The following is a 134,222-nucleotide window of genomic DNA, read 5'->3' on the forward strand; positions in this document are numbered from 1 at the left end:
CGTTGGTTCTCCTGTACAGTTCTTTATTGGTGATCTTCTTGGGCCATTTTATATTAAGGATTGAACGCAAGAGTCTTCTGTGAAATGCATCAATGTTCTCTTCTAGTGACTTAGTCAATGTCCATAGTTCGCTGTTGTATAGAAATACAGATGCTATGAAGGCGCGGAATGTTTTGAGTTTCGTGTTGTTTGAGATTGCATCACTGTTGAAGACATTCCTGAATTTGTTGAAAGATACCATCAAAAGTATTTTCCTCCTGGTAATATCTTGCTCAGTGTCGAGAAAAGATCCCAAGTATTTGCATTTCTTCCAACTGGTGTTGCTTCCGTTTCTACTGATGAGGTGTTTCTCTGTCTTAGACGTGTTTACTGTGAGTTTCGCTCTTTTAGTACCTCAGGTGCCTGCCTCTCCACAGTTGCTATCGGGTGGATATCGTTACTTGCCCAAGTGATGTCATCAGCGATGATACTGTAATCCCATCTCAAAGTATGCTGCCGGGCAAATAGCGTAGCTGTGGTTCTCGAGTTCCACAGGAAGGGATTGGGACTGTGTCTGCGTGCAGTAACTGTGATCCTGAAGAGTGAATGGTGTCTCGGGTGTTTCCGGGTCAAGTTGTCTCAGTGCTTTTGCCAGGTATAGAGTGAAGAGAATGGGACTGAGGCAGTCTCCTTGAGGCACGCCGATGTTGGTTTTGAAGGGCTTACCCCAGATAGTTCCCACTCTTACTTGCAATCGAACGTCTCTAAGCAAGATTGCCAGGAAGTGGAGTTCGTCTTGCTCTAGTATCTCTTTAAGATCCTCAAAGAGAACCACTCTTCTCACCGAATCAAAAGCCTTTGACATGTCGAGCAGCAGTAGGTGAAGTTCATAGCTATCGGCTGTGATGGCCTTCTCTGCTAAGATCTTTAAGGCAAAGACCTGCTCAGTGGTGCCTCTGCCGTGTCGATAGGCTGCTTGGGAAGCTGGTATGTGGTCGTCTAATCTGTCGGCGATTCTCTTCGTCAAACAAATGGCCATTATTTTCCGGATAATTGTCAGAAGAACGATTGGCCTTATGTTCACTGGGGGTCCCTTTGGTTTGCCTGGCTTAGGAAGAGGAACGAGAATACCTTCTTTGATGTCGTCAGGGTAGATGCCAGTGCTAGCGGTTTCATTCAGAGTTCTGGCAATTTCTTGAGCAATCATCTCGGGTCCATACTTTAGCAGCTCGGCACTGAGATTATCTTTTCCAGCACTTTTGCAATTTTTAAGTGATTGGTCGCCTTTTTGACTTCTATATTGGTGAAGGGCTTGCTCATCATCCGTGGTGGAAATTATTCAATTATAGCTTCATCATCCAAATCAAACTTACTTTGAAACCAGTTTCTGATGATCCATGTTCAAGAGATACTGATTGAAAGAGATATACTGATTGAAATAAACAAGAGTAGACTGGGGTTTCAACATTATGGGAACGATGTTATCTTATTTATTCTCTTGTGTATAATTATTGGCATTGAAGGTCTCAAGTAACAGAAAATAAACTCGCAATGTGCGCGTAAACGGCGTTGCGTTCGCCACGTCTAGCGCGCAATTTGTATCTTTCCTCCAGCACGTGACCCTCCAGGCAAGGCCGTGCGTATGCACGCGCTGCCGATCTAGTCTTTTTATTCTATTTCTATGGCCATTTCGAAGATTGCACGCCGGGCGCGCCCATCGTGCTTTGCACGTCACGTCACGTACGAATATTCAAAACTGCGCGATGCCCGTACGATATGGATTATGGCTGCCTCGTTTTTCGCTTAAAAACCTGTATAGGCTATGCGGTTGTAAAGGGACGAAAGGGGTACGTACCTTTAATACAAATCTTTGCTATAAATAACGCAACGTCCAAGCCTTATGTTTGAAAACATTGATTCTTCAAAAACACAACTTTCAACATTTTAAAAATAGCATCGGCGCGTAAAACGGATAAACTGCAGCCTAATGGGAGACTTTTGACGGACAGTGTCGTAGAGGGCAGCAAACATAGCGGTCCCAGGCAATTTTTGGGGCGAGGAAGAAAATGTTGCAGTTTCATTGCAATAATCAGCCGCTGGCGCAGCTGCGCTAATCTTGCTCGAGTATTTTATTTAGCCTCTTATTAACGAGGTTCGTACCAATATATAAATATGCAGGGTGCAGCCCGTGCCTATGGATCTATGACAATAGCTCTCTTGAAGGAGGAACTAAGGAGGCGAAACGCCAAAACATCTGGCAGAAAAAAGGAACTCGTCGAGAGGTAAGTCGAGGACTAACGTTAGGCCAGGCTTAGCCTTTGTTAACCTTGGCTTTATACTACTTACTAGTGCAGATAGCGCTTCCTATTTTGTCAACAGTTATTGTCAGCTAGGCCTACCATTTCTTTTGACATTTAAAGTCTTTCGAGCGCACGTACAAAGAAAATTAGGCCCTAGTTATTTTGAAGAAATAATGGCCCATCAGAAGGTCCTGAGTAGACCGTCAAAGTCGAAGGTCAATTTTGTGAGCGTGATTGTCCGAAATGGCCACCGCCGGCGCGGCAGGCTCAGGCTTGCGTGGTGGCCGGTAAACATGGCGGTCGGTCGCTCCATGCACTGCAACTTTGTGTGAAGTACAGCGGTACGATTTTCTCCGCCCATGGCATAAACGGCCGGTCTACATGTTCCCCTGTCAATTGCAATTTATAATGCATGTATTTACTTTGCCAATATTTTTATGTTAGCCTATTTTCCTCAAATTAAAGCGCTCTTGGATTTTTTTAAAAAATCAATTCCATTATTTTTTTTTATACGTAGGCCTAGTGGCTATAGTTACGGTAAACGGTAAACATAACGCAGCCTTCAAAAATGCTATCGGTACAGCATTGTAAAAAAACAAGGCGAACGTATAAATTAGGCCTAGCCTACAACTCCCCATTTTGCTCGAGTGTGTCGATAGCTCGGTTGGTAGAAGACCAAGGTGTGCCTTTGACAATTTTTTCCCTCTTTTTTTTTCAAAAAGATTTCATAAGTGTAAGTTGTTGATCAAATGATGATTTTTATTTAAGTAGATTCAATTTTCTTCCCTAACTTCTGTGGTTTCGGTTTTGTTTTTTAAGGGGAATAAAGTCCGAGAACCATTTGGTTGATAGTCTGGTTCCCAAAAGCAAACATTGTGATGTTGAATACCAGTACGTTGGGGAACTAGACAGCTTCCGTAATGATAGCCGTTGAGGGTTGCGTTATGGGTACCGTAACTATAGCCACTGCGTTTTTTTATAACACAGACCTAGATAGGCTAGAGCCTAGTAATATTTAGAGTCTCTAAAATGTTCTTAAATTTGTTCTTATTTTCAGACTTGAGTGCTACGACAGAAATTTTAATTTCGGCCAAGGATGTGATTTGGAGGAGTCCGAGGAGGTGTATACTTTTCTATGCCCAACTTGTCAACATACAAGGACGTAAATAGAGACAGCCAGGTTAGTAGACTTATTTAATCAACAGATAAAAATGAAAATCACAGCAGGAAATGTGCTGGGTAGCCATGTGTCAGAGTTTTTGCCTGCTGTGCATGTACATGTATGTGTGCTCTTGTGTGTAGGTCACTTGAATTTCGGAAATTATCATAGTGATCTATCCACTATGAAATCAAATTACTTTCTCAGGTCTGCTGATGTCTCCACAGAGTCTTGCATACAATTGAGTCTAGGTAATTCAAACTCAGCCAAGATACTATTTTAGCAAGAGACATTTCTGGGAGTCTTTCAGACATTGTTGGTCCCATTCATCATTATGTACATAAATGAATAGCTCAAAAGAGTTTGCAAGGGTTTGTTTTTCTTTCTTTCTTGCATACATGTACCTGTTCAACAGGCTACAGGACTCTCGCTATTATTATACCCACCCCCAAAAGCACTGTGTCAGTGAATTTGGATATGTTTGGATGACATTTTCACAAGTTACTAAGGATTTTCTTCTTTTATTTAGATTCCACATGTAACAAATGACACCCTGAAGGCCTTCATACAACAGTTTGGGAAGTCTGAAGATGGCAAGCCAGAGGCGATGTATCGGGACAGGTTTCTTTTCTCATTGCGTCACAGCAGCGAGGGTGACCATATATACATAGCAGCTAGAGTTGCAGCAGAAATGAAGAAGACGTTGGTATACAAAGTAGATGTAAAGTTAGACAAGTATGGGGTAGTGCAGGAAACTCAGTGTGAGTGTTCTGTTGGTATTGGCCCTAATGCTCACTGTAAGCATGTCGGTCTGGCTCTGTTTGCCCTTACTAAACAAAAAGAAGGGGTTTTGACAATGCAAACTTGTACAGAAGTCCTGCAAACCCATCATCAGAGCAAGAAATATGATGGCTCCCCTTTGCAGATGTCTCAAATTAAACTTCGTAAATCTGAGGGGCTTCAACGACTTAATAATTTTGACCCAAGACCTGCTCAATATAGAAATACACGAGAGTATAATGATCACTTCAGAAATGTGTGGATAAATTCACAAGCAAAAGATCTGCCAATTCGGCAGTTATATGCACCTGCAAATATCTTTGCAGTGACTCATGATCATGATTACCTGGAACTAACTCATGAAGAATACTTTCTTAAGAGTCTTAATGTTACCAACATCACAGAGAACGATCTAGAACAGGTTGAAGAAGCTACAAGGGGACAAAGCACAAACAAGTTTTGGAAGGAAGAAAGAAGAAAACGACTTCATGCCTCCAACTTTGGCCGAATATGTAAGTCAGGGGTTAGAACAGACTTTGAAAAAATGGCTAGGTCATTGACAACTATCTCAGAGTTTTCCAGTAAACCCACAGATCATGGGCTGAAGTATGAATCTGTAGCTGTGGAGGCTTACAGCAGTAAGACAGGTAATTTGGTGAAAAGTTGTGGAATCCATGTGTGCATGGAAATCCCATATTTGGCATGTTCACCAGATGGCATTGTTGATGATGATAGGATTATTGAAGTGAAGTGTCCTTACACATGTAAAGACAGTGCAGTAACTCCAACAAGTGTGCCCTATTTATTTATGGACAGCTCTGGAAAAATGGCATTAAAACACAGTCACAACTATTATTACCAGGTACAGGGGAATTTGTTGTGTACAAAAAGGAAATGGTGTGATTTTGTTGTGTGGACAACGAAAGATATGAAGATCATGCACATCCCCCGAGATGATGAGTTTATAAACGAACTCAAAATCAGACTCCGGGATTTCTTCGAACAGTTTTTCAAGGCAGCATTGCTTGAAACTTTTCTGTACAGAGTTACTGACAAGTATGACTTTTCCTAAGACAAAGGCAAAAGAAAACATCACAGAAAAGAAGTCCTGGTTTCTTGAGCTTCAAATGTTTTAGTCATGGAGTGGACATACATGTACATGTACTGTAGTTGTCACACTTTCATTTATTCTCTGCTAATGACAAACAAAATTCGTTAACCAGACCAAACGCAAGAACTGTTTTTCTTTTACTTGGATTCAATGGAAAACTTTTGAGACCATCCCTTTTTTAGTGTTTGATATATAACTGTCATGTACATGTAACAGTATTATATTTTATCTAAAGTGCATGGCATCAAACATTCTATATATGTAAATGCCTTTGATGGCCTGTTATAAGTCAGGGTTCCTAGCATTTCATGAAAACAAAATTCCCTGATTTTCCTCTGTGTTTTATCTGATGAATTTTCACAATTCTAGAATACTTATTTTGACCTATTTCCACACCAAAAAGCCACCATAGCCAATCATTCAGTGGATTGGCTGTTTGGACATGAGACATAATATAACAAACTGACCACTTTCTATTTTGGGCCAATCAAATTCCCTGACCTTTCCCTGATTTGAGGCATTTTTTCTCAAATTCCCTATCTGGAAAAAGGGAAACTCATTTTCCAGGTTTTCCCTGATTTCCAGCATGGCCAGGAACCCTGTAGATACATGTACATGAATCGTCTGCAAAGGGCCCTATTAACTAGAAATTAATAGAAGATAAATATATTGAAAATTATTTACGAAATGTATGTCAACTTGACTAGTGACATGTTTTAGCTCACAAAACTGTTGCAATACATGTACATGTACATTAGATGCTCTGGGTACAAACTTACAGTGTTTCTATTTGGTGAAAAACTATATCTTATGTTGATAACTTTTTCTCCTGCCATGTGTGCACAATAAATTATAATTCAATACATACATATGTACATTAGATGCTCTGGGGTACAAACTTAGTGTTTTTATTTAAAATAATATTATGTATGTCAATACCTTTTTTTCTTCGAACCTGTGCACAATAAATTATAATGCAATACATACATATGTATGCTCTGGAATACAAACCTACAGTGTTTATATTTAATTTAAAAATATGTATGTCAATAACTTTTTTCTCCTGCCACGTGTGCTCAATAAACTATAATTCAATACATGTATACATATGTACATTAGATGCTCTGAGATACAAACTTAGTGTTTTTATTTAATAAAAAATTGTGTATGTCAATAACTTATTTTCTTCGAACCTGTGCAAAATAAATTATAATGCAATACATACATATGTATGCTCTGGAATACAGACTTACAGTGTTTCTATTTGGTGAAAAAATATCTCTATGTCACTAACTTTTTTCTTCTGCCATGTGTGCACAATAAATTATAGTTCAATACATACATACATGTATGTACATTAGATGCTCTGGGATACAAAGTTAGTATTTTTATTTAATGAAAAAATATGTATGTCAATAACTTATGTTCTTCTAACGTGTGCATAGTAAATTATAATAAATTTTAATGTATTTCAAAGTCAGAAACTCCTTGTTTTTTTGTCAGCATTTCAGATTTGTATAAAGTCTAGTCATAAATACCTCAGACAGTTTACCAATTCTATTGGTCAAAAGATGATAAAGGTACCAACTTGTTTTAAACACCTTCATAATTTTATAAGAAATTTTGACTCCTGTTTTATCAACTCTAACAATCATACAAGGCAGTATTCATCGTCACATGACATAGACATGCGCAATACAATCAATGAGTCCGTATTCCATAGAATCAACATTTCATTTCACACATGCCAATTTCCATACATTTGAGGATTTAAGTACTGTACACATGAGACTCATACCATTAATAATAAGGCTAGAGGGGTGTTTCACATATCACATATCACAAGGTGAATATGATGAACACAATTGTTGGGAAAAATGTAAAATTTTGACTTTTTTCTACTTGAAGGCATCAAAACAAAGACTTGGGCAAAGTCTAGCTTAAATCTGCACAAGACAAAATTAATGAGTTCCCAGCCAGCATTTAAAAACCACTTCAAAATTTACATTCATTTTCAAATTGTGACGAATGTTACATTCGCACTGAAAATAGCCAACAGTTTGTCTTGCATATTTTTAACCATAGTTAATAGTTACAGTATGATAGCACAACAAGTCACTAACTACATGGAACGCAAGATATTGAGTTTCTGTCAACCTTCATTAAACTCCAAAACATTTTTGTGACGGATGTTACATTTAAAAGACAAGCACCTTTGACTCTTGACACTCAGTTCAAATCCCTGTGAATTTTACACACTTGCGAAAAATCCTAGTATTTCCATCAGTGTGTGCTGGTCTGAGGTAGCCTGCACAAAATATTAAATTTTTAAAATCACATGGTTTTAGAAGAAATCCGCCATTTAAGCCTGTGACGGACGTTACAATTTCCGTGACAAACGTTACACTCTGTGAAACATCAATGTTTGCTACACTGCCAATGGAAAATTAGGTTGGAATAATTGCGATTTGTCTTGGTAAAACTCACCTACTAGCTTTCTCTCTGACTTAAAATAAAAAAATCACAATATTAAACATGCGTGTTTCATATGTTAAAACAAGGTGCAAAAATGACCACAAAAATCCACCATTTTAGCCCCAAAACAATTTTTTGGACAAAAATCACACTGAACTACATTCCATCCCACTGGCGCAAAAATGGTGCAAAAATGACCACAAAAATCCACCATTTTAGCCCCAAAACAATTTTTTGGACAAAAATCACACTGAACTACATTCCATCCCACTGGCATGCCACTCAAATGAAAGATCTTGTTGTCCCCATTAATTTAATACCACACTTGTTGTTGTGATGTTTGTAGTTCTGAAGATATAAGTAAATTTCCATTTTACAACCATGTCCCCTTTTTCATGGAATCGCCCAATTAGAGAAATGCGGATGCCATGGTGGTACGACTACCAAAATCTACTGAGGAAAACCTCCTTAGGCACTGCTTGGAATGATGCATTTTCTGAAGTTAAGCAGCATGAAACAAACGAATGCGATGTTAGATGCTAGAGTCATCTCTGTCTGATTGAGTGGCTGTGTGAGAATTTTGTACATTTTGCCAAGACCAATAATTCTCTCAACATGGACTCGCTTACTGGAAATTTTCCTATCCCTTAAAACACTCTTTCCTGACATTCTATTCTTCTTCCTGAAGAATGTTGGGATGTTTATGGTGACATCTACTGGTGCAAAAATGTCCTGGATATCAAATCCCTTGTCTACCATGATGGCGTCTCCTGGATCTGTTCTCCTAGTCAGTCCACTGCGTTCTGCTATTTGTCGGTCGCTAGTTGAACCTCCATAAGCACAAGACATATAACTGACAAGACCCCCTGGGGTCACTCCAACAACTGACTTTGCTGTATTGCGATTTTTGTATGTAGAAAAGGTGACTTGCTGAGCAGTGGGAGCTTTGGGTTTCTTTACAGGAAATTCAAACCCATCAAGGATAGTCCGTGTAGTGGGGAAGTTCCTCTTAAAATCTGATGGAGCATAAAAACTAACACAGTCTCTGCTGGGCCATATATCCACCTCTCTCCACTGAAGACTCATAAATCTCATCCAGGTTACAAAGATACAGTAAACTTCTGACTCACTTATTTTGAACATACGACTTAGTTCAAAGTTTGGCGTGTATCTTCTGCATTTTATAACAGTTAGAAAAAACTGATCTGGTACACAGATGCTGGGTCGTACACCGTGTAAGTATGTCAACTTAAATGCACTCGGCCCCAATGAAGCTAAAACATCAGAAAATGTGAGGTAATCTTGAAGACCTGTGTAATAATGCACTCCTGCTGAATCAGTCTTGAAATCCTCTATCGTAAACCCACGATTAGACTCTGTCTGTGTTTCGGAAGTGCACGTAGAATAGTTGGGCAGGGGATCAGTTTGAATGTGTACCTCCTGAATGACTGGAACACTCTCGATGTCAACCTGCATGGCAACATTAAGATCTTGCACGACGGCATCATTCTCAGCTGATTCCCCTTTTCTGCATTCATCCTGTTTCACTTCTTCTTTCTCAAGCCTTCTCTTTTCATTCCGTTCCTTCAGTCGTTTTTCTCTTGACAGTGCTGGTGAAGAGGGTTCTACTTTACTCCATGCAAACTGGCTTGGGACAGCTGTTTTCTTTAGTTTTTTCTTGTTCACTTTGAAACCTGCAATTAACAATTGAAACATCATGATAAAAGTACTTAGATAAGTTGCATTAATGCAAAAGTGGTTGGTTGGCAAGAGCTTCCTCTCAAACTAATCATGAACATTCATAGAAGAGATTTTACAGACTTTTGTCTGAAATACAATTTATCTTTCAGACCTTTCATCTAAGTTTCAGCCCTCTTGTTCTAATTGGCTTGGTAATCTCATCCCTGTACATTTATGTTTTCAGCGTTTCAAGTGGGTGTAAAGGTATCTCTGTTTAATTAGGCCCTATTGTATTCTGTGTTGATTAATTAAGGACTCTTAACATGTGTAATAACATTGCAAAGTTTTTAAAAAAATCTGTGCAAATTCAATGGTAGACTTTTGAGATGCTTGGTGGCAGCAAACATACATGTAATGGTTCCACGTACATGTCAATTGTCCACTATTGTTTTTATCATGTTTGAGTTAATGTGCGCTTCTTCTTCCAGAAAGTACAATCCCTCTTAGAAGTTCAATTCCGAGTATTGTCGTACTACATGTGCAGTGTAAAGGTACGGGTACTCAAAACAATGCTAACAATAGCGGACCAGTCGTGTTGGACCATGTTGTATGTTTGCTACCACCAAGCGTCTCAAAGTCTCCCATTGAATGAGATGTTGTTGATGTTGCAAAAGAGAGATCTGAGCAAGCAATGAGACTCTGTGTTTCTTTGTTATTGTTTTTAATATGAACATTCCCTAACACTTATCGCAAATTCTGCCTGGTTGGTTGATTTTGCACAATGGACAAAAGGCACCATGGGAAGGAAACAGGAACAAACAGACAGTGTTCCTTTTTCCTTCCCACAATTCATTTCGACCATTAGTGGAAAATCAACCAGGCAGTATTTGCAACATTTATGCCACTTTGTCTTTGCCAGTACAAATTTATGCATGGATATCTAGCTGGAGTTACCCAGCCCTGAGTTTTATCATTGGGTTGTCTAGTATTAGGGCTGGAGCGCATTTTTCTCGTAACTTGTAGTATTTGCAAAAAAAATTTGGAAAATGTTCAATTTTGTCCCCGTTACACACTAATTGCAACTGCAACTCACCCCAAACTTGCCTGGAATAACCATTACACAGGTCCTTGAAGTAAAAAACGATCCACGATGAAGATTCAGCCTACAATTGCAGTGAAAACAGGAGGAATAACCGCTAACCTGACAACCTTTCAGGCATGGCCAGGACTGCTATTGGTTTGTGCACACAAAAAATTGTGTACAATGAATGGCGGTCGATTAACAGGCACAGAGAGCGATCGCTGTCAACTACTCGGTTTTGCCGGCTGCGCTGGCGTTGGCGCGTGACGTCACGCGGAAGCGTAACACCCGATGACTGTTTCATGCACTAGTATAAGGTTTACCACTCGCATCACAGCTTTGGTACTGGAACCGCAACCAATAGTGCATGAAACAGTCATCGGGTGTTACGCTTCCGCGTGACGTCACGCGCCAACGCCAGCGCAGCCGGCAAAACCGAGTAGTTGACAGCGATCGGTTTCTGTGCCTGTTAATCGACCGCCATTCATTGTACACAATTTTTTGTGTGCACAAACCAATAGCAGTCCTGGCCATGCCTGAAAGGTTGTCAGGTTAGCGGTTATTCCTCCTGTTTTCACTGCAATTGTAGGCTGAATCTTCATCGTGGATCGTTTTTTACTTCAAGGACCTGTGTAATGGTTATTCCAGGCAAGTTTGGGGTGAGTTGCAGTTGCAATTAGTGTGTAACGGGGACAAAATTGAACATTTTCCAATTTTTTTTTGCAAATACTACAAGTTACGAGAAAAATGCGCTCCAGCCCTAATAGACAACCCAATGATAAAACTCAGGGCTGGGTAACTCCAGCTAATGGATATCCATCATGTCCAGCAAAGAAACACAGTGCAACTTTACAATTGCAGACGCGGACATTAGAGAAATATCGTCTTTGCTACTAGTAGTACTACACTGTCGTCCTGTTCATACCATGCCATGATCATCATTGAATATTGCTGAAAAATCGGGGGAAATTATGAATAGTTTTTGTTTTAAACTTACCCAGCACTGACTTCTCTTCGTAATCGGAGTCCAAAAAGTGCGCCTTGCACACAAGACTGCTAGCCGCTGGCCACCACGGTCGTATGGGTTTGAAACTATCCCTTTTGATGGCCCGTCTCCACTGGTTTCGTATTTTTTTGTCCTTGGGAAATGTGTGCCCTCCGCGGTGGCAACATCCGAACACGGCACAGCAAGATCCAGGCATTTGGTGCAAGGTTTCATTGAATGAGGTGCACTGCTTGTGCACGAATCCAGGACAACAAAATACGAACTCTTTACTTCCGGGACCGTTGAAGCACGCCCTCTTGCGATAAATTAGAACTAGTCAAAAGTCTCCCAATAATGTGCCATATTTTGACACATTTAGGGTGCGTTCGAGCGTGCTACTCGTGTTAACACCATAGATATAGAACTTAAAAAACTAGATCGGACGCGCGTATAATACGCGCGTTTTGACAGGATGCTGCCATTGCTCACGTGAATAGGGTCAACAATTTAAACGCGCATTTCTTCGGCGTGACGATCACTTGCACTTCTCCATCGATGCTTGCCGTGGTAGGCTAGGAGGAAAGGACTTGAAAATGGTGGCAAACTGTGCAGCAGCAAAGTGCAACTGGGACGGAGAAAGGGTCCCGGAGGACAGTCTCTCAAGAAGTTAACATCATGTGTGAGTAACTTAATACATAGAATTTATCTCTTGTGACTCTATTTCGAACAAGACAGCTTTTATAAAAATTAACTCATTATAGGCTACGTTACGCAAGGCGAATTGACATAAATCACAAGAGTGGGTGTGGTCCAAAGGATCCTCCGAATTTTGTAATAACTGCGCAGGGCCTACTTGAAATCTTGACAGTACATTGTTTTAAAATTTAAGATGGTACTCCTTGCCTGAACATCGACTAACAATTATTTCTGGCCTAACGTCACCCCTCCCCTCTCGTGATTTTCAATAATAGTTCGCTGGGAACAAGGATTGGGAGTCTTTTTTTGTTGTGGGATGTGGGTGATTGAAGAAAATGCACCATTCTCCCAGTTTGAACACATCAATGACGTTTGCACTGGAAACAATTTCAAGGCGTAGGCCTATGTGATGATCCGTCACTTTTTCTTTTAATTTGTCCATTGTTAAGAAAGACTTGCCACAAATCTGTTCACTAACTACGTGTTCTAAACAACACGAACAAAATATCAAAAAAATCCACAACATTTGCAATTTCGGGTAGACTTCAGGAGTGTTGATTTACGGTAAAGATGTGATGCTGTTTGATCTGTAGTGTATAGTGTATCAAGGCAACTCCCATCTCCTTTTCATTTTTTTTTTTTGAAGAACACGGATTGTATATCTTGAAGGATAAAGTCCTACAAAAATGTTTGCATTTTGCTAAAACTACAAAAAAAATTCAATCGAGGCTTATTAATTTTACTTCCCAGGTTCCCCCATGGCAATCGAAAGAGATTAAAAGTTAGGCTTCAGCGGATTAGGAGAAATATTCCAAATGGCAGCAAATGGAATCCAACAAAGCACGATCGTCTTTGCAGCGACCATTTCCCTGCAGAGTGCTTCAAGGTGGAATGGGGGAAAACCCGTCTGCGTGACGATGCCGTACCGTCCAACTTTGAAGACTATACCCGACTCATTTGAAGCCTGTAAGTATTACAATGAGACTTGGGGCCAGGATAGGCTATCAATAATTATTGTCATGTATTTAAAGGCCTATCATGTGCTTTATTTGTTTCATTTCGTAGAAAGACTACAGTCTCGTGTATGGACTTCAGCACGAGAGAGAAAAGCTGCCAACGACAAGGAAAGAACCGACCCAAGCCCCCGTCGAAGATATTGCTTCAGTGCATGGCTGTATCGGCAAATCAAACCAGCGATAGAGCATGCATACAGTCTACCACCAGAAATGACAGGAAGGCTATATGTCCAAGCTTGAACAGGAAAATAGACAGCTCCGGCAGGAAAATCGACGATCATGTCGAAAAAGATCTTATCCGTCAGAGAGGTGGTAAAAGGCCTGAAAGAGGAGCAACTTGTTACTCCAGAGACGGCCGACCAGATGGAAACACAGTTTCCTATTCTGCAATTGGAAGTCACTTTGCTGGAGCTGGGAAAACTGCGCCTTGCTCAACGAATCACAATCATAGTGAACAGATGAAGAAGTTTGCACTACTCGACAAAAGCGTACGTTTTCGTCAGAAAGAAGATTGCACTGCCGACTGTGCGTACAGTGAGGATATAGCTGGCCACGCATAACTGCCTCATGCGTGGACCATAGCTAAAATTTAACAAGTTTCGCTCAGTATTTCGTTATCATCTTATTGTTGCTCCTCAGAAATTGAAAGATTGAATAGCCGTCTGTTTGCGTTCATGCATATGAGGAAGATATATTGAAATTACTTATTCTGGTTCATAAATAATGGGAAGCAATACTCAACTGCTGGTAGTTGCATAGGCTAAACCTTCACATAATTATGCGGATGGTGACAACCAAATGTATTTTTTTCATGAGCAATGATATTCTTGACACCTTGATTAATGGCTATGGATATGGAACTGCCATTTCATCAGTGTATTTATTAGCTAGCGAGTGAGTTTTCATTGTATATAAATTGTTTATTATCTAAAAGTTATTCAAGTATCAGTGTGTTCAGTAGCCTTGTTCAATGCGGTCTCTCGGCTTTTTGTCGAAGGGAGATAATCGGGCCCTAGCACCCACAATCAACGCGGTTACGTGCGTGTACCACCGACCCTTGTCCGTGCGTGTACCACCGACCCTTGTCCGTACGAACGGTTCGGTACTAACACAACCAGCAAGCACACACACGTGAGTACGGACTGTACGCATGGTGTAATAAGGCAGTAAACGTAGGCCTACTATGTTCTGCGTGTGGGTGTACGTACGTACGTGTGGGGGATATACGCGCCGCGTGGCCTGTCGTTGGGTTACGCGGACTAGCTCATGCATGTACATGTACTGTGTGTGCATGGCTGTTGTACGAGTATGTGTGTGATGTACGTGCGTACGTACATGTACATGTACATGTACATGTACAAGCATAGCCTTGCTGTATGGTACAAGTTACTTTCTCACTAGCAGCGTACGGGCATCGATATGTGCACGCATTTATGCCTTGCCAAGTTGATTAGGGATTTGCTTATCGGCGATTTTTTTTTTATCGGCGAATCGATAAGCCCAACGCCTTGGTCAAGGCTATGTGTTCAGTGAACACAACAGATGACCAGAGATTGTTTTTGTAGTCATCCATTCATTTCAAATTTAATGTTCCTATAGACCGCTTGCAGATGCGTTCGATAATCGACGCGCGAAGGCGCGCGACGCCATGTTGTGGGACAAGCGTATATCTATCTATGCACATTTTGTCTCATAACATGGCGTCGCGCACCTTCGCGCGTCAATTATCGATCGCGTCTGCAAGCGGTCTATTGAGGCTAGCAGTATTAAAGCAACGTATTATTTCAAGTGCGTGTTTTTGTTGTTGCTCATTTACAAAATGATTTTCTGTTATTTCATTTTGATGTTGGTAAAATTAAAAGTTTTTGTTTTGTCTGATGGGCAAGTAACGGTTGATATTTATTGCACATTTTGAAAAAGGAGGGGGAAATCTCATTAAACAGGTTGACATTTTAACTACGCTTTTGACATTTGCCTTTGTAAAGATATAAGAACACAATGTGGTTACTTCTCGGTACAAAGTAGTATTCTTGGCTGAAAATCAATTACCTTCAACACAGTCGCCAATTTGGCCCCAAATACGACACAGATGCCAACCCATGTGTAACTTTTCGAAGGAATGTGAAATGTCAAAAATCGTAGTTAAAAATGTCAACCTGTTGTTAAGAACTTCAACGCATAGCTGAATTCAGGTGGGGGTGTTGGCAATATTTTTCCGTCCAGCATTCACCAGCTGCCCTTTGCGCGTGGCCCTATTCACGTGACTTTGCAGCGCGTCCATGAAGAACCCAAAAGTTTTGTGCACAGTGAATGGCGCGTTCGAACGCGCGTCCGATCTAGTTATTTAAGTTCTATATCTATGGTTAACACGAGTATACTCCTGAGCGCCCGAACGGCAGGAGTACGACCCGCGAGTTAGCAAGAGTATGCTCCCCATCATACTCTTGCACCGAGAGTGGTGCGCACGCAACATTTTCCTGCACTCGGGAGTAGCAAGAGTAACACGCTCGAACGCACCCTTAACATGCTTAAAGCCCGAGTCCATCATTTTGCAGCTATCCAAAAAGTAACTGGCGTAATTATTGTTGAAAAACATACTTGGTTGAAAGATAGTAAGGGGACTAAACTCCCTGTGAAATTATTCTTTCTAGCAAGCTGTCTTTTTGAAGAAATCAACGAAAGAAGGCCTTTCCAACGGGTGCGTCTTAAATTATTATATGTCTATGATCGGAACCAGTGATTGGAACCGGAAATAACGCAACTTGAGTGTTTATCCAATGGGCGCTAGTACAGTAATCAGTGGTGCGCGCGCGTGTATGATGTATTTACTAACGAACCGGATTGTAGTCACTAGAATGACGACCTTTTAATATACTTAACAAACTTCAGAGTGACACGGTTTCTTTTATCAATTTAATAAATTAAATGTCGAAATTGAACGAAAGCATTCAGGGACAGGTTTTCAAATCTTAAAGGCACAGAATATCGAAGAAAATCCTACAACTATTGAATCACATGATGCATGCAATACACACACATACTAGAGAAAGTATAATTATTTCCGGAATTAACAAAGTAACTATCTATCATAATCACGTTTACAAGCTCACCAAGATACTCTGATCAGTTGGTGTTGGGTGTATATCGAGGACACAAAAGGTAATGTGTTCTTGATTAGCAAGTTACCCTTAGATATTTATCAAACAAAATCATTTGCAGAAACTTGAACGTACTAACAAAAAGTACAAGTAATTACCAGTGACAATGAAAAGTCTTCAACGTACACCAAACCTGTAGGGGGGGGGGATGCGAGTATGGGATTGGAGTAGCGGTCTGTAACTGACTGGTGGATTTCGTGTAATTAAAAAAGTGTAGAAATGGTTCACCGTACTGTTGATTGAGAATATGATGGGCTTATAAACCTCTATCCAGAAATTTAAAATGCATGGTTAAAAAGTATACCGTGTCAATGACCATCAGCAAAACACAATTTTTTTACAATGGTGCACACATACTGAAGTCTACAGACTTTGATTTTGACTGCAATAATTTATTTCTAAATCAAGTCAAATACTAATAAGCGGGTGCATATCTATGTTCCCCAATACCTATGTTCCCCAATACCGATGTTCCCCGAAATCATTACCCTAACCCTAGCCCGGGGGATATCGGTATTGGGGAACATACGTATTGGGGAACATCGGGTAGACCCCCTAAAAAGCAAATAATTCCTTCATTGATATGAACAATTGAATTACTACTTAAAATATGTAATGAGGGACATACAGAGTGTTTCATGACCCCACTCATTGTATTGGGAAAAATTATCGCCTTTGCTTATTGAGAACCATGTCAAAAAAATCTGTCCTGCATGATTGTGTTCAATTAACAAGGTCAACTTGAATACTAAAAGGACTCACTGAAAGCAAACTTGTGCATGATTATATTTTGAGGTCCATTTCAAATTTGACATTTTCTCTTTTATATGTAACAAATGATTTGTTCTTTTTCCAGAATGCAAAATTCAATGTCGCTCTGAGCCACGATTGCCTTGACGAAAGGCTAGGTAAAACAGGGCAATAGCACAGCTGGTACATCTTTACTGAAAATGCTGACGATCTATGGTAAAACACAGAAGATAACATGTAAAACCTTTTTATTTTTAATAATAAAGCATTAAGATATGTACATGTATTTACAAATGTTTGGCTATCACAAAAACACTGGATTATGGGTGCAATATTTTATCAAACTGATGGTTCATAACTCTCAGGTTAGATGCAGCTTATGCGTGCATGGACTGAATCAATAGAAATTGCTGAAGATAAGTAGCGTATTTGTTGATTGGAACCCGAAGAAAGCATTCAGAATGTTCCGAAATGACAGGCTTGAAGTTGTAGAAAATTTTTATCTAATTGCAAGTTTATGATTTTCGAGAGCATAGATTGGTCCAAAGCACCAAACATGGCAGATAGATTCTCATAGCCCAGAGAAGATATTTAGAAGGGGCGACACTTAAAATTCTTTTGGGAAGGGTGCCTCCTAATTTGCATAAATTGTAACTACCTGCCGTGTAATATTTTTGTCCCCTATAATGTGGGTATTATTTTTTGAAAAGTATATTTTGGGGACCCTTCTGAAATATCTTTACTTGAATAACATTTTCTAAAGCATATAAGTGACTGGATAATGAGAGGACAATAGTAAAGATCCAAAATGGCTATTATTACACCCTACAGTTGCACGCATTTACCTTTTCTCCAGATATCAAGTAGTCTTGCCAAACCTCGGTATTTTTTCTCATTTTTGGGGAGGGGGCTCAATATCAAGACGTTATCAGTTTTCACATGAATTTCTCATTTATATTTGTTAGGTGCCAGTAAGTTAGTTTGTGAATTTGAAGCTCCTCAACTGGTTTGGCAAGACTAGCAGTTGATATCTGAGGAAAAGGTAAATACGCGCAACTTTAGGGTATAGTAGTAGCCCTTTTGAATCATAATGTCCTTATAATCATCGAGTCTCTGATGTGCTTTAGAAAATGTTATTTAAGTAAGAATATGTAAGTAGAATCCCCAAAATATACTTTTCAAAATATAAAAAATAATAAAATATACCCCAAAATGGGAATAAATATATTATACAGCAGGTATTTATCGCAAATTAGGCACCCTTCTCAAAAGAATTCGGGTATCACCTCTTCTACTTATCATCTTTAGGGCTATAAGAATCTATCTGCAAAATTTGGTAGTGCTTTGGACCAGTCTTTCACGATTCCTACCATGCGCCACCTGACTACTAATTGGTGTAGCTATGTAAATATGCACAACAACTAATCCGGCCAACAGTAGAAGCCATTTTTGAGGTGGTACCATATTCACGTGAAAGGGTATGTGTTCTTTAAGACAAGGTGTGCACACATTTTGGTAACCCTATTGGTCGAAGGTATCCCAGAGTGTGTGCGTACTACCCGAGCGCAACTCGCATGAGCCTGATGCCACTTAACAAAATGGCTGTCACGAGATTAGTCTATCCACTCCGTGCGCAAGTACCCCCTCCCCAGTAAGAAAGGGACAGTTGGGGGAGATTACTTGGAGTGACATTGGAACGCATCGCCAAAGATGGCTATAATTTGTTGCGCGTACTTCGCGTTATATGCGCAGGAACCTGTATGCACACACGGTGAGTCCCGTCCAAGGGGCTCTCAAAAGTGGTAAAAAAGCACCCTCTCGTATTAGTGCACAGAAAAAACCCAAGACCTAATGACGTCACGCTTTGTTTACATGTGCACTTTCCTATGAGAACCAGGTGGGATGTGTACCACCTGGCTCTCATAGCAAAGCGCATTATGTAAACAAAACGTGACGTCATTAGGTCTCAGGTATATTAACCCATACCAGAATACAGGTACATGCATTTTCATGAGTTCTTACCTGATCACTTTTTTATACTTTGATCAAAAAAGAAGCAATTGAGATCTACAAGCATGGTTTTGGGTGTTTCTCTTTCTTTCTTTTTTTCCCCCAGAAAGTTAAAATTTAGCTGAACTTTTGGTAATTTCAATAGGATTTCACTTCTGTACAAAAGATGGCGTTTTATGGCGAAAAGCACAACCTTGTAATAGGCTTACAGAACATATCCACTGGACTTATACATGTACCAAATGTCAGTGTGGATCGGTATGAAAACTAACAGTTAAATGCATGTATGGAACTTATTCAAGAGGAAGCCATTTTGGTCGTGTTCCCTGAATGTATTTTATAAATTGTGAATGTTGAATGGGATGGCGCCAGACTAAATGCATTGATCCTCACTTTCACTTTCTTTTTAAATGTGGCTAATCACAAATGTGTTAACTCACAAATTTCAAATTATTCATCAGACCAGACTGGTATTAAAATAATTATGTCATTGCTTTCATTTCCCTTCGCGAGTTCCAACAATGAAGATGTCACCTCGCTTTCAATTTGATATGGCCGACTCGTGAATAAAGCCCGTGTACAGAAATACATGTATGTACTAGGTTTCTGGTGATACAGCTTAGTGATAGACGACACAATGTGGCACGAAAGGACATTCTGTATCATCAATGTACATCACTATGGTATGACATGTACAATGAATCAATATGTTATTAAACAAAGTAAAGATAACTGATAACTGTTCATCACCGTGTTGTGTTTCTATGTGGGGAGTGATCCCTGGCCGCAAAGCACAGGTTAAGCAATTGAGCTGAGTAACAGGCTGAAAAATATTCTGACCATTTGCCCTGCACAGATATGTTGGAAAAAAAGGGGAGGAACAGGCACATCAACGCTATACCAAAAAGCACAATGGGTGGGAGTGTATGTTTGTGTTCATGAGTTCATCAAAGCGGAGACTCCCCCCCCCCCCCTCCCATGGGCTACATATGTAAAGGCGCCTTCCCGCATAGTGGTCAACACACCCACGTAGCAGGTAGCAGGCGGGCAAGCTGTCTTCCCCGCAAAGCAGGCGAGGCCAAGCCTCATGTTTAATACTCTTGAGGTCCTAGATTCTAATCATGCTTGTACTTTTTAATTCAAAACCATACTGCAGTAAATCAGATTACATGTTTCACTGTATGATGCAGGAAATGTTGAGTTCCTAATATAACCTGTCCAGGCAATGACACCAATACTAGTAAAGTGTACAATTAAAACTAAAATATGTGACATTATGGTCAGGAAGACTATCTACCAAATTGTTTGGTCCTTTTCTTTTTAGGTGCCTCAGAAGGTGTTATTTGTATTTTGTAAATTAAATTTAGTGGCAAAAAATGCACAAAAGGTTTACTCATGCCTATCCCAGTGACACAAAACCATTGCCCTCTGACTCGGTTTTAACACATACTTCTATGGTCTGGTATCTCTTCATGTTTTTGTTGGTTGTGACTGTTTTCAAGAGAAAAAATTATGATTTATATTAAGAGTGAAAAGATAGAGATTTTACATGCGTTTTATCTTTGACTTGCCCTTACACATAAGAACATAAGAACAATTGATGAGTTTGACTTAAATGGATAAACATGTAACCATAGTGGTTCCCACTCCTTTAAGAGGTTAATAACTTACTTCCGTAGCTTTGGCCAAGTTAACTTTGTTACAGAATTGCTGTATTGTACAGCCCTGTGCTTGATACAGATTGCAACAATAGTTATCGTAAATTTTTACATCTACATGCATTTATGATACCGTAGCATTAAAAAATAATTTATAAATCTGTACTCAAGGTCGACTTTGTAAGGTTTATCAAACATAAAATTACATCTACCGGTACAAGCCTCCCTTCCATAAGGTCAAAGAAGGACACAATTAAATAATTTCATACTTTTTTTTTTACAATATTACACAATTTCCTCAGCTTTTTTTTTGAAGGATATAGTCGCAAAGACAAGTCTACCTGTTTACTTCATAATGAAGACCAGTTAAACAATAGTTCCTGTATTTTTATCTCAGAAACACAATGCTGCCTTTATGTTGTCAGAATACTCATCAGAATGCTTTCTGTTGAGGTGGTGACCACTTGACCAGGTAAGCCAAGTACTTTCCTAGATTTGTGTGGCAGTCTTAGGTATTTGAGTGACAAGTAGGATTCTTTATAATACATCAAATTAAAATCCTTATTCAGCAGCAGCATGCTAACACTGAGCTGCTGATAAAATGGGCACTTTGGGTCTTGGCACCATTCAATACATAAAATATTGCTAAGGGCATTTTAACCAGAATGACCAGGTTCATAGCTCACTTTTTTAGTAAGTGCTGGTTTCAACTCTGCTTAATACCCATGACTGTCAACGTACATGTACAGCCTTGACTGGCTGCAAACTCAGTCACAGTCCCATCCATTGTCCTTGATCATGTGTGCCAATTCGATGATGTACTTGCCCTCCTTGTATTTCTGACTGTTTTCAAAGGCATGCTCCTGCACACACATAAAAGGAAAATAAATTATAAAAGAGGATGCAACAAAGAAAGGACACACTATTGTACAGATTTTATACTTGACTCATATGATTTTTAAAATCCATCAACGGAAGTGCAATTCTGCATGTAAGGGAACAAAAAATAGTTATCGTAGCCCAAAAATCACAGTGTTACATGTCACAGATAAGCACTGAGAATTCACACTACCGGTATTAGTATAGTTTTAGGAATGAATGCTCTTCAAATCAATCTGGATTAATTAATTAATTGGCTGTTTCGGCAACCAGCCGAAACAGCCTTTGTTTTCGTTAAGATTTTTATTTTTTAAATTTTTAAATTTTTTTTCAGCCCAAGCCCGATTGCCTTTATACCTGGCACACACTTAGACCACCACCCATAGATGGTCGCCGAACATTGACGTCATCATGACGTCATCATGAGTCACGTGACGTCACATTATATGCGATTTTTCTGTTGTGACCATTTTCTAACAGAATTCGGCTAGATCTGACAGATTGGGCTATATCTCCAGAACTACAGGTCCGATTGGGTTGAAATTTGGTATGTAACTAGACTGGGATGTCTTACATGTATAGATGAAAATTAACTTGACGTCATGATGACGTCATCATGTGACATATGACGTCATATAAAATAAACATATTTTGAAGGCCTTTATCTCCTGAACTACAGGTCTGGTGGGTTGGAAGTTGGTATGTACCTAGACTGGGATGTGTTATAGATGAAAAATGAAATGAAGTCATGATGACGTCATCATGGGTCAGGTGATGTCATGTTAAAGATTAATAAATTTAATCTTTGAAAATCAATATAAAATCAACCGTGAGAGACATGAACATGACTTTTGCGGGAATTGATAGAATAATCCAGGGCCTTCATTTCTAACATTATGTGCAAAATCACGTGACCCTTCCTTCTGGTTGAAACCGGAAGTGCCTTGTAATTTAAAATTGGTGAAAGATGTGAACTTGCTTTGAACGATGCATGCTCTGGCTAAGTAGTTATTTACAAAAAAAATAGTTGAAATTTGAAAATTGATGAAACGTCATCATGAAGTCATCACGTGACATGTGAGGTCATAATTCAAAGCCCTATGAGAATGTAATCACATATTATATACTATCATTTATTATAAACAGAACTACACATCCTCTGGATGGAACTTATACTTGAAACTTTACATGTCACATGTCAAAAAAAGTTACCGAAACAGCCCTATGTTTGTCCACAAACATAAGTCTAGTTTTTTTTGGCTTTTCCGCAAAGTGCGGAAAAGCCTTTCTTTTTGTTAAGATTTTTCTTTCTTCTTCTTTTTGTCGCCTAAATCTAAATGTCGACTTTGTACATGATTTTTCTGCCCACCACTTTTGGCATAAATCTTTTTCATACATCATTCAAAGTTACCACAGGCATAGTCCCTATCGCAAAGTTGTGTCCCGAAGAGTGATTCATGGTGACGTCATCATGGGTCACGTGACGTCATTTTAAATGTGCATATTGTAAAGTGCTATATCTACAGAACTGTAGTCCGATTGGGTTGAAACTTGGTATGTAGGTAGACCGGGATGTGTTAAAGATGAAAATTGAGGTGACGTCATGATGACATCATCATGGGTCACATGACGTCATCCTAAAAGTGCATATTGTAAAGTCCTATATCTAGAGAACTGTACGAAAGTCTGATTGGGTTGAAACTTGGTATGTACCGGTAGACCGGGATGTGTTTACAGGTAAAAATTGAGGTGACGTCATCATGACCCAAAATTGGGTACGAAGGTAGTCCGACACGTCTGATTTAATATGGATTTATTTCTTTTGGAAGATAATATATCTCACAGACGCTACATGCTAAATTTAAAAACTATTGTACCGTATACTTTGAAATGTTGTACATGCATAGTCTGGGACGTGTTATTGATAAAAGCATAAAGTGGAAAAGCCTTATGTTCTGTTGCAAACAGACATAGATCTCTCGTTGGCTTTTTCGCAAATTTGCGAAAAAGCTTTTGTTTTTGTTCTGATTTTTTTTTCTTCTTCTTTTTGATCTTTTTGGGTCCACCCCAAATCCCATTGACTTTGTACACGTTTTTGGTGTGACACACTTTTGACCTAAAACACATTCCTATTGCAATGAAACTTATCTCAGGTAAAGACCCTATAGTGAAGTTGTGTCTCGAAGAGTGACGTCATGATTACGTCATCATGGGTCACGTGACATCATCACAAATGTGCATATTTTGAAGGCCTATATCTACAGAACTGTAAGTCCGATTGGGTTGAAACTCGGTACGTTTGTAGACCGGGATGTGTTATAGGTAAAAATTGAGGTGACGTCACGTGCGATTTAATATATTTTTTTGAATTTTTTGGAGCTTTAACCCTAAAGGGGCCGGGTTATTTTGACCATCTCTCAGGCGGGGGGGGGGGGGGGGGGGGGGGGGGGGGGGGGGGGGGGATTCTGCCCCCCCCTTAAGATCGCGGCCATCGAGTGACGAAAAATTTTGAAACTCGGCACATGCATAGAGCAACTCTTCATAAACATACCCAAGAAATTTCATGACTATAGGTCAAAGGGTTTTGGAATTATGGCTAATTAATGATTCATATGTACGAATGGCAATTCTGCTCTGTGTACAGGACGTATATACGAAAATTCAGTTTTCACGGCGCATAGCGCCAGAAAATTTTTCGCTACGCGGCAACCCGTGGTCCGATTTTTTTATGTTTTTGGTATCAAAAGATGCGCAAAGCTCGAGGCTAAAAAATCATAACACTGACAGCAGATTGGGTCACAACATGATGTCAGAAAGTGTTGGTGACGTCCACTATGACTTCACAGTCAATGAACCTGTGTATCCCCACCATACACCCCCTCTGTTCACTAAAAAATGGTATATCAATATCTCTGATGAGTTTTACCCCAACCAAATCCAGTAAAAACTCAGTAGCCCTGACAACATTTTGTACTTTAAACAGGTTGCGACACTGCATATGCCTTTGGGTCTGTCAGAAAAAAAAGGAATGGGAAACACATAATGTATTTGAAGAAGTAACAATAGTCTTTCCAAGACTAACTGAGGTACCACAGTTTATCCCAATTCAGAAATTGCTGCAGTTCAGAGGTTAACAATAATTCTACAGACGACAGAACCAGTAACTGGGTTAATATAGATGAGGCAAGAATGCATAGTGTAAGAAAAAAAGGGCTTGCCAACAGTCACTTCCAACTATAAAGGCGGCCTTACTCCAACACATTAGAAGAGCTATCTGAGGTGCATTCTATTATAAATATGAACAGCAGTCAAAATTTTCCACGGTGGACATATTGAGTACCCCCCCCTCCCGCCATTTAAAAAATGCATGCCGCGCCTCTAAAAGGGTAAGTTTGTGATGGCTTCACATTCGAAAAAAAGAAAGATTTTCATGAATATTGTCTGTGTGGAGTTTAATCCGTTTATAGAAGGGAGGCACAACTTTTTTATAGGGGCATCATGACTACCCCCCCCCCATGTTACTATGTCTGCCACGCCCCTAAAAGGGTGTTTGCGATGGCTCCACATCTGATTTTTTTTCTCGTGAATATTAACGTCTGTGGGAATTAGATTTTATCGTTGTGGGCACATTTTTCCCATGGCGGGCATAATGAATAATGAGAACCCCGCCCCTTTTTTCCAATATGGCTGCCACGCCCCTAAAAGGGAGTGTTCGTGATGGCTCCACATCTGGAATTTTTTTATCTCATGAATGTCAATGTCTGTGGAAAGTTCCATTTCTCTATGAATGTGGGAACAATGTTTCCATGGTGGGCATAATGAAAATCCTGCCCCTTTTTTTCTAATATGGTTGCCATGCCCCTTAAAAGGTGTGTTCGAGATGGCTCCACATCTGGATTTTTTTCCCTTTATGAATATAAACGTCTGTGTGACGTTTTATTCGTTCATGAAATATGAGCACAATTTTTCCCAAGGTGGGCATAATAATTAACCCCCCTCTTTTAAATGGCTGCCACGCCCCCAAAAAGGTACTTTTGTGGTGGCTCTGAATCTGGAAAACACTTATAATCTATACAATTATGTCTTTGTGAAGTTTCACGCTTTTATGCAAAAGTGCACAATTTTTTTCACATATCCGCTGGACTATAAGTAGAATCACCAAAATAAACTTCTCAAAAAATAAAAACTAGAAATGTGTTTGTGGACAAACACTGAGCTGTTTTGACCATTTTAGCAACAACTGCCATGAAAGAATTTCATCCAAGTGGAATGTACATGAACATGAGTATTCTATAGATGGTGGACTAAGTGTCGATCCGATGTAGTCCCAATGTGGGGTGTTGAACGAAAATGTGTTATCCTTTGGAAAATGGAGTGCATGTAGTGAAATTAAGTGCAACATACACGTAGCCTGGTTAGGAGAATAGCAGAATCCGGGGAATTTCCTTGGTGAGGAATGGTCACGTGACACGTGATCACGTCATGATGACTTCATGATTCGGGATGAACCTTCAAATAGTGGTCTATTAAAGTGTGTAGTTTGAAGTCGATCGGATCGTGGTTTTTTATATCATTCTTGGTGATTAGAAGAAAATATTAAAATGTTAAAAAATAATAACAAAATGAAATGATGACGTCATGATGAGGTCACTTCAGATTTTAAATGCTTTTTTCAATACCTACATGTACCTACCCACCAAGTTTCGTAATTATATGTGCATCAAAAATCATGTTTTTCATGATGTCATGATGACGTCACACATTTTATCTATTACCTGGTTCTATCTATTACCTAATAAACCTTAAAAAAAAAAACAATTTCGAATTTACCACGTTCCATTGATGAGATATGAGTAAAAGGTCCAAAAATTTAATAATTCATAAAAATCACATGATGACATCAACGAGTTCTTCACTGTAATTTTTGTCTGTAACACATGCTGGAATACCTGCATACCAAGTTTAAAGCTGATCGGACTTCCGGTTCTGTAGATATAGGGCCTTAAAATATGCACTTTCAGGATGACGTCACATGATACGTGATGACGTCATGATTACGTCATGATTCGGCATACATCTTCAGATGGTGGTCTAAGGGTGTGCCAGGTTTGAAGTCTATTGGATTTTGAAAAAGTCCCAAAGTCTTGTGTACAACGAAACACATGTTATCCTATGGGAAAAATATGGAAGAACAAAAAACCCCAAAAAACTAGAGGTCTATGTCTGTTTGAAAACAGAACATAGGGCTTTTTCGCATTTTACACATGTTAAGGTTTTGTTGGTCTTTTTGCAGTCACTTTTTAGAGTGCTTCATGCAGTTAAAGGTTGTTCAAAATGCTTAGAATAATTCCTAAAATATAATTCATAAATACCTCAGACAGTCCTCACGTAGGCATGCGCAACACTACCAGTGAGTCAGAATTTTATAGTTCTAAATTCAAAACGCAACGCCCCAGGTGCGTTCTGCGCGACATCGCACAGAACGTGCCACGCGCGCGTCAATCTCCATAAAAGGGTTGTTTACATCTTAATCGCCAGCTGAACACTCCATTATTTAGCTAGAGGGATGTTTCAAAAAGCATGAAGTGAACTTGTTGAACAAAATCGGGATTTTTTGACCGAAATATTATATTTTTTTGAACGAAAAGGTATTTATGAATGGGAATAAATGTGTGCTCGGTCGGTATTAATCACTCTGTTTAAGACCGCTTAGAGTCTGGGTGCTGATAATTACCCTCGCCTCCGGCATTATCAGCACCCAGACTCTAAGCGGTCTTAAACAGAGTGATTAAAACCTCTCGAGCACACATTTATTCCCTTATTTTATCACATGCCGCCACATGCCCTGTGATGACGTTATCTTGACAACACTTGTCAATGCACATTTTGTCATTGTGGTCTTGGTTTGTACCAAGTTTGAAGTCAATCCGATGAAAGAAATTGTAAAATTTCGGAAGCGGAATGAAATTGTAAATATTAAAAATTTTTTTTTAAAAATCAACTGGTGACGTCATGGTGACATCATTTCGGATTTTGCATACTAGTACCATTCTCTAGCTATCAACCAAGTTTCGTGACGATCGGACGTTCCGTTATATCTGTTTTACAAATTGTATTTTTGATGCTGTCATGATGACGTCACACACTTTTGAAAATTTTATGCAAATACCTTTACCTAACAAACCAAATACAAAAAGAATATTGAACTTTGCATGCTGCGTTCGTGAGACGGCTTCAAGGTGAAAAAAAAATCAAAAAATCGTACGATGACGACATTTATTTTATACGTCACTGTGAAACGCGTCTTTTAATAAGTCTAATTTGTCGTGCTTCTTGAAAGATGTAAATAATGAAGTCGCGTCTGTTGTGACGATTGACGTGACGTCCCACGCGCCGAGGAAGAAAATGAGCCCAAAGTAGCTAGCCAAAGGATCGAAAAAGTTGTGGTAAATATATCTAGAATGGTAAGAAAGGTATGATTCCAAATACCAAATGTGTAAATATTGCTTTGAAGTTTGCACCTTTAATGCCATGTCACGTGACACCTGATGACGTCATTATTACAATTTTGTTGTTGGACCCTCTCTTGCTGGTGGACCAAGAGTGTTGACCTAATATATAGTCAGTCACCTCGATAATAATTAATGCCAAGGACAGGCTGTTGAAAAACATACTGGTGTGTACAAAATTTACGAGGAAAAATAAAATATTAAAAAGTAATAAGAAATAACAGGGTGACGTCATTATAACGTCATAAATTTGGCATCAATTTTCTATCAGGGTCAGCTAAAGGCATAGGGTTCGGGGCCCGCAAATTCTTTTCTCCCAAACAACATCCGCATATGGGTGTACGCTATGGCGTTTTGAACTTATATAAAAACATGAGAAGAAAATATGAAATTAGAAAAAAAGTTAATTTCAACGTTATGAAATTCGGACTTTATTTCCCTTTAAATCCTCCAAAGCCTCAGGTTGGAAAAGGAAAAATCCGGATGATAAACCAAGTTTCAAATCCGCAACCTCGCGGTGTAATACCCTACTCTCTATCAACTGAACTGTCGCACTGCTCTGCTAATCGTGGGGAAACAAATAATTATATACCTGCGTGCGTATCATAATAGTATCGTAGAGGGTGCTAAATAACCATGTATGCAGAGTTGTTTGGGAGAAAAAATTTGCGGCCTGCTTAAGGGCCCTGAAAATTTTTGGATTTTAAATGCTCTGCGGTGTGATCTGAGGCAATTTCTGACCACTTTAAACAATATTTTCTTATACGTTGTAGTACATATTAGGGCCCTGTAAATGAGACACGAGTTCAAAAATCTGAGGGGGACATTTGATATTGTGTCCCCCACCCTGCAAAAAGTGGGGAGACATGTCCCCCTGTCCCCCCAGGATTGATGCCCATGCATGCCCCGCGATGATGTCATTTTGAAAACCCTCCTCAGATTGCACATTTTGTCATTGTAGTCTTCGTTTGAATCAAGTTTAAAGTCAATCCGATGAATGAAAGTGTGCAATTTTGGAAGCAGAATAAAATTATAAAAATTTAAAAAATCATAAAAAATCAAACGATGACGTCATCGTGACGTCACTTCGGAATTTGCATACTAGTATCATTATCTACCTACCCACCAAGTTTCATGACGATCGGACCTTTTCTCATATGTGTTTTGAAAAATCACATTTTTGAAGACGTCATGATGACGTCACACATTTTTCAACATTGTATGCAAATACCTATTACCTAACAAACCAAATACAATTTTTTTTTTGAATTTTGCATGTTGCATTCTTGAGATATGGCTAAAAGGTCTAAAAATTAAAATATTCATAGAAAATCGCATGATGACGTCATCATGACGTCACCTCATTTTTTATCTATAACACATCCCGGTCTACCCACATACCCAGTCCTTCATTTAAAGAAAATCCAGGAGAGCTATAAATCGCTCTCCTCAAATATTTGAGGAGAGCAAATCGGTCTCCTTAAAATCTACGGATAAACAGCGGTAAAACGACGGGTTACCATTGTTTTTGTTTTATTTTGAATATAAGGATTTATTCAAGGGGCTGCATTATTATTAGTTTTTGCATAATAACATATCCTCAAGTTGCGTTACTTTTTCGTTTTTTGTAACTGTAAGACAAGGTAAAATTTATTTTTAAAACTAACTAAATGGAGATTAATAAAAGGTTTGACCACTGCTTAGGCTTTCATTTTTTAATACAGTTGTCAGTTGGTTCATCACTTGATTATACTTGGAAAATGGAGAGTTAATAAACGGCACATAAAGCAACTGAATATTTGCTTTCAGATTCGTTAAAATTATATGAAATTTTCAGCCTGAACTATTTCAATTGCTCTACGAAAGCTATACAAAAAGGGCCTCAAAATGACACAAACTTGCCTTAAGTTTTATCGAAAATATCTGCCGTCGATAATCTTAAAAATAATGGAAAATGCAGGTCAAGTATGCCATATACACAATGCTAGTCACGACGAGAAACTGGCTAACAACGTCTGAACTTCGCACTAGTACGAGCGTTTGTGATGCACTGTGTGTGGTGGGCCGGCAATGAGACTCGTTTTACGGAATAGGATTTCGGTGAAACACGCTGCATCGTTTCACTTCACATACCAGTAAAACTTCCTCAAAATAAATTCATTTCTCCAGACACTTAGGCCTCCGAAAATCAATAGGTGGGGGGATCATGCCATATTTTCAATGGGGAGCGCCAATAAAATCCTAAAATCATTCACACTATATTAAATACAAATGCACCATTGTCACGACTATTTCTTTAGGGGGAGACCGTTCGCATGTACATTCCAATCCTTCTTTTTGCTAATGCAATTTCTTTTTACGGAATTTATTTTGGGGGGGCTAAAGCCCCCCCTAGCCCCCCCGTAGAACCGCACCTGACGGGCCCACGTGTTTTCATGCAGCTCTATGCGATACGCAGATTGTGCACGCACAGTATACAACCGCTGTACACACACGATCTTATACAGTACGTACGAGCTCGGTGTTCGTTCATTTTTAGCGATGTCCAGCGGCATATTATAACGTGAGTTTGGGCATTATACCAACGAAAAATACGCGTAGCTTAAAACTTAAAATCCTTTGCGTTTTTATCACTTCTTATTTTTAAACTTCCCGTGTTTGACGAGCCCTCTTTTGGATTTCTGAGGAGCGCTGTTTTTGGCGCTCCTTCGAGACAGTCGAGGAGCGCAGTAGGAGCGCTTGCGCGATCGCGCTCCTTAAAAATGAAGGACTGCATACCAAGTTTCAGCCCAATCGGACTTACAGTTCTGCAGATACATATAGGACTTCAAAATATGCATGTTTGTGATGACGTCAAGTGACCCCTGATGACGTAATCATGACGTCACTCTTCGGGACACAACTTTGCCATAAGGACAATGCATGCTTAATTTGAACGATGTGTGACGAAGTTCAATGCCAAAAGTGGCGTGTACAAAAATCGTGTACAAAGTCTGCCAATGTCTGCCATTACTCCAGTCATCACTAAGATCATCAATGTGAGCTTGGATACTGGAGTCGTTCCTGAAGTCCTAAAGAGAGCGATTGTTTGACCAACATTAAAGAAACCTGGTATGGACACAAATTCCTTGCAGAGTTACCGTCCAATATCCAACCTACCATATCTCTCCAAAGTCTTGGAACGTGTGGCATTCTCTCGTCTCTCAGATCATTTGCAGGAACATTCGCTACTTGACAGCAATCAATCAGCATACCGTTCGAATCATAGCGTAGAAACCCTTTTCACAAATTTAACGGACAACGTACTTCAACAAATGGATAATGGAAACATCACAGCCCTTGTTCTGCTTGACATGTCCTCAGCATTTGACACGGTAGACCATCGTATTCTCATCGATCAGTTATGCTCGTTGGGAGTCAGCAGAACAGCTTTGCAGTGGTTCATGTCCTATCTGACAAATCGCTCTCAGCGTGTATGCATCGGAAATGCAAAGTCTGAAGCTAGCCATCTTGCTTATGGTGTCCCCCAGGGATCAGTCGGTGGTCCTCTCTTGTTTTCAATATATCTTCAACCTGTAGGTAATATCATTAACGCGCACAACATCAAATACCATTGTTATGCCCACGACATACAGCTGTATGTTTCTTTCCCACCATCTGGCATTGCAATGTCATCCGCAGCAAAACAACTGGAGGCATGCATCAAAGACATCAACACGTGGATGGACTCTAGCGGTCTAAAACTCAACCACTTGAAGTCTGAACTCATTCTTCTGGGCTCAAACAAATGCTTGGCAAATTGGATACGAAGGGTTTTCATGTCCAAGTGGGCACTAGCAGTATCTACTCATCTGCCAAAACTCGCAATCTTGGTGTCATCTTCGACACCAATATGTCCTTCCATGACCACGTTTCCCATGTGTCTAGGTCAATCAGATACCAACTTCGCAACCTTGGTTTGGTTCGCAAGTACCTGAGTCGGAATGCAACTGAACAACTAGTCCACCCTCTCATTTCTTCACGCCTTGATTTCTGCAACTCCATATTTGTAAGTCTCCCTCAACAACAGCTAAATAAACTGCAACGCCTCCAAAATTCCGCAGCCAGACTAGTCACTCTCACCAAGAAAGCATGTCACATAACACCTGTCCTTCAGTCTCTTCACTGGCTGCCCGTTGACAAACGCATCACCTTCAAAGTTCTGTTGTTGGTCTACCACGCAGTCCATGGCTCCTCACCAGTCTACTTACAAAACGCAATACAGGCATACCACCCCCCACGCAGGCTTCGATCATCAGACTCCTCCCTTCTTCAAGTTCCTCGATCCCGACACTCTTGGGGTGACCACAGCTTCTCTCACGCATGCCCCACTCTCTGGAACAGTCTACCCCTCTCTATCCGTCAAGCTCCCTCTTCGATCTCCTTCAAACAAGAACTCAAAACCTACCTGTTCACACTCTAATCTTCTCTTCGGCTTGCACCTTGCAATTCATATGTGTTGGACCTAGCATTTATAATTGGTAGTTTTGTCATTTATAATTTTGTCATTTATAGTTTTTGTAGTTTGTACTTACTCTTTGTATAGCGCCATGAGCGTCACCGAGTGAAGGACCTGTTTGCGCTTAATAAGATGCCACTATTATTATTATTATTATTATTAAAGTCTATGGGGTTTTTGGCACAAAAAGACGAACCCCCCAAAAAACTAGAGCTATGTCTGTTCGATGAACAGAACATAGGGCTTTTCCGTATTTGAGTCTGGATTTGTTCTCATAAATCTTATTTCTTTCCTTTTTTTCCGGACAATACTTCTCTGCAGGTTTTCTCCTAAACGGTATATGGTATGAACTTTTAATATATATCGACCCTTAGGCCAAAAAAAAGAATAGTTCTGCTTCCGGTTACCCGACCGACCCTATTTTTAGGCTGCGACCCTAAACATTTTATCGGCAATTCCAAAAAAAAAAAAAAAAAAAATTGAATAAATACAAATAAAATCTGTCTTTTCTGTCTTCACAAAATACCTCTCAACAACCCTTTTGCATCCAAATATGCTTGTATTTATTTGTTTTCTTACTTACATTCGCTTTTTTTTTCAAAGAAACCTCCGTTATTACAAATTCGCTTCGCGATATAACTACTTCACAATTCGATGTCACGCACGGTGACTATAATCACGTGGCGACGACTGGTTCCCGCCGCGCCGCGCAGGGGCCAATTTAGAAGACATAATGAAAATGCGGTAACCAGTCCATAGCTAGCTAGCTATGTGACCGATAGCGCGCTATCAGTACAGTGCAGGCCACTGTCAACTGGTCGGATTCGACATCGTAAAAATGCCAAGAAAACACCGATGGAGAAAGAAAATTTTTGCAAGTTTATTTACAGAATTGATCTAGCTTGTCTGTGTATGTATTTTCTGTGTTCAGGAGTTCATTTTGAGATCGCACTACTCGTATTTGGAGTGATACATGTACATGCCGCGTGTTTCCCGAAATTGTTGACGGTAAAAACAGCTCTGACGGCCCATGGTGGGCCGCTCGCCACACACGCACGCATTACACACCTCGGAGTTTTGGCCAGCTCCCCGCGTCTTGACTAGCGTTGTGCATATGGTGCGAACGGCCTGAATTTTCCATTATTTTTTGAAATTATTGAACGTAAATATATTGACAATAATTAAAGGTAGGTTTTACTCACTTTTTGTTGCCATTTCGTGTATAGCTTTCGTAGTGCAATAGAAATAGTTCAGGCTAAAATTTCGCATATAATTGAATACCCCATTCAATCTGCATAAAAAAAATTGGCAAAATTTTTTTTTTTTCGACCGACCGACCCTATTTTTGAAAGGCATGTAATCGGAAGCAGAACTAATTTTTTTTTTGGCCTTATCCGAAGTGGTGCATATTACTCTGACGTCATGATTACGTCATCAGGTGTCAAATTACAAGGGATTGTATCTGAAAAAGTGACCAATTACTTTCACCTATAACTCTTGAACTCAATAATCAATGACGGTGGTGTTCTGTAATCAGATCCATTATTACCATTTACCATTAACTGCTAAACATTTTTTGTCGTGTACGTGAACTCGCTTGACCTTTACTTCCGGGTCTACCAGAAGGTCAAAGTTAGGTGAATTCAAAATGAAGACGTTAGCATGAAATCAAAACAAAGCACAATTTCTTCCGAATGGTTTACGGTATGATCACAAAACCTTGTGTGAACTTGTACCATGTTTCGAAGATGTTGTAAATTTTGTTACGTCATCATGACGTCATCAGATATAACATTACAAGCGATTTAAGGGCAAATTTTGACAAAATAGTTTGCATTATATCTTTTGAACTAAATACAGTAACTTGTTCGTTTTTTCGTGAGGTACTAGACTATGCCGTGAGAAACATTTCTTATCCCTGGACACAAAACCGCTTGACCTTTACTTCCGGTGTAATCGGAAGTGCAGCAAAAACCTGATACAATTTAAAAGCGGAAGCAGACATATTATGAAAGTGTTTAGTGAGGAATGCCTGACAAAAAAAACAGTGTGATGACGTCATCATCTGAAGGGCGCCCCCTAGCGGCACATAAAATATTGTTTTTTTCCTTTACTTTTAAGACAATAGGTTCAAATTTTACCAAAACGACCCTTGATATTCTTTGATTAACCACAGATAACTTGGCAAGGTTTCAAATTCATGACGTCTTCAGACCGGAAGTCACTTCTATGAGAATTTGCCGATCATATTAGAAACAAGCTGATTTACCCGATCATAGATCAGGTAGGGCGTAGTGTTGGGGATGAAAATTTGGTGATTTAAATGTTAATGGGGATATAGTTAAGGAGACATGCAGTTATAGAAAAGCAATTTCTGTGGTGTGATCTGAGGCAATTTCTGACCACTAAAACCAATTTTAGCAAAAGATCATCTTTTAAAGTTTTGAGTTTGGAGTAATTGAATCAGCTACATGTATTCTGAGCAATAGAATCATTGTTGTAGGCTACAATTTTTATTCAGGGAAGAAAAAGTGGGGGGGGGGGGACCCAAACAATGTCCCCCGCTTTGAAATGGGGAGGGGGGGGGGGGAGTTCCCCTGTCCCCCGTCGATTTACGCACATGATAATTATGTTGCATGGCAACTGTCTGTAAATGTTCCCATTGGTCTGTTAAATTGGCATTTTGTGAGGCAGTCGCATTTGGAAAACGCAGTGAAAAGGTTACCGTAGTACACAGGCGAAGGCTGATTGTACAGTTTCGACAATAAATCATAATGCAATAAAACGTAAAGGTGTCATTTGAAATGAAAATGTTGAGTGTTACCATAAAATTACAAACGGTCTGAATCATGGACGAAGGTCATAATTAAGTTTCAGTATTGGACTCTTCAACAAACGTAAACTTGAACTTCTTACAATTTGTGAGACTGTCTGCGAGGAAAAAGTCGATTTAACTTTTATTGAAGTTGGTTCAACCATCTATATAAGAGCAAGTTTTACTCGGCCTCCGAGAAATGTTTGCTCCTGAAAGGATCCGAGACCGCGGTCTCCCTCGACACCAAAATGGCTCCACGTCCGTGGAAAAATGTGGGTGTCTTCCGCCGGGTCGGACACTTTTTCGTCGATTTTTTTGTGAATGCATCGATCCTTCGTTGACCCCAAACAGGCCCCCGAAATTATAACACGACACTGAATTATACGTGGCGGGCAGCGAACTCACAATGCTCAGCCTTGGTGGTGGAAGCATGGAGCTGTAAACACATTATGGAAGCAACAGCACTCTATCACGCGACATCACATGCTTGTGCTTCAAATAGCGAGCACCGTAGACTCAACCTCGTTTCCAGGGTGTGGAGCAGGCTGCAGTACGCGTTGCCAGTGACGGTTTTACGCATAGCCGGGAAGTACCACGCAGTGTAGACTTTCGATTGGTCAGACTGCGCTAGGCATACTAATGTGTAGTCCTTCTGAGTATTCGTTGCACTCGGCACAGGGGCGGCAAGCGAAGCATATGAAAGAATAGGGACACTTGGTGGCCACGCACCATGGACAACAAATATTTTACCAAGGTCACCCCATACTAACGTTTGGTGAACTCTTTTGCAAAACGGCCGAGTAGAACACGTAAACGCAACCCCTACGTTGACCTCGCTGACCTCGCACAGTCTAGACATGCAGAAAAAGCCAGCACAGGGGGCGGCCAGGCAGTCAACGTGAAAGCGCACACGACGGCAAATTCCTGCGCAAAACGCAGTCACGAAAAATCACGAAAAATCGCCGGTCCGTACGGGAAAATTAGGACGACCCGAAGTGTCCGACCCGGCGGAAGACACCCTCCGCATTTTTCCACGGACGTGGAGCGATTTTGGCGCCGCTGGAGCCCGCGGTCTGGGATCCTTTCATGAGCAAACATCGTCTCGGAGGCCGAGTTAAACTCTCTCTTATATATATAGATTAAAAAAAAAAATTCTATCATTTGATCCATGTCGTATATCTTGGCCCTAATAACGATACCATTACAATGTTCACCTTTTGCCTCCAAATACTGTGACGTCATCAAACCGGAAGTTCGGTGTTATGAATACATACAGTTATATTTTCCAAATTTTCATACGTTATTTAACTTCACAATGAACATCCACTCCGAACTAAATCAGTATTACTTCCCGTTTTTGACTTATGACGTTATCAAGCCAGCTTGTATGTGTACATAGATTGTTTACTAAAATTTATCACACCGTTAAAGACGCATTTTTTAAACAAAATGATTAATTGTCCTGGAAAGGATTTAATTTCGTGATCCTTTGTTCTTATATAAAACTTTAACTGGACAGTGTTTCATAAAATAGTTGTCTACCCGACCACTCTGCGTTTGTAACAACAAACGCGAACCTCTAATCCTTTTTTGTGTGTGTCCATATGCAAGAACATACTGTAGTTACAGGACTAACTTCTCAACATACATAGGACTTTAAAATATACACCTTTTAACATGATCCACGTCACGTCCCGCGATGACGTCATCGTAACAACACTTGTCAATGCACATGTTTTCATTGTGGTCTTGATGTGCACCAAATTTGACGTCAATCCCATGAAAGAATGTGTAAATTTTTGTAAGCGAAATAAAATCTTAAATATTAAGAAAATCATAAAATATCAAATGATCACATCAGGGTGACATCATTTCAACTTTTGCATACTTGTGACATTATCTACCTATCCACAAAGTTTCATGACGAAGGGAACCTCTGTTATATGCGTTTGGGAAAATCGCGTTTTTGATGACGTCATCGTGACGTCACACATTTTAAAAACTTTTGTGCATATACCTATTACCTGAAAAACCAACAACAAAAGGATTTTTGAAATTTGCATGTTGCGTTCCTGAGATACGGCTTAAAGGTCCAAAACGTCCAAAATTCATATAAAATCGCACAATTACGTCATCATGACGTCATCTCAATTTTTACCTCAATAGCACATCCCGGTCTACCTACATACCGAGGTTCAACCCAATCGGACGTACTGTTCTGTAGATATAGGAATTCAAAATATGCACGTTTTTGATGACGTCACGTGTCCCATGAAGACGTCATCGTTACAACACCTGTCAATGCAAATATTTTTATTGCGGTCTTGATGTGCACCAAGTTTGACGTTGATCCAATGAAACAAAGTGTAAATTTTTTTAAGTGTAATAAAATTTTAAATATTTAAAAAAATCATAAAAAAACAACCAATGACGTCATGGTGACGTCATTTGAGATTTTGCATACTTGTGACACCATTTACCTATCCACCAAGTTTCATGACAATTGGACCTTCCCTTATGATGACGTCATCGTGTTTGCAAACAGTCACACTGTTTGCTAAATTTTGGGCATACACATATTACCTAACAAACATAATACAAAAAGAATTTTCAATTTTGCATCTTGCGTTCACGAGATATGGCTTAAAGCTCCAAAATTCAAAAAAATTATATTAAATCGCACGATGACGTCATTGTGACGTCACCCCAATTTTCACCTATAACACATCCCGGTCCACAAACATACCGAGTTTCAACCCAATCAGACTTACTGTTCTGTAGATATTGACCTTCAAAATATGCACATTTGTAATGACGTAATCATGACGGCACTCTTCGAACACAACTTCACTATAAGGTCTTTACCTGCGATAAGTTTCATTGCAATAGGACTTTGTTTTAGGTCAAAAGTGTGTCACACCAAAAACGTGTACAAAGTCAATGGGATTTGGGTTGGACCCAAAAAGATCACAAAGAAGAAAGAAAAAAAATCAGAACAAAAACAAAGGCTTTTCCGCTGTTCAGCGGAAAAGCCAAAAATCAGAACAAAAAGAAAGGCTTTTTCGCAAATTGCGAAAAAGCCAACAAAAAAATCAGAACAAAAACAAAGGCTTTTTCACAAATTTGCGAAAAAGCCAACTATAAATGTTTGTGGACAAACACTGAGCAGTTTCGACCATTTTAGCAATAACTTGTTTTTAAAAAGGAGTTTCATCCAAGTCGAATGACCAAGTACATGAGTATTACATACATGGTGGTCAAGTATGGATCAGATGTTGAAAAAAAAAAAAAAATTCATGACGTCATGGTGACGTGACACATGTTTTGGAATTTTTTTGTATCTATCTACGACCTAAATAACCTTTTGCAAAAAGAATTTCGAATTTACCACATTGCGTTGTTGAGATATGAGTAAAAGGTCCAAAAATTGAATAATTCATGCAAAAATCACATGATGACCTCATTGTGACGTCACTGCATTTTTGTCTATAACACTTCCCGGAATACTTGCATACAGAGTTTGAACCCGATCGGACCTCCGGCTCTGTAGATATAGGGACTTAAACTATACAATTGTAAGATGACGTCACGTGATGACGTCATGATGATGTCAAGATTCGGCCTGAATCTTCAGATGGTGGTCTAAGTGTGTGCAAGGTTTGAAGTCGATCGGAGCGTAGTTTATGTAAGTTTTGTTAATTAGAAGAAAACATTAAATTTTTAAAAATTAATAAAAAATCAGATGATGACGTCATGATGATGTCACTTCAGATTTTCAATGCTTTTATCACTATCTACCTTCACACCAAGTTTCATAACGATCGGACATACCCTTATGTGTGAATAAAAAAATCACGTTTTTGATGACGTCACAACATTTCACGAAATTGTGTGCAACTATCTATGACCTAACAAACCTTTTACAAAAACAATTTCGAATTTACCATGTTCTGTTGATGAGATATGAGTAAAAGGTCCGAAAAATTTAATAATTCATATAAAATCACACGTCATGACGACGTCGTCATCGTGACGTCACTTCAATTTTTGTCTATAACACGTCCCGGAATACTTTCATACCGAGTTTGAACCTGATCGGAATTCCGGTTCTGTAGACATAGGGCCTTAAAATATGCACTATTCGGATGATGTCATGTGACGACGTCATGATGACGTCATGATTCGGCCTGAATATTCAGATGGTGGCCTCAGTGTGTGCCAGGTTTGAAGTCGATCGCATGTGAAAAAAGTCCCAAAGTGCTGTGTAGAACGAAAACACGTGTTATCCTATGGGAAAAAAGTGGCACACCGAAACAGTTAAATATATCCAAATATGGGAATAATATTACATGGCAATGATTACCAATTCATGCAAATTAGGTATACTTGGGTCAAATTAAGGGTGGCATCCACCTACATTTTCTTCCCCACACTACGACTGAATGATCTGACATGGTTGCCTGCTATTACCAAAAAATGCCGTCCAAAGTGTAATATTCAATTTCATCAGTGGTCATGCGACGTAATTTTGAAGGTGCACACTTGTCCTACTGGTACCGGTATATCTTGAAAACTACAAGTCCAATTGACCTGTTGTCCACGGAGACCTTGTCTCCGGTCCAATGTCTGATATCCAAGCATGCAAATTTATTTGACCCTGCTGGCCAGCCAATCGGGGTCAAGTTTACTAAATTGTTAAATTTAAAATTTAAAAATTGTAAAGCAGAAAAACCCTATGTTCCTTTTTCTATTTGTCCCACCCCAAATCGCATACAATCAACATCTATTGCCACAAAGCAAGATTTGTAGGGTATGGTGTGTTGTATACTCTCTTATTGATGGGGGGAAATGTTGTCATTCGCCGTGCTGGCACAGGCTGCCGGGCCATGCGCTAACTTTAAGGCTAGGTACTGGCTAGGCCAGCCGGCAGCAATTCCTGTTATTTCTCATCGTCAATTTACATATTTATTTTAAGAGTAAATGTTTTGATATAACTTTTTTGGCCTCGTGTAGTGTAAAAAGAACTGGTCCAGAGCTTTGACTTTTGAAATTGGAGGCTTTACAAAATTGAAACTGCAGCCAGTGCGGCTTATACGCCGGAGCGGCTAATACGCCAACTTCATATCATAATTTGCAGATTTTGCGTGCTGCGGCTTATACTCTGCACGGCTTATACTCTGCACAGCCTATATTCTGAAAATTACAGTACATGTTTTATTGAGCCTGTCACTTTTGTCATAAGACTTAACTTAGGTACAGACTCCATAGTGAACTTGTGTGCAGAGGGGTGATGTCGTGGTAACGGCATCAAACTATTCATATCTTCGAACAAAGGTTCGTGTTCATACCAGGTTTCATCTTCATCCTTTTACTTGTTTAAAAGACAATGAGCTTCTTTTGATTTTGAGGCTTTTGAACTGTTTACATTAAGAATTCATTCAACTTTGAACCTCAACTAACCCCTTGTCTATCAGATTACAAAGTAAAGTGTTCACAAGTTATAAATAAATGAATGAAGATCAAATTGCTAGAAATGTGATACCTACATGCACCCCTCCAATTCAGGGTTCTTGGTTCAATGTTCCACGTTTATACAATTCACTGATTAGAAATACTCAGGAATGCAGCTGGGAATTTAGAAAAAGCAAGGGAATTCCAAAGCACACAAGACTTTGTACAGTGTTTTTCAATTTGTAATGGCATTAAAAAGGAGGAAATCAGCGTATCTAAGGAAAAGTTGCATGCCTGAATACTGTCCAGAAAAAAAAGTAGATAGAAAAATGTAAACAATTTTAAAATAGTGACTGGTGGTACCCAATCATCCCCACACCCACAACCCTCCCCCTCCCAGCCCCCCCCCCCCCAAAAAAACCCATTTTTCCACAATTGTGAGAAATGCAATGCCAATATCAATTTCAAAACATCTCTCGAAAAGGCCTTTTTACACTAGACAAATCTCCGGGTTGAGGTAACATTGCAAACATGCAGCTTTTCACATTTGAAAATTTTCAATCCTGCTCCTACCTAGCCTTGGTCAGAGTTGTAACGAGTCACTGATTTTTATGACTCAAGTCGAGTCGAGTCACTTTAAAGAAGTGACTCGACTTGAGTCGAGTCGAGTCATTAGGTCTAAAAGGTCCAGTCGAGTCGAGTCACAGTGTTTAGTCAAGTCGAGTTGAGTTGAGTCAATTCAAGTCACAAATAGTTGAACACTATACAATACATAAACACAAAAGAGAAAGTCATTTTTTGGCTTTTAAAATTTTTCATTCGGGCTACTACATGTGGTGACACCACATTTGAAATAAAAGGGGGTGCCAGCTGATCGCCATTCAACTAAAGGGGACACTGATCAAACAACATACATGTATACATTATTCGCGAACATTCTAACGTGAAGTCAACAAACACCGGCACTGGTGTAAGTCATTGGAAATATTTTTGCGAAGTTTTGCTTTTATTTTTGGGACTTAAGTCTTATGAGCCTTCCTCGAGTCGAGTTGAGTCATTCTGATGAGAGACTCCAGTCAAATCGAGTCATTTGCTCGTAGTGACTCGAGTTGAGTCATTTGCCCTCAGGGACTCGAGTCGAGTCGAGTCACCAAAAATTGTGACTCGTGTCGGACTCGAGTCGAGACATTGACTCGAGTTATTATAACTCTGGCCTTGGTCAAGGCGTTCGTCATTATTCGTCCGTACGCGGTAAAAGATCGGCAGCATATCCTCGCTATGCATGCAGTGCATTAAAAATGCAGAGGGAACAGTTACCTCATGCCACCACTATTTTATGCAAATCAGTTTAATGACAAACGTCTTGACCAAGGCTAGCTCGAACCCTGCGTCAACCCTGAGATGATTTTACCCCGGGTTGATTTAAACCCAACTCCAGACCAGGGTTGAGATTTTCAACCTGGGTTGAAACTCTTGCCACGGTTGAAGCAAGCGAAATAAGACCACTTTGCATGAAACAAGTCTGAAAGGATGCGTAGTTGAAAGCACTGTTGAAAAATCAAAAACTCCACCCGGGACGGCACTGGTTTTGCACAGGGTTCAACCAGAGTTGAGAGGCTCTAGTGTGGAAAGGCCTTTTGAGATTGACTTCGGTTTCTTTTGATCCTTTGTCTTTATCTCTATCTCCCAGTAATCCCCGAGACCTGACAGTTTTAGGTATTGGTTTCATTTGACATACAAGGAAACAGTAAGTTAGTAACAGCTACATGTAGTTTTTACAGTTAGAAAATCTGGAAAAATATACACTAGAACTTGCCAAGTTACTCACATATTTCCATCCTAAGGTGGTCTTACAACATTCACAGAAGATGTCTGAGACAGCATGCAAACCCGTCAGTAAAACCCTCTCCTCTGCAGGGCCACAGGCAATGTTCACACTGAATTGGGACGAAGGATAGCGTGATATTCTTCAAGTGTTGCAGTGAAGATACTTGGATCACAAGTCAATCAAAAGTCATCTGAAGATATTCAAATGAACCCTGACAAGGAAATTCCTTTCATAGTGCTCATCCCCAGTTTTACTTGTGAGAACTTGTGAATTGACTTGTTTACAACTTTATGTAACTCAAACACTTGATTCCTTCAAGTTAATATCAAATACATCACTACAACACATCCCACAGTGAATACACAATAAAACACAGAATTTCTTAATCTTTTCATAGTTGATGAAAAACAATTAACTATTTCTTATAGGAAAAGGAACAGAGAGCCCATGGGGACATCTTTTCAATGTTTTTTGATGAGAGATGATATCATCAAGAGGTGAAAACAACAAAGACACAGCAATGTGGCGAGTTTTAATAGCACAATAGAAATGTCTACAGTGACTGATGATCCAGGCAGATCTTCTATTTCCATACTGGTACATTCCTATCTTTGTGACCTCACACACCCAATATACTGCTCTGCAAATTTATCATTTCTAAATATTTGAGTGCACCCCATTTCAGTAAAAGTTTATTCTTTTTTTCTTGGTACAAATTCCTAGGAAATGAAAAAATAACAGCATTGCTGTTGAAACCCCTCAGCCGGAGTCCAGAACTTTATCATCCGGAAACCATTAACTTTTGGCTCACCGTGCTGTGACCTTGACCTTTGACCTCGAGACCCCAAAACCAATCCCAACTTGCCTTTACCCAAAGGCAACCCCCTTCTTAATTTAGAAAGCCAAATCACATTTCTAACGCAGATTATCATCTGAAAACCATTTAGCTTAAACTCACCATGATGACCTTGAATTTGACCTTTTGACCCCAAAACCTATTTGCCTGTTCCCAAGGGCAACCCCCTACCGAAGTTATAATCCCAAACAACATTTCTAACTCAAGTCGTCATCAGGAACGCTGAATGAAGATGTCGCGATGACATCAAAAGCTACGTCGCTGCAATATTTCTGATTCCAAAAAGGTATCTAAATATTTATTTTAGGAAATGTTAAAACATATTTTGAGTTGGACAAACTAAGTACTGTATGCTGTTCAATTCCGAGATGTTTTTAGGGATGGCGCAAGTATATAGCGTGTTGCCTCAAGCAAAAAAAAGTTGTGTGTTGATCTCACTAGTTTAAAAGGTCTTTTATCTAAAATCAATCGGGATAACAAAGAGTTCAACATATACATGTTTCCGAATATATTATCATGTTTCCGAATATATCATCTTCCTGAAGTTGCTTTATCTTTTAATTTAACAAGTTTTTCCCACTGACACGACGATATGGAAAGCTGAATGGACTGTTGTTCTTTCTTTCACAATGTCCAGGTCTCAACAGCCACAAAGAAGAGCAGACGCACAGTGCACACAAACACAATGTAAAGTGGCCGTCCATAAAGCATGATACACACAAAAAGTTGCTGGTAACACTGCGTTCACTGTGGGCATATTCGAAACCCCGTTCTCATGTTGAGTAAACACGAGAAAGGGTTTTCGAATGACGAGAACCAACACGAGAACGGCATTCCCAAACAAGATTTTCACTCCCCACTTATTGGGGAATAGATGAAAACGTCAAGAACAAACATGGCAGGCTAATCCATTATCTGCGCGGGTAACCCTTGCAGTGCATGTGCGTCACACACAAAATCGAAGGGGAGTGCGTAGAAATACGACCACGTGGCTTTAGGGGGTCTGACGATACATGTCATTGATTCTCCATTTGATAATAAGAATGTTTTGCTGACAATATACTGCAGCAATAAAAATTACTACTCACACAGAATTGAAGAGGTATGCACGTCCTTGGCTCCCCTGGAAAGACTGCAAAGAAAAATAATTAGAAAAGAAAAGAAGCAAACTTGAGAACGCTTAAGAAAACCAAATCTAAATCTTTTGGCTGCAGAGTTAATTTCCAAACAGACTGAAAAGCTAACAATGTGCAACGACTCTCACATCAGCTGACCATAGCCAAAAAGGTAACCCTAAATGAGCCAGGGGAGGGGGCTGAGGGGGCTTTTTCCGTGATACTCTTGAATTTTTTCCCCCCGCGACCCGAGCTGTCCTGACTTTTTAGCAGAGTCTTGCGCATCTTTTGACACCAAAAACATAAAATTCGGACCACGGCTTGTGGTGCAGCGAAATTTTACGGCCCTACACGCTGTGAAAACTGAATTTCCCATATACAGAGTGGACACAAAGCAGAGTTATCATAAGTGCACATGAATAATTAATTAGCTATAATTCCAAAACCCTTTGACCTATGGTCATAAAATTTCTTGGGTATGTTCATGTTGTTCTATGCATGTACTGAGTTTCATAATTTTTTGTCACTTGATGGCTGAAAACTTAGGGGGGCAATCCCCCCCCCCCCCCCTGTGAGATGGTCAACATAACCAGGCCCTTTTAGGGTTAATGAATGAATGATACAAAGAATCTCGGTATGTGGAAAATCTTTTGGGTCAAATAATAAAATTCTTTAAAAACCCTTAAACATTACAAGCAACGTCCTCTAAAACTAAAAGGGTGAATTTCTGTCTTTGTGAAAGCTCCACATCTGAACAAATTTATCTAATGAATACCAACGTCTTATGAATATAAACGTCTATTTTTTTATAAGTGTTTGTAAAGAGAGGCAGATTGGGCCATTCTGCCGACAGGATTTTTACACCACAGTGGTTCGTAACATCCACGCAAGTATCCATGTAAAAGTACATGCAGCAATTCCAATGTGGTGTGATGTGACCAAACAAAGTTACACACTGAATTGTCATTATATCGTGTGCTTGGATACCGTAATTTCATTAGTCTATAATGGCCACATGTCCAGTCGGTAAAAACAACCACTGCTTTGCATATAAACTGTTTTCCATAATAAACCTCATATGGGTGTGCTACATATAAACCGAGGGGATCGCATGCATAGTGCCTGCGAATGCACTCGTGACTGAGACATGCAAGCGCACAGTCTCATGTCCTACAGGAAAGCCTGCAGCTATGGTATCATAGGTTATACCGCAGTGATTTCGTTTATTTCTTGCAAGGTTAGAAATATTCGTCTTTTCACTTATTGACAAGAAATAACAAAACAATTGTTGACTGCTATGTGGGATATGGCATTTGAGGCCATTTGCTCAGCACGTACATGCGGCTCACAAAATGTCCCCGTGCGCGGTCAACCTGAGCTACTTGCCGAGCTCAACAGATTATTAAACTGACCAATGAAAGCACATTATGATTTAAAATAATGGGGACAAACACCAGCAGGCTTTGGAACATTTCCCTCCAAATTTCTTCAAATCAGGTGTACAGAGTATGTGATTTCATTGGCTAGTTAGTCTTTTTAGCTCAGCACGTAGCTCAGGTTGACCGCACTTGCCGAGTTTTTCGCCTTGTGAGGCAAAAAAAAAATCAAACACGATAGATATTTGCCTCCCAACCTCGAGAGGCAAAAAAATCAGCAAAAGTTTATCGCACACAGGGATATTTTGTGAGCTACGTACTGAGCAAACGGCCTGGAATGTGCGGCAGGCTTTTGTGTGGTCCTGATCCTTGGCTTTGTGATAACATTCATCAGCCATGAAGGCCACCTAAGTCTCACCTTAGATATAAGGTCGTCATGGTTAGCCAGGTGTGCTCTACAGTGTATGCAGCTGTAACGTCTGTGACAACTTGGTAGATATGCTTGGAATGTCTTCACCATTTTGTCAGCTTCTGGACAGGGGAGCTTGATCACTAAATGCTGTTATTCAACTTCGCCATTAAGACATCACCTGGTTACTCCATTAACAGGTTACGTAGTGTTTAAATTGTATGTCCCGAAGAGGTAATATCAACTACTCCATCATTACATTCATCACAGTGATGCAAAGAAGTGTTGTTGAATGTCAACCATGTGTATAAGAACACATGTGAACTTCCTCGATGCTCAGATGATGTATGTTTCAGTATGAGTCGTATTGCACAGCACTAGTTATGAAATCCACAGCCAATTCTATTTACCAATGCATACTTGAATAATGCAGACATGAAGAGGCTCACATAAACAGTTGACACGAAAGACTCAGAGTATTAGGCAATATTTGCACAGCCACAATACCACTCTCTCATTGTCAAAATCAGCTACATGCACTACATGTAGTGCTGGAAAATATCACTCTTGAGACTGAGCATATGCAGATGTCATCATTCACAGCATCCCGTCAAAGGGAGCTTGTCTTGTGGTTGTAACATGGAACACAAACTAATATTTATATGGAAAAAGTAGATTGCCTAGAGTCAGCCAGTGTGCCTCTCCAAATGGTTGTGCAAGGAGCATCACACACAAGAGGTATATTCTTGATCTCCAGAACCTGTAAGGAAATCAGACAATTTGCATTAATGTACGGTACTATAGATGCACACATATCTGAGCTTTTGCTGTTTTTACTCTCTCAATGCCTAATGTGATCAAAGTTAGAGGGTCCATGTAATGTAATTTTTAAAAAAATCTTTAATGCAATCCTTGTACATGCACCTTTGTGTTCCACTTAACCTTATTTTCAACTTGCTATTTTAAGGGCATTTTGGTGCCCTTTTGGTGTTTATGCTAATGCAAATGTACATACCGGTATTCATTAGCAAAAGTGTGATGTAATTTCATGCAGAAACCTCAATGTAACAGCTATTTCACCACCAAAATTTGCCAGAATTTCAGATATTTTGTTGTCTCAAATTTTCTTTTCTTTGGTGATTCGTCATTGTTTCAGTAGACCTACACGGCAGTTAGTCCGAGTATCACCCGTTATCCACGGATTTAAGTCTACTGTGCATGTTTAACATCTGATGTGTCCAATTAGCCCTGACGTCATTCTCGGGGCTCACCCGGGTCAGCCACCACAAACCTTGCTCGTGAGCAGAGTTAGTGGTGGAAAAATGTCACATGCATGCGTTGATCATTCCAAGAAACGGACAAATATGGCTGCTGGACAGCGGAAATCTCAAGTGGACTTAGAAATGAACTTTATTTGAAGTAAAGGTAATCATTTGAGTTCATTGCGACTTTTGAGGCTTTAATTCCAGCCCAACTTTTTTTTAGTTTTGCAATTGACTCAAAAGCAGTAAATCTCAAACCAAGACCCATTTCCGAAACGGGCGCTTTGTCAGTGGCTACGGCAACGGCTACGGGCGTCACGCGAGGATCATGGTGGCCTGCGGTTTAGCGTTCGATTAGCCCGGCTGTCGTGGCTAACCTGTCTGCCTTTACCCGAGTCGATCCGGGTGAGCTACTCGAATGCACCCAGTGTCTTCCTGAAATGACGTCCCAGCAACAGCGCCCTCATTTATCAGGAAAAGCATACAAATCAGTAAACATTGGCCATGTCTCATACAAAAGTGAATAACTTTAGTACGCCTACTGCCAGAAAAATAACACTTTAATTAAAGGAAGACATTTTTATGGGGATGAAATTCGAAAATAGCAAGGGGAATGCATCTCTAATAGTTAAAAGCTAATGACAAGTAATAGTGTTATGATACTAAGTAACAAAATGAATGAATAAGATGACAACAAAATGATCTTACATGTCAAGATGTGCATTATAATTGCAAAGCATGCATGTGTTTTATTTGCCCTTCCAGCATGGATCCTGCAATATTTGTGAAACTTGTCATCAGACCCCCAAATAATAAATAACACATGTATAAACACAAGAGATTTCTTCATTCTGTTCATGCACGGGTACATGTAGCTTGAAATTCTGAAGTTGAGTCCTATATTGAGATGGAATATTTTGCTTTATAAGGCAAAAAAAAATTAAAAATATTCGGTCTCTGGTCAGACCAAAGTTTTGGAATTGACGCGGCCACGCGGCTTTTTTTTTTTTTGTTGCTTTTTTTTTTTTTTTCTTCAAGCTTGGATTGTATAGACAAGGTGGGTACTATTTTGCTTTTTTGGTGTCCTCATGTACATTGGTGTCCTCCATAATTTGCCTTGGTGCTTTCGATCATTTGCCTTGGTGCAATTTCCCATTTCTTGGTGCTCTTTGGTAAAAAAAAATTGAGGTGCGGAAATAGAGGGCGCTATTGGAGCTACCGCGGAACATTTTGGAGAAAAAAAAGATCGACGCGTATGATTTAAATCGACGCGTGCGCTGACCAGAGACCGACTTATTATTTTTTTTGGCCTAAATTTTTTTTTTTTTTAGACATGATTGCAAATAATGATGACAATCAGTACCTTCCCAAATTGAAAGAGCGATCGTGCGGCAACTTAGAAACAATGTTGTGCAGTACTGTTCACGACTGATGCGCAGATCGATGCGTGGTGGTTCGTGTACGGTCCCTAATATGTAACATGTACATGTAATATTGCATACATAAGTGCGCATGCGCAGAGGAATGCCGGCTCGAAAAAGTGAGGGATCGATTCACATGGCTTTAGTGAGAAAGTGAGAATTTGGGGGAAGTTTTGTCGTGATTCAACAACTTGCGAAGCCATGGCGTGGGGTTCAGGGCCCCCTTAAGGGCCCCCAAAAAGTTTAAACTTTAGAAGCTCTACGGTGCATTTTAGAGCAAATCTGGGAGGGGGGGGGGGGGTCTGTAAGATGGATTTTTCCTTAAAATTCAGAGGAGATTTATAATATTCTTTTGTAATAAAAAAAACAATGAACATTTCACAAACATTACATATTCCTGAACTGGAAAAGTACGGATAACAAGTATGTTTCAAATTAAGAAATTAAGTCGAAGAAAAAATTACGTCTGCTTCTGATGCCTTCCAAAATAGGGTCGGTAGGTCAGAAAGAAAGAGAGTGGCCATCAAAAATTATAAAAACTTGCCTCAACTAATTCAAAAATCTATTTGATGTGGGTGATTCGTAAAAATAATGGAGAAGTTAAGACGTCCACATCACTTTATGTATGTGATGCGATCAAGCTAAAGGAGTCGTTTGTTGGGAATTTTTATGTGGAGATACAGGCCAAAATAGGAGATACAGGGCCACTTCATCACATCTCTTGGTGTTCAGACTTCCTTAAGTTTTGAACTAAAGATGGTTTCAGCATGCGGTTTTCACAGCAATAATGCTGAGATTGTGCTCTTTTGAAATCTGTAATAAAAAAATTGATCAGGGTCGACAAACGACTCATGTAGCTTGACCGCATCACATATGCTCAATGTTATTCACTCAGGCTGGCCGTACATCGCGTTGCGCACACGACACAGTATCAAAGTGCATAACAACTGTGTACGACCCGTGCCATGGCCGAACTTGTTGCAGAAACATGCTACGCTGTTTCACAACCCGCTCGTTATAGATTTATTGAAACAGAATATACATGTACATAGAAATTTTATTCCGCTCTGGATATTAATTTGCAGAAATTCTCTTTCTCCATTGATGTTTGTTCAAATGGTACTTTTACGATCCAAATTCACCGGTTGCCATATGCACCAACGGCTTGGAACCCCCTTTATAAGGGTCCCGAAATATTTTTATTTCCAGTCGCTCTGTGGCGTGATCTTAGGCAATTTCTGACCAGTTTAACCAGTATTTTTTTTAATAAATGATCATTTAGACACCATTTTCGTTTTTTTTTGTTAGCGTGAGAAATTCTGTGTGCGCGTGAGAGTGTGAGAACAACCTGAAATGTGCGAGTCTCATGCTCAATGCGTGAGAGGTGGCAGCCCTGTCGCAGATAAGCCACTTCCTACTTCCCGATCAAGACTTGCTTCAAAATGGCCGACAACTCTGCGCAGACGTGCATAGCTCGTCACACCAAAAAAATAAACGGTTGTTTCATGAAATATCCTGAATTTATGAAACAACTGTCAGGTTTTTTGGGCAATGAGCTGTGCGCGCCTGCACAGACTAGTCGGCCATTTTGAAGAAAGTCTTGATCGAGAAGTACGAAGTGGCACTTTGTACCGTACGTTTGCAGACAAATTACTCAAGAAGGAACCATATAAAAAAGTCCTTAATTTTGGTGAAATTTGGACACGCCTGAGTATGTGAACCTACAAGCCGAGTTTGAGGCCGATTGATTTCCATGAGAAATTTTCAGTAACTTCTCGCAGTGACAATGTTGTTGACTTGAGTTGTTGAGTCGGACTCAAGTAGCTATTTTTTTTACTTGAGACTTGACTTTGATTTAGGAAAAAATGACTTGAGACTTGACTTGACTTGAAAAAATATGACTTGTGGCTTGACTTGACTCGAACAAATTTGACTTGCTGACATTAACATGTTTCTTAGAGTTACAAAAAAACACAAACCTCTGGGCGTTCGTGCGCACTAGCATAATCGGTTGAAAAGAATGCAGATACATAGCGAATTAGCAACCAGCACGCGATAGCTGGACATCCTGAGCCTGCCACACGTCATGTACATGAGTAGCACTATGCGTGTGTTATGGACAACGCATCATACTCAAGTTTGTCCATGTAGTCTGAGTAGGGTACCATCCGTTGTTATAGAGCGGTCATTCCATAGAGACCATAGGCTATACGTACACATTGAGTGGTTTACTGTAAGCGTGCTAAATGCAACTAGGATTTTAACGACTGGAAAATGGCTGCTACTCCCAATTCGCCATAAAGCAAAAAGAATTCACATCATGCCTTAAATGAAAACGTTCGGAAGGACATTTTGTCAGACGTCTTTCACACATTCAACATGATGGATCAAGTTTTAAAATATTATATCAAAATACAGTTTTAGACTCTTTAGATACAAATAAGGTGTTTGAGAGAGGATGTTTAAAAAGTATGATATTTGGCTTTTCTGCAATTTGCAGAAAAGCCTAATAGTTTTTGTTCTGATTTTTGGCTCTTTCCGCATAGTTGCGGAAGCCTTTCCTTTTGTTCTGAGTTTTCTTTCTTCTTTTGTCACCCAAATCCCATAGACTTTGTACACGTGTCTTGTCTCATCGCCACTTTTGGCATTAATCTTTGTCGCACATCATTCAAAGTCAGCATAGACATAGTCCTTATAGCCTAGTTGTGTCTTGAAGAGTTATGTCATCATGACATCATCATGGGTCATGTGACGTCACGTTAAAGATTAATAGATTTAATCTTTGAAAATCAGTATAAAATCAGCAGTGAGAGACCTGAACTTGACGTTTGGGGGAATTGGTAGTATAAACCAGGATCTTCATTTTATCTTGTGTGAGCAAACTCGCATGACCCTTCTTTCCCATCCAAACCAGAAGTAACTCGAAGTGCCATATAATTTAAAATTGGAAAAAGATGTGAACTTGCTGGCAACATTGTTAGTCTGTGGCTGGTCTGTATTTTACAAAAAAATTACCGGTGACGTCATAACACGTTAGAGCGCCCTCTAGCGGCAGGTTGAAAAAAGTTTAAAATGAATTTTCAGTCGATGTCTGTGGCATGTACATGTCTTTTGTTGGCGCCACTTTTGGCATTAATCTTTGTTCTACATCATTCAAAGTTACCATAGGCATAGTCCCTGTAGCAAGGTTGTGTCCCGAAGAGTGACGTCATCATGGGTCACGTGACGTCATCTTAAATGTGCAAATTTAAAAGTCTAGAGAACTGTAAGTGCGATTGGTTTAAACTTGGTATGTAGGTAGACTGGGATGTGCTATAGGTGAAAATTGAGGTGACGTTATCACGATGTCATCGTATGATTGTATATGTAGTTTTGAAATTTTGAGGCTTAACACCATATCTCACGAACGCAACATCCTCAATTTAAAATTCTTTTTGTATTAGGTTTATTAGGTAATAGATAACCGGTATACACAGAATTTTTTTTAAATGTGTGACGTCACGATGACCTCATCAAAAATGCGATTTATGCAAACTCTGAAATGACGTCACCATGATGTCATCCGTTGATTTTTTATGATTTTTTTAAATTAACAATTTCATTCCGTTTCCTTTCATTGGATTGACTTCAAGCTTTGTACAAACCAAGACCACAATGCAAAAATGTGCATTGACAAGTGTTATCAAGATGACATCATATATTGCTGGGCATGTGATGTTATCATATGCCAAATGTGAAGTGACGTCAACATGAGGCCATCAACTATTTTTTTTTCATATTTTATATTTGTTGGCAATACTAGCTCAATATAACTTTTGATGGACTTTGAACAAAACAATATAATTTACATGACTGCACAATGGCAAAAAAAAGGCATAAAGTCATACAAAAACTAGAAATTGTGGTTGTGAACAACCACAGAGCTGTTCCCAATATTGAATGTCTGTTGAACCAATAGACATATAAGTAGAGAACTATGTCTGTTTGTAACAGAACATAGGGCTTTTCCGCATTATGATTTGTTTTTATCAATAATACGTCCCTGACTATGCATTAACATGAAATCTCTCAAAGTTAGCCGAAAATCGGCTAAAACGGTCACTGTGGACAGGATTTGACCTCAGCAACACGTGCGCTGCGGGCTGACTGACATACGATATGTACAACGTACGAGCATGTACATGTACATTGTGGACGTCCTGTGCATGTTTTAAAGCAGAAGTATTGTCAACCTGAAGTTTGAAGCGTGCGCAGGGCATGTCCGAGTTTGCTTATTGCCTCGGAGCTTTGAAATGTTTTAGACCTACCCTTAAATCGACAATTAAAGTAAAAACTAATATAAAAACTGCCATGGTTGATTTTTCAGGAATTTTCAAAGGAAAAAAAGTCATTTCAATATAACTTCCGGTCTGACGACGTCATACACCTAAAACTTCGCACACCTCTTAAGTGGGTCAAGGTCATCATTTACTTTAATATTTAGGTGATTCCGACAAACTTCCCCACAGACATCTATTCAAAATACATTTTTGAAAATTTTCAACCTGTCGCTAGAGGGCGCTCGAAGATTGCATGACGTCATCGGTAGATGATTTGAAGAATACTATCAGCCAAAAGACTAACACCGTTGAAAGCAAGTTCATATCTTTTACCACTTTCAAATAATAAACCACTTCCGGTTTTGGCCTTTTTCGACCGGAAGCAAGGGTCACGTTTTAATTTTTTTAATTGAGGTGATGTTTTTTTGTTTTGTGCAAAACTGTGTACATTTACGTTTTGTCTAACACTCCTCATTCAAAAGGAAATTTGATTTTGGCATATTGCGTTTGTGAGATACGGCGAAAGCCATATATAATATATATATATAATCACAAGATGACGTCATGATGACGTCAGCTCATTATTTATTTGTAACACATCCCGGCCTGCCCCCATACCAAGTTTCAACTCAATCTAAATTACTGTTGATGAGATATAGGGGCTTAAAATATACAAACGATGACGTCACATGTCTAATGATGACGTCATTGTAACAATACTTGGCAGTGCTCATTATTTTATTGTGGTTTTAGTCTGTACCAAGTTTGAAAACAATCGGATTAATGAAAATGTTAAACTTTGTAAGCAGAATAAAATTGGCAATATTAAAAAAATCGTAAAAAAATCTACTGATGACGTCATCGTGACGTCATTTAAGATGTTATGTACTAGTGTTATTATCTACCCACCCACCAAGTATCATGACGATCGGACATTATCTTATATGTGTTTCAAAAAAGCGCAAGTTTGATGACGTCATCATGACGTCACACATTTTTCAAAATTTTGTACATATACCTATTGCCTTACGAACCTAATACAAAAAGAATTGTAAATTTAGCATATTGGGTTCGTGATATATGGCTTAAAGGTCCAAAACTTCAAAAATCTATATAAAATCACACGATGACGTCATGATGACGTCACCTCAATATTTATTTGTAACACATCCCGGCCTACCCCCATACCAAGTTTCAACCCAAGTTTGAAAAAAATCGGATTAATAAAAGTGTTAAATTTTGTAAGCAGAATAAAATTGGCAATATTAAAAAAATCTTTAAAAATCGACCGATGACGTCATCGTGACGTCATTCAAGATTTTGTGTACTAGTGTTATTATCTACCCACCCACCAAGTTTCAAGACGATCGGACATTCCCTTATATGTGATTCAAAAAATCGCACTTTTGCTGACGTCATTATGACGTCACACATTTTTCCAAATTTTGTACATATATCTATTGCCCAGCGAACCTAATACAAAAAGAATTTTGAATTTATGATATTGCGTTAGTGAGATATGGCTTAAAGGTCCAAAACTTCAGAAATCTATATAAAATCACACGATGACGTCATGATGACGTCACCTCAATTTTCGTCTATAACACATCCCGGTCTACCTACATACCGAGTTTCAACCCAATCAGACTGACAGTTCTGTAGATATAGGACTTTGTAATATGCACATGCATGATGACATCATGTGACCCATGATGACGTCATCATGACGTCGCTCGTCCGCACACATCTATGCTGTATGGACTATGTCTATGCAAACTTTGAACGATATGCAACAAAGTTTAAGGGCAAAAGTGGCGTGTAGAATAAACGTGTACAAAGTCTATGGGGTTTTGGGAAAAAAAGAAGAAGAGGAAGAAGAAGAAGAAGAAGAAGAAGAAGAAGAAGAAGAAGAAGAAAGAAAAAAAATCAGAACAAAAAGAAAGGCTTTTCCGCAACAATGCGGAAAAGCCCAAAAAAAAAAAAAAGGAAAAAAAAAAACTTTAACGAAAACAATAGCTGTTCCCAATTGAAATTGGGAACAGCTAATAATAAGCTGAAAAGCCCTATGTTCCGTTTTCAAACAGACATAGACCTCTAGTTGGCTTTTTCACCATCAGCGAAAAAGCCTTTGTTTTTGTTCTGATTTTTTTGTGGCTTTTCCGCATAGTGCGGAAAAGCCTTTGTTTTTGTTCTCATTTTTTTCTTTTTGTTAAGATTTTTCTTTCTTCTTCTTTAGCTGTTTCGGTGTACACACCGAAACAGCTCTTGTTTCTGTTATTTTTTTTTTTCTCTTTTGTTTTTCAGACTTTTTTCTCATAGGATAACACGTGTTTTCGTTCTACAAGTCACTTTTGGCTTTTTTTCAAATCCGATCGACTTCAAACCTGGCACACACTTAGACCACCATCTGAAGATGTGTGCCGAAACTTTTCGTCATGCTGACGTCATCACGTGATTTATTATAGAATTTTGAATATTTAATTTTTCCCATAGACTTTGTACACAGAAATTTAAAAAAAAATGTCAATTTTCAGAGGGCATTTTCGACACTTTGCCAGTAATTCATTTACATTAATCTTTGTCCAAGCAAAGACCCTGATTCAAACAACATTGTGTAATGATGACGTCATGATGACGTCATCCGGTGTTTATTTATAGGCAATTAAATTGTGACAATTTTAATATTTAAAAATGCATAAGAAATCAACCGTACGCGTCCGCAGCATTCTGTTGCCGGCAAGTGGTAGAGTAGGTTGAGGTCTTTATTTCATTCAGCGTGCGTAAAATCACGTGACCCTTGCTTCCGGTCGAAAAAGGCCAAAACCGGAAGTGGCTTATTATTTAAAAGTGGTAATAGATATGAACTTGCTTTTAACGGTGTTAGTCTCTTGGCTGATAGTATTCTCCAAATCATCTACAGATGACGTCATGCAATCTTCGAGCGCCCTCTAGCGACAGGTTGAACATTTTCAAAAATGTATTTTGAATAGATGTCTGTGGCGAAGTTTGTCGGAATCGCCTAAATATTGGTGTATATGATGACCTTGACCCACTTAAGACGTGTGCGAAGTTTAAGGTGTATGACGTTATCAGACCAGAAGTTATAATGAAAAGACCCTTTTTCCTTAAAAAATTCCTGAAAAATCAACCATGGCAGTTTTTATGTTAGTTTTTACTTTAATTGTCTATTTAAGGGTAGGTCTAAAATATTTCAAAGCTTCGAGGCAATAAGCAAACTCGGACATGCCCTGCGCACGCTTAAAACTTCAGCTTGACAATAACTCTGCTTTAAAACATGCACAGTCCACAATGTACATGTACATGCAACGTACGTTGTACATATCGTATGTCAGTCAGCCCGCGCGCAGCGCACGTGTTGCTGAGGTCACATCCTGTCCACAGTGACCGTTTTAGCCGATTTCCGGCTAACTTTGACAGATTTTATGTTCATGCATAGTCAGGGACGTAGGATAGACACTTTTTGTATAGAATACGCATGTACATGTTCATTGGACCTGGATGAAACTCCTTACGGCAGTCATTAATAAAACGGTCGAAACAGCTCAGTGTTTGTCCACAAACACATTTCTAGTCTTCTTCTTTTTGTCGCCTAAATCCCATAGACTTTGTACACGATTTTTCTGCTCGCCACTTTTGGTATAAATCTTTGTCATACATTATTCAAAGATACCACAGACATAGTCCCTATAGCAAAGTTGTGTCCCGAAGATTGACGTCATGGTGACGTCATCGACTAATTTACTATCGATTTTTGAATATTTAATTTTTCCCATAGACTTTGTACACAGAAATTAAAGAAAAATTGTCGATTTTCGAAGGGCATTTTCGACTCTTTGCCACTCTTTGCCAGTAATTCATTTACACCACTCTTTGTCCAAGCAAAGACCCTAATTCAAACAACATTGTGTAATGATGACGTCACGATGACGTCATCTGGTGTTTATTGATGGGCAATTAAATTGTGACACTTTTAATATTTGAAAATGCATAAGAAATCAACCGTACGCGTCCGCAGCATTCTGTTACCGGCAAGTGGTAGAGTAGGTTGAGGTCTTTATTTCATTCAATGGGCGTGAAATCACGTGACTCTTGCTTCCGGTCGAAAAAGGCCAAAACAGGAAGTGGCTTATTATTTGAAAGTGGTAATAGATATGAACTTGCTTTCAACGGTATTAGTCTCTTGGCTGATAGTGTTCTTCAAATCATCTACCGATGACGTCATGCAATCTTCGAGCGCCCTCTAGCGACAGGTTGACAATTTTCAAAAATGTACTTTGAATAGATGTCTGTGGCGAAGTTTGTCGGAATCGCCTAAATATTGGTGTATATGATGACCTTGACCCACTTAAGACGTGTGCGAAGTTTTAGGTGTATGACGTCACCAGACCGGAAGTTCTGTTGAAAAGACCTTTTCTTTTTCAAAAATTGCTAACAAATCAATCCGTACAGATATAATCTTGAATTGCCCATTAAATGATAGCGTGAACATTTGCCTAAACAGTGCCAAGTTCCCAGCTTGTCAAATTGTTCACACAGTTGACGTGACGTCGGCAAAAAATATCATTACGCAAGTTGCGATAAGAGCTGTAAAACATGCACAGGACTTCCACAATGTGTATAGCACATGCACGTACGTTGTACATACGCACATACATCGTATGTCAGTCAGGCCGCAGCGCACGTGTTGCCGAGGTCAAATCCTGTCCACAGTGACCGTTTTAGCCGATTTTCGGCTAACTTTGACAGATTTTATGTTCATGCAAAGTCAGGGATATTGATAAAAAAAATTAATAAAGCGGAAAAGCCCTATGTTCTGTTGCAAACAGACATAGATCTCTAGTTAGCTGTTTCGGTGTACACACCGAAACAGCTCTTGTTTTCGTTAAGATTTTTTTTTTTCTTTTTTTGGCTTTTCCGCATAGTTGCGGAAAAGCCTTTCTTTTTGTTCTCATTTTTTTTCTTGCTTCTTCTTCTTTTTATTCCCCGGCAAATCCCATAGACATTGTACACGTTTCTTCTGCCCCTCACTTTTGCCATTCATCTTTGTCATACATCGTTCAAAGTCAGCATAGGCTTAGTCCTTATAGCATAGATGTGCCCCGAAGAGTGACGTCATGGTGACGTCATCAAGTGATTTATTATGGATTTTTGAATAATTAATTTTTCCCATAGACTTTGTACACAGAAATTTAAAAAAATTGTCGCTTTTCAAAGGGCATTTTCGACTCTTTGCCAGTTATTCATTTACACCACTCTTTGTCCAAGCAAAGACCCTAATTCAAACAACATTGTGGAATGATGACGTCATGATGACGTCATCCTGTGTTTATTTATAGGCAATTAAATTGTGACACTTTTAATATTTAAAAATGCATAAGAAATCAACCGTACGCGTCCGCAGCATTCTGTTGCCGGCAAGTGGTAGAGTAGGTTGAGGTCTTCATTTCATTTAGTGTGCGTGCAATCACGTGACCCTTGCTTCCGGTCGAAAAAGGCCCAAACCGGAAGTGGCTTATTATTTAAAAGTGGTAATAGATATGAACTTGCTTTTAACGGTGTTAGTCTCTTGGCTGATAGTATTCTTCAAATCATCTACCGATGACGTCATGCAATCTTCGAGCGCCCTCTAGCGACAGGTTGAAAATTAGCAAAAATGTATTTAGAATAGATGTCTGTGGCGAAGTTTGTCGGAATCGCCTAAATATTGGTGTATATAATGACCTTGACCACCTTAAGACGTGTGCGAAGTTTTAGGCTAATGACGTCATCAGACCGGAAGTTATAATGAAAAGACTTTTTTTCCTTAGAAAATTCCTGAAAAATCAACCATGGCAGTTTTTATATTAGTTTTTACTTTAATTGTAGATTTAAGGGTAGGTCTAAAACATTTTAAAGTTTCAAGGCGATAAGCGAACTCGAACATACCCTGCACACGCTTAAAACTTCACGTTGACAATACCTCTGCTTCAAAACATGCACAGGACACAATGTACATGTACATGTACATGCACGTACGTTGTACATGTACATAGGCACATACATCGTATGTCAGTCAGCCTGCAGCGCACGTGTTGCTGAGGTCAAATCCTGTCCACAGTGACCGTTTTAGCCGATTTTCGGCTAACTTTGACAGATTTTATGTTCATGCATGCGCATAGACAGTGACGTATTATAGCACTTTTGGCATTAATCTTTGTCAGATATCATTGAAAGTTGGCATAAGCATAGTCCCTATAGCCAAGATGTGTCCCGAAGAGTGAGGTCATGGTGACGTCATCAAGTGATTTATTATGGATTTATGAATTATTAATTTTTCTCATAGACTTTGTACACAGCTTTCTCCACAAGTCTTTTCCTATACAAAACTGATATATCTTAGGCCAAAAAAAAAAAATTCGGTCTCTGGTCAGACCAAAGTTCCGGAATTGATGCGGCCACGCGGCCTTTTTTTTTTTTTTTTTTTTTTTTTTTTCTTCAAGCTTGGATTGTACAGACAAGGTGGGGAACTATTATGCTTTTTTGGTGTCCTCATGTACATTGGTGTCCTCCATTATTTGCCTTGGTGCTTTCGATCATTTGCCTTGGTACAATTTCCCATTCCTTGGTGCTCTTTGGTAAACAAAATTGAGGAGGTGCAAACTTGCTACTTGCGCAACTTTGAAATTTGCGCGCGCAAGTTTCAAACTTGCGCAAGTAGCAAGTTTGTGCTCGACAGTACTTGTAGTAACGATTGCACGAGGAACAGCGTGCGCGCGAAAGTGTATTAGTCAGACCCTATTTATATCTAACAGTACGTCTAGATTCCAGACTAGCTGCTACAACTCCCCAGTTCATTAGGAATTTTACTGAAAGGTATGCGACAAGGTATGCAACAAAATTCACGATATTGCAAACAAATTCGCATACGTGTGCGCACATATTCGCGAATTGTTTCACGACATCGAATACGTGTGCGCACATATTCGCGATAAATTTTGCGACATCGCATACGTGTGAGCACATATTCGCGATAAATTTCTCAACAACGCATACGTGTGCGCACATATTCGCGAATTGTTTCACGACATTGCATACGTGTGCGCACACATTCGCGATAAATTTCGCGACATCGCATACGTATGCGCACACGTTTGCGATATGCGATGTCCCTTCAGGGCCACCATACATACGCACATACATCGTATGTCAGTAAGCCCGCAGGGCACGTGTTACTGAGTTCAAATCCTGACCACAGTGACTGTTTTAGACGATTTTCGGCTAACTTTGACAGACTTTATGTTCATGCATAGTCAGAGACGTATTATTGATTAAAAAAAATCATAATGCGGAAAAGCCCTATGTTCTGTTGCAAACAGACATAGATCTCTAGTTTTCTTTTTTTTTTGCTTCTCCTTTTTCAGACTTTTTCTCCATAGGTTTTGCACACGTTTCTTCTACCCATAAACTTTGGCACTTTCGTAAATCTGATCAACTTCTGACTTGGCACACACTCAGACCACCACCCACAGACGGTCCTAGATGAAATTCCTGATCGTGACGTCATCAGGTGTCGGGTTACGTCACATTAAAGATGCATTTTTCCCCATATGTTTTGTACACGTTTTGAAACACTCCACTTTGGGCATTTTCGTAAATCCGATCGACTTCAGACTTGGTACATAATTAGATCACTACCCACAAATGGTCCTAGAAGAAATTCGCCATTGTGACGTCATCAAGTGTCGGGTTACGTAACATTAAAGGTGCATTTTTACTCCATAGGTTTTGTACACGTTTTCCTTCAATCAGTACATTTTGGCACTTTCATAGATCTGATTGACTTCAGACTTGGCAGACACGCATATCACCAAGCGCAGATGGTCCTATAAGGTTTTCGTCATGTTGACGTCATCAGGTGTCATGTGAGGGCGCCCTAACTTTGCATTTGTTGCAGCCCTGTAACTTTGCAAGTATGGGTCCGATTTCGTTGAAACTTTGCATGCCCTCACATTGGGGTGTGTTTCATGTACGTAGCAATATAGGTGACATCATCGCAACGTCATTAGCTGTCATGTGAGGGCGCCCTAACGATGCATAATTTCCATATCCTCACGAGTATGCATCCGATTTGGTTGAAGCTTTGCATTCACACAAACTTGAATCCGTTATACATCAGAATATAGGTTAAGTCAAGGTGACGTCTTCGGTCGTCATGTGAGGGCGCCCTAACATAGCATCATTTGCAGCCCTATATCTTTGTAAGCATGGGTCCCATTGCGTTGAAACTTTGAATGCCCTCATATTGGGAAGTGTTAATGTGAAAATATCGGTGGCGACAGTATCACTTCTGTTGTCGTCATGTGAGGGCGCCCTAACCTTGCACCTTTTAAAGCCCTTTATCTCCGCAACTATTTGTCCGATTCGGTTGAAACTTTGCATGCACTAATAGTCGTCATAATCTCATGTCCTTGTCAAATAATGTAACAGTCGAAACAGCTTGTGTTTGTCCACAAACACATTTCTAGTTTTCTTTCTTCTTTTTGTCGCCTGAACCCCATAGACTTTGTACACGATTTTTCTGCCCACCACTTTTGGCATTAATCTTTGTCATACATCATTCAAAGTTACCACAGGCATAGTCCCTATAGCAAAGTTGTGTCCCGAAGAGTGACGTCATGGTGACATCATCACGGGTCACGTGACGTCATTTTAAATGTGCATATTGTAAAGTCGTATATCTACAGAACTATAAGTCCGATTGGGTTAAAACTTGGTATGTAGGTAGACCGGGATGAGTTAAAGATGAAAATTGAGGTGACGTCATGATGACGTCATCATGGGTCACGTGACGTCATCCTAAATGTGCATATTGTAAAGTCCTATATCTACAGATATAGTCCGATGGGGTTGAAACTTGGTATGTAGGTAGACCGGGATGTGTTATAGATGAAAATTGAGGTGACGTCATGATGATGTCATCATAGGTCTCGTGTCGTCATCCTAAATGTGCATGTTGTAAAGTCCTATATCTACAGATATAGTCTGATGGGGTTGAAACTTGGTATGTAGGTAGACCGGGATGTGTTATAGATGAAAATTGAGGTGACGTCATGATGACGTCATCAAGGGTCACGTGACGTAATCCTAAATGTGCATATTGTAAAGTCCTATATCAAGAGAACTTAACGTCCGATTGGGCTGAAACTTGGTATGTGAGTAGACCGGGATGTGTTATAGGTAAAAATTGAGCTGACGTCATCATGACGTCATTGTGTGATTTTATATGATACTTTTTGGATTTTTGGACCTTTAAGCCATAGCTCACGAATGCAACATGCAAAATTGTTTACGTATTATGTTTGTTAGGTAATAGGTATATGCACAACATTTTGAAAAATGTGTGACGTCATCATGACGTCATCAAAAATGCAATTTTTGAAAACACATACAAGGGTAGGTCCCATCGTCATAAAACTTGGTGGATAGCTAGATAATGGTACCAGTATGCAATTTCCGAAAAGACGTCACCATGACGTCATCGGTTGATTTTTTATGATTTTTTTTATATTTACAATATCATTGCGCTTCCAAAATTTAACACTTTCTTTCATCAGATTGACTTCAACCTTAGTACAAACCCAGACCACAATGCAAAAATGTGCATTGACAGTGTAATCAAGATGGAGTCATAGTAGGGCATGTGGCGTCAACAAATGCCAAATCCGAAGCTCAATAGAACTTTTTATGATATTTGAACCAAAAAAAATAATTTACATGACTCCTCATTGGCAAAAAAGCATAAAGTCATGCAAAATAAAATAAGCGGAAAAGCCCTATGATCTGTTTTCAAACAGACATAGATCTCTAGTTTCTTCTTCTTCTTGTTCTATCCCAATCTAGATCCCACTTTTGACCCTGAACATACTTCAATCTTAATGAAACTTGGCACAGAGTCAGAACCCACAGTGACCTCGTGCATGGAACAGTGACGTCATCATGATGTCATCATGGGTCACGTGACGTCATCTTAAATGTGCAAACTTTAAGACCCTATATCTAAAGAACTATAAGTCGGATTGGGTCTAAACTCGGTGTGTTGGTAGACCGGGGTGTGTTATAGATAAAAATTGAGTGGACGTCATCATGACGTCATCGTGTGATTTTATATCGATTTCTGAAATTTTGGACCTTTCTGAAATTTTGGACCTTGAAATTTTTGTTTGTGAGATATGGCTTAGCCATATCTCACGAACGCAATATGCTAAATTCAAAATTCTTTTTGTATTAGGTTCGTTAAGCAATAGGCATATGTACAAAATTTTGAAAAATGTGTGGCGTCATGATGACGTCATCAAAAATGCGATTGTGTGAACCACATATAAGGGAATGTCCGATCGTCATGAAATTTGGCGGATGGGTAGATAATAGTACTAGTGCACAAAATGTGAAATGACGTCACGATGACATCATCTGTAGAATTTTTACGAATTTTTTAATATTTAAAATGTTATTCTGAAAATTAAGTCACAGATATTTATGCATGAAACTGGACATTTTTAAACACAATTCTGCATGGACACACAAAGTATAAACTTGAGACGTCTGGAAAGGCTTTTAAGCCAGTTGCATTGTCCATAGACAATCAACACGTCTAGTTGCTTTTCCGCTTGAAAGCGGAAAAGCATTGTTTCTGTTCTGATTTTTGTTTTTGTTTTTTGGTTCTATCCCAAATCCCATAGAATTTGTACCCTTTTTCTTCCCCGCGGCATTTTGGACCTAAAACAAACTCGTATTCTAATGAAACTTGTCCCATGTAAACACCCCATAGTGAGATTGTGTACCGAAGAGTGACGTCATAACAACCTCATCATGGGTCACGTGACGTCATCTGAAAGGTACATCTAAAACAGTGCTATATCTACAAAACTAGAAGTCTGATTGGGTTGAAACTTGGTATATAGGTAGACTGTGATGTGTTAAAGACAAAAAATTGAGGTGACGTCATCATGACGTCATCTTGTGAATTTTTAAAGATTTTTGAAATTTTGGACCTTTAAGCCATATCTCACGAATGCAATATGCTAAATTCAAAATTCTTTATGTTTGTTAGGTAATAGGTATTTTCACACAATTGTGAAAATTGTGTGACATCATTGTGACGTCATCAAAAATGGGATTTTAAAACACATAAGGGAATGTCCGATCGTCCTGAAACTTTGTGGGTGGGTAGATAATAGTACTAGTACACAAAATCTGAAATGACGTCACAATGACTCATCTGTAGCTTTTTTACGATTTTAAAAATATTACTTTTATTCTGCTAACAAAATTTAACACTTTTATTCATCTGATTGGCTTCAAACTAGGTATAGACTAAAACCACAATAAAATATTGAGTACTGGCAAGTAACGATGACGTTATCACGGGGCAAGTGACGTCATCATGAATGTTCCTTTTTTCAAAGTTTTCTATTGAGAAAACTATCTGACTGATTGGCTCAAAAGTCTGTATGGACGTAGTCCGACACGTGTTGTGGAGGGAAATTAACCTAGAGCCAGGGTTAAATGATTTCTGGTCACTTTTAATAACCGTTTCTGTCTTTTTGGACAAATTTGATCATGAACTTTACTTATTAAAGATGACATTGTTTTCATAAACGAGGGCTGATTGGATCGTCAAAAATTTGGCGGGAAGTCAGATAATGTTATTCATAAGATGCAATTTTGCGCCGGGGTGATGTAAATCAAATTAGGTTTTGCCCTTCACCAACGTATAAACTTACTGTATACTCAGTGTGTTACCTCCCGAGTGAAAGTTGGAAAAAATCACTCGGGTGGGACTCGAACCCACGACTTCCTGCTTCCTAGTGCAGACGTCTTACCACTCGACCACCGAGCTAACGGGATTGGTTGGCTGGTTCGAATCTGATGTACACAGCAGTGGGTACCGAATTTTGCACCAGGGTGATGTAAATCAAATTAGGTTTTGCCCTTCACTGACGTATAAACACTGTATATTCAGTGTGTTACCTCCCAAGTGAAAGTTGGAAAAAATCACTCAGGTGGGACTCCAACCCACAACTTCCTGCTTTCTAGTGCAGACGTCTTACCACTCGACCACCAAGCTAACGGGATCGGTTGGCTGGTTCGAATCTGATGTACACAGCAGCAATTACCGCATTAACTAGATTCATAAGATGGAATTTTGCGCCACGGTGATGTAAACCAATTTAGGTTTCGCCCTTCACCGACGTATAAACATAGATAATAGTACTACTAGTGCACAAATCTGAAATGACGTCACAATGACATCATCGATAGATTTTTTACAAATTTTTAAATATTTAAAATTTATGGATGAAACTAAACATTTTAAAACACAAATCTGCATGGACACACAAAGTATAAACTTGAAACGTCTGGAAAGGCAGAAAAGCCAGTTGCATTGTCCATAGACAATCAACACGTCTAGTTTTTAAAATTTCCTTAAATGATGCACGCTTTGATAAACCCCATTCCCATCTCTACTCCGGCTCCGTCGTTGAACACATAAACTGGTTCCTGTACGTAGTAGTGCATCTAATATTAAAAACAAAATGACTTGAGACTTGACTTGACTTAAGAAAAATTGACTTGGGACTTGACTTAACTTGGAAAAAAATGACTTGGTTACAACTCTGCACAGCGAAGGCAGTATGGACAGAGTCTACTCTAGTGTGTGGCCATAGAATAGGGCTAGGGGTGATTAAAAAGTGATAAAATAATTTGATGTGATTTTCTGCTCCCTTAGCAATGGGGGTTTCCACATGTAGCCGTACACTATACATACATGTATTTGTCCTGCTGTGCCCTCCATACATTTGGGGCATAGACCAAGTGCATGATGGAAAAAGCCATGCATTGGTTGGCAAGATGGCTCCCATGAGTTGATCAGATGTTAAGTCTGAGTAACTAAGACCCTATGAATCACCTTTGGACATGGTCGGGTGATAGTAGGGTCCTTTGATTATAAAGTACATCGCATCACCAATAATTTTTTTTGACCATTTTTACTCGTACTCCCAATCAAAATCTTCAGGTTTTATCCCCAAAACATTCCTCAAAATGCCTGATGCACCCCTGTAGGCTTCAGTGGGACTTGAAAATGCAAATGGTGATAGTTAGGTTCACATACCTTAAGGAAGAAAAGATATAGTTCACCTTCAATTGGGAAACTGATCCCTTGTTTTCCTGCCATGCTAGGAGGGCGCCATCTTGATTCAAGATGGCGGCCTCCAGCACGACGAGGATTGGTTTTCCAATTGAAGGTGAAATTTCTATTTTTGTATGACGTATTCTGTGCTGGTAAAAGGTTTTAGGTCCGTGCGTGAGTTCCTGCCATTGCAGACAAACGTTTCAAAGTAATTTACGTTAATTCTTTTTTTAAATTTGCTGGAATTCTCTTGAATGAAGTACCGGTATTTTTGGAAAATTAAATAATACTTTATCAGAAAATGTGCTTGATTTGGGGTGGTTCTGGCTAAAAAATCGAATCTCTCGCGTGATTTTTTTTTCGCGCAAAGCACTTTTTGATTGATTCGGAACTGATTAATAAACCAATCCGGAACTAGGAAAAGTGGCATCGGTACTTCTGACGCTTAAATTTGGAAAATCATTTTGTTGTATCTTGATCACTCCAGGTAAACTTTTTAACTTTTTTAACTTGAATTCGTGGAGTAGTTGAGCTGAAAGCAGCCTGACTAATGTTTGCTATCCGGAACTAGGAAAACGACTGTGATATATATACTAGCTCATACGAGTCTTGTACTAAAAAGAAAGAATGTTGCAACCTGCATGACCTGACGCCACATTTTTCTTCATATCATCCCAATAAAGGTCAAAATATTTTGAAAAGACATGAATCTGGGACTGCGAAGCATTTCCAATTTTGTTAGGAAATACTCAACAAATTGTCTTGACACTCCATAGACTTTGCACACAACTCAACTGCTGTATAAATTAACAACCTATCTATTGAGGATTCAACCATTAATAATGGTTGAATCCTCAATAGATAGGTTGTTAATTTATACAGCAGCATTATATTGAAATTAATCTTAAAATCATGAAAAGTGTATAGTCTGGTTCCCCGACCTGACAATTTCCCCCGACGTCCACACGTCTAAATTGTAGGTCAGGCAGCCTCCGTGGCTAAAAATAAACATGACAATTAATGACGGCCCCTTTTCAAAGCTCGGCTTTGTGTCCGAATTTGCTTTATCACATAAAGCTTTTAATGTTCGGATCAATTTTTAAAATAAATCACGTGATTCATATATCATACAGTAATGAAATTAATACAGTTTGATATTTCTGTAAGAAAACATTGACTGATCTGGAGTCTTCAAAATTAGTCACCCAAATAGCACTGTTAGCAGGCGGAGCCGAATGAAGATAACGGTGAAATCTCGGTAACGATCGTCAAATTAAAAATAGTACATGACGAAGCAAAAAGTTCGCCCATACGATCTGAGTATACTTGATGCTCAAAATCATCGTTGAATTTCAAGTTTTCTAAATGAAAGCAATGAATATTAATTATCAACTCATTTTAAAAAGTTTTTAATAAGCAATAAGCAGTTAATTAAAACTATATTATACTCGGAAATAATCGCGCGCTATCCAATTGTTGACGAAACGAATTCGGCAAACTTTCGACATTTTCGGAAAAAGGAGGAATTTCTCCCGTTTTAGTCACTTGACGTAAATTGTAATACGATGTATTACCGGAGGCTTCCTGACCTAAGATTCATCAGGTATAGTCAGAATCTTTTGGTCTGGGAACCGGACTAGAAAAGTGTATTGGCATTGAAAAAAAAGAAAGAAAAAAGAAAGAAAATGTTTGAAAAGCTCAAGGAAATATATTCTCCTAAAAGTAACCATGAAAACCAAGGAGTCTAACTCAATTTACAAAACAAATATTCTATTGATTTAAAACGCCAAAACTGTATGCTTTTGAAATTTCAGAAGTACATGTATGTAGGCCTAATCGTAAGCCAACCTAGTTTTGTTGAGGAAAAGAGTGGTTGCTTTGCTATTTGGAAAGCCTTATCTGCGCAGAAATAGCATGAATAGGAGGATAGAGGATTAATAGAGGAATATGGCACCACAACTGGACTTACCGTGCACCCTTTTCTCATCAAAAATCATCAATCGTGACACATAGTACATGTAGTAACTACGAAGAATCCTTAGTATTTGCGTGTTTTTTGGGGGGAAAGGGCTACAATAAATTTCAGTGCGTCAAAACATTGTCTTTGTGCTCAGTTCCGTACTGACCGTATAATTCGCGAGAAGAGAAGGTACGTACATATAACACACGTAAATTTTGTGTACACACACTTGTGTAGCTAGCTAGCTAGCTGGCTCACACGTACACACGAACACAAACACGCAAAAGCGATTGAAAATTCTCAGGGGTGGAACTTTTTACACGGTGAAAACTGTTGTTTTCTTGGTGTTTTTTTTCTCCATTATTAGAGTGTATTTTTTGTTCAACAAAATCACAAACAGTTTGCACTTTTTTTCTGTTTCGTTTTCCATGATAGGATATTTGTAAATACCAATTATATATGTCATTTATATTTGAAAACTTATATTTAAAACCATTGACTACCCTAGAAATCAAATGGTTCAGTTTATTGACAATAATGTGCAAGCTCCATGGGTCGAGAGCGCGCGAGCGGATTTTTTTGTTTGGGTTTGTATGCAAATTTTATTTTAGACTGGAGACCTGAGCTAGCTGCAGCGTGTTTCATTACCAATTGCGATCATCATCATTCCCAGACCTGACAATTACGCTCACGTCCCAACCTCGTCCCCAGTGCTTATTTTATTTCCAACATCGTTTCCAATATAAGAGAGAGCAGGTAGTGGTGGGCGCGTACTGCTCGACACACTGGGGACGAGGTTGAGGTCATGCAGCCTCCGTGGCTAAAAATAAACATGACGACATTGACGGCCCTTTTTAAAAGCTCGGCTTCGTTTCCGATTCGCTTTTTCACTTATAGCTTTTAATGTTTCCATCAAATTTTTAAATAAATCACTTGCCTCATAATATCATACAGTTATGAAAATACAGTTGGATACTTCTGTAAGAAAACATTGACTAATGTTGACCTGGAATCTTCAAAGTTAGGCACCCAAATAGCACTGTTAGCAGGCAGAGCCGTAGAACGCCGAGTTTTGGAAAATGCCGGTAACGGTCGTCAAATTCAAATTGGTACATGACGCAGCAAAAAGTTCGCCCCTCGTACATGTATATGTACGATCCAAGTACACAATCGTCGTTGAATTTCAAATTTTCTGAATAAAAGCAATGAATATTAATTATCAACTAGTTTCTTAAGTTTTGAATAAGCAATTAGCAGTTAAAAACACCTATATTATACTCGGAAATACTCGGGCGCTTTCCGATTGTCGACGAAACGAATTCGGCAAACTTCGGACATTTTCGGAAAAAGGAGGAATTCCTCTCGTTTTAGTCACGAGACGTAAATTGTAATACAATGTATTACCGGAGGCTACCTGACCTAATATTCATCAGGAATAGTCAGACTCTTTTGGTCTGGGAACCAGATTCATCAGGAACAGTCATGAATCTTTTGGTCTGGAAACCAGACTACATTATCATCGCACGCAAGTTCATCATCAAATCAATCGCTCAACCTCGTTGCCATGAGTACGATCTTGCTGCAACATGTTGGTTCCCACCGTGCCTTGCGCAGAGTTGTAACGAGTAACTGATTTTTGTGACTCGATCAGTCGAGTCCAGAACTGACTCGAGTCGAGTCGAGTCATTATGGGTCAAGAAGGTCGAGTCGAGTCACAGTGTGTAGTTGAGTCGAGTCAAGTATTTAGCTCGAGTCAAGTCGAGTCACAAATATTTGAACACTATCATGGGCGTCGCGAGGGTGGGGGGGGGGCAAGGGGGACACTTGCCCCCCCCCCCCGCAAAACGAAAAAAAAAAGGAAAAAGAGGTCCGAAGCCATATTGCTGTTAGTTTGATGGGGGGGGGGGGGGAGTAGGGCAAATGCTCCCCTGCTCACGCTCGGAAAAAATGATAAATTGAGAATATTATGAAAAAGTTAAGGAATTTTGGGGAAACATTTACTTCCCCCCCCCCCCCCGGAAAAAAATCCTGGCGACGCCCATGAACACTATATGTAAACACAAGATAGAAAGTCAGTTTTTGGCTTTTTACATTTTAAATTCGGGCTGTAGTTGCAGTAGTTGAAAAATATTTACAAAAATACCACTCTTCTTGAAATTGACTTCACACCAGGTGCCATAATTTTACAGGATGTCATTTGCCAACATCCTAGTCTGCAGGTGCTGCAGCTGGCCCAGTATTTCGTAACAATTTTGTAGTTTTGTCTGTCGGTGTTTGCAAATGTTGGATATTCCCCTTTATGAAAATAAAAAGGGGGTGCCAGCTGATCGCCATTCAACTAATCAGCCGTGTGGTTGCGAAAGGCGATTTCTAACGGATACGTAGCACTTTATTTTGAATGAAACTACATGCGCACAGACATGTTGGCGGGCGAAATCTTTGAAAACTAATTTCTCCCGGTTAGAAGACCGTATCTTCGTGCAACTTTTAGGGTTTATTTCCCTTATAATGATTTAAGTATGTGCTAAATATCGTTGTGATATGTGTATTACTGTTCAATGAAATTGCAAAAATAGGCCTGGCTACGTGCATTTTTGAAAGTTGTAACACTGGCGTTTGCAATATCTGTCAATCTTTTCAAGCCTCACGAAGTTTAATAAGGTCCTATCCCGTTATGGTGTGCTGTAAACATTTGAGTAATATTCTCCTTCACGAGTTATTCATTAATATATATCACCCTTTTGGCCGGCATCCATTGGTCGATACCGAGACACACGCCAAGTCACACCGAGTGGCGCTAATGAATATGCTAATATGCACTTCGTCAATGTGTTGCCGGGCCGAAATCGGTCAACCATAGCGTCTAGTATAAGGCGCTGAAAAGCATGCACATGGGTTGGTCGGCAAAAAAAAAATCCTCGTCGAAATTTTCCTTGGAGCTAGTTCAAGGTGTAGCGCTAGCATTTGCAACAACAGATTAAGCTGAAATTCGGAATTATAGATGATTATAAGTGTTCAACTACTCGTGAAGTAACAACTTGAGTATTCCTAGAAATTGAGATAAATACATAGATTTGGGGAAGTTTTCGAAGGGGACCGCAATGGAAATATTTTTTTTTAATTTGCGTTATCCCTGCTTTTTTCCCCTCTGTATGGGTCTTTTCTATGTTGTATTTTAATTTTGTTTATACAATTTTAGATAAATTTTTATGTGTTTTGTTAAATCTTAACTTAAATTAAATATGGATCATCATTGTGTGGAAATTGCAAATAAATCAAATCAAATCAAACGATTTCTTCCAGACTTGAAGGTCAGCTTTACCAGTAATCAGTATTGAGGTTTCGGCATCGATTGGTTTTCACTGAAATAAAGTTAAGAATTTTTTTTCTGCCGTTATAATTTAACATTTCAATCATACTGAGCATATTTTCTGAGAAACACAACGTTCAAAAGGGGGGGGGGGGGTGTTTGCATGAATTTCACTTATCTGTTACATCGTCTAAGCACGTAATCGTATTAGTTTTGCTTATCAACGGCAGACGGTTTGCCTTCGCAACCTTATGGCTGTAATGGTGACACTGATCAAACCACGTATGTATGTATACATTATTCCCGAACTTTCTAACGTGACGTGAACAAAAACCGGCACCGGCGTAAGTCATTGCAATATTTTTCGCAAAGTTTTGCTTTCATTTTTGGGACTCGAGTCTTATTAGCCTTCCTCGAGTCGAGTCGAGTCATTCTGATGAGGGACTCAAGTCGAGACGAGTCGAGTCATTTGCTCGCAGTGACTCAAGTCGAGTCGACTCATTTACCCTTAGGGACACGAGTCGAGCCGAGTCACCAAAAATTGTGACTCGAGTCGGACTCGAGTCAAGTCATTGACTCGAGTCATTACAACTCTGGCCTTGCGTGATTTTAACCCGTTTATACCTGTATAAATATCTTGGAGATTTAAATGAAGAGATCAGTCTACAGAATTTGCAGCGAGTAAAATGGAACACTTCGCTCGTACCCCGCCCTGCAAACATGGCATTGGGACAGACTGGTGAGCTTCACAGAATCTTGTGAAGGCAGTGAGGGTGGCATTCTGGGTAATTATCATGACCTATGTATAAAGACAATCTGGCTGCACCTGTTCAAGACCGCAGTTAGCCGATGCGCGCAAAAAAAATGCGATCCAAACATTTTCAAATGCACATATTCCATACCGGATGTGATTTCTTTTTCATTGCTGACCACATTGTGGACAAATTTTTAGGGTCGCATGAACCTTCGTGAATACGGGCGATTCCCAATAGTGCGCCTCCAAGAGTTTGCAACGCGTTGGCCAATCACAATGCGCAAAATCTGTCGACCCAACGCCCGTTTGGAAAAGGTCGACTGATTTCGCGCATTGTGATTGGCCAACGCGCTGCAAACTCTTGGAGGCGCATTATTGGGAATCGCCCGTATTCGAAACGGAGCCTGAGGAAGTGACGGGAATTGAGCATGTACAAAACAGATAAGTTTTACAGATTTTCCTACATAATTACGCTTTTCAAAGAAAAAAAAACCACTTATGAATGGGAATAAAAGAGTGATGACTCGGTCTTAACTGCCGTTTAAAACCTTGCAGGGTCGTGGCCGTGATGACTTGCAGGTCACAGGTCACGCAAAATCTATCCAATCAAAGCGTAAATTCATCAGCCTTTTTCCAGCGTCCTGTTTGGGGGTACGAGCGAAAATAGAACACATGCGGCGATATGATAAACAATGTTTCCATGAAAATAACCATAATAATTCAAAGAAATATAAAATGTCTTCGACAAATTGCAATGTTTTGTTGTACGGTATATTATATTCGTAAATATTTTAGTCTTGTCTGAAGTTAGATGCACGAACTATTCCTGAATTACCCACATGCCGACTAATATGTCTTTACATTACAACGCTCTAGCTCGCAGAGGTTGAAATAAGAATACAAAACTTAAAGAAAATGTACCTTATAATGTTCAATCACTTCATTAATATAGATTTCCCCTGCCATTTTCCTAAAATGTTCATTCACTTCTGAATATAGGTCATTCACTTTCGTCTGAATTTGAATGCACGTTTTTAATCTCATTTCAATTCAACGAAAGTTCAATCGTTATTATTGTCCGTGCATTCGGTTTTGTGAAACAGACGGCCAGTTACATTACCTGTGCATCATCATTTACGCAAGCATACCTTTTCGCGCAGAGTTCTGGCATACAATTTCGTGAACGTGCAATCAAAAGTACGTTTTTCACATTCAAAATAGCAGATTGCATCACATAACATTTAACTAAAAGTGAAATAGAATGACCAATTTTTGAAATCGCCCTCTTAAAGCGGAAAGGAAGTCTTGTAAATGAATCTGAATGAGTATAAACGAAATGTGCTGCTCAATCACTCAATTGATTGAACTGAAATGGAATCGAATGGAAAATGAATGACCGATTTTCAGAAGTGAATGAACATTTTAGGAAATTGGCCGGGAAAACCTATATTACATCATCGAGTTCAACCATCCCCTGGCAACACATAATTTTGGTGCGCGCTTTTAGTCCGTCAACAAATTAATTAGACTATTAAAAATAAAGTCACCTCTTTTCCATTGCCAATGTTTGCGCACCTACTACTAGCATGTCGAGTCAAAATATCGAAGTTAAAAATGTTCCAAGTATTTTACCCAATGTATGCATGTTTTATGCATGAAAACAAACAAACACCATATGAAATAAAAGGATGCGCCGTCATAACAGAACAGTTTCTCTTCTCCGCTTGCTTAATACTTACCTAGCCTCCGTTCTACCATGTGTCAGGAACGTTTGACATCGTTGGTACTCAAGTATACTGTCACAGAGATCTACCGATCGATCACAAAGGAAGTCGTTGCCGAGTTCGCAAGAAGACAACCGAGACGAATAACCGTGCCAAACATTCTACAACATGTGTAATTTAAGCCTAACTTCTTTGACACAGGAAACAGCATTTTCTACCCCCGTAATACTACTAGGCCTACAACAGTCGGGGATATAGCTAGGTACAATGGTGGCCACAAAGTTATGTTAAAGGTAACGTCTCGATAGTCCGAAGTCCCATTGGTCCGAAGTCCCATTGGACCGAAGTCCCATTGGTCCGAAGTCCCATTGGTCCGAAGTCCCATTGGTCCGAAGTCCCATTGGTCCGAAGTCCCATTGGTCCAAAACATAATACTGTGTAGTTCCACTTGTTCAGGTTGACTGACCCTAACCCCCTAACCCTAACGCTAAGGATTTCGGGGAACATCGGTATTGGGAAAAGCGGGTAGACCCCGTTCTCGACTATTGTTCTCCTGTCTGGTCTCTGTACAGAGTTAAGCACATTGATCAACTTGAAAGTGTCAAAGGTATGCCACTCGTCTCATCTTTTATCAACGTAGACAGGAGCAACCTTACCCTGAGCGGCTCAGTACTATTTGTATGGGTCTAACAAGAAAACTTACAGTGATCGAAAGTTTTACACGGCAGTACTATAATTCATTTCTTTAACTGTGAGTTTGATATCAAGTTATTGGGTCGTATGTATAAAAACTAGCAAATGCTATAGTTAAGCAAAAAGTAAAAGCATTTACTTTGAAGTACAAGCATTAAGGAAAAGCAAATTCTTGATTCCGTATGAATAAAACCATTCCTTTACTGTTCAGCATTTACTATACAACAGGTAGCTAATGCTTTTTACTGTTGGGTTGTTTTCATGGACAAAATGATTGCCAACAATAGGGTTTCTTTTGTGTGTACGAACTGCCACACACACACGGAGGGTTTACACGTGGTGTAATAATCCAAATGAAGGTGATGCATACAGTACATAAATTATGTAGTACATAAATTTTGATCCTCAAATCCAGCAAAAATCGTGACACCTTTCGGCAGCTGCAGAATACAGACTGTATACTTTCATCATTCATGAAAATTGTAAAGGTCCACAGTGTCATGTAGACGTCACAATTGCATACAATCACAGACATGTGTCACTGAAAATCATACCAACATTCAATACTCAAAGAGTTTTGTTTATTGAAAAAATAATAGTTGGCAAAGATTGGTGACCTAATAAACTAAAACGATGATTTCATTTTGTTCAGTCCCCAGGGTGCCGTTGAATAAAACTTATCCTTAATCATTCTATGCCACACTTAAGTTTACGCTAGCACTTCTCATAACGTGAACAAAATGCGAAATTATCGTTTCTTCTATTAATGAAATAAATTATTAAAAAAATATTTAAATTTCGCATAAATGCTATTCAAAATACAGTGTATGGTATAATATGTAGTTTATTAACGTTTTTTGTTAATTTTGGGGCTATTAATATTAATAAATGCAGCAGTTTTTGCGCCGAAGTATTTGCTTTATATTTTCAAGGTTGCCCCAACTCAGCCTTGAAAAATTACCAGTAAATACTTGAAATCTGAAGCATTTACTCATTTTTATTCATACGAAAAAAAGTAAACACTTCTAGTCTAGCAAAAGCTAACAAGTAAAAAGTAAATACTTCTAGCTTTCAGCAAATGCTTTACAGTAAAAGCATTTGCTTCATTTTTATTCATACAAATGCAAGTAAATGCTTAAAAATAGGTAGTAAAAGCAAATGCTAGTTTTTATACATACGACCCAATGTTACGATCGTATCAGTATACAGTGTCGAATACTCCACCCATCTAGCGGGTGCCGCGCGATGCGCGGCATCCCGATAGCAAATCAATGGCTTTAAAGGTACGGTATAGTCCATCATTTGTAATTTGTGCATTATGTTCATTTGAAGCAACAAAAGTGCTCACAATCTAAAGAAGGGGGCCGAACAACTAACCTGATGAAGTTTCAGCTCAGTGAATGTGGTATATTCCGAGAAAACAATATTCTAGGCTCTCGATTTCAAATCAAAAATTGCTGAATCATGTTTTGGATTGGGCCTGAATTCAGCGTCCAAGACACGTTCTCACTTAGCCGATTGCAGCTACGCGATGTCACGCACTGAACTGACGAATTATAGCAACTGTGCGCGCGTGTGCGTCATATCAATGCTTGCGCGTGCTTCGCCGAATAAAAAAACCCATTTACTATAGTACTAACGGACATTTCCAACGATGTGTCTATAAGACGCATCGTTGGAAAGGCCTTCTTTCATTGATTTCTTCCAAAAATGACAGCTTGCTAGAAAGAATAATTTCACCCGGAAGTTTAGTTCCATTACTATCTTTAAACCAAGTAAAATATCTGCAAATGATGGACTATAGCTTTAAATGGGAACTATTTACCGGTCCCCATATAATGGGAGCGGTGGTGGCCAGTCTAAGGAGTACTACGCTTGCGCACTTTGACAACAACGCCATCTTTGAAATGAATTAGAGCTGGAGAAGAAGACGCTCTTGCAAAAAACTGTAACGTACAAATCGAGCGTAATCGTGTCCAGCTGTCCATTCTCAGTAGAATTAGATAAATAGTGTTGAATTCAAGGAGTTGTCCAAATGGCTGATGCTGAAAAAGTTAACGTTGATAGTGTTATACAGCGATTATTAGAAGGTAAGAGCAAACGAGCAAAGTCTGAAAGTCGGCGAAACAATTTTCAAATCCATCACTTATCAATATCAGTGGCAGTACACCAGTATATGTACAGTCAGACAGTCGTTGTCCTAGCCCCATAAATGTGGCCAATTTACTGGACCACCTCCGTAAATAAAGGCCACACTTCCACCGTGTACAAAAACATGTAGAACTTTGTCAAATTTTGATTTTCACATATGATTTAGGCTTAGTTTTTCAGATGCGTGAAATTTCCAGATTCGTTTGCACACGTTCAGACGTTTGTGTTTCACTAGTCCCATAAATGTGACTCAAATACTGGACTTCCTTCGTATATTGAGTCACACTCACAGTGCCACATACCGCCTGGGCGCGGAAGGTCCCTTTGCTAGGGGAGCCGAAAATCAATTAATAGTAATAGGCCTACTTAGTCCGAGTAACTTGGAAGTTGGACCTAGTCCGAGTAACTTCATGAACTTGGACCCAACTTATCGCCTTTTTTAACATTTGGACATGGTCTGGTGATAGTAGGGTCCAAGCTAATACCGCGAGCTGGACAACACCGTCCCAAAAACCAACATTTTCCAACAAAAAACATCAGATTTCACCTTCAAAACGGCCTTCAAATTACTAGATATGCCACCTGAGGTACAACTACAAGTAGACATCGATGATTAAGATGGTTGTAGGCCTACTGAAGTTTACTTACGATCCGGAAAAAAAAGGTGAAATTTTCCGTTCATTTCGGAGAGCTCCCCTCGCGATCTTGAACATGTTAAATTTCCGATCGTGTTTAATGTTTGAACGACGCGATTTCTTCTTCATGCCCAGTGTACATTCGATGGTCCCCGTATCCCGAGTGCGATTCCGTTACCGAGCGCGCGCGATGCATCGATTATGATACAGCTTTTATGGTGGATACCAGTTCAAGCTGGTTCCCGATTCCCTTTTACAGTTCGAAATGCACATGTATGTGTTTACAAACGTGACTCATTATCATAATCGATGCGTTGCGCGCGCTCGGTAACGGAATCGCACTCGGGATACGGGGGCCATCGAATGTAGAAGAAATCGCGTCGTTCAAACATTAAACACGATTGGAAATTTAATGTGTTCAAGATTGCGAGGGGAGCTCTCCGAAATGAACGGAAAAGTTCACTTTTTTCCGGATCGTAAGTAACTTTCAGTACAACCATCTTAATCATCGATGTCTACTTGTACCTCAGGTGGCATATCTAGTAATTTGGAGGCCGTTTTGAAGGTGAAATCTGATGTTTTTTTGTTGGAAAATGTTGGTTTTTGGGCGGTGTTGTCCAGGTCGCGGTATTAGCTTGGACCCTACTATCGCCAGACCATGTCCAAATGTTAAAAAAGGCAATAAGTTGGGTCCAAGTTACTCGGACTAAGTTGGACTTATCGCCTTTTTTAACATTTGGACATGGTCTGGCGATACTACTCAGTACTGTAATTTCTGTTTTAGGCATCATAAATGGCTGAAACTTGTGTACAATAAACATTTTCATACATTTTGTCTTGTGTGCAAATTTTATTTCGTAAAGACTTCAAATAACTTCGTGACGGCAAGTTGAATATGGGACCGCAGCGCGCGGCGCGATGCCAACCCGGATTAACTTGTCCCCATCATTTTCTTGGAGCGCTACATTGAAATGCCATTTTTACCCGGATAAACCCATCGTAGATTGACAAATCAGGTACCAACTTAAAGAGGAAGACGTCATCTTTTCAGTGTCGTATGCGCGTTTGTCATTTTTTGAAGGGGGGGGGGGGTCATTCCATGCCAACTCAACAAATGGTGCACACCATCACCTCTTGGATTTTTTTCTTTTTTGGTGTACTGAAAGATACTTAGGAGAAATGCAAATTCTCAAAATTTGGGGTCTCTACGACTTTTTGTTCTTGCGCAATAGCATTTTGAAATTTGAGGTGGGCGGGGCCGGGCCAGGGCGAAAAGCGCGTCGCGTCACGAAATTCAATGTTTAAAGGGCCTTATATTTAAAACTATACCCCCCAGACATTTCAAACTTGGTAATCTGGGCTATTTTTTGCTGTAGATTTCAAATATTTAAACAGAAAGAAAGTAGCTTGTTTCATTTTTAAGTTAGAGGGGCCCCAAAATGGCCCAAAACTCATCTGGACCAATGTTGGGGGGGGGGGGGGGGTGTAAGTCAAAAATTTAAAATATTTTTACACCAAATTTTTTGCCTGTAATAGCCCCCAATTGAAACTACTTTCATGTAAAATCTTACACCTATATTAACTTCATTGAATGAGATATAGCCCTTGCAAAAAGCAAATTGTTTATTTTTACGATAACTTGAACCCCCCCCCCCCAAACCAACGTGAGACATTCCGCACCAAATTTTGCTTCACATATGTTTGAGGTTGGTCCTTAAGTGTAGTCCTCTGAAAAGTTTCATGTTGGTGTCTAAATGTCTTCAGTGGATAGCTGGGCTTTATAAAGAGTCTATATCTTACGATGCTGGTTCCGTAACATACAAGTACATGTACATGCACTTGTATTTTACGGAACCAGCACAACAAAATCCCCCGACTGTTGAAAGACTTGGGTCAAGACTACCCATTTCCTGCTCAATAAACAGTTGCTTGTAGACCTACAAGTACATGTATTTGTGGTGTTTTGTCTGTGCAACTTTACATTTCCGTCAAAACAAAACAGGCACCGTATTTTCTTTGCGAAATGTCAGAGACTTTGTTTCCCTTCGGTTAACTCCACGTACGTGATTACGATTTTGGCACTTGGTATGTGGGGTGAAATTGTGTTGTTTGTACTGCCACGTGCAGCGTGGAAGACGCAAAATCCAATACGCGTGACGTTATTCAGTTGGTTCCGCCCCTGAATAGGTAAGACCTCGCAGTACAATGCGGTAACAGTGAATTTGTGGTTTGCGTTTTTTTGGAGCGCTTTAGCGACAGTTTCAAACTTTAAGGGATTGACTTTGGTTACAAAGGCGGTACCTCAAAAGAATATCGCGATATTTTTCGGCATATCGAATTTCACGATGTTCCGATTTTTTTTTATGAGATCGATACGATTTCCGATATGAAAATTTAATCGAAATATCGTGAAATATCATCATACCGAACAGGCTTGCTCCCGAGGGAAAAAACGCCACTCGCACCCGTGTCACAAGTACACACAGACCGGGTCAGCGCGCCTGCACACATGCCTGCAAAACACAAGGTCGGCCGGCTGACCACACGCGGTTGGCATGGAGTGATTGTGTGTGCGTGTGCATACTGTATGGGGCTATGCACGTGCAAACGTCTAGGCTTGAATGGTATTTCAGTATTACTGGATAGTCTCGATTTTTTTCTTATACCGATTATCACCAACTAAAGATTCATAAATACCGAAACACCGGTGAACTCGGTATGGAATTTCAATACCGCAGTACTCTTCCTTAGTGTTCAGAATCTTCGCAAAAGTAATTCAAACAGAAAGACAAACAACATCTTTGACAAGCTTGATTCCATTCTTTGTGGTTCCAGGCATCCAGTTTCATGTCGGCATTGTCAATTACCGTTGACAGATAAGACGTAATTGTCAAGCTCAACTAGAAAACCTGATACTTCGGCAGCTGCAATACCGCAAAGGCCTTTGAAGTTCTGCTAACGCCGCCGTGTTTGCGGTTTTGTTTGTGTGTATTGTGTCTGGACGTTTAGAACGATGTTTTACACAGGGAATATTTTGACGGTTGTGACAAAACCTGATTGTGTTAATTGTTTCTTCTTGGTTGTTTTTGAGATTTGAATTCTACATGCATCATGCGTAATTTTTGAAGGCAAAACATAGTTCCCCAACTCCCAAGAGTATTTCTGCAACAAGAAAAAAAACGTGTCTATCTTGGTTATGACCGCCAAAACTTACAGGCTTCAGTCATGGAGCATGATTCCGTGTTATGCATGCGAGGTGCACGTGCAAAGGGAAGGGACTCGCCTGGATTCACATGCGACGCTGAGCCGTCCGATCCGGGGAAATTGAGAAAAAATATTTCATATTTTCATCATGATGTCTCATCATGGGCCTCGGGGAATAAATGTACGATCTAGGAGTGTCGGCACCGACGCGCAAAAAACAAAAATCTGGACTCGCCTGAATATATGATGAAGCGAGTGAGCCGTCTGGGAAACTTAAGAAAAGAAAATAGTCCAACGAAAGCGCAGTATAAAAGCCATGATTTCTCATCGTGGGTAAAACTCTTGTACGACCTAGAAGCGTACACTTACAGTGTTTACGAAAGTCCCTGAATACACCTGCGTCATGGCCGTACATGTCAGTGCATGATACGCATACACGCAGTTCCACACTGGTTACGCACAGAGAGAGTTGAAACACATGCTTTTCCCCACGCACTGCATTGCATTCCTCGATCTAAAATGCCCTTTCAAAAGAATCTGATTGGCCATCTAAAACCACGCTCGGAACATTTTTTTTCATTCATGTTTTGGTACAATTGGTCCGTTAGTTATTCAACGGTACCGACGTTCAAAGGGAAGGGACTCGCCTGAATCTTACGATACTGAGTCGTCCAGATAAAAATCGAGAGAAAAAAAACAACTCCACAAGAAAGGGTAAGTATCAAAGCCATGATTTCACATCGTGGGAAAACCCCCGTACGATCACACGTTACCAAAAAAAACCCTACGCCCGTCCTGCTGGGGCCACAAGCACAATGACGTATGACACGTGCTTTTTCCCACGTACTGCATTGATCAAGCTGATTGGCCATCTAAAACGGCGCTCAAAACATTTTCCATTCATATTTTGGTATGATTGGTCCGTTCATTAAGAAGGTCACGGCACCAACAACTTCATATTACAGCATCCACAATTGCGTATGCCTAACATTGTGATGATTACTAGAATCAATTACGGACCGATCACGTGAGAAAGAGTACGATTATTTTTTATAGGAGTCCGATTTTCACATGACACCGGCGAAGCACGTTAAGGAGTCGCTGGTGGCCGACATAAATTGCATGAGCCTATTGAATCACTCACAATTGATAACAAACGAAAAGCATACGTTCGCTAGGATAGGGGGATCGTCGTGTGGTAGGCCTCGGGCAGCGGTCGACGATCTGCATTATTTTTTAGTGGGCCTTGTCATGCCAGTGGCGTTACTAATTCGAACAATATAATACCACAAAAATTAAGCTTTCATTTTTAATAATCTGTTACAGTGATATATTGTTTTTACAAACAAATGGACTGATAATGAAACCATAACACTTTTAGTGTAGGAGATTTGCGGCGTGAAGCATTTGCGTGAAGCATTTGCGTGATTTATGCCGCGCCAGCAGCTTATCAACTCGGCATGTGGTGCTTGGTGGTTAGTTATATTTTTTCCCCTGATAATGACGTAATAACCCACTTAGTGAATACTGCATTTTTTTTGTCACTGGATACCGTGGTATAGTAAATGCAATACCGTCCCAAGCCTACAAACGTCGCATAGCGATCAACAGTGTTTACCATCTTTATTGACTTGAATTGCGTCGCTTCATGTATTTTTTTGTAAGTTTCATTTCTTTTTTCGAACAAATGCATACATTTTCATGGTTCAGGGGCAATTAAATGACAAGAATACAGCAGTATAAATGCACACATATCATGTTTATTATCGTAATGAAAGTCAAGCTCTTTGCGCTGCCGTCTATGGATCGTAGCATGCACCGCGCCGCGCTGCATGGAGACTAGGTATGGGAAGGGCAACGACATTCTTTCAAGATCGTTTTTGTTAAAATCTAAAATGAGTTTCTAATTAACTAATAAATCTTAAAAACAATTACTACTTGCAATTTATGGATAACAAGCTGATTTCATACCAAAGCGCACACTTTATTTTTTGCTTTCAAATTGGGCTCTTGGTCAGTGGGTTGTGTGCAAAATGCTTTTGTTTATTAATTAGCTAGAATTAATTAATTTGTATATTCGCGCACACTTAATCAGTGTAATGCCAAGAGTACGTTGCTGCATATGTTCACATAAAAACACTGCCCAAATTTGGTGGATTGAAACAACTGTCTCTTCAAGTTATGGCAGTTTTGAATATTAATTAGGGCATTAAAGTCCATTTGCATACTTTACATACATAATTAGTACAATATAAGCCAGTTTTAAATAAATTCTAGTGGTGGAGTTATTTATCACCAGAGGAACACACCAACCAAATTTCAGGCCTGGATCTCATACACATCTCAAGTTATGGCAATGTTGCATATCAATAAGGTCAAATTTGCATAATTTGGACTCAAAAATTTAAGATTTTCCCTAAAAGTCTGATTTTGTGGTCCTGTATCTCATGAAATGTGTAACCAGTGACTGTGAAACTTCGTAGATGACAAAAACCCTGTAGAATCTTTCAGTTCTGCGAAAATAGAATAAAGAATGCATTAATTTCTAAACTTACTGTCCAGTAAAAATGGCATAATTTCAGAAAAATGACTGTAAAGTGAGTTTTTAATATACTTTTTTGTACAAAAATGAACAACGGTGGGATTTTGACACGCTATCTTTAAAAAACAGGAATTTTCCATCGGTGTTTTACTCTCAAAATTGCATGTTCATTCTTCATAGATTGTACAAAGGTACTTAAAAACCTTCAAATTGCCATAATTTTTAATATATAGTGTCACAAAAGTCGTAATTAATTACTTTTCACAAAAATCCACTATTTGTCCACAAATAGTCAATATTTGGCACTTTTTCTTTAATCGTAACCCAAAAACGGCTAATTGACATCCTATAAGGTTATACATTTTTGAAAAGCACTCAATGAGATCTATCCAACTGTAGCTGTTTCAAGACCCCTTTACCATTTGCTGAAAATTGGTTGTCCGGCCTACAATGAAAGATTGAAATTATTTTGTCAGCAGAAAATCAACCCAGCTATAGTATGACTGCTAAATAGCACAAAATCGTTAAATTCGGTACCTTCAGAGGTCTAGATATCCAAAAATCATGGTAATTCGGCAAAATATTTGGACGGTTTTGAAAAAGCATGGCGTCTCTCAGTCCTTCATTTTTAAGGAGCGCGATCGCGCAGGCGCTCCTACTGCACTCCTCGACTGTCTCGAAGGAGCGCCAAAAACAGCGCTCCTCAGAAATCCAAAAGAGGGCTCGTCAAACACGGGAAGTTTAAAAATAAGAAGTGATAAAAACGCAAAGGATTTTAAGTCTTAAGCTACACGTATTTTTCGTTGGTATAATGCCCAAACTCACGTTAATATGCCGCTGGACATCGCTAAAAAATGAACGAATACCGAGCTCGTTCGTACTGTATAAGATCGTGTGTGTACAGCAGTTGTATACTGTGCGTGCACAATCTGCATATATCGCATAGAGCTGCATGAAAACACGTGGGCCCGTACGTGCGAGTGCGGCAATAAATGGTTCCCGCTGCGCCGCGCACTAAGTCCCAATGAAGGCATGATGAAAATGCGGTAACCAGTCAATGTAATAGTCGCGCGCGGTGCAGTGCAGTGCACTGCCGTACAGTGTTTTGCGTGCAGGCCGGATGGAATAGACATCGTAAAAATGCCATGAAAACAACGATTGAGAAGGACGATCTTTGCAAGCTTATTCACAGAACTTGATCTCTCTTGTCTGTGTATGTATATCCATTGTTCATGAATTTATTTTGAGGAAGTTTTACGGGTATGTGAAGTGAAACGATCAGCGTGTTTCACCGAAATCCTATACCGTAAAACGAGTCTCATTGCCGGCCCACCACACACAGTGCATCACAAACGCTCTTACTAGTGCAAAGTTCAGACGTTGTTAGCCAGTTTCTCGTCGTGACTAGCATTGTGTATATGGCATACTTGTCCTGCATTGTCCATTATTTTTAAGATTATCGACGGCAGATATTTTCAATAAAACTTAAGGCAAGTTTGTGTCATTTTGAGGCCCTTTTTGTATAGCTTTCGTAGAGCAATTGAAATAGTTCAGGCTGAAAATTTCATATAATTTTAACGAATCTGAAAGCAAATATTCAGTTGCTTATGTGCTGTTTATTAACTCTCCATTTTCCAAGTATAATCAAGTGATGAACCAACTGACAACTGTATTAAAAAATGAAAGCATAAGCAGTAGTCAAACCTTTTATTAATCTCCATTTAGTTAGTTTTTTAAAATAAATTTTACCGTGTCTTACAGTTACAAAAACAAAAAAAGTAACGCAACTTGAGCATATGTTTATGCAAAAACTAATAATAATGCAGCCCCTTGAATAAATCCTTATATTCAAAATAAAACAAAAACAATGGTAACCCGTCGTTTTACCGCTGATTATCCATAGATTTTAAGGAGAGCGATTTGCTCTCCTGAAAGATTTGAGGAGAGCGATTTATAGCTCTCCTGGATTTTCTTTAAATGAAGGACTGGTCTCTGATATTTACCAGACTGTTTCCCGGCCACCCTAATAATAGTCAAAAGGCCAATGGGGTCAGGGAACCAGACAAGAGCTTTAACCCTAACCCACCTCACTCCTCCAAAATCCTCCTGGCGGTTTTGGAGGATTCTAGAGGATTGAGGATGAATGGTGATTGAATCAAATGAGGATTCTGGAGGATTGAGGATGAATGGTGATTGAAGCACATGAGGATTTTGGAGGATTGAGGATGAATGGTGAATGAAGCGCAAGAGGATTTTGGAGGATTGAGGATGAATGCATTTTGAGGCAGGACTGTCTGATGATTTTGAAGGATTTGGCGTTGGTTATCCTTCATTTAAACACGAGTGCAAAGTTTTGGGATGAGGAGGATTTTGGAGGATTGAGGATGAATGCATTTTGAGGCAGGACTGTCTGACAATTTTGAAAAATTTAGGCGGAGTTGCAAAATTTTGGAGGATTGAGGATGGTTGTAAGCAACAAGGGCCTAGGGGGTTAGGGTTAATCATCTACTGAGCGTGCGTCAACTTTGGCAAAGCGCACCGCGGCTAGTTGCCTGTCATTCCAAAATCTTTGAATGTTAAAAAGGCGATAAGTTGGGTCCAAGTTACTCGGACTAGGCGGTCGTGTAGTGACTGTAGGGGGTGATCGTGTAGTGTAGGGCCCCTGTTATTTACCTGAATATACAGATAAAAAAAAATGTAGCGGCCTAATATTTCATCTTTTGCAAGGACTTCTTCATCTATTTTTTATCTGATTTAAATATTCAAAATCTGATTTTTTTGGGGGTTAAACAAAAATATATAAATTTCACCAACCCTGTCCAGTGCGCAGGGAAACATCCAATTCCATGCAGACAATTTGATTGTCAATAGTAAGACCACCCTGAGTAGCCAAAATTGCTCAGATGAAAGTTCACCCTGTATCAAATGAATGTAACATGTAAACTGATGAAGGATATGCATAGGGTAATAATGATCATATTGCCACAAATTTAACATTTGCACTACTTTATGTGTATATTTGCAGTCAGAGGGGCTCGACCAGGAAAAAATGTGCAGTTAACAGAAGCAGAAATAAGAGGATTGTGTTTGAAATCCAGGGAAATTTTTCTCAGCCAACCCATCCTGTTGGAGTTAGAGGCGCCCTTGAAAATATGTGGTAAGCTTAATAATGCAATTAATCTTTGTGCGAGAAGCTCAAAGATTTACAAAATAAAAAGTTCCTAGTGAATAACTCGAGGGGGTTATGGTTAAAGGGAATATACATCATTTGCTTTTGCTGTAATTTTCAGGAATGGATGGATTTTTTTTGGGGGGGGGAGTAGTATTACAACTGGCTTGTGCCCGTTCAAAGGTGTGTAATCGATTGGAAACAAAAAGCGGACTAACTAAATATGGTAAATTACTGGCAGTATTTGAGTAAAGCCGTTTTTTTCAAACACTGGTCGGTTGACCAGCCTTGGAAATTGATACAAAAAACTATTTTTCTTGAAAATGACAACACACCAGGTGCTAGATTTTACAGGATGCTTTAGACTGTCAGTGTCATTCACTAACAGTCCAGTAAGGTATTTCATAATACTTTGGTAGTTTTGTTTTTTGATGAATATATACATGTATTCCCTTAAAATCACTTTAATGTAAAAACCAATTTTTTGGTAAAATTCATTGATTGAGGGTCATTTTAATCATTTAAATCCACTGATCCACTTAATTACAAAGTGTAAGATGTTGTTAACACATTTAGACACCCCTATTTCATCAGCATTGACTCAACATATAGGTTTTGCATAATAACCCAAAATCATTGTTTTGATGAAAGTCAAGATCTGAGTTTAAAAAGTTTTTCTTTGAATTTTGAATTGTAAAGACAGCACACTCACGTTTGCTGTAATCATACCTTGATCTGTTCTGTTTGCAGTAATATTGTGAATCAATTGTGCTGGTGTAGGCTTACCTGAACCATCTAAAGGTGTATTAAAGTCCCAATTGATAGTGTTATTCCTAATGTTTCTCCATACAAATTTAGATTGAGATTTATATAATAACCTTTAACCCTAACCCCTTGGGCTCTTTTACTAGAAAGTATCCTGAATCCGCCAAATCACCAATTTTGTCACGCAAAAAATGTTGGTGTCCTGAGTCCATCAGAATCTCCCAATGTAGATACTGGAGGTATCCTGAATCCACCAAAGTCCAACAGCAAAAGTCTTGATGGATTTTGATGGATTCAGGATATCATGCTGGCATAGAAAAAAATTCAGTATGTTTTTCCATAGTCTTCAAAATCCATCCCCTAAATTGCTGGTGGATTTTGACGGATTCAGGATACCGTGCTCGCATGAAAATTGTTATATAAGTGTTGCTGCATAGGATCCATCAAAATACACCACTTACATGTACATGGTTCAACTCAAAGCTTTCAAAATGTTTTAGAGTATAGTCTAGGCTATATTTAAAAAAAAAAGGCTCATTTAGGGCAAGGAGAGGCATTTGTTAGTAGAAGTTGGTAACAAAGCTATTTTACCTAATTCAGGGGTGCTGAATCTGAAAATGATGGTCACCAAGCTGAATTTTTAGTGGAAATATTCCTGATTTCCATAAATCTTTAATACCTGTTGTGTAATATAATTGTTCCCATATGTAGGTATATTTTTTATTATTTCATTTTTTTTAAAGTTTATTTTGGTGATTCTACTTGCACTTCCTGATTTCAATAACATTCTCTTAAGCATATAAGTGACTGAATGATTATGAGGACATAGTAACAATCCAAAATGGCTACTATTACACCCTAAAGTTGCGCGCATTTACCTTGTCTCCAGATATCATCAAGTAGTCTCGCCGTTCGCAGTATTGGTGAGCTTCAAATTCACAAAGTTACTTACTAGCACAGTTACCCGAACAAAAATAAATTTGACATTATGTCAAAAATGCTAACATCTTGATATTAAGGCCAAAAAGGAAAACGGGGAAAAATGAGGTGTCTGTAAATTGGGCTAACAGTTAATAGGCGAAAGGTCGCCTAACGTGGGGGACTTGAATAACTTTGTCAAAACGTTTTCTTACCAATAATTTTTGCGGACACCCCGTTTTCTGCCCGTTTTATATCACAATGTTATCTTTGTTCACATGATTTTCCCATAAGGTTTTAAATAGGGTCATAAGGTTTTAAAAAGGGTAACTGTACCAGTAAGCAACATGGTAAATTTGAAGTTCTTCGATACTAAGGTTTGGCAAGACTACTTGATGATATCTGGAGACAAGATAAATGCGCGCAACTTTAGGGTTTTATGGTAGCCATTTTGGATTGTTACTATGTCCTCATAATCATTCAGTCACTCACATGCTTAAGAAAATGTTATTAAAGTCTGGAAGTGTAAGTAGAATCACCAAAATAAACTTTTCAAAAAATAAAATAATAAAAAATATACCGAAATATGGGAACAAATATATTACACGACATGTATTAAAGATTTATGGAAATTAGGCATATTTCCACTCAAATACAGCTTGGTAACCATCATTTTCGGATTCAGCACCCCAAAATTATGCTAAATAACTATGTTACCAACTTCTACTTGAAAGTGCCTCTTCATGTAACAATTTTTAAAGTACCCCACATGCTATGAGCAAATTTGAAGGGGTGAGGTTTAAACCCATCTGGTGATTTGACATGAGTGGAATGACCCACAAGCACATTTTCTGACTATCATTTCGAGACAGATTTTACAGTGACTTAAAGGGAATATACAACATTTGCAAACATCGAAAAATAAAACTACCAAGTTTTTACGAAATACCTTACTAGGATGTTGGTAAATGACAGTCTCAAGCATCTTGTAAAATTATGGCACCTGGTGTGAAGTCATTTTCAAGAAAATGGTATTTTTGTACACATTTCCAACGGTGGTCGGCCGACCAGTGTTGGGAAAAACCTAACCATTTTTCAACTACTGCTCCAAATATACCATTTTTTCAGTCCAAATTTGCCTTACAATTTTCCATCATCTATAAATTGATCCATTTTATCTTTTGTGGAGTCAGGGAACCAGACTACTTGAACATTTTTGTTTTTCATGGTTTTTCAACCTTTTCGAACTCAAAACTTCAAAAATTTCAGTGTAACAATATTCGATCTATAATACCAACCCCTCAAATAGTTCATTTCTGAAAATTACAGCAAAAGCCAATGATGTACATTCCCTTTAAATGTGCTGAAAGTTGACAAAGGAAGAGTGATTTTTTTGTCACAGTATGATCAGGATGGAAGAGGTGATATGGCCAAATATGAACGTTTTTAAATTTCAATTCTATAATGCATGTATACCTTCTCTGTATTACAGGTGACATACATGGCCAGTACTATGATCTTCTGCGACTTTTTGAGTATGGTGGGTTTCCACCTGAAGCCAACTACCTCTTCCTTGGGGATTATGTAGACCGTGGCAAGCAGTCTCTTGAGACCATCTGTTTGTTGCTAGCATACAAAATTAAGTATCCAGAGAACTTCTTCTTGTTGAGAGGCAACCATGAATGTGCTAGCATTAACAGAATTTATGGTTTCTATGATGAGTGTAAGTCTAATCTTTTGTTGGAATGTTCTTTGTTATCACAACTTGCTCTCATTGGCTCAAATAGCTGTGTGGTCAACATTCAACTTTTTGATATATTTGGAATGTTTTAGTAATAATACATGTACTTGTGTAGATCACTTATGAAACTGCTTTGCCAGAATTCACTAATGTACATGTATATAAGTGTCCCTCCTAAATAAGTGGAAGATTTTCTTTTTCTTGGTTAAATTGCTCATTTTCTGTGTTATTACTTATTTTTTGTCATTAAACTTTCATGTTTTTTTTTAGTTTTCTAAATTTATGAAGATGATAAAACAAAGACAGAGAATAGTCAGTACATTTACTAAAAAATTGTATATCACATTATAAGAATGTACTCAATGTGTTCCTCTGGCAATTTGTTTGTCTTGTTTGTTGTAGGTGTGTATCTGTTGATGAAAAAGTCCACTATCATCCACATTAGGAGGAAACTCTTGAATCAATACTTGTTGCTTTAAATCAACGTTAATTGTTTGCCAAAGTTGCACTCCATTTCTGTATTTGTTCTGCCTGTATCTGTTAATGTCCAACTTCTTTGGCAGCTGTTTGTTTGACAACTTGCAGTAAGGCAAATGTATTATTTATCGTCATAAAATTTTTGTTTTTCTATATCTGGAAAGTGTAAATTCCGTTTAAACAAAACTGTGTAAGAAGGTGTTTCACACCTCATCCTGATGTACATGTGTTGATGTATACACACAGAAAACACTTTAAGATTCCAGAAATGTTATTTCAATAGGTCTAATTCTGCTCTACCCTTTGGGTCAAATTACAAGCAGAAAACATAAACGAGATTTTATGATTACCTATATTTTTTGCAGGCAAAAGGAGGTATAATATTAAGCTCTGGAAAACCTTCACGGATTGCTTTAACTGCTTGCCTATAGCAGCTATCATCGATGAGAAGATATTCTGTTGTCATGGTGGTAAGTTTCATTTATTTCTTCAACAACCTTAGCTCCCTGAACATTTTCACTACCGTAATTTTTGGAATATAAGCTATGGCTTATACGTTGAATTTGCCCATGAAAATGTTTACTGCGGCTTATACACAGGGCGGCTTATACGCCAAGCCTTGAAGAATAAAAATGAGATTCAAATGTGTATTTAATGTACTGGTACAAGAAAAGAGCTGTTGTTGAAATGAATTATCAATTAAGAAAGTCATTAACAAACCGAAAGCACGTCCAACGAAAAGATACCGAGCGGTAAAAAGTACGGCCGGCCAGTGGCCGGCCAAGAGTGAGCTCACGGTCTTCGATGCTTGCGACATCGACCAGCAGTACGTGATACTAGTGCTGCATAGCGCATGCCCATACCTGCCAACTGTTTCGATTTAGGCAGAACTGTTCCGATTTCGGAGATAAAAAGTGCCCGAAAATCGGAACGTCCCGATTTTCCGAGTTGCGAGAGAAGAAATAATACAAAAAAAATTTAAATTTTTTTTTAAAAATGCCCCGGCCCCGTCGCACACTTGTCCGAGAAAAATGTTTTATTGTATTGAGGGCGCTATTGCCGTTACCATAATGGTATAAAATCCGCCTCGCTCTTATGTACGACGAAAGGGACGTAAAGCAGACTCAAACGTCATCGAACAGGCCACATCCGAATAGGCTGCCCCTGCGGCCGTTGGCGCGCACAGGCTTTTGCGATCGGCCACAACCTAGCCGCAGCCAATAATTTGGACGCGAACTGAGACCCAATACGTCATCCGTCTGGTGTACTGCCTCTCTTGCGTGCTTACCGAATTAAAGCGCAAGGCAGACGTATTGATGCCATGTTTCGTTTGTTTTCCACACATGTTGTTTCTTCATAGTCTTTGGTGGTTTTTCGTTGATATTTTGACCGTGCTGAGTCGCACTTTTTTTGTTTTTGTATGAGCATCTCAACTGCAACATGGACCAGGAGGATGATACACTGAAGGAGAAAAAGCAGCGAAGGAGTCAAAAATTCAGAGAGGAATATCGTGAAAAATTTAGAATTGTATTTAACAGGCATGACAGGCTGACACTGTGACAGGCCTATGTACGAACTTTTCCAAATAAAATTGCACTTGTACATTGTACATGTAAAATGCATTACTGTGACTGAATATCTACATGTGATTAACTGTGAAGCAAAGTCAGCAGTCATTTATTTTTAAATTGTAATTTTTTTTTATCAGCAAAAACCAGCTGGAAAATTCAGAAAATTATCCACTAGCCTAAATAAGAATACTTGTATTAATAGTGTCTGTTGGGTCTGCTTCTGGATGTCATGTAACATTTTAGGCACATCCACATGTACATGTACTTTGTATGATTGCCCCTGGACCCCACCCATTAGCGCGCCGCGCCTGCGCCGCTCACTGTTGCTGTTCCTCTTTCTGACTTTTCAATGTTGGCAGGTATGCATGCCATGCTGCATGCGCTACATTCCAGGCTCCATGCGCTTGCGGACCTCACCATTTGTGGTAATAAAGGGGTGTACTTTCTTGGGAACAATAATTACCAATATTTCCGCTGTTTACAAAAAGAAAAAGACGACTTATTCTTTTTATGGAGTTCATAATCTTTACTTGATAATCAGTTGTTCAACGTCACAATATAATTTTTTTCTTGAAATGTATTCAAGAAACGATGTAAAACTCAAATCGGGCTAAATCACCCCTCACAAAATTAAAGGTTCGTCCATAAAAATTTCAGCATCATGTTGACTGTTTTTCGAAGAAAAGTTATGATCAAAACTTGAATTTTTGACGTTACTACTCATTAGTTATCACAACAATTTGATAAGTTTTGTTGTGAAAACGGACCTGTTTATTCTTAGGACAAAACAAATCAGCATCTGTTGCCACAAAGCAAGATTTGTAGCGCTCCAGTCAGACAACATATGGTGGGTTGCATATACTCTCTCAAGTGCTGCGGGAAAATGTTGTCATTCGCCGGCGCAGACTGCCGGGCCATGCACTAACTTTTAAGGCCGGGGACTGGAGGGGCCAGCCGGCAGCAATTCCCGGTGTTCATTTCTCATCATCAATTTCCATATTTGTTTGTAAGAGTATCGACTGTAAATGGTTTGATATAAATTGTGTGGCCCTTTTTATAGTTTGTAGTGTAAATGGAACTGGTTCAGAGCATTTTGACTAGAATTTGGAGGCCTAACAAAATTGAAACCGCTGCGGTCAGTGCGGCAGTCAGCGCGCAGCGTGCTCGATAATGAGGCACACAGCGAAGTTTTATTTGCAGCGAGTTGTACGGTCTCGGACCTTCGAGAATTCACGAGGTTTCGCGAGCGTTCGGCAGTGCCCCTGGAAGACGGACAAGAAACCCGTTTTCGCGGCAGTGTTGGGCCAACCTGGGGGTGAGTGAAAGATTATTATTTTCGGCGTCGAATGATACCATTTTTTAGTGATTATATTGTTGTAAAGGTGATTAATTAGGCTTGCGAAATGAGGTATGAAAACCCTTTTTTTCAATACTACCTGCACGTTTTGAGTGATCCTGACTACCTCGGGATATTGTTGGATACAATTTGTCGATTCCTGGACTCTTGAAAAGTTATGCTTTCGAGCCGTACTATTCCCATCTCTGCAGGTTTCGTGGGCGATTTATATTTTGATGCGAAATATACGCGAAAATTGCATGATTTTGGTCGGCAACGTCTAATTCGGATGACGTCACTCGTGTATGCAGTGTGTATTACTAACCGCCACTGTACATGTTCGTACGTGGGTGCATCGCGACCGATGTCGACAATAGGTTCCTACCCGTTACTTTGCATGTCGCATCAAGTACAAAACAAATACATCCCATGTGCATCTAGGCTATGCATTAGCAAAGAATGTAGTATCCAGGCGCCACTTAATTCAGCGGTGTGTACAAAGTCTATGAGTGTCAAGTATGAGTGTGAAGAATCAAGAAAATTAATTTTCTAAGTATTTCCTATGCCTAACAAAATTGGAAATAATTCTCACTTTAATCTCAGTCCCAGCTTCATGTCTTTTATTTAACATTTTTGCAATGACTAACCTAATTTAATATTAGGTCTTTCCCTGTAAATGTACATGTATATTGATTGATTATAATTTTTCTCTCCTTTCTCTTTTCTTCAATATACCCTCTAGGTCAAGTACGCAAAGTGATTTACCCATTTTCCCTGTCAAGATAGTTGGAGACAACATCCGCACTGGAAGATGAACATGACCAATTTCAATGGAACTCTATTATTTTACCATGGATTGAACTTTACAATTTTTGTGGTACAACCAGATTTTGCATGTTTAATTCAATGACGTGTGATCAACAACTCATAAACTGATGAATCAGGCGTCGGGGATTCTTACGCCATGTCGCATGGAACATTGCATGTATTGTTCGTTGATAAAAACCTGAGGAATAAGCACTTTCATGGTACATTTAATATGCGCCATCTTGTTCACATAGCAAGAAGAACAAGCATTGCTAGATGCGGACACATTTTGTAATGTACACATTTTGGAATGAACGCATGATGACTTGGAAGCACAAAAGGTTTTGTTTGATGACGTGTAGACTGCAACGCATGTAAATTTGCCTGGTAAGAAAAATGACGCATAACAGTGAAAAAAAATAATCAGTTCAATCAAATTTCTCTAAATATCAACTTCCAGTTTTATTTCACAAATTAATGAATTTGTCAGTAGCCTTTATGCTGTATATTGAAAACCGATAATACAATACAAACCTCTGCGAACGACTGTACACTGCACTCGACGTCCATATCGATGTTCTGAAAATACGCAGACTGCGTAACATTATGAACCAATGGCAACTTTGCTGATCGTCTGCGAGACAGTTTGCATCTGTCTGAGTTGTCGGCGACACTTCCAGATGAAATATTTCCATATTATCTGTTCTGGAGTTTTGGTCCCTTTTTTTTTGTTTCACTTTGCATTTCTTACGTTGAGATGGAAACTAGCCAGAACAGAATTGATTGCTTGTTAGTTTGTAACCATTGCAATCTTAAATATTTATTATTTGTTCTTATATGCCTGCATTCTTACCCTTGTAATTATTAAGAAATACAATTTATTGTTATTGCTAAGGGCTGGTGCGGTTGAATAATCTTGCATCAAAACAAATTGCTGACACGTGGAATTTTATAAGCTCGTGGTCTATACATGTCGCAAGAGTATAGTTACTATACATGTAAATGTACATTGCACATCAGTGTTTTCCAGATCATTAAAAACCTTACCCAATAAAGAAAATGTGCCTTAATTTTCATGTTCACTTTTTTCAGATCTATATTTGTAAGTCATTCCATGTTGTGAGAAACTTTCATTTGTAAAGTTTTTTTTCTTGGAAACTGAAAGTGGTTCAAATATTAAAGTGTTTCAGTATACCTTAATGTTTAACTAAATGCAGCTGAAAGTATGTAATTGTGATTTCATGAATAAAGTGTTTCCCAGAATTTCAGTCAAGAAAAGAGACGACTTGATTCTTTATACATGTTTTGTATTTGTTTTCAGGTTTATGTCCACTTTCCTACTTAAGATAAAGCCAAAAATAAAGTTTATTTTGCGAATTTGTACTCCCCCACCCCTCCCAATAAATCCCCACAATGATTAAGAAATAGTTATTGCATTGCCAGCATAAACACTTAGTAGGACCCCCCCCCCAAAAAAAAACCGACGAAGTCTTATTTTTAATGGGTTTACATGAAACATCGTTTTACTTCCCTGTTTCGAAAAGACACGCAACCAGTTTATTATAGTCGGGTGCCTTTACTCCGCGTTTACTTATTGTGATCCCGTGTACGTGTGGAGCAGGGCACGAAACCGCCGCGCACTTGCTTTCAGAGCGGTGTTATTTTCGCAACCTGGGCACTCGGAATAGACATCCTTTTTGAGTGATCCTGACTACCTCGGATACTCAAGAGAACCAAAGTTATAAAATAAAGGTAGCTTAATAATGTCGCTTTTCATCAAATTGTCAAAACATTCTGCCCAACTTCGTTTGGTATAGATAAAAGGACGATTTTCACCGACCGTAAATTCACCACAACAACGGTCATATTTCCTTCCCCATATTTCACAAAATAGTTGCTTAAAACTTAATTATTATCATTTAACAATTAAACTATACCCTTTTTAATCTCTATTTCAAATAAAATCCTACTTTTAAAGACACGTTAAGCGGAAAATGAATTTCGAAGATTGGATCTCCTATCTCATGAATATTCATATTTCCAGTGTGTTCGTGCATACGCTGCAAATAAACGAAAGCACTTTCGGGCATGCTGCGCGCTGACTGTGCGGCATTTACGTCGACTTCAAATCTTAATTCCCAGATTTTTGCGTGCTGCGGCTTATACTCCGTGCAGCTTACACTCCGTGCAGCTTACATTCCGAAAATTACGGTACTTAAGGTCACAAATCTTCTACAATCCATCCAAAAAAACCTTCTTTTTTTTAATAGAAAATATTGATGTTCTCCATGATTTATTAGTTTTGGGCAGCTTACTGGAAACACAGGTATTTTTTCTTGGCCTGTTCCCTAATGTGGCGCACTTCGCACCTATCTGGTGAATTTTTCCCTTCAAATTTGGGAAGCAGTCTACATTTTGGTGTATATAAATTTATATAGTCCAGGACCCAGGGTCCTTTATTTTTGGAAATGCCCAAGTGCTTGGTGGGTATTTTTGGAAAGGTTACCATGGTGTTGGTAAGCACGCTTGTGATTATAGCAGGGGTGTGATTTGTCCGGATTTCTGGAATTTTAGTCAAACGTCTGTAGAATTTTATGCGGATTCCGGATTTTCAACGTTTTCTGTTTCCGTAATATCGCCCGAAAACTTCTGGTGAAATATAGGCCCTAATTTTGGATAATGGATGGACTATATAATAAATGTACATCTATACAAGTAAATGTACAATAATACATGTACATCATGTCAACCGAAGTTCGTTGATTTTTCATTTTTGTCCAATCTCGTCCCTGTTACAGAGAGTTCCATAACTTGCATGTGTGGACAGTGAAGGGTATGAGTGAGATACAGTGGAATATCAAACTGGCTTTTGGAATGTAGCGCATTTAGTGCATTGTGGTTTGATTTATGATGTGCTTACAAGTGTTGGCTTTTCTTTTCAATCAGTGTTAAAGCATCCACTTTGCACCAATACAGGTTTGTCACCAGACCTACAGGCAATGGAACAAATAAGACGCATCATGCGGCCAACAGATGTCCCAGACCAGGGCCTTCTCTGTGATCTACTTTGGTCAGACCCTGACAAAGAGACAAGTGGCTGGGGAGAAAATGACAGGGGTGTATCTTTCACATTTGGGCCTGAAATAGTCTCTAAATTTCTTAGTAGACATGACTTGGATCTCATCTGCAGAGCACATCAGGTAAGGTCTGCATTTTTACACTTCTGTTTAAAGGGAATATACAACATTTGCAAACATCGAAAGACAAAACTACCAAATTATTATGAAATAACTCACTGGACTGTTTGTGAATGACAGTCTGAAGCATTCTGTAAAATCATGGCACCTGGTGCGCTCTCATTTTCAAGAAAAGTGGTATTTTTGTATCAATTTCAAACACTGGTCGGCCGACCAACTTTGGGGAAAACACTGCCTTTTTACAAACACTGTGCCCAATTTATATTTAGTTGGTCCGCATTTTGTTTGCAATCAGGTAAAAGCCAGCTAGACTGGTTCCCTGACCTTACAATTCTCTGACCTCTATAAATTGCTCCGTTTCATCTTAAGTGGGTTCAGGGAACCAGACCACTGGAACATGATGGGTTTTCTTGGTTTTTGGGCTTCTACGAACACAAAAACTTCAAACAAGTCATTGTAACAATACAAGATACAAGAAGAACATTGTTAATACAAGATACTGCTTATAACAAGCAAAATTATAGGTCCCAAGTCTTTCTTTTTCTTGGTTTTCCATTACTGTTAATACAAGGTGCGTGTTAGGACAAGGAAATTCATAAAGTCCCAAGGACCTTGTTATAAAGGTATTCGACTGTATTTGCTATAAAAAAATAACCCCCCAAATCCAACCATTTCTGAAAATTACAGCAAAAGCAAATATTGTATATTCCCTTTAAAGATCAGTCACTTTAATGTGGTCTCAATAGTCACTTTAACATATTGCCTCTGTACTAAGGAGGTCACACTTTGTTTACGTGCCTGCTTTCCTATGGTGCTCAGTGGACCGTGGACCCCCCACTGGCTGCACAGGAAAGTGCACATGTAAACAAAGTGTGACGCCATCAGTACAGAGGGTTATTGTTTTGTGCTAAATTTGTACATGCCCGCAATGCGTGCACGACGCACGTTTCGATTTACGATACGCTTATAACAGGTTTTTCTTTCCACAGGTTTTTCTTTTTTAAATACAAAATACAGGCTGTTGTAAGTTACTTTTAGAGTTGTAACATTTTGGTTTGTTAACAACTTTTTTCTCGTATGGCTCAGGTTGTTGAAGATGGTTATGAGTTCTTTGCCAAACGGCAGCTGGTGACACTATTTTCTGCCCCTAACTACTGCGGAGAATTTGACAATGCAGGAGCCATGATGAGTGTCGATGAGACATTAATGTGCTCCTTCCAGGTAAACATAAATCATGATCATGAGTGGGAGGGTCCATGTAATGAGTTTTATTTTAAAACATATTTTGTGCATATTTTGGTTTACAATATTCTTAAAGTGCCATTGAAAATAGAGGTACATGTAGATGAGACAAATAATTATGTAGCATTGGATGTTGAATTCTTTGGGCTAACTTTCGGAGAAAACAAGGGAAAAAGTAGAGATAAAAATGAAAAGACGTATTCTTTTATGTACACGCCATGTGATGATTGGCTGTTGCCACAAGTACATAGATGTACACATGTGCAATATAGCAGCACTCTGTACTAGTATATCTCCCACCAGCCTTAATTTCAAAGCTACACTCAGTAGATTTGTTCAGAGTATTTAAATGAAAGCAAAAGCTTTGGATTCAACAAACTGGTGGAATTGTTGTTATAAAAAAAACCCTACTTTTCAGTTCATCCATTTTTGTTGGGGGTTAATGTATGTAACAAGCAAATATTAGTAAATTTATAATCAGTATTCATTGCTGTGTTATCCAGATTCTCAAACCTGCAGACAAGAAGAAATTTCCCTATGGTGGCCTGAACTCCGGACGACCCGTAACTCCACCAAGAGGAGCAGGCAAGAATAAGGGCAAAAAATAAATGGAAAGTAGTAGCTTTTCATATAGGGTCCACCTAACCATCCTAAGGAATTTGAGGTTAAATTGTTGTGAATTTTAAATCACCCTTAAATGTCGTTAAATGAAAGAATTCGAAGGGCACACCCAAAATTTAAAAATCTAAAGACTATACTCATACATAGTGAGCTTTTTTTTCACAGAGAAATATCAGGGGCCACTTCTACATGGCTTCAGAAATCAGCTTAGGAGTCGCAAGCAATATAAATTACTTGATGTGCTGGCAGATAACCTGTGAGCAAAACTGGTATAATTTGTTTGTTCGCCTAGCCTCTGTTTAATTAGACTTACAAATACAATGTCATATTCGGAGGAAAATGCATATTTTTAGTCTGAATAATAAAACAATGTAAAATTTTAAACTGATATTTGACTTGATGTAGGTTGTACAAACACAAAACACTGTGAATAAGGTTTAACATGCACTGTGAACGATTGTTTTCAAAAGTCAAGCCTCCTTGCAGTATTTCAACTCAGGAATTCCCAACAAAGATGAACTCAGTTGACTTTAACCTAGAATGATTAATAATTTGATCGCTCAAAAGCTTTGAGTTGAGTGACTTTTTCAAGTGTTTGTATGCATTTCAGATCCAACCTACGTTACATGTCGAAGAAGCTTGTAAAAATAGTGGAGAGTGATGTTTTGCCCCCCCCCCCCCCGCCCCTTTTTTATCACTGTCCCGATATTTTTTTTAATGTACAGGTTACCCTTTGGTTAATTGTTGATGTAATGTACTTGTATTAGAATTATTGTGCAGTTGCACAAACATGCATTTGTCTGTGTCCTTGCTATACTCTTTAAGGCGCAAAGACTCTTATAAATGCCCTGTGATGTCTCATTCTTGTCATATGAGGCTGTGGATCCATGTATATGACAAGTTGTTCACCTTGCTGTACACATTGATGTGCAAGGTCATGCCTCTACATTGTCAAAATACATTTAACATGCTTTTCATTAATTGCCCAACAAAGTATAGTATGTTGACATGGCAATTTTGTTTTAATCTTGGGTGTTTATTTTAGTATATTTGTCAAGAAATTTTGGATTTTTGTGCAACTGGACACCTGCACATTTGCCATTGAAGTAATGAGGTTATTCTGGGTGTTGGCACAGTGACAGGATCACATAGTAGCATGGCAAACACTCACTCCTGGATGGTGGTTTCTTTCATTTTGTATGTTTATAGTGGTTAGCACCATCGTTATGCAGTAGTAGATACAAATATCCTACTGCTGAAAAAAAAACTGCTTCTTTTGTGCTCTTGTTAATCAGTGCAAATGGCTGAATCAGTTGCTAAGCATGAAGAATGATTCATTGTCAAAAATAATACTTCATGCCCGTGCTAATAGTAATGGTCTTTTGTGTTGTAAAAAACAAGGTTGCCACTGTTCTGTATACATGTAATGATCAAAATCCATCCTATATTCTGAGCAGCTTATAGAGAATTGAATCCACTGATGAGACACATTCAAATACCTTAACATCTACAACACCTTACCCCCAACCTTGGTAGTTTGCTTGAAACTTTGAAAAAAGGATTGGGGGCACTTGTAGCTTGCATTAAGGTGGGTTTTCTGTGCGAGTCCTCATCATTTTGCTCCTTTGATCATTTTGCTCTTTTGGAGGGGGTCTTTTATCAAATCTGTGCTTTTATTCAATAGTATTTAGGATGGATATTTCTTACAGAAGATCCCTTTAAATTAGTCCCCCAAAAAAGGCCAACAACATACAGTTCTGTTGGATTGGCAGTAAGTTTTTTTTGGTAACTCACATTACAAGAAAAGGACATGGCAAACATTTAAATACCCTGCATTCGAAAGTTTCCTCATATGCTGCCATTTTAGTTTTAAAATTTAGAAAAACAAACAATCGTGAAACCTTCAGAGGGATACATTTTGGTAACTCACGTCAAGGTCACTCACATACAGTTTCTCCGCCAATCTTTGGTGCAAGATAAAACATAAACAACTCTTTCAGCATAAAATAATATGAACCTTTCTCTATGCCTTAAAAACAAGAACATACAATAACATCTGCATGTTACATGTAAAAAGACAAAGTGCAAAATTGACTTCCTAAAATCCATAATTTTAGCCCCCAAAAAAGAGCAGTTTTGACAAAAAAAATAAACTTGACATATTTCACCTTGCTGCCAAATCACTCAAATCAAAGGTCTTGTCCCTTGATACCACATTTGAAGTTGTGATGTTGGTAGTTTTGAAGATTATATAAATTAGCTGTTTTTCAGCCATGTCTACTTTCTCATGGAATTGCCCATGTGTTTTATGTTCCTGATTTTCTCTATATCTATATGTTGTGGAGACATATCCTGAAAAAAACCCACAACTTTTTAGGTATACTCTGAACAACTTTCCTTTACAAATCGTATGTACTGTGTGTCTGCTTTTAGAACATTATTTCATGGAAATTATAGGTACAAGTGCACGCACATTATTTTAACTGTTTATCAACCTTAAAGTCCTCGGAGAGTATCAATTTTTACAAAACCCATCATAATGTCTACCTTTATAGAAGAGCTCAGCAGAGGTTTGTGTGCATTTGTTTATGGTGTAAATCGAGGACACGCACTGTAACAACATGGATGAAGTGAGGACAGGAACCAAATCGAGGACTCCTCGGTTAGAAATCGTGTACAAAACCAATGAGAGCTGTTGCAAAAAAGTATAAACAAAGGAAAAGGGAAGAGGAACAATAGAAAATCCTCACTTTACACCATAAACAAATGTATGTCTGCGTGTGTGAGTTTTTCTTAGTCACTATGTGGACATATGAGCAAAAGATGTCCACATAATGCAGGTTGTGTTGACGTAATGTGGACTAAGCTGTGTCCACATAACGTTTCGCCCTCTCTGGAAAACAGGTTTAAGGTTATCGGTCACACAATGAAGAGAAACATTCAAGGAAATCAACAAAAAAAAATTTGGGTTACGGTCGCAGAATGAAGAGAAACATTCAAGGAAATCAAAACAAATATAAAATATTGGGGTTGAAAGAGTTTTCACAGTTTCGGTAAAGTAATTTTTTGTGTACCGAGTTTTCTTAACTACACGAAAACAAAGGAATGTCCACATAGCGTATGTAAAACGAACATGGGTGTGTGTGCTTGTGTGTGTGTTGGGGCCCATTATGTTCATGCAAATACTGTGCGCAGTCACAAATAATCATGGTCTTCAAATTTTATTGTACTGATTTGTGTGAAGACTGTTGTCCACTTTTTCCAGAACTAAAATAAACGTTTTTGGGATGTACTCACTGATCTCTATTAGAAGCGTTTTTCTAATCACACTGTATTGCCTTGCATTCTCTACTACCTGGGCAATATGAACTTAAGATATTGGCTGGTGTTATTACTTAAAATAAAGTCAGGAGAACATTTGACATACAGCAGGGGTGTGAAATCTCAGCTTAAAAGCTGATTTCAGCTATTTTTTAGTTTTGGATTCAACTTTTTTCAGCTTTTTCCCTCACTTGCTGTGTACAAATGTATAGGAGATTTCCAAAGTTCAGCCTTTTTACACCTTTTTCAGATGTTTTCAGCTATTTTTATCAGTGGTCACTCACATCCCTGATACAGGTCGTGAATACTTTCTGTTTTCATGATACATGTACTTGAAAGGGTACGGTCTTTAAAGTAAAAGTGTTGATTTCATGGCGAATAATTAAGGAATACAGTAGGTTGTGCAGCTGTAACTAGCTGTTATATTTCATGGTATCCAAAATTACATGACCTGAAGAAGACAACAATGGGGGCACTACTGGAACCATTTGTTGCTGTCCGTTGCTGTGGCATTATTTGAAAGTTGCTGCGGCCCTCCACCCTATCTCGGAGAAGTGCAGTTAACAAAGTATTAGTGTATGAATTCATTGCTGATAAAAATTGCCGGCACAATTGCAGAATACCCCGCCACTCGATCTATCCACCTCGTAGCCGGCTACGATCTATCCACCTCGTAGCCGGCTACGAGGTCATGGTTGGTTGACCTCAATAAACATCCTCAGCGCTACTTGTATGTACTATGGCGTCATGCTCCATTGCACTCCCACTTCGTAACCGCGTAGCCGCCAACAGGGTAGTTGGTTTGGACTTAGAATTTTTTCAGCAACTCCCATTCCTTTTGTGTTGCTTCGTTCTCAAATAATGGACCCCCACTCAGTATCCGCGTAGCTGGCATGGACTTGCATTGTTTCTTTTCCAGTGATTCCAACCTCGTAGCCAGAGAATTTAGGGGTGTATTTCCGAGTGGCGGGGTATTCTGCAATTACAGTCGAATCTCGTTAGTACAAACTCTGTTAATACAAAATTCTGGTTATAACAAACATAAATCCTTAGTCCCGACTGTGCATTTATGTGCACAATGAATGGGACTGATGTTCCTCTTAATACACAATTCTGATATAACAAACAATTTGGCTAGGTCCGAACGAGTTTGTATTAATGAGACTCGACTGTACTCCCCATTGCCCCACCTCGTGACTTGAGGAATCTAGCATTAACTGGATGTTTAAATTCAAAGACCTGTCATTTACTGTTAGTATTAAAAGAAAAATGAGGGGGTTGTTGTTATGCCTTGCTGGTCTATATGTATTAGGAGATGGCTACAAAACAACCAAGGAATATATTTCTCATGCAGGGTAGCTCCCATTTGAAGACTACAGCTTCCATGACACTGTCTTTTGGCTTCATTCCAAGTATCAGCAAATTGGCTGTAGCCCCGGTGACTGCTCTATGTTCCGACACCCCTATGTTCCGACAACCTAGATTGTGTTACTCCCGGTTAGGGTTAGGGTTAGGAATAGGAATATGTGCAGTCCGACAACCTAGATTGTGTTACTCCCGGTTAGGGTTAGGAATAGGAATATGTGCAGTCGGAACATAGGGGTGTCGGAACATAGAGGTGTAACCGTAGCCCCTAGTGTAAAATTCTTAACGTGTTACCAGGCTTTTACTAGAAGCTGTTCTGTTTGTAAGCATCACCTGCTCTGGCAGGGACCACCTTATTGGGAAGTTTTCTATTGTTTGTAGCGATCATGTTTTTGGTCCTTCCAACTTGTGACTAGTACATGTATAATGGCCACGACAATTCCGAAACAAGTATATGTATGTGTCTTTTTTTAAAGGGGGGGGGGGGATGGATTTCTTTTCATCTTTATTTGGGCTAAGGAAAAGAATATAATATCCGCCTCTTTTATTGTTAGAACTGAAGGTAGATTTCATCTGAAAAGATAGATTGGTTTTATAGTAAGCAAAAATTTACAAATGTACAATTGATAAGCATGTATTTTCACGGACAGTATGTTAGTTGGTCATTCTAGGTTCAACAGTGATGGATATTTTCTTATAATTTGGTATGAGTAAAGCTTGATATCCTATAAGATGCAAAAAGAAAAAAAACCTTTACCACCAAAATGTTACCCTTATGTTTGTTGTTATAGGTTGCGTATGTATGGTTGTATGCAAATAAAGTGATGTAATGTGTAATGTATGTAGAGGCGTGAATTTAAACAGCTGGTATTAATTGTAAGTTATTTTTTTAAAAATCGAAGCTTTTGTGAAGTGTAAAATACAAAAGCCTATCAAGTCCAAAACCTATCAGGCTATTTATTCACTGATGTAAACATATGACTTGAAATAAAGTAGCTTTGTTATTTAGAATGGCATGCTGGAGTCAGATGTGTACTTTTAGATATTATTATTATTATGTATTCATGCCACATAAAAAATATACATCACAATCAAGATGGGCATTCCATTGGGAAAACAAAAGCAATACAAATCACAATGTTCGAGGACCTGTCATCCCACATCCAGATGCGAAAATAAAATTTTAAATGAAACATTGCACATTATAAAAGACTTAAAAAATTTAAACAAGATAAACAAAATAAAATTAGGACAAGACAAGACAACAAAACAGGACACCACAGACGAGACGGGACACGACAGGACACGACAGGACACGACAAACATTCCATTCCCTCGAAATATTATTTCGTTCCCTCGAAATATTATTTCGTTCCCTCGAAATAATTATTTCGTTCCCTCGAAATATTATTTCGTTCTCTCGAAATATTATTTCGTTCCCTCGAAATAATTATTTCGTTCCCTCGAAATGTTAATTCGTTCCCTCGAAATAATTATACGGACGCCCGGATTGACCATTCGCATTTCAGGCGGTCTGAATTCATTACATTTTGCAAGTATCAATCCGTGCTATAATGGATCAACTGTACCGTAGCCCATATTTACTGAACCACCTAACTATAAATCCTTTTGTCATACCTCTTTCTTTATACTGTATTTTCATTGGCCCAGGACGATCACCTGACCGGGCGAGAAATATGCATTGCTTGGCACACTCCCGTTGTATATCGCATTGTGATATCACATGCATGTAGACTAGTCCCCGCCCCACAGTCCAAACCATTATGCGCGGACCGCGTTTAAACCAGACTATACTTGTACTCACTGGTACCCCGCAGTACTTTCACGTTCCACAATATAATGTATAGCAGTGAGGGAGCAGTGCATTTGCAGACGATATTTACTTTAATTTGGCGGCCAGCGACTGCATCGTTGTCACTACAAACCAGGTTTTTATTCATTGACCCTACCACTATAAAATATGCCAGGGGATAAGATTTTTTTTTTATTAAACTTGTAAAACCTTTACCCCAAATTTCCCTGAACTTAAGCTTGTCTTAATGCCCCTACATCTATATATGTTGAAAGAATTTTTTTCAAAGATTCCTTCAGTTTGCCACCCTTAATTTCCCTTAGAAAAAAAACAAGTAAAACACATCATCAAGACAAAGGTGTGACAAAACAGTTGTTGACTGATGTGATGTGGGATATGACGTTTTGAACACCCTCGGGGACGCATAGCACCCTCGGCTTCGCCTCGGGCGCTATGCGTCCCGAGGGTGTTCAAAACGTCATATCCCACATCACATCAGTCAACAACTGTTAAATATGCATGATGTATTATCTTGCACTTGTTCATATAGATCTATATTTTATGTGTACAGCATTCCGGCAACAATTTGATTCGTCTTTTGATCATTAACCTTAGTTTCTCAATTAACGACGATGACAGTGATTTAAATAAACCATTTCACGTATCCAATCCTTCTCTTTATCATTCCATTGAACATATCCGTTAGGAAATCAACCAGAGCTTTGTTGAAGTTTTTCATATTTATATAAGGAGTTCGCAAACAAAACTTTGCAAAAAGTTACATTTTCTTGAAGTCCTTAACTTGTAAATTTTCAATTATTGTACTCTCTGGAACGTGGTGAAAAGCTGTTCCTCATATTTACTATAAATTTTGCCTGGCTATGAACTCATTGTAACAATAGAAAGTGTACTAAGCTGGAGGTGGAATTTCTCTTTATGTTTCATCAAACTTGACTTTCATTGTTAGAGAAAACCTCAAGTTTCCGAATAAATTGCTTTTTATTGAAGTGGTTGTTCCCAAAGCAAAAAAACGTTATTTCAAGGGTTATATATAAAGCACCTTCAGTCGATCACGGGAAATCTATGGATACTTTCCAAAACGTTTGTTGCTCTGCAATACAAGTCATATAGTATTATTTTAGGAGACTTCATTCAATATTAATTTATTTAAATAAACCAACTCTTGCTTCCAATCTTTCATCTTCAAAATCAAAACAATAATAACAATTAACATCTAATAACATCTCATTCTCTTCTCCCGTTAATTAATATAAGTCAACTCGCATTACTTGTGTACACTCATAGATGATAATAATTTGAAACATTTTACCTTCACCCAAACCATGTATAACAGGTTTTTCAGATCACCTACCGATTTTTAATGTTCACTCGGACACTTCTGGCCCAAACAGTCGAAATACATTGGAGCATGATGATGCGTGACGAGTAAAGGTGGCACGTTTTTCTGCTCTCTCTCAAAAATTAATCTCCTCAGCGCCTATATGATATAAATATTGCCAGTACCATTATAAGCTAACGGGAAACTTCTTCTGACCATGGCGGACAACCAACCTATCAAGAAAACATCCAGACGTCGCCGAAAACCGAGCATGAAAAATGAATCGCCTATGCTCGAACTCAGTCTTTTTGTCACCTGTTACCCCAGAAGAGATTGTGGATAATCTTAACAAACTTCCTTCTGGCAAGGCTCCTGGATTTGATGGCCTAAGTTCTTTTGTTATTAAACAAGCACGGTATTCTATAGCGAAGCCTTTGGCTGACATATTTAATAAGTGCTTGACAGCTGGAGTATTTCCTGATGATTTAAAAATAGCACAGGTTACACCAATCTACAAAAAAGGTTGTAAGCATGATATTGGTAATTATAGACCCATATCGGTATTGTCCACATTTTCCAAATTATTTGAAAAGTTAATTTACACAAGATTAATATCTTTTATGAACAAGCACGGTATCGTGTCTGATGCACAATTTGGTTTTAGACAAAAAAGGTCAACTGATCTGGCGACATCCTATGTTCTAAGTAAAATATGTACCGCGATTGAACATAATAATTTCTCGATTGGCATATTTCTAGACTTGTCAAAAGCTTTTGATACAGTCAATCATGATATTTTAATAAGCAAGTTGGAACACTACGGTGTGCGTGGAACTTGACTTATTTAAAAGTTATTTAAGTAATAGAAAGCAGTACGTGTCATATAATTCTGTAAATTCTTCCTATCGAGATATTACTTGTGGGGTACCACAGGGTTCTGTATTAGGCCCAATACTTTTTATCATTTATATTAATGATATCATTAACACCTCTGACATTATTTCATTTTGTTTATTTGCCGATGACACTAGTTTATTATATACTCATAACCTTAATGTTGAATTGAAAATAATTAGTACGTGGCTCTTAGCTAACAAACTTTGCATTAATTTGTTGAAATCGAACTATATGATTTTTTGTGCCCATCAGTATAAATACACTCAATCGGTTCCCTTAATTTTAAACGATTCCAATCTAAGTCAAGTAAAAAGCACTAAATTCTTGGGCATAACTATGGACGAGAATCTCACTTGGAAAAAACACATCGATGATATAGCGACAAAAATATCAAAAAATGTAGGCATAATGAATCGTTTAAAATATTACCTCCCCAGTAGAATCTTACTAACCTTGTACAATTCCTTTATTTTGCCATATCTAAATTATTCAATTTTGACTTGGGGTGGTTCACCATCCAAATGCAACAAACTGCTCATGTTACAGAAGCGAGCAGTCCGATTAATATCTCATACTGGTTATCGTGATCATACCCTTCCTTTATTTGCGAATTTGAGACTCTTACAATTCAAAGACTTATACTACTTTAACCTGGGCAAATTTATGTATAGGTTTACACACAATGCATTACCTACTTGTTTCAACCCCTTCTTTATGCTCACATCTGATATTCATTTGTATAATACCCGAAGCACTAGTAGGAGAAATTTTATATGTCCAATTCAACAGAACAACATTGTCTAAAAATAGCGTTATTCAACGTGGTACATCATACTGGAATAGTCTAGATGACTTCTTAAAATCAGCACCTTCCTTCTCTGTCTTTGTTAAAAATCTTAGATCACATCTACTCAATTTTTATTCGAACAACTAGTTATAATTTATGAATCTAGATGCATGCTCTCGTCTCATACCAGTTTGTGTTTTTCTACGTTTATTCGAATAACTAGTTATAATTTATGAATCTAGATGTATGCCCTCGTCTCATACCAGTTTGTGTTTTTCTAGGTTGTGTCTTTGTGTGTCTCACTGTTGTCCATTTTGTCCTTTGTCACTGTCTCTGTTTTTCTTGGTCATGTCCACTTGTCTGTCGATAGGTTAGGGTACAAAAGCGTGACGCTTCACCTTATACCTAAATGTTGTAAATTTGTTCTAGTATTGATCCATGTACATTATTATACACAATTACATAACTCCTTGCATTTTGCTCTGTATAATATGTTTACACGGCATTGTAACATTTTATTGTGTGGAAATGGCAACATTGAAATAAATGTTTCTACTATATTCTTCTTTTGCACGTATAGCTTTTCCAACATTAACTTTAAGCATTTTATAAATGACCTGTTAGCCACTGATTGGACAGAAGTCCTTATTTGCATAAAAGATGCATCATCTATGGATTCCTTTAATTATTTGTCTCATCCAAAACAATCAACGATAGAAATTCAACTGTAGCTTGGATCACCCCGCACTACTTAAATCAATTAGCAAAAGAAAAACAAAGTGTATCATAATTATTTGTCCAACCCTACTTGCCTATAACTTTCATCTAAGAAAATGTATTATGCTCGTCCGTTCGAACAGGAAAGGAACAACTTACGTAATCCTTGGAAAGTAATTAATCTGTTTTAAACAACAACAAAATCTTCCCAAACCATAAATAGCATCATCTCAGATGGTACATCAATTAATGACGCTGCTGAAATTGCCAATTGCTCGGTTTCAATGAGTATTTTATTAACATTGGCACACACAGGCCACTCAAGCGTCTGTTAAAGCCCGAGTCCATCATTTGCAGCTATCCAAAAAGTATCTGGCGCAATTATTGTTGAAAAACATACTTGGTTTAAAGATAGTAAGGGGACTTAACTCCCTGTGAAATTATTCTTTCTGGCAAGCTGTCATTTTGAAGAAATCAACAAAAGAAGGCCTTTCCAATGGTGCTTCTTAAGAAGCACCGTAGGAGATTCAAATTTGAATTTCCTTTTGTTATTTGGCGAAGTGCGCGCAAGCATTGGCACGACGCACACGCGTGCGCGTGGTTGCTATAATTCGTCGGATCAGTGCGCGACATCGCGTAGCTGCAATCGGCTCAGTGAGAACGTGTATGGGACGCTGAATTCAGGCCCAATTCAAAACATGATTCAGCAACTTTTGATTTGAATCGAGATCCTAGAATGTTGTTTTTCTCGAAATATACAGCTACAGCTGAGCTGAAACTTCATCAGGTTAGTTGTTCAGCACCCTTCTTCAGATCTTGAGCACTTTTGTTGCTTCAAACGAACAAAATGCACAAATTACAAATGATGGACTATACCTTTAATTCTAAAGATTTCTTATACACCAAAAAGTGGATATGAAATAATTGACATTGTTAATAATTTGTTGATGTTGTGGAAATAAATAAACCTTGAACCTTGAAACCTTAACATGCTTTAGAATAATTGTTAAAATCACTTCTTTTGCATTATTAGGGTCATGAAAAGTATCATTTGGAAGATTACATTTGATAATTAGCGGCTCGCAAAGGTCACCAGAGGTCAGATATGAAATGCCTCCATGTCTGAGAAGTTTTGTTATGGCATGTATAGTTTCATGCTTTAGACGTTTCTTTTTAAAATGCATTTTTTATAACTAGGCCTATAGGTTTCCACAATTTTGGAAAATGTGAACATGAATTTGTAAAAGCAGCATTCGTTTTCGTGCGAAATAGAATGAACATTAAAATTCCCTGTTTCTATTTAACGAATGATAATTCTATTTCCATGAAGGTGCATAATCAGCCTACGATTTCCCGGATGTGCACTGAATTTAGTATATTGACATTTCCTTTTAGCACGAATTCGAATTAGGCACAATACATGAGGAATGGATGTTTGAATATTCAGGATGATTGAACTAAATCCAAGCGGTGTAGCCCTTTGAAACATACGGTACCCAATTAACTATTGCAATAAATCCTATATAAAAACCTATGCTGAAGACAATCGTTTCTTCTTTTTTTTGTTCACCATTTGCCACACTCGTATCATACAACCAAGCAATCGAACCGATAAAATGAGAAAGAACTTTAAGAAAATACAGAATGACATTCAAATACAATTAAGACAACGAACCAACAATAATTCCCCAGATCCAATGTTACGTGATACGTCATGTTTCCCTTTACCTTCCCAATAAAATGCCTGCAACATTATTTTGATTGATTTTATTTTGGTAAGATTTATATCAGTTTAACATTTTATTTTGCCTTCATTTCAAATAGGCTTTTGTGTATAAGAACAAACACATTAATGATCAATTAGGCCTACAATACATTGATTAATTAAATAAATTTATCAAAGCTGTATCATGATTTGTATAGGCCTGTATACTTTATTTAAATTAAATGCAGAAAATGCGAATTTAAATTAGGCTATAACAAATGAAAAAGAATGTTCAATTCAGCGCGTGTTACAATAAAAAAAAAAGACTTCTGCGAATTGGATTGCACATTTGTCATAATCTGCATCGCATCCGTGAAACCGAAAGTCTAATCACGTATTTGTAATTCTTTAAAGACAATGTACAACCCTTGCTTTTGCTGCAATTTTTAGAAATAAATGGATTTGGAAGATTTGAATGTTATAGCAAATATTGTTAAACTGACTTGTTTCGCGTTTTGGGCTTGTAGATGCTGGAAAAACCAAGAAAACCAATCATTTTCTTGTGGTTCCCTGACCCCACTTATGATGAAACGGAGCAATTTATAGACTTTGGGGAATTGTAATGTAATGTCAGACAATCAGTCTAGCAGGCCTGTACCTCTTCACAGGTGTGTGTAATCAATTGCAAAGAAAATGTGGAATTACTAAATGAAGTAGGAGCAGTTTTTGAAAATAAGTTTCTCCAACGCTGGTCGGCCGACCAGCGTTGGAAAAATACAGGTTTTCTTGAAAATGTCAGCACACCATGAGCCACGACTTTACAGGATGCTTTAGACTGTCATTCCCTAACAATCCAGTAAGGTCTTTCGTGATAATTTGATCATGTCGTTTTCTAATGTTTGCAGATGTTGTATCTTTCCTTTAAATGAAACGTTATGCACATTCATTTATTTGAATGATGCAAAATGAAATCGAATGCTAGTTAAGTTGCGAAAATAAACCCAGGATATACCTCGTTCTCAAAATCAGCGCCAAATTGAATTTATGTTTTACAAATTCAAATGTACATTTTTCAATATTGTCATTTTTCAAAACCTATACCCCCTTTTTTTTTAATTAACTGGTTTACTTTTGATGTGGTTTTGATATTTTGTTAAGCGTTTAGAGATTGTTATGTCAAACGCTATAATTATTAAGAATACATTAGTAGTAGTATTATTATAATTATGCATTTATTTCAAAGTGCACAATTTTGTCCTTGTGCCGCTCCACTAGTAGCGAAACGTCTGTTTGTCAGATGCAAAACGGTTTTCAATCCGTTGATGTTAAACGACGAAATCAGTATTCGTCATTTGGTAATTTTGGGAACCCTATGTGACACTCATTATATTAGTTCATTTTAAATGGCAAAGTAAGACGTTCACAACGGACAAACAAACCTTTCGCTCCGCGCCTCAAACGCGGATGGTCACTTTGAGCTTCCGTATGATTATTTCAAGGGAACGACATAATTATTTCGAGGGAACGAAATAATTATTTCGAGGGAACGAAATAATTATTTCGAGGGAACAAAATAATTATTTCGAGGGAACGAAATAATTATTTCGAGGGAGCGAAATAATTATTTCGAGGGAACGAAATAATATTTCGAGGGAACGAAATATATTTCGAGGGAACGAAATAATATTTCGAGGGAACGAAATGATTTCGAGGTAACGAAATAATATTTCGAGGGAATGAAATAATATTTCGAGGGAACGAAATAATATTTCGAGGGAACGAAATAAAAAAAAAATCATCATGCCTGTCCCTTTAGGGGCTCCGTACAATTGACTGTCGTTAGTACAAACTCCCCGACGGTCCTAGCCAAAATATTTATCAGAATTTTGCATCAGTCCCATACATTGGAACGCCAAAGAGGCATTTAACCCTGCGAGTTGCGAAGCCTGTTACAACTGATAATGTAGTAACCAACGGATAACGTATCACCAACCGATAATGTATCACAAATTGACCGATATTGTATCACTAACCGATAATGTAGCAAAAATTGACTGATAGTGTAGTAAAATTTGTATCCGATAATGTATCACGTGTCGACGGATAATGTAACTACAAAATAACTGTATCCGATAATGTATCACCACGGAACGGATACTGTATCAACCGATAATGTATCAAAAATCAACCGATAATGTATCAGTATATTTGGAAAAGGTGGAAATATTGCAAATTAATTAAAGTCTAATAAGTGTCTTTACTATGATAAGCCCCACTCGGGAAAGTTTATCATTAAGAATTTTTTATTTTATTTGGGAGGGAGTTGCTCTGGTTTGGAGACGCCCTACTTCCAAGTGGGCCTAGTGGCGTATCCAGCTTTTGATGTCGGGGGGGGGGGGGGGGGGGGTAACCGCACTCGCACATCCGCGTCGAAATGTGGACAAGTTCTTTTCTCCGGACACTTGGCCTCCGTATGGGCTCCGTGCTTTAACCCAAGAGGGCGCGTTTTACCACTTTTGAGAGCACCATGCATGGACGCACGGGACCATTGATCTCCAACCTCGTCCCCAGTGCTTACTTTATTTCCAACCGCGTTTCCAATAGTAAACCCTGGATAGGAAACTTTCTTCCTGTACCCTGATTGGATACCGCAATTGGCTAGTAATGGATTTTTATCGTGTACTTGGTGCTATTATTCACAACGTGCAGTACGTGTTTTCGCGATCAATTCGTCCACGCCTTCTCGAAAATACTAATTTCCTTTCCAATTTGCTCATATTAATATGATATATGATACTGCATGTTGTCTCGATAAGATCGTAACAGTTTGATTTCAAAAATCGTGTTTTCGTAACTCACGCCGTGCTCGCGCTGCTACGAATTGACTCTGTTTTTACCCCAGACACCGCATACAAAAACAAACGCTAATGTGTATCGCATATCCAGGCACCAGACTGTTCCTCATTAGCATACGTGTTCAAAAATCTTGCACATGCAAATGATCCAATACCAGGGCGAGAGAGCAGGTAGTGGTGGGCGCGTACTGCTCAACACCCTGGGGACGAGGTTGATTGATCTCCGTATGGAGATCAATGGACGGGACACAGCATGTGCGAACTGTACTGTACTGGTTTGCGCGCAAAGTTCAACGCCACTTCCAGAATGTGCCAAGGCTATTAGCCGCAGCGTCTTCGCATGATTGTCGGGCAAAGTCGGCGCGCATACGTTCAATTTAACTTGCGATGGTCTCACCATGGAGGAATAAGAACACCCCTCCATGGTCTCACAGACTATTCCCTCCCCCAATAACTTTGCATCATTCAAAATACGCAGTGGATGGACCGGGACCGGTCTAGGTCCTCCCCCAACTCTCCATTTCTGGCCGTTGAAGGGGCACTTGTGCACGGAGCCCATAGCTCAATGGTAAAATCAAAAACTGAGGCGGGGGGGGGGGGCTGGAGACCACATGACACTGGGGGCGCTGTTCATGATACAGATGTATCAGCGCATTTCAAGCTTTTTGTGCTTTTTCTCCCTTTCTCAGTATTATTTAATACATTTCGGCGGTTGGAAAGTTTGAAAAACACCTCAAAATCTGCCTTTTTTTCTCTAAATACAAAATAATGGGGGTGGGGTGATCCAATAGCCCACACCCCCTTCCCCGGTCAAAAGTGGGGCGGGATATATAGGACATAAAACAAACATTGATTTGTGTACACCTTTTCCCCGTACTGATACATTATCGGTTGATTTTTGATACATTGTCGGTTGATTTTTGGTACTTTATCGGTTGATACAGTATCCGTTCCGTGGTGATACATTATCGGATACAGTTATTTTGTAGTAACATTATCCGTCGATACGTGATACATTATCGGATACAAATTCTACTACACTATCAGTCAATTTTTGCTACATTATCGGTTAGTGATACAGTATCAGTCAATTTGTGATACATTATCGGTTGGTGATACATTATCGGTTGGTTACTACATTATCAGTTGTAACACCTAAAAACTTACGCCGCGTAGCTCACGCGTGATGAGGCAGTTTTTATTTCGCGTATAAAATAGTATTTTGTGGACACAATCCTTTCTCTAATGGTCTAAATTTTATGAATGCAGGTCCCCCGAACCCACACAAGATTGAATCCCCTCCAGTAGGTCACTCACAGACATTGTGGCTGCACAGTCATGTACAGATACACTGCATGCACTGTTATCATTACATGTTGGATTGACCATTACATGTTGGATCGACCATTACATGTTGGTTCCCCTCCAAAAGGATGGACATGAAACAGTCGAGACAGCCTTTCTGCGGCTCTAGACAGTTGTCACTGGGCCAGCAGTAGAGGATGATTGATGACATTGTTGTGACGGCGGTATGTAAAACACAGATAATTTTTTTTGTGCACAAGTGAATGGGCTTTGGCTGGAGGCCCAACTTTCCAAGGGGCGGCTGACCCCCAAGTGAACTCCTACAAGAAAAGCGACCGTTCCATCTCAAACCACAAGGTTCACTTTAGAAATACATGTAGTTTCAAGGGAATTGGGCGATAGCTTCATAAAAAAAGTTAAGAAACAAAAAAAAGTGCCTAGCGCGTGAGCCCCTGCGCAGCCCGCAGGGTTAATGTGATCATCGAATCGGTGATGCACTTTTGCAATCGGTGATGCATATTCTCGATCGGTGATGGACTTCTGCGACCGATGATCAACTTTTACTGGTGATGCATATTCATGAGTGGTGATGGACTTTCGCGATCGGTGATGGACTTTCGCGATCGGTGATGGACTTTTGTGATCGGTGATCAACTTTGCAATCGGTGATGGATTTTGCGACCGGTGATCAACAACCAGTGATCGGAACTTTGATCACCGATCGCGAAAGACCGTCACCGATTGCAAAGTCCATCACCGATTGCAAAGTATCACCGATCAAGAAAGTCCTTCGCCTATTGCAAAGTCCATCACCACTCGTGAATATGCATCACCAGTAAAAGTTGATCATCGGTCGCAAAAGTCCATCACCGATCGTAAATATGCATCACCGATTGCGAAAGTGCATCACCGATTCGGTGATAACATTAAATGCCTCTTTGGCGTTCCATAGATATAAATATAATGCACAGTGTTTGTACTAACATGACTAACGACGCGACGCGACGCTCGTACCCCCCCCCCCCCCCCGCCCTGCAAACAGGGCGGGGGGGGGGGGGTACGAGCGAAGACCGTTGGTTGCTGTGTTGGTGAACACTGGCGGTCAACACGTAGGGAGAGTTAGGGGCAATGTCATGAGAGATTCGAACCATCTTTGTATCCATAGCTCATCTCGCTATCCACTAGGCTACTGTGTGGTAGCTCGACGCGTTCCTCTAGTTGAGTAACAACAATGCTGTTGATGTCATCCGTTCTCAACATTTCTCTCGTACTCCCCGCCCTGCAAACAGGGCGCTGAGATGAGCTTCACCAACCTCGTCCCCAGTGCTTACTTTATTTCCAACCGCGTTTCCAATAGTAAACCCTGGATAGGAAACTTTCTTCCTGTATCCTGATTCGATACCGCAATTGGCTTGTAATGGATTTTTATCGTGTACTTGGTGCTATTATTCACAGCGTGCAGTACGTGTTTTCGCGATCATTCGTCCACGCCTTCTCGAAAATACTAATTTCCTTTCCAATTTGCTCATATTAATATGAAATATGATACTGTATGTTGTCTCGATAAGATCGTAACAGTTTGATTTCAAAAATCGTGTTTTCGTAACTCACGCCGTGCTGGCGCTGCTACGAATTGACTCTGTTTTTACCCCAGACACCGCATACAAAAACAAACGCTTACTGTGTAACGCATATCCAGGCACCAGACTGTTCCTCATTTGCATACGTGTGCAAAAATCTTGCACATGCAAATGATCCAATACCAGGGTGAGAGAGCAGGTAGTGGTGGGCGCATACTGCTCGACACCCTGGGGACGAGGTTGGAGCTTCACAGAATCTTGTGAAGGAAGTTGGCATGGCATTCTGGGTCATTTATCATGACCTATGTATAAAGCATCGGGCTGCAACTGTAGACCGCGGTTGGCCAATGCGCGCAAATACTATCCGAAAAGTTTGCCATAGAAATGCATCACACCATACCGGATGTGATTTCTTTTTCATTGCGGACCATGTGGACAAATTTTGAGCGTCGAATGATATGCATTTCGACCCTTCGTGAATTCGAAACGGAGCCTGGGCAACTGACGGGAGTTGAAAATTTACAAAACAGATAAGTTTTACAGATTTTCCTGCATTATTAGAGCGGCGAAAACACGAAGCGACTGGAGCAAAGATTAAGTCAGCACACACGAGTGGCGAAGCCACGAGGCGTTTTCCAACTTGATTTTGTTGAATTATTCAAATTTGTATGCAAATAAGAAGAGTGCTGAAAGGTTAACCAATCACAACGCGGATTTTGCCTAGTTGCTTCCATTTATGAAAGAAGGGTGAGCTATAGGAAACCGTAAGAGCAAGTAACTGTAAGTTCAGATGAAAAATAAGTTCATACACTGAATTAATTTCTTGAAATACTTTTATAAGTAAAATAAAAAATAAGATGATGTAAAAACAATTACGCGCTCACGATCTCGTGGAAAACTAGACTCGCAATTTTTGTTTTTAAATTTTGTGCAAGCATCCGGTCGGCGCGTCGACGCGTCTGGGTAGTAGCCACGCGCGCACTAAAGGCTCATGATTGGTTGGAATTTTGCTACCCTTTTTGGGGTAGCAAAAATCGAGATTGTAAAGAAAAACAATTCTTGACAAGTTGTAAAAGGCCTCGTGGCTTCGCCACTCGCGTGTGTGGTCTCGTGCTCCAGTCGCTTCGCATTATTGGACGTTTTGTCTAATGCCGGCAAGTTAAGCCACGATGGCCTTGGCGAAAGGCTAATACCGAAAGTGATTTCTGTTTCATTGCGGACCATGTGGACAAAATTTTAAGCGTCGCATAATGCAATCCGACCGTTCGTGATTAGAAACGGAGCCTGAGCAAGTGACGGGAATTGTAAATTTGCAACACACTGAACACAGATAAGTTTTACAGAATTTCCTACATTAAAACGCTTTTCAACGAAAGAAAACATCCCTAAACTGGAATAAAAGAGTAATGAATCAGTCTTGACGGCCGTTTCAAACCTTGTAGAGTCATAACCGTGATGACGCGCAGGTCACAGGTCACGCAAAATCCATCCAATCAGAGCGTGAATTCATCAGAGTATCCCAGCGTCCTGCTTGCAGGGCAGGGGGTACGAGCGAATCGTACCCCCTGCCGGCATGCAATGCTTTGCTCGTACCCCCCGCCCTGCAAACAGGACGCTGGAATACTCTGATGCAACCTCGTCCCCAGTGCTTACTTTATTTCCAACCGTGTTTCCAATAGTAAACCCTGGATAGTAAACTTTCTTCCTGTATCCTGATATCGCAATTGGCTAGTAATGGATTTTGATCGTGTACTTGGTACTTGGTACTTGGTGGTTATCCTCTTCAGAACTCCTCAAGGAAGCATAACTAAGAGGCTTGGAGAGTGGCATTAACTAAATCAATGATTTAAATTGATTGTGGTTTGGGGCATTGATGACATCTTGGGGTAATTTGTTCCATTTTCTGACTGTTCTTGGTAAGAAGGATTGCATGTAGATATTGGTTCTTGCGGTGATTTCATTAAATTGGCAGTTGTTCCCCCTCCTTTGTCTGTTACTTTTCGGTTGCAGTGCATCTGGTTGAATGTTTACTGTGTTGTTGATGACCTTGTACAAAAATACTAGTTGGTTTAATTCCCTCCTCTCTTCAAGTGATGTCCAGCCCAAGGTAGCCAACATCTGAGTTACGCTGCTTCTTCTTGAAAAATCCTTGCAGACGAAACGTGCAGCTCGCCTCTGGACTCTTTCAAGTGAAGAGATGTTTTTGGTGGCATATGGGTTCCAAGCAGTACTCCCATATTCAAGGAGGGGCCTAACCTGACGGAATTTGAGGCTCAGGGTAGAAGTTTCTCATGATGAAGTTGAGGACACGGGTGGCTTTATAGGCTGCATGTTCAGTCTGGCGGTTCCAACTCAAATTATTCTGGATGATGATACCGAGATAAGTGATCTCAGCTTTTACTTCAAGATTTATCCCTAACATGGTGTATGATGGTTTTACCGAGTCTCTTTTTCTGGAGATTCTCATGATATTGCATTTGCTTGGATTGAATTTCATACCCCATGTATCTGCCCAGTCAGCCAAGGTATCAAGATCTTTCTGGAATGAATGCTCATCGGATGGAGAATGAATCTTGCGGTACATCAAACAGTCATCAGCAAAAAGTCGTGTTGTTCCACCCACAGAGTCGTTGATGTCATTTATGAAGAGTAGAAACAAGTGCGGTCCCAGGACTGTTCCCTGCGGAACTCCACTTAATACTTGATGCCACTTGGATGTTTCACCGTTGACCATCACCCGTTGTAGCCTGTCTGTCAGAAATGATTTAATCCAGTTCTGAGTTTTACCTCTGACTCCATCAGGCCCCCCCCAAAAAGTGTCCGGTTTCTGGTATGCGCGCGCGTCGCCGTAGCCATGAAAAAGGTTTTTTTTCAATACAAGATGATGTCTCAAAACCGCCAAACTCACTGGTTTGACTGGAATCCTGCTGCTGCACAATTTTAACGTGTGTTTAGATTGGGTTATGGTCGAGAATAAGCTTTATGTGGCCTCTCTGAACTCCCATATATTTGCACTAAGTTTAGTCGGGCACCATTTGCAGTCATCAGCCGACATTTGAAGCAAAAAAATCAGGTAAAAAAAAAAAAAAAAGCCGCGTCGCCGCACCACTTTTGGGGCAAGCTCCATACCAGAAACCGGAGACTTTTTTTGGGGGGGGGGGGGCCTAATACCCAATTTTTTGGATTAGCTTCTTGTGAGGGACGACATCGAAAGCTTTCGAGAAGTCTAATACTGCAACATCTGTGGTTATCTGGTTGTCGAAATTACTGGTCAGATCTTGCATGGTCATGACGAGCTGTGATTCACATGACAAGCCTTTCTGGAAAGCGTGTTGGTTCGGAATCAGGATTTGGTTGTCTGTAAGATGTTCCATAAGATGGCTGTCTATGATGTGCTCTAACAGTTTACAACTAACCGACGTCAGTGAGATTGGCCTATAGTTGGAGGGATCATTATCTGGAGCCCTTTTTGAAAAGTGGCGCAACATTTGCTTTTCTCCAATCTGTAGGCAGAGTGCCAGTGTCGAGTGACTGTTGAAATATGACTGCAAGCATTGGTGCAATGACATCAGCAGCCAGTTTAAGTGCCTTGTTAGACAGAGCATCGGGCCCTGCAGATTTACTGGTGTTAACCTCCTTCAGCAGCTTGGCAACGCCATCCACGGACACCACGATGTCAGGCATGTCAGGATATGGACTGGATGGTAAACTCTGCTGGGTATCTGTATCAACCTCCCCTTCTCTGGTGAACACACTACTGAACTGGTCAGCTAACACATCAGCTTTTTCTTTATCTGTGGTGATGTTTGTGTTATCTTTTTTGAGAACCTGTATGGCCGTGTTGTCTTTCCTGTTGGAGTTAATAAATCGCCAAAACTGTCTTGGATTTTCAGATGAGGTAATATCCTGTAGGTGAGAACGCTTTGCTCGGCGAACCTCACGGTTGACTTTCTTCTGTAGTATTTTGAAGTCTTCCCAGTCTGATGCTAACCCACTTTTCTTTGCTTTCACATAACGCCTCTCTTTCTTTCTGCACATGCGTATTAGGTCAGTTGAAAGCCAAGCAGGTCTAGGTCTGCCCTTGGCAATCTTCTGAGGAACTAGTTGATTTATGATATCAGTCAACCCATTTTTGAAGATATTCCAGTTTTCCTCCACAGGTTTCGTTAATGGAGATGAGTTCATAAAATCAGTACTTGGTGTTGTTATTCACAACGTGCAGTACGTGTTTTCGCGATCATTCGTCCACGCCTTCTTAAAAACATTCCTTTCCTTTTCCAATGTGTTCATAGTAATATGAAATGTGATACTGCATGTTGTCTCGATAAGATCGTAACAGTTTAATTAAATAAATCGCGTTTTCGTAACTCACGCTGTGCTCGCGCTGCGACGAATTGACTCTGTTTTTACCCCAGACACCGCATACAAAAACGAACGATAATGTAACGCACATGTAGGCACCAGACTATTCCTCATTTGCATACGTGTTCAAAAATCTTGCACATGCAAATGATCCAATACTATGGGCAAGTTCGCGCAAGGACTATAGTTAACCATTGGTCGACTAACGCTTGCCCGAACTCTGTCTAGTCGACGATGGTTAACTACGCTAGTCGACTATTTGGAACCAACCTACTGGGGTTGGTTGCTTCACTGGTAACCATAGCCGCGCGCGTTCATAACGTAGAACAGGGAGCCAGGATCCAGACATTTTGACCAGCGTTCGACTAGAGACGTTCGCACTTTGCTATTAGTGCGCAGGCGTAAGGTACGTCACAAATCAACCACTAGTCGACTAATGGTCCTTGCCCGAACTTGGCCCAGGGTGAGAGAGCAGGTAGTGATGGACGCGTACTGCTCGACACCCTGGGGTCGAGGTTGACTCTGATGAGCTTCACAGAATCTTGTGAAGGAAGTGGCCTATGAGTATGACCTATGTATAAAGCATCTGGCTGTAGCTGTTCAAGACCGCAGTTACACAATGTGCGCAAATGCTATCCGAAAACTTCCCATAGAATTGCGCACATTCCATACCGGATGTGATTTCTGTTTCATTGCGGACCATGTGGACAACATTTTGAGCGTCGCATAATGCAATCCGACCGTTCGTGATTCGAAACGGAGCCTGAGCGAGTAACGGGAATTGTAAATTTACAACACAGATACGTTTTACAGAATTTCCTACATTATTACGCTTTTTAACGAGAAAAAAAAACATCTATAAACTGGAATAAAAGACTAATGAATCAGTCTTAACGGCGTTTCAAACCTTGCAGAGTCATGACCTTGATGACGCACAGGTCACTGGTCACGCAAAATCCAACCAATGTCCTGTTTGCAGGGCGGGGGTACGAGCGAAATGCAATGCATGCAATATGACCCTTCGTGAATTCGAAACGGAGCCTGAGGCAAGTGGCGGGAAAGTTTACAACACAGATAAGTTTTGCAGATTTTCCTACATTATAACGCTTTTCAACGAAAACAAAAGCATTTATGAATTGGATTAAAACAGCAAAGAATCAGTCTTAACGGCCTTTTGAAACCTTGCAGAGGGTGTGGCCGTGATGACGTGCAGGTCACAGGTTACGTAAAATCTATCCAATCAGAGCATGAATTCATCAGCGTATCCCAGCGTCCTGTCTGCAGGGCGGGGGGACGAGCGAAGGCGACATTAGGTTTGTGCGCATTATGTCCGTGCTTTAGCTCGTATAAAACGCCCTCTTGTCTTGGGGACCGCATTGTCTCCAGTCTCGTTTTGCGCAACAACGGCTCACCGGTCTTTTCAATCACCTTTTTATATAGGTTTTCTCGGTCAATTTCCTAAAATGTTCATTCACTTCTGAAAATCGGTCAATAATTTTCGTCTGAATTTGAATGAACGTCTTTAATTATGATCCCATTCCAGTTCAACGAAAGTTCAATCGTTTTCATTGTCCGTGCATTCGGTTTTGAGAAACAGACGGCCAGTTACGTTACTAATGCATTAATTTACGCAAACATACCTTTTCGCGCAGAGTTCTGACATGCAATTTCGTGAATGTGCAACCAAAAGAACGTTTTTCTCATTCAAAATAGCAGATTGCATCACATAACATTAAACTAAAAGTGAAATAGAATGACCAATTTTTGAAATCGCCCTCTAAAAGCGAAAAGGATGTCTTGTATTAAACGAATCTGAATGAGCATAAACGAAATGTGCTGCTCAGCTCAATCACTTGGAATGGAATGCTCTGATAGCAAAAATGAAACGCCGAGTGTTCAGAGCGGTTCTCAAATTCAGACGAAAATGAATGACCGATTTTCAGAAGTGAATGAACATTTCAGGAAATTGGCCGGGAAAACCTATATTACAAATAAGTTTTTGATATTCGAGATATAACATTTTTTTTATTAATCGACACAAACAGGCGCTGTGAGCCTCCGGAACAGCGGTGGACCCTGCAAGGTTTTAAACGGCCGTTACTTTATCGAGTCACTACTCGTTTATTCCCATTCATAAATGCTTATTTTTCGTTTTAAAACGTAATAATGTAGGAACATTTGTGTAGTGCCCCTCCCAGAGAGCTGAAGAAAATTACCCCCTTTTAAAAAATACAAGCTTCCATTTCCTAGAAAGTACATGGGGCACTCCTGGACCATAAGAAGGGAAATTAGTGTGGTTTGGCTGGACAGAATGTTTTCGTCTTCAGTCTAGCTAGGTTTTCAATTTAATAATAATAAACTAAATGTTATTTTTATTCCAGATCTTTTAAACAACTTTTGGTCAAGATGATCTGAGGTTTGATGGCTTAAATGTATTTTGGGTTTGTGTAAATGTTCATGATTACCCAGGGTTTATTATCAGTATTTTGATTACTATATAAATGACATGTTCATATATTGTGTTTTTTTAAACGTTGTATTTGCATATTTTTGCATGGTTCTGATGCTTTATGGTCCCGGTATAGGAATGCAATAGAAAGTTGACTGATGCTTGTAAGAGAATGAGGCTTTCTTGCTTTTAATGGGAATAAAAAGGGAGTATATGAAACATGGTTTAAACAGTGTATTAGTGTTAATGAGTTTTGAAGATTTTTTAAAACTCTCTAAAGCCCGCCCAAAAGCTTCCCCCCAGCCCCCCCCCCCCCACAAGCCCCCCCCCCCACCCCCCCCACCTCCCCCCCCCCCTCAAAAAAGAAGAAGGAAAAAAGGCCTGTCCTAGAATTAATAACACTTCGTCACGGGTGTGGAATTGGTTTAAATTTTTCTTTGTACCTTAATATATCAATTTTTATAGCTCCATATAATATAGGTTTTCCCGGCCAATTTCCTTAAATGTTCATTCACTTCTGAAAATCGGTCATTCATTTTCGCTTGAATATGAGAAGCGCTCTGAACACGCGTTTCATTTTCGCTACCAGAGCATTCGATTCCATTTCAGTTCAATCAATTAAATGATTGAGCAGCACCTTTCGTTTCAACCTCGTCCCCAGTGCTTACTTTATTTCTAACCGCGTTTCCAATAGTAAACCCTGGATAGGAAACTTTCTTCCTGTATCCTGATTGGATACCGCAATTGGCTAGTAATGGATTTTTATCGTGTACTTGGTGCTATTATTCACAACGTGCAGTAGGCCTACGTGTTTTCGCGATCATTCGTCCACGCCTTCTCAAAAATACTAATTTCCTTTCCAATTTGCTCAAATTAATATGAAATATGATACTGCATGTTGTCTCGATAAGATCGTAACAGTTTGATTTCAAAAATCGTGTTTTCGTAACTCACGCCGTGCTCGCGCTGCTACGAATTGACTCTGTTTTTACCCCAGACACCGCATACAAAAACAAACGCTATGTGTAACGCATATCCAGGCACCAGACTGTTCCTCATTTGCATACGTGTTCAAAAATCTTGCACATGCAAATGATCCAATACCAGGGTGAGAGAGCAGGTAGTGGTGGGCGCGTACTGCTCGACACCCTGGGGACGAGGTTGCTTTTGTTTATGCTCATTCAGATTCGTTTACAAGACTTCCTTTTCGCTTTTAAAAAGGGCGATTTCAAACATTGGCCATTGTATTTCACTTTTAGTTTGATGTTATGTGATGCAATCTACTATTTTGAATGAGAAAAACGTACTTTTGATTGCACATTCACGAAATTGTATGCCAGAACTCTGCGCGAAAAGGTACGCTTGCGTAAATGAATGCACAGGTAACGTGATTGGCCGTCTGTACTGTTTCTCAAAACCGAATGCACGCACAATGAAAAGGATTGAACTTTCGTTGAATTGAAATGAGATTAAAGACGACCATTCATATTCTGACGAAAATGAATGACCGATTTTCAGAAGTGAATGAACATGTCAGGAACATGGCCGGGAAAACCTATAACATGCATACATGCCATTCGATGATCCCCATAACACCGTGGACCAAACAGTAAAGAGGAATAAAAATAGTCATTTACATGTGCTATATAGCGCCACCAACGGCCTAGCAACCGCCATTTCTCTGGGAAATTTGACTGGGAATAATTCAAATTGTTAGCATTCCGATTCGTCCAAAATCTTTTAAATTTGGCTCGTGAAGCAATCGGCGTTGAATTGAAAAAGCAAATTCGTTTTTTGTCATTCGTTTTAATGTTCTTGTCGTTACATTTCGTCTCTGGTGACTTAAAACGTTACGATTAAAAATGTGCCCAATCTTTGGACTTGTTTGCGCATTAATTAAATTTTAATTTTTAACAAATTCCTTATAAATGAAAGTATAGCTGTAAGTTTTGAGTTTTCTTTGACAATTAACATTAAAATCAGAAATTGAACGTTTACAATGTGCTCTTTGCTTTATAGCATATGGAAATTAAGCATTAAGATCAAACACCTTCGTAACTTGCTCTTTGATATATGTATATGAATAAAACAACAGAAATAAGGTATGTCTATAAAATAACATTAAGAAGGTCTTTGAACTTAGTGTCAATGTCATAAGTGCATATTGTGAAATGTCGATTCCTGACTCTAATGTTAATTGTGAAACACAGAAATAAAAATTCATACCTTACAGCTAACTACTTTTATTTATACATATAAGGAAACATTATGTTGAATTATCATTGTTTTAATACGCATAATTCTTCAAATAAGTCTAAAGATTGGGCGCATTTTCTTATCGTATACGATTTAAAGGGAATGTACAACCATTGCTTTTGCTTCAATTTTCAGAAATAAATGGATTTGGAGGATTAGTATGTTATAGAAAATATTGTTGAACTGACATGTTTCACGTTTTGGGCTTGAAAAACCAAGAAAACCTATCATGTTCTTGTAGTCTGGTTCCCTGACCCCAATCACCATACACTTTAGGGAATTGTAAGGTCAGAGAATCAGTCTAGCAGGCTTGTACCTCTTCAGAGGTGTGTAATCAATTGCAAAGAAAATTCAGAAAACTAAAATATGAAAAATTAAAAACAGTTTTTGAAAAAAGCCAGTTTTTTTCAACGCTGGTCGCCGACCAGCGTTGGAAAAATGCAGTTTTTCCTGAAAATGTCAGCACACCAGGAGCCACGATTTTAAAGGATGCTTTAGACTGTCATTCCTAACAATCCAGTAAGGTATTTCGTGATAATTTGATCATTTCGTTTTTTGATGTTTGCAAATCTTGTATTTTCCCTTTAAGTCACCAGGGACGAAATGTAATGACAACAACATGAAAACGAATGACAAAAAACGAATTTGCTTTGTCAATTCAACGCCGATTGCTTCACGAGACGAATTTCAAAGATTTTGGACGAATCGGAATGCTAACAATTTGAATTATACTGAAGCTTTTAAATGAAATCTAGTGGTGGCTTTTTGAAATTCAAATTGAGAAGTGAGCTTGGCGATGATCGGGGACGAAATTAAAGTATCGATATAGGGAATTCGTGCGATACAAGTGTTAAAATAGCCGGGAAAACCTATAATAAAAAAACCCAGGCAGTAGCGGGGTGAAGGGACTTTTTGTGCTGCATCTATTGTCTGAACAGTCAGGCTTGGAATCCGTGCGTGGGTTGGGCTCTTGCAGCCATATCGTCACCGCTTTCACGAAGAGCCACATTATGGTGATTTTGAAGAAAAAGCGTTTTCGAGATAAAAGAAGTTTCTCATATTTTAAAACTGCAAAAAAAATACCACTTTGCAACAACTTTGTGCACATGCAGCAAGAAAACCATCACACGATTCTACGAGAGCTGAATTTTTACTTGAACCCGGTAATAAGACTTAATACAGCAGTTAATTTGTGAAAATTAATTAGTAAAGATATGTGGCTCTTCGTGAAAACGCAAATTCAGGTTTCTGACATATTGGCCCTTTCTGTTAGATACAGAATAAAAAGACTAGATCGGCAGCGCGTGCATACGCGCCATAGACTGTGCACAAACTTTCCCGTTCCGTCGCGTCATGGACGCTCTACGCGCAGTGGTGCGTGGGCATTGATCTAGGAGATCAATGTGCGTGGGGCAAAACGTGCGTTACGCGCACCTAAATTCCCGTAGGTTTGTGCACAAACGTGTATTTTTATGCCCATAAAAGTAACATTTTTGACCAGAAGTGATTATGTCTCCGACAAAATTCAAAATGCATTATCAAGCTGGATAGTGACCTTGAAGCTTGCTCCATTTTTCCTTCAAATTTATTTTTCGTTTCAAAATGGTTGTGCGCATTGCTAAAAAATATGCAATAAAATATCACGCTTATCTGATAAATTGAATTCTTTAAAGTTAAACTTGTGAAATGCGTCAATGGAGGATTTTAGAGCTTTGTGTTACACTATATTATAGGTTTTCCCGGCCAATTTCACCAAGTTTTTATTCAATTTACCGCCTGGCTCATTCGATTTAGATTGAAATTGAAAGATCACGAAGATCGGCATTCGACAATCAAAAAGAATCATTCTATTTCACTATCCGAGCATTCTATCGCCTTTTATCTGCACTCGTCTCTATCAAAGATGCATTTATATTAAAAGTATCGCGTTGTTCATTCAATTTCGTCTTAACCATGCAGCAGTAAGGGTTGATCGGGCATTCATGTTCATTAATGTTCAAACATATTTCACATTTTGTCAAACATCTTTTAAGACTTCATACGTGTCCGTATTCCTTAGCGTAAATCATATTTGATGTCTTCAATCCGTAGTGGCCTTTTTTTTCTAAATTAAAGGGTATGTGCAATGAATTGTTCTCAGGTATTCTTTTTGTGCAACTCTTATGTAAAAAAACCTCCACATTTGACAACATTTTTGGGTCAATTTTATTGCAAAAGTGCACTTCTTTAAACATTTAAAAGTGTCCATGCTTTTTCGGACTACCTATGATCGCGCTGTCACTGTGATGTCATTTCAGGGAGACACTGTTCAGTTTAGGGGTTTTCTTTCAAATTATTCATCCGAAACTTGCTAATTGAAAACATTTGTGTGAAAGCATGCATTAGCATAAAAATGGAGAGGGCACAAAAAAACACCCTTCAAAATGGAAAATAAAACTTGCGATTAAGGTTAAATGTTACACAAAGATGTATTTTCAAGGTTTGCGTTGAAAACTTACTTTTGCATGGGCCTTTTGAATACGGTAAGTGTTCGGTCAGACATACGCAAGAAAACATAAATAACGCAAGAGAAGTGTTCCCGATGGTTGCCAAACACACGTGTCCCGATGTCTTGCACGTCAAAAAAGTGCCAACGTAAAGATACCCCTTGATCAAACGTTTAAACAAGTAGACAAGGTCAACAGTGAAAAATAAATTATCTTAGTCACTTTCAATTAATTATTTTGTTACATCTTGTTTCCCTCATATCAGTTAATTTGTAACATTGTAAATTTTACAGTCATCAAGATTTTTTTTTTTTTTGGGGGGGGGGGAATGAACCTTGGAGGAAAATAAGAAAACATATCGATTAAAACATCTTATTAATATGAATGACCATAGGATGAAAGCGATTGCCCATAAACGAATAAGAAACGAAAAGCACGGTTATACGTTATAAGCGCACAGATGTTCGCTAATTTGAATGCGTCAACCGTCAAAAGGTTGCAAAGACTTAATTTAAGACTGAGTTACAAATTAAGTGTTGAATGCACCAAAACGAAATAGCATGCCCGAAAACGAACACGAACATTCAGAGCAAGATCTTGGCTGCCTAAAAATTAAATTGGATGAACCCAAAATGAAAAAGAAACCCCAATTTGACCACATGTGCAAGACTCACGTGAAATTGAATGGATGATAATGAAACTGATTAGAAAAATTCAAAAATTCGCCGGGAAAACCTATATCATACAGTTATGATAATACAGTTTGATGTTTCTGTAAGATAACATTGACTAATGTTGATCTGGAATCTTCAAAATTAGGCACCCAAATAGCACTGTTAGCAGGCGGAGCCGAATGAAGGCCGAGTTTTGGAAAAATCTCGGTAACGGTCGTCAAATTCAAAATTGTACATGACGCATCACAAAGTCCGCCCTTACGATCCGAGTATTTTGATGCACAAAATCATCGTTGAATTTCAAGTTTTCTAAATGAAAGCAATGATTACTAATTATCAACTCATTGAAAATAAAATTAATAAGCAATTAGCAGTTTATAATTAAACCTATATTATATACTCGGAAATACTCGGGCGCTATCCGATTGTCGACGAAACGACTTCGGCAAACTTCGGAAATTTTCGGAAAAAGGAGGATTTCCTCCCATTTTAGTCACGTGACGTAAATTGTAATTCAATGTATCACCGGAGGCTACCGGACCTAAGATTCATCAGAAATAGACCTTTCTGCGCTTGGTTGGCAAACTGCATTTTTGCCAACCACGGCCTGCAAAACTATGGAAGGTCCGACACTGCAAAAATGAAGAAGAGTTATTACAGATCACCAAAATATTATTTGATACTTGAAAATACAACATTTTCAACGAAGCTACAAAATAATTTCTACACATGCCTTTTTACTATGTGTTGATGGCGTTATTAGGACTTTTTTTGAAAAAATATGTTGCCAACCACGGCTTCAATTTATGCGCTTACGGCAGCCCATACAAAATGGCGCCAATGTTTACAAACAAAAGAAAGGCCTATGGTAGCAGACCAGTAAATAAACTTCCATAGACCCCAATGGTAAATGCTCCCACCTCAAAAATTCGGGAAAAATACTCACAACTCTCCAAGGTGTTCGAGACACACATCAAATTAAAGCTAATTTCATCATCTTTCATTTTCTTTTCAATTTTTGGGGGGTCAACTAATGACTTTTAGGAGAAATTTCCATCTGAAGATGATCACCCCTGAAAATAGTCCTGAAGCCCATCGCCATTTTGAAAAACGATGCCTACACTCCATTGCAAAATAGAGCGCTTTTAGGGTCCAAATTACATCCAAATTACACAGAACTGCAAGCTCCCAGTCCTGTGCACGGCTTCCACCCATATTTTTTACAAACCCTCAAGTTCATGCTCAAATACTAAAGATTTTGAGGGCATGCAAATCGTGATTTGGCCGGCGTAGGCAATTTCGGAGCGATTTACTGGTCTGCACCCCTATGGGTGCAACAGTGCAATAAAAAAAAATCCCATAGCCACTAGTGCTAAATGCCCATACTTCAAAATTCTTTTAAAATTACTCAGTCAAAACTCTCACAGGTATTTTAGCTGCAGAGAAAAATGATGATCGACATGTCATCTTTCAATTTCTTTTCATTTTTTGGTGGGTTGACCATTGACTTTTCGAGAAATTCTCGTCCAAAGAAGACGACCCCTATTTTCCCCAAAGCGGAACGGTAGCCATCTTGAAAAACGATCCCTCCACAACATGGCAAAATAGCGCCACTTTCGAGCCCAATTGTACCCCCAAAATGCTCAGAATTGGAAGCCCCGAGTCCGGGCCAGAGGTTCATTGCCATATCTCTTCAATACCCCAATGTTATGGCTCTCAGAACTCTCTAATAATCATGCAATTTAACAATTCAACAAAGCAGCATTCAAATTCGCAGGAGCTTTTTGAGGCGTGTGTTTAGTCATTCAAATTCATTTTTGGGCAGTCATTTCTGGAATTTGTGCAATCTAAAAAACGCTTTGTTAAATTTTTGTTTCCTTAAGAATGTTGAAGGCATAAATACGGTTCACTTTTTGGCACTTGAGTCACTTTGCCGATGTACTTCGAAGACGAGCTTTCGCTACAGTTTTACACGCATATTTCTAGAAATGGCAGCTCGTGGTCGCTACGCTAGAGTGGCCCAGGTAGATCGAGAAAGGTTGATTGAGGCCTTCGAGGGAAACGAGCAAGACTACCTTCAGCTTGCGGTCAATTTGAACATCAACAAGTCCACAGCCATATCAATTGTTGCAACATATTTGAGGACTGGAAGGCGAGAGACGCTGGCAAGAGGAGGAGCAACCCACAGCAAGATGGATGATGACATGCGAAACCATGTGCAAGGCATCCTTGACGCTAATCCCGTCTTGACACTTCAACAAATGAAGGCTAGTTTGAGTGAGCATCTGCCAGAGAAGCCCCAGGTTTCAACTGCCACCATAGCCAGGGCCTTGGATGGGATGATGATTACACTGAAACTAGTGGAGGACGTCCATGATGCAAGAAATCCCCCTGAAGTTCTTGATCAACGCGTCCAGTATGGTGAGTGGTTCCTGCAGCATGGTGTTCTGGCGCATCTAGTCTTCATTGACGAGACAGGTTATAACGTCTTAACTCAACGCTCCCAGGGTAGAGTAGTGAAGTAGGCTTGGTGCACCACCGAATCGCATTCGAAACTGTGACGCGAGAGAGATTCGAGGAGTTTCTTGCGGACACAATTCAAGAGTGTGATGCAGTTTTCCCAGACGACGAACCCATTTACCTCATACACGACAATGCGAGGCCTCACGTGCGAGCCCAACTCCCTGAAGGTGCCAACCCAATGATCCAGCTGAAGCGCCTCCCTCCCTACTCCCCATTCCTGAACAGCACGGAGATGGCACACTCTGCATTCAAGGCTGCAGTTAAACGCATCCTTGGGTTACCTGAGTGGCAACAACGTGTCGGAGACAGACAGGCTGTCCAGCAAGCAGGAATGAACATGCAGCAGTGGAGGTGCGATCTCCTTCAACAAGCAGCCATCCAGAGCGTTGATGTCATCACCCAAGTGAAGTGCATGCAGTGGTACAACCATACCCAAACATACATGTATATGCCAAGATGTCTGGCACGCCAACAGATTGATGGTTGAGGGAGAAACAACATAAACAATAAAAAACCAGGAAAAAACATAAAGAAACATCCCATTCAAACACAGTACAAAATTAGGTCTTGGTCAGTTAACCAATAAAGATCCCCCCCAAAAAAAAAAATGAAGAAGAAAACAAAGAAGAAGAAAAAACCTCATTAGCCCCATGTAAAGTCTACTGGAAGCATGAATAAAGAAAACAAGGTTTGCCTGAATTAAAGTGAAGATACGAAACAGTTGCCTAGTACAGTTTATCTGTTTATTCGTATTTCTTTAGTCGTACTTATTTGAATTCTCTTTAAGCGAAATTGATTGCCTCTTTACGAAATTGAAAAAAAAATAAATCAGTAAAATCTCCAGTCGAACCAGCTTTGCTAAATTGAATGATGATTAATAAATACCTTGGAGAGTTGATGGTTTCTGATTGGTCGAGACTCGATCACGTGGCCGGTCATTAACGGTGATAATGGACCGGCTTCAAAGATCAAGCGAATAAATGGCCCCTGAACCAGCATTGATCAAGCCCCGTTCAGCCCCATGCAAGCCAATGATTGGTCAAAATATAGTAACAGTCCTGCGGTAGCTTTTAACAATTGAGCACTGCACAACCCCCATCGCGTGAGACTGAGGCGCGCGTACGCAACACAGTTGCTAGGGATGCGTGCGTGCGCGCGCGTAAGGAAGTTTTGAAACGACATCGTACAGCAGTGCAGCTGAGTATATACTGAGGATGTTTACGACGAAAGCGTAGATCTACGATTTATTTTCTTTGAAACACTTCACCCACCGACATATTTACCTTTCCTAAACCAAGCATCTTTGTAATTCCGGACACAAGGAATGTGTAAGCGAGATTTCAGCTTCCTCCATCAGGTAAAGATATGAAAACATTGTTGTAATTTGTTTCGCTACGTCAGCAGTTTCTGTTGAGTTTACGTCGTTATAGCTGTTAAGCTAAAATATGGCCCATGAACATGAACACAAAAAAGTCTGGAAATATCGCCGGAAAAAAGTCACAAAATTGGAGCATTTTAACTGTTTATTTCGTTATAAAGGTATTTATTAATGGGAATAACAGTGTGAGGATCCGGTCTTCACTGCGTGATAATGACCGGGTGCGGGGGTGACCGCTGTTAATGGACCTCGACTTCGTCTCGGTCCATTAACAGCGGTCACCCCCACACCCGGTCATTATCACGCAGTGAAGACCGGCTCCTCACACTGTTATTCCCTTATTGTGTGTCACGAAAAAGAATGACGATATGCTAAATTGAACACAGTGCTAAAGGAATTTGAATGCCTCAAAACGAAATTGAATGGCCGAATTCTGAATTTGAAACGCAGTAACAACTGGAGGCAAAATAGCTTCAATTCGAACGCACGAAAATTAAATTGGCTGCTCATTTGCCGAAATTGACCGAGAAAACCTATAGTACTATACTAATTTTGTCAAAGAATAATTCAAGCTACGCACGATCTTGTTTATAATTAAATGTTTAGCTTTACTTCTGAAAATAAATATAATTACTTGTAAGTGTAATGGGAATTGTTTTTGTGAGCGAATATGACGGTGTATTAATGGCTATAGCTAGTAATCTTATATAACGGCGTACACAATATAATTTCAAACCGTATAAGTACTCATTGCTTTCCTCACCATACAAACTGTCAATAATGTGACAGTCATCTTGGGAGCTCATAAAAATACTTGCGTTAAAC

The 134,222-nt window shown here is 39.2% G+C and overlaps 1 protein-coding gene and 1 long non-coding RNA gene across 2 annotated transcripts; one reads left to right on the top strand and one right to left on the bottom strand.

Moving 5' to 3' along the window:
• Positions 1-16,156: 16,156 nt before the first annotated feature.
• On the bottom strand, positions 16,157-68,948 carry LOC119726994. Its single transcript, XR_005270879.1, has 5 exons — positions 68,738-68,948; positions 46,584-47,334; positions 44,763-44,806; positions 42,819-42,927; positions 16,157-21,701 (listed from the first exon to the last, which is right to left on the bottom strand). It is a non-coding gene; the product is annotated as an uncharacterized LOC119726994 (long non-coding RNA).
• An 8,125-nt stretch (positions 68,949-77,073) lies between these two features.
• LOC119726995 (serine/threonine-protein phosphatase alpha-2 isoform-like) lies at positions 77,074-101,878 on the top strand. The gene is made up of 7 exons (XM_038198856.1): positions 77,074-77,299; positions 86,767-86,898; positions 90,086-90,316; positions 91,177-91,281; positions 97,502-97,725; positions 98,809-98,943; positions 99,468-101,878. The coding sequence occupies exons 1-7, from the start codon at positions 77,245-77,247 to the stop codon at positions 99,570-99,572; spliced, it is 987 nt and encodes a 328-aa protein (XP_038054784.1). The 5' UTR covers positions 77,074-77,244; the 3' UTR covers positions 99,573-101,878.
• The last annotated feature ends 32,344 nt before the right edge of the window (positions 101,879-134,222 follow it).

Source organism: Patiria miniata, unplaced genomic scaffold (genome assembly GCF_015706575.1).
Source record: "Patiria miniata isolate m_02_andy unplaced genomic scaffold, ASM1570657v1 HiC_scaffold_2, whole genome shotgun sequence".
NCBI lineage: Eukaryota > Metazoa > Echinodermata > Asteroidea > Valvatida > Asterinidae > Patiria > Patiria miniata.

Coding starts and splice junctions, on each gene's coding strand:
- LOC119726995 (XM_038198856.1), top strand. CDS start 77,245: ATGGCTGATGCTGAAAAAGTTAACGTTGATAGTGTTATACAGCGATTA. Junction 77,300..86,766: donor TATACAGCGATTATTAGAAG/GTAAGAGCAAAC, acceptor GTATATTTGCAG/TCAGAGGGGCTCGACCAGGA. Junction 97,726..98,808: donor TCATCTGCAGAGCACATCAG/GTAAGGTCTGCA, acceptor CGTATGGCTCAG/GTTGTTGAAGATGGTTATGA.